Source organism: Micropterus salmoides, unplaced genomic scaffold (assembly GCF_014851395.1).
Source record: "Micropterus salmoides isolate LMB-PRFRI ecotype aquatic unplaced genomic scaffold, ASM1485139v1 Ms_hic_scaffold_9, whole genome shotgun sequence".
Taxonomy (NCBI): Eukaryota; Metazoa; Chordata; class Actinopteri; order Centrarchiformes; family Centrarchidae; genus Micropterus; species Micropterus salmoides.
This window is the reverse complement of record NW_024044681.1, coordinates 27,546,484-27,665,918: the sequence shown is the minus strand read 5'-3', so window position 1 is coordinate 27,665,918 and position 119,435 is coordinate 27,546,484. Positions and strand designations below refer to the sequence as shown.

The 119,435-nt window shown below is 38.8% G+C and overlaps 6 protein-coding genes and 1 long non-coding RNA gene across 13 annotated transcripts; 4 read left to right on the top strand and 3 right to left on the bottom strand.

The window, feature by feature from the left end:
• Positions 1 to 8,235: 8,235 nt before the first annotated feature.
• On the bottom strand, positions 8,236 to 10,462 carry LOC119895821. Its single transcript, XR_005443106.1, has 2 exons — positions 8,919 to 10,462; positions 8,236 to 8,570 (listed from the first exon to the last, which is right to left on the bottom strand). It is a non-coding gene; the product is annotated as an uncharacterized LOC119895821 (long non-coding RNA).
• An 8,255-nt stretch (positions 10,463 to 18,717) lies between these two features.
• LOC119895449 (androgen receptor-like) lies at positions 18,718 to 42,406 on the top strand. 5 transcript variants are annotated; one of them, XM_038708592.1, is made up of 10 exons: positions 18,718 to 20,068; positions 25,911 to 26,062; positions 26,222 to 26,338; positions 28,868 to 28,903; positions 29,269 to 29,277; positions 31,812 to 32,090; positions 35,615 to 35,759; positions 38,660 to 38,790; positions 38,912 to 39,063; positions 39,614 to 42,406. In XM_038708592.1, the coding sequence occupies exons 1-10, from the start codon at positions 18,927 to 18,929 to the stop codon at positions 39,770 to 39,772; spliced, it is 2,322 nt and encodes a 773-aa protein (XP_038564520.1). In that variant the 5' UTR covers positions 18,718 to 18,926; the 3' UTR covers positions 39,773 to 42,406. The 5 variants fall into 5 exon arrangements, with proteins under 5 accessions (XP_038564520.1, XP_038564523.1, XP_038564519.1 ...); XM_038708591.1 differs by having other exon boundaries at positions 18,721 to 20,068; positions 25,908 to 26,062; XM_038708593.1 differs by lacking the exon at positions 29,269 to 29,277 and having other exon boundaries at positions 18,721 to 20,068; positions 25,908 to 26,062.
• Positions 42,407 to 44,679: 2,273 nt separating this feature from the next.
• LOC119895448 (oligophrenin-1-like) lies at positions 44,680 to 66,868 on the bottom strand. The gene is made up of 24 exons (XM_038708590.1): positions 66,197 to 66,868; positions 64,919 to 65,014; positions 64,478 to 64,539; positions 63,600 to 63,671; positions 61,224 to 61,325; positions 61,022 to 61,132; positions 60,702 to 60,806; positions 60,467 to 60,596; positions 60,266 to 60,366; positions 60,049 to 60,140; positions 58,682 to 58,760; positions 55,777 to 55,810; positions 55,516 to 55,578; positions 55,018 to 55,092; positions 51,307 to 51,391; positions 50,860 to 50,918; positions 49,699 to 49,804; positions 49,441 to 49,600; positions 48,827 to 48,971; positions 47,707 to 48,015; positions 46,610 to 46,757; positions 46,407 to 46,457; positions 45,739 to 45,787; positions 44,680 to 45,597 (listed from the first exon to the last, which is right to left on the bottom strand). Exons 1-24 carry the CDS (start codon positions 66,348 to 66,350, stop codon positions 45,592 to 45,594), a joined length of 2,394 nt encoding a protein of 797 aa, XP_038564518.1. The 5' UTR covers positions 66,351 to 66,868; the 3' UTR covers positions 44,680 to 45,591.
• A 4,331-nt stretch (positions 66,869 to 71,199) lies between these two features.
• Positions 71,200 to 74,856, top strand: gjb1a (gap junction protein beta 1a). Of its 2 annotated transcripts, none has more exons than XM_038707563.1 (2): positions 71,200 to 71,338; positions 73,194 to 74,856. In XM_038707563.1, exon 2 carries the CDS (start codon positions 73,208 to 73,210, stop codon positions 73,928 to 73,930), a length of 723 nt encoding a protein of 240 aa, XP_038563491.1. In that variant the 5' UTR covers positions 71,200 to 71,338; positions 73,194 to 73,207; the 3' UTR covers positions 73,931 to 74,856. The 2 variants fall into 2 exon arrangements, with proteins under 2 accessions (XP_038563491.1, XP_038563490.1); XM_038707562.1 differs by lacking the exon at positions 71,200 to 71,338 and adding an exon at positions 71,817 to 71,978.
• Positions 74,857 to 77,808: 2,952 nt separating this feature from the next.
• gja2 (gap junction protein, alpha 2) lies at positions 77,809 to 79,880 on the top strand. The gene has a single exon (XM_038707552.1). It carries the CDS (start codon positions 78,065 to 78,067, stop codon positions 79,136 to 79,138), a length of 1,074 nt encoding a protein of 357 aa, XP_038563480.1. The 5' UTR covers positions 77,809 to 78,064; the 3' UTR covers positions 79,139 to 79,880.
• Positions 79,881 to 87,091: 7,211 nt separating this feature from the next.
• On the bottom strand, positions 87,092 to 102,889 carry tbc1d8b (TBC1 domain family member 8B). Of its 2 annotated transcripts, XM_038708102.1 has the most exons (21): positions 102,763 to 102,889; positions 100,260 to 100,370; positions 99,507 to 99,625; positions 99,000 to 99,225; positions 98,274 to 98,514; positions 97,497 to 97,704; positions 97,220 to 97,387; positions 96,939 to 97,100; positions 96,511 to 96,661; positions 95,629 to 95,843; positions 94,951 to 95,068; positions 94,565 to 94,850; positions 94,346 to 94,475; positions 94,165 to 94,263; positions 94,014 to 94,082; positions 93,668 to 93,908; positions 93,518 to 93,583; positions 90,760 to 90,852; positions 90,541 to 90,588; positions 90,339 to 90,436; positions 87,092 to 90,211 (listed from the first exon to the last, which is right to left on the bottom strand). In XM_038708102.1, the coding sequence occupies exons 1-21, from the start codon at positions 102,887 to 102,889 to the stop codon at positions 89,777 to 89,779; spliced, it is 3,411 nt and encodes a 1,136-aa protein (XP_038564030.1). In that variant the 3' UTR covers positions 87,092 to 89,776. The 2 variants fall into 2 exon arrangements, with proteins under 2 accessions (XP_038564030.1, XP_038564031.1); XM_038708103.1 differs by lacking the exon at positions 90,760 to 90,852.
• Positions 102,890 to 110,122: 7,233 nt separating this feature from the next.
• radx (RPA1 related single stranded DNA binding protein) lies at positions 110,123 to 117,712 on the top strand. Its single transcript, XM_038707946.1, is given in 16 exon segments — positions 110,123 to 111,171; positions 113,357 to 113,499; positions 113,614 to 113,806; positions 114,156 to 114,264; positions 114,438 to 114,538; positions 114,670 to 114,789; positions 114,887 to 114,982; positions 115,081 to 115,206; positions 115,209 to 115,247; positions 115,482 to 115,639; positions 115,721 to 115,863; positions 115,955 to 116,002; positions 116,083 to 116,180; positions 116,271 to 116,510; positions 117,088 to 117,270; positions 117,357 to 117,712. Coding segments are annotated over 16 exon segments (2,526 nt in total). The 5' UTR covers positions 110,123 to 110,579; the 3' UTR covers positions 117,494 to 117,712.
• Positions 117,713 to 119,435: the final 1,723 nt, after the last annotated feature.

Below are 119,435 nucleotides of genomic sequence, written 5' to 3'. Positions count from 1 at the left end.
ACACAAAGTAATTGGTAAGGAATTTCACGTGCTAAGATAATCAGTTTGTCACGATATTTATTAATTTGTTTAAAACGGGTTTTTGGTTAATACTTACAAACCAAAGGCTCAAAGATCTTCTTTGTTTATAGAGATACAATACACAATCTCTAACGCTGCATGATGCAACAATTTAAGTACTTTAAAAATCTAAGGAAAAAAAATATTAAAAGAGGCCGTCAAGGCAGCACAGCTTTGACTGAGTGACTGAAGCTCATCATTATGTTACTTTATGTAAGGCCTCAGAAGTTAAATTTTTGAGTCTGAGCTCATGATTATGTCAAAGTTGAACACAGTTTTGATGCAATTCACTTATCAGTAAGATAACAGTCTTAAGTATGTATTTTTTGAAAATGTCTCATAAGAACTCCTAATATTTGGGGTGGTGATGTGGCTGTGGATAAGACATATGCCTTTGGTGTGAGAGACCTGGGTTCAATTCCCACACATCCACCAATGTGTCCCTGAGCAAGACACTTAACCCTTAGTTGCTCCAGAGGCATGTGACCTCTGACATATATAGCTATTGTAAGTCACTTTGCCCCCAGGGTTTGTGACACTAGCCTAATTCAAACTGTGAAAAGTATTACAACAACAGCAGCGCAGGTCATAACTGTCTTTTTCTTCAAACCTTAACATAGAGGGGTAATTTCATTTTCACAGTCCATAACCACTGTGCTGAACATGAGTAAGAATCATGGGATGATGTTTGGTTCCAAAGATTACAAATACTCTGCATAGGCCTGGTTATGGGATCACTTTTAGATAGTGTGAAAAGAGAAGCACTTGAAAACTTGAGGCTTTCTTGTCTGACAAAGTGATGGAAGTTAGTGGCGTACAGGAGAAGTCTACAGCCCAATCCCAGTGTCCACACTCACAGACTTTGAGGCGCGTTCCCGAGAGGTCTGTGAGGGCTTAGGGCTGTCCCACTGTTGAATCATCAAGTGCGCAAGGACTCTCTCTCATGGACATTTCTACTGAGTGTATATTTGTGCCAACAAGCTGACTGCTGCACCTGAACTGGAATGAAATACTTGATCTCATGATGATCTAATGGGCCGCACATTCTGGATCAGATGGTCGATAAGGAGGTGCTTGTTTCCAGTATAGTCCTTGAGGCCTCGACCACATTGCTTGTGTTTTCAAAGACGTCATCATCACCATTTAGCAGGAAGCAAACATGCGGACAGTTTCTTTCTGTCCATTCTAGGAAGAGCATCTGCTTCAAGCGGTTATAGAATGAGTCACTGAAGTCCCATTGCAGAATGTCATTGCTCCACCTTGAGGAGCTTGTTCAGTCTCTTTTTCTCAAAACCAACATCTGTTGTTTCTGAGATAAACATCATTCGAAGTTGAAGTTTGTGATGCTGGTAGCAGACATGTTTTGTACACATCTTGGCCAGGAGTATACATAGCCAGTATTTTTGGCTTTGTTTGACTGCCATCCTTTCTCATATCTACATGGAGGAGGATGATTTGATGACATGATTGATGATATTTGAGATAGACGACCGCAAGAAGAGCTCCCACCGGCAAGAAAGTTCTTGTTCTTGATATTTATCCTCCTCAAAACTCTGCAGCGAAGTTTTCTCATCAACTTATCTCAGTCTGACCTGATATTTCAAAGAGAAACATTAAGTATTTAGGGTTTAAGGTTAATGTTATGTAGTTATAATTAAGATGTACATGCATTGCAATAATAACACTTGTTCCAAAGTGACATAGGAATGTTTTCAGATGCAAATCCATTACAAATTAAATAATGTTACAGAAATTAACGGTCTATGCTATGGTTACGTTTTTTTTCCTGATGATTACAGACTTAAAATGCAGGCATAAATCATCATGATACCTCTTGTTTTGTCATCAAAAATAAATCCTAACCTCCAAATCAGAGCATCCACAAATGTCACTGCTGTCAAAAACAAATCTCAGCACATTTTCTTTCAAGTTAACACAAGTGTGTAAAAATCAGAATCAGAAGATTCAGAATCAGCTTTATTGCCAGGTATGTGTACACATACGAGGAATTTGAATCTGGATTGTACAATGCTTACGATGTGCTTAATTATACAATCATACAATAATACAGTAATAAAATCACACACAGGCTACAGTATAGAGAACACATATACACACACTATAAACAAAACAGACAGATTGAGACAATAGTGCAATGAGCAGAGTGCAAAGGATGCAGGACTAAATTATTGTAACCATTATTGTTATTATGTACATGTCAGAGGTGGATGTGATATACCGGTGCGCATACACATACAAGCATACATGTACACAGTGTGATGAGTGCAAAAATGCTGAAATAAATAAGTATTATGTACATGAGGTAGGTGGATTTGGTATACAGTATATACAACATGAACAACTCTGAAATAGAGGATGGGGAAATCAGTTCTCTGCATTTAAACCATCCTATTTAGGAGCAGTGGGCCGCCTTGCTCAGTGGACACCTTCGTCATTGGTTCGTGCTGGACTCGATGCGACGACCTTCCGGTTTCCAAGCTAAGTCCAAACTGACTGAGCTAGTGCCACCCCTAGAAAATGGAAATATTAGCTTTTAGTTTTATATATTAAAAATAATAATTAATACATTTTTGGAAGAGGAATGCAATTCAAAGAAACACGTATCACACAATTTACCAAACTTTATTCAACAATAATTACCTGGACATATTGGTAGGTCCATGTGAGCGTTCAGTGGACTTCCATCTGATAGTCAGCAGTCAGTCTGTCATGGGAGTTAAGGGTAAAGGTGACAGGATGCCTATGAGGAACATTTTGCCCTGGGCTCAGCCAATCAGGCAGTCTCTACACCTAGTCCAAGCACACTCCCAGCAAGCTACATCATTCAAATTATTTGATGTATGAGCTAATACGTTGTTCATTAAAGATGAAGTTTAGCAAAGACTGCTGAGATTGCAAGTGGTGGAAGTTGCCGGGAGAGAAACACAACCTGGAAATCAAAAATGCCTAAGAAGATGCTGTGGTCTTTATTACCAGCTGAACAACTCCAGAACACAGAAGCATGGCTCTGTGCTCTGTGCTGCTGGTAACCTGCCTGATGGTGTTCCTACTTGTAACTGACCAGCCATTCAAACAATGGCAAACCATAAAGTTACTCTCACTCGTTAGTCAATCAGTATTAATATAGCACATCTCTTAAAAAAGTGAATCTACATAAAATGTCACATGCATGAACATTTATTTAATGCAGCATATTACAAATGGCATTATCTTTACTGTAAGTATGTAATTTCCTTTATATGGTGATTACCGCTTGATTACAGTTATACTGACTGTACAGTATAGTGTGGTTGTTCACTGAATAACAACTGATCTCTGTAAAATGCAGTAAACAGCAAAGCTAAAGTGCTTGTTATAAATATGCCACTGTTGATGGTGTTTGTGTCTCATAGCTGACAGTCCTTTTTTGTGCCTTTATCCTTTGCTAAACAGATACTGTATCTTGACAAAGTTCTTTGTTGGCAATATAATGTAAGAAAACAAAAATGTTTACCACTGCAAAATGTTGGTCTGTCTATCTTCCTGGGATGCCACAAAATTTAAACAGTCAATATTAAGAATAAGCATGTTCTGTTCCTTGGACTGTTACTTACATGTTTGCTTGAGAGGTACCTGCAGATGTGCATACAGTGGTTTCAACATGTGTATATGTTTGACTAAGTATCGCATCAGAATTTAGAGGCCTGCTGTTGTAGAATAACCTGCACTGAGGTCTTATTATTTCAAAAACAGATGATCTCATTATTGGGGCAACTCCTGACCTTTTGGGCAGCAATTACAATTATTAACTAACTTTAAACATATGGCAGTAAAGTAAGGAATGTTCATTCTCTTTGTAATACTTGTTTTACAGTTTCTTAATCTCACCAGAGAGGTGTCGCTGGTCCTGACACATTTTACAATCACATAGTCTTGGCAGTGACATCTTTACAGTTTTAACAGCACTTAATTAGCCGCTAAGGCTTTGCAGCTGTAGCTGCTGCAGATAGAGCTACTCAAGGATGTGCACAAGGGCAGGCTAAAGTTGCCCGAACAAAAGCTCATTTTGAACTGAACTGCCCCTCTGAAGGAACTTTTTAAAATTTATGCTGTAGCCCATAATGTAGCAAAATTCAGACTAAATTAAATTAACACATCATCATCACTTATGTTCCTTTTTGATAGGCATTACTCCACGGAACAATGAGATGGGGCAGCATACACCCCGTCATGTGACACTGTAGCATTTAAACTTGGTATTGTTGTAAATCTCCACATGCTTCTAAACAATGCACAGCTTGTCACGTTTGCATCACATCACACAAAAGTGGCTTTTCTATGCTATCACATGAACCAATCTTAGCTTGCTAGCTGGCTAAAAAATAGGCAGTAAGAGAGAGAAAGAGCTGAGGGGGCAGCTAAAGGGAGTGCATCTTTGCAGAGCTGGATTCAGACTACAAGCAAGCCAGCAGTTGGTGAAGCATTATGATACAAACAAGCAACCATTTCCTACATAATTTCTTTAATGTGAATTAGGCTTATTTTCTCAGAAGCATTTTTTAAAGTTGGATGTAGGCTAATAACTAACTAAAAACAAAAAATTCAATCACTGATAAATAGACAGAATATTATATCTGTATAGTATTGTGAATAGGTTTCATCTTTAACATAATGGTAAAAAGAGCGCTCTTCTGTAGGGCGCTAACCCCAAAAGCTCCAGCTGAGAGAGTATCTGAGAGCCTGGTGATCAAGTAAAATATTTCTAATATCTATAGTGAAATATGGGACAGCAAGGCCAAAACATATGGTAGGAGAGAGTTACTATATAGACCCATGACAGAAAGAGCAGGATAAAGGATCTCTATAATTCTAAAGTCTATGTATGTGTAGCAAGTGTCTTTGTGACAAATGCTTTGTTAAAGCGCTATAGAAAAGAATTACAGCATTTTGCGTGGCACTGTCATTATATTATTGTCTCTGAAAATTTCATGGACAGAAATGTTAAATCTCTAAAACATCAGCATGTTGACATAATGTTGTCATTGTAGGCATGTTAGCATGCTGATATTAGTATTTAGCTCAAAGCACCACTGTACCTAACTGCACAGAGTATTGCTGCAGACTTGGTCTTTTTTTAAAGGCTTAGTAATTTCCTGAACAGCTGGTCACTGTAAATTGTGCATTTAATGAGGAATATTTTAAGCCAGGGATTAATACATAGTTGGTGCTCTTTAGTGCGTATTTACAGATACTATAGTTTATTTTGAGGAAGATTGCATTAAAATAAACTGCAATACCACATACAACCCAGTGCAACGGTGTGAATTGTTTTAAATAGCTTTTGGACAACAACAAAAGTCTATGGCACAGAGGAATGAGATTTATTAAGCTTTGGGTACACAGACAATATTTATAGGATCAATTGATTTTGTTCCAGACTAAAGTGTGAGGCAGTGCTGCATTAAACAAAAGTTAAAGGGACAGGATCACCTTCTTTATGTTCATTCTGGTAAATACACTGGTAATCAAGGATTAATTCATGATACTGTAAAATGTGTTGAATATTCTGAAGCGATAAATTTTTTTCCTCATTGTCTTATTTCAACAATTGTTGAAGGAAATAGAAATAAATTGCCATATAAGTTGATGTTGCAGGAAAGCCTCAGCACTGCCTTTTCTATTCAGTGGTGCAGTGTGACCTCGTTCATTGTGGATGGTGCACTCTCAATGTCACTCTGACTTGTGCTTGGAGGAGCCACGTATCCTTTTTGGAAGAGATTGTTAATTGAGGTAGAAACATGGTTGAAGGAGGATTACCGGGTCCCTGTCTGTTACTAAAAAAACATTCAAATAAAAACATCACTGAGCTCACATAATTACTTTTTCAGTGACTGGCTGAACATCATTATTATATTCAGTCGTATCTCATCCAATGATACTTAATTGAGAAAGAGGTTTTTGTTTGAATAGAAAATTTTGGTAGGTATGTATGAAAGGTATGAATAAGACAACAGAGAGAGGGGGGTGCTATGAGAGCTACAGAAATGCTACAGTTATAGATTTAGAATATTCTGCACTGTACTTGTTGTGCTCTGCACTGAATATTTGGTCATATGGTCCATTTGTATGGGGACTGCCAACAGTTTAAAAGACTGATTAACTGAATTTTCTAAATTATATATATGTGTGTCTTGTTACTGCTGCAACACACTCTGCAGCAGTAACAATACATATATTCTCAAAATATGCAGTTAAAAGATCGGTATTACTAATATTGTATATATTATGATGATGATGATATATGATAACACATTGTATTTATTTGTAAATCATAAACTTGTGAGTCACACACAGCTGAGCATGTAATGGGGCATGTTATGGCAAGTACTGAGATCTCTGTATCACTGGAATGCTTCATTAACAAAGAAAGAAGGTTGATTAGTACAGGCTACTGTCTTATGGGAAAAAATTGGATGAAGTTGCCATTTAGAGAGATTTGTATTGTTTACCTCGGCTTCTACTGTCAAAACAAACCTTTGGATGGGGAGAAAGAGCTAATCAACCTCTCTGCAGTTCACTGACCTGTTAAACATCTATATGATACAATGCATGATGTTTGTTCAGTTCCTTGGATACGTGCAAGATGTGCAAGCTAAAAGGCTGTATCCATTTAACAACCAGGACTGTGATTTAATTTCCCTGCTAAAAGCATACCTGCATACTAGGCCTGCTCAGAGTGACTGATCTGCCAGTCAAGTTGAGTTTTTGAACTGTAAAAAATTAAACTGCGTATTGAATTACAAAACAATAGATCTCCTCACATTCAATTTTCAGTCATATTTGGCTCTGGTGTTTAGGTGTTAAGACTTCATTTGCTCATGTTCCTTTACACATTTCTTGTACTAAGCCAGAAAAAAATATGCTAAATTACTTAATAAAACGTAATAAATGGATTAATAAAAGAATCTAAAAATCTAAAAATTCTCAGTTAGTTTGAGAATATATCAGATGTAAGATGTAAGATTTTCAAATGACTAAAAGAAAAAACAGAATGTTTTTGACAAAAATGCTCATACTGGTATTCAAAATTATGTACACTGATGTACACTAATGCTTACTGTACTATTTTTACATAAACATTCTACACTAAAAATTGAATTAAGAGATTATTGCATACAAGAGCTTCCACTGACTATTAACAAATGTAAAGTAAATGTGAACTAATTGAACATCCACAACAGTTTCACTACAGCAGCAACAAATACTGTGAGCACACCTCTGTATTTGTGTAAGCAGGAAATTAAAACTACTACTGATGCAAAGGATTATCTGGATGGGTTACAAGGTAAACAACAAAACACCACCGAGAAGGATGTTTACTGATGCTTAGATTGTTATGCATGAAACCCAGAATTTAAAAATCTTTCAGTATAATTTCTAAAAAAAAATGTAACCAACAAAATCCTTCTCTCTGACAGAGCCAGACAAAAGATTTCATTTCTTCATTTAGTCTGCATCAAAGCACATATTGAAGCACTTTAGTTAGCGGAGGTTTACTGTATGTCAGAATCTAAATCCTGGTTGGATATTAATTACTTGATTTAATGAGCTGTTAGTATTTTTTTTTTACTCTCACCTAAATTTAGCCTAAATTTAGACCATTATTTATCTCCTTTCCGACAAGCTAGCATCACATATGGATCCATTAGGTTATCTACTTTCATATGATACCAGTATCTTCACTGTAGCTTTAAAACTGAGCTGCTACAGTCTCTGAAAGACAATAAAGTCAGCTGAGGACATAGGCATCCTAGTGGTGTTTAATAGGCTACATATGACTAGGGGTAATATGTTTGTAGCCACAAATTGTCTGGTGCTGTGATGTCTGATCATGGATTTTGTTTTGGTGAAGTTCTAGTCTCTTTAGCTGGCTATCTTTTTATGTTGATGGATTATGGTTATCACCATGTGTGAAATCAGGGTTTCATTTAATAAAAATGATCAAAGAATAATTGCATAACTTCCTGTTGAAATCATTGTTTACTCTTCAACTTGGGATTAACAAAGTCTCTGAGCTGCAATTGTCTTCACATACCAATTGTACGCAGGCCTACTGTACTGTTAAGATACAATTCCACTATTTGCAACTAGACCACAGGTACATGACAAGTCAGATTTTACTGAACTCTGTCTCTAATAGCAATAATGGAAACATAGCGGACCACCATTGTCTGGGCTAAAAATACAATTGTGACTGAATCTGTATAATGTTGTTTGCAGACAGGCAGTTTGTATTGTCTGCAGTGAAATATTTTTTTATTTAGAAGAGCATCTGGATTAAGGAAAACAAGTGTCAAGAAAGAGGTATCAACAAATATGGATATCATAATATTTAGAACATGAGAAGAAACTTTTTGATTATTTTCTGTGTTTTGACTGCCACACAGGTGCTCCTTTGGGATGCTGGACGTGGGAACACGAAGTACAATCAGTGACGGCAGAGTTGGCACCTGTAATGTAATATAATGTTCACTGTTACCATACACCATATAAAATACTTTTAAACCAACAATTCTAGCATTACAGTAGGTCAACATACATGAGCAAATTAGACTTTTTGTATTTTATAACAGAATAAAACTTGTACATACTCCGCTATGAAGTATATTGTTTACTACGATAGTACATTCCACGTAATGTCAAACTAACCTTATTACATTTCTACTTTGAACAAATTGTGTCAAAGAAAGGCATTATTTAGACTAAAGTTTGGGGTTCTGTCACATTAACAGACAGCACACCATAACACCAGTTCACAACTTATTTACAGTTATGTAATATATAACATTGCTAAGTACCTTGGATTGTCAAGGTGGGTTTGCCAGGGCAGGAAGAAACAGGCGCAGTTCAATGAATTTTATTGCAGCATAAATGAGCTTACTGGCAGGTACAGACAGGCAGGCAACAAACAGGTAACAGGCAGTTAGGCAGATACAAGTCCAGGTAAGGTAAGGCAAAGCAAAAACAAGCTAACTAACCACATTGGAACTAGGGTGAACTGACAAATAAACAAAGGAAATTAACTGGTATATATTGTAAGTGGCTGATGAGGGAATTAATTGCAGGTGAGGAGTGGGCGGAGTAGGCCAGGTAACTTCAGAGCTGATGAGGGAAGTGAGAATTGGTAAGTTCAATCTTAAAAAGTTATGCAACAGTTTGCTACAGTTCAACGACGGTGTGCAATTGTGTGCAATGGGGTTTGAACAACACTTGAAGCACTATTTCTGTCATTTGGTGGGTGTGTCAGAGGTGTTACCCAATCAGTAGCAACTTGTATTAAAAGCCATATTAAAGGGTCAGTGAAGTGAGCTTGCGTGCACAATAGGGTGATTAAGGCACCACTGTCTCCTTTTAAATAAACGTTTTGCTACGTTTTGTTGGGGATGAAATCGGCCCAGGTGTGTAGTTGGGTGTGGTAGTCAGGTGACAGGGAAAGGAGGAAAAGTCAGATGGCATCTGGTGGACAGCTTGAGGTTGCCAAGTCTGGGGAGTTAAAAAGAGTAATGCAGAGGGCTGGGGATGAGAGTGTGTGGCTGAAGGGACTGAGGAGCAAACTGTGATCTATAGCCTATGTCAACAAAATACAGTACTATAAATGAACCCAACTTAACCATTATTACATCAATTCAACATTTAAGTGTGATTGATATAATACCTGTGTATATTACAACATGGCTTTATATCTGCATATAAGATGTGGATGGGGTTTGAGTAGGAGTTCATGGAGACATTTAAATTCTTCTTTGCTTGTTTCCTGAATTACATATACAAGTGAGAGAATGGCTCTATGTATTAGAACATTTTTCAATGCACTTGAAAACGCAATATATATTTACCTCCTATAGTTAGCCAAGTATAATAATGTCCATCCAAAATCAAAGTTTTATAAGATTTCCTGCAACTTACTAACAGAAAAGACTCTACTCTAAGCAAGTAAGGATTGAGACTTCCAATTTGTCTGTTACTTTAAGCCAAGATAAACATTTACGCAAATAACCAACATGTGTTCTATAAGAATAACTAAGAGCATAGAGGGCTGCATTGTTTGGAGCTGTTTGTAATATCTTAATGTGAGTGCTAGGGGCATTAGACCAAACTGAAGACTAATGACATGAGCTCTGGTCACCTTATATTGAACTTGGAACACTTTAAAAATAGCTTCAGTATGCTTTGACCATGACAATTTGCAATCGTTACAGCCAAAAGTTTAATTTGTTGAACTTGCTCAGTGGGCACACCTTGGACACGCAACTTAGGTTTCAGCCTTTAGCTCTTATTGTTTGTACCACAGCAGACTGCACGTCTCTGTTCAATTCACTTCCTAGTTCCCCAATAGTGGATTTTGCAATATATATATATATATATATATATATATATATATATATATATATATATATATATATATATATTATTGATTCATCAGCATACACCTTTTTCTTTTTCTAGGATTAATGGTAAATCATTAAAGTAGACACAAAGTTCCCAATTGGTAAATTACTGTCAAGCCAGAATGTTGCAGTACTCATAAAACAGTTACATTTCATTTTCTGTAATAAAATAGTATGTGATCAGTTCAATCGAACGGCAACAGATTCAAAGATTACAACACTTACCATATTTTCTGTCTCTCTAAGCCAATCATCCATCATCTGATTATAGGTTATTACAACAGGTGTAATGTATTTTTTTGTACCTTTGTTACAATGTTGCATTATGACCCTTATCTTGTCACCTTAAAGAGAATCACATATATTAGTTTCATTAGTTTCACCCTAAGAAGTAACCAGAGTGGATGTATATGGGCGAAAGACATCATGTTACCTGCAGTTTCCACTTAAGACATTACATCAAAATGACCACCACTCGGCTGTCCTTCCCGTCTCATCCATTTAGTTTGTTTGATAAGTAGACAATTACATACTGTGTACTTGAGATTTGGAGTTGAGCAGGTTTGACATGAGCCTATGTGTTGTAGAAAATTATAATATTATGAGTTTCAACACTGCCCTACCTCTAACCCTCTCGAAGGACTGAATTAAGTTCCATCAGCAGCAAGCACTACGAAGGCCATGAAAGACTGCCAGACAGAAATGTCCCAGATAAGAACACTGACTGCAACATTTAACACCTGCATCTTCTACTTATCTTATTTCCTTATAGTAGCTTTGCTTAAGCCTGTTGAAATGGGAGTCTATTAAAGACACAATTCAATCAAAGTAATTTTTGGAGAGAGAGATATCATATGCTATACTAAATGAAATTGGGTTTTTAAGCTTCCTTATGTTAAGACTTCAGTTATATATAAATAAATATATAAAACGATAGTATTCCGGTGCAGTGGCACTGAAATGTTCCGTTTGTGTTCACTCTCAAATCTGCAGGCTTCACAGTGAGAAAACCAACATGCAAATTACACTTTCCCATGCGAACATATTTGGCAAAAATTCACAATAACAACTTACTGTCACTATTACTTTTTTTGATTGAAGTCAGTAGTATATGAAGCCTAATATTGCCCTCACCCTTGAGCTTAAAGAGGGTTGAGATAAAGGCAGGAATGTGTGGGAGAGCAGAGAATAAAAAGCAAGGTTTCTAAGAGGCAAAATGCCAAGGCTGAGACATCAGACCTTCTTCTCCTGAAAATTCAAGGTTACAAATGAGCAGCATGAGGATTCCCAGTATGGGCTCAAAGCCCTCACTGGGGAAACCTCTGAAATCTTTAGAGTGTTAATGATGTGATATTTTTAAGTTAATAATGCACACATGCAATGTGCCATTGCTTGTAGAATATTAATAAACATTTTAATCATTTTAAAATTAATAAAAGTGACATAACTGACCTTAAAGAAATGCGCTTTGTTTATTTAAAGCAAAATACAGTTTTTTCAAGTTGAAAGGTGTCTTCATTTTAAATGAGTCACTTGTTATCTAATCAGGACATAATTAATTTTTTTCTCCTCTCTCTCACCCCCATTAACTGCCTTCTAAAGGAACTCAGTTGTTGTCTTCCTGGCTTAATGGGCTGATTTGGGAGTCCCACTAGTTTATCTCACAGATGGTTTCCCCGCATTGTACTGCTCAATGTTCAGTGTACGTAAGGACAGAGTTTTGGGTTTATTGGGTATTTGAGAACAGAGAGTATCAGTTGACATGCAACAACATGCATTTACATCTTTATCTAAACTCCTTTGTGTGTTTTTAGTTGGAATGGTTTAATGGCTTGCAAAAAAATGTGTCTTTGATTGACACTTTTATTCCCTTCACTGAAATCGGGGCTATTTATTACTGCACTGAAACTGCACTCTAACTTTTAGAACTTACACTGTTATTCTTTTGTTCATTTGAAGGTATCTTTTCCTTTTTATTGTCCATTTTAAATTATTCATCTTATTTAAAGCCCCATATAAATCGCTTTGAAGAGTCTGAAGCAGTTCATATTAGTTAATGTGGTTATGTTTGGGGTTTGTGATATTTTGGACCACTCTTACTTAAAAAATACTACAATAGCTTTCCACAGACAAGACCAAAACATAAAACAGAACACACGTTTCCTGCGGTTCACACTGTGATTTTCAGAGCAGTCTTAGGGCTCCTCTGACAGACATGAACAACAGTATGTAAACTGTTTGAAAAGACAACGGCAAGTAAACAAGCAAATTCTCTTTGTAAGTGGCCCTTCCAGCAAAAACTACTTTTGCTGTACTATGTCACCCCACTCAAATATGCTGTAACCAGACATGGAGTTTTGGTGTTGCAGGCCATTTGAATGGTCCCACCAGCAATGAGAAGCCTTGACATTTTAAGGGAGAGCTTCAGGACAAATGCCAACATATTTTTAGAGACAAACAGCACCAGCTCTAAGGCCCTGCTCTTGTAGAAATAGTTCATCAAGAGCGACCACTCTGTCAAATTGATGAAGGCTGCCTCCCACACCAAGTCATCGTCTAACAGCTGGCAATGGGTAAAGTTCTCAGATAAGGAAGATATAAAAAAAAAAGTCTGTGAAGGCCACACTTTAAGAAAAGATCAGATCTATACTCAACCTTATGAGAAAAACAATCATCAGATCCACTATCATGTCCAACCAAATTCACAGCACCAAGGATACAGAAAAAGCAGAGAACAATGTGACAATGTAGGCAGATGTTCATTATGCAAATTTAAATATGCTACAAAGGTGTCTTTGGACTGGCTATGTTATAATGCCAAGTCAAAGATCAGCTGTTTTTGTGATATATAGTATGCACTTTTAGAAAACAACATATGTCTTGGTGCAAATTCTACCATAAAAAAATATTATTTTGCTATGACTTGAAGTAAGAAATGTAGATAATGTCTATACAATAAACCTATAGAGACATGATGTTTAAGGGTATTGATGCTGTACATTAAACTGAAAAGTATCAAAATGAAATGCAGAATCTAAATTACGCCACCGGACCGTTTGCCCTGCTGCCCATCTTTGCTGAACTAGTGTTTTGTGTGAAAGGAATGAAAGGCCTGTCCCAAATATGGGCAGGGTGAGTTCAGTAATTGAAGCAAATAAAAGACCAGGCTATTAATTGGTTAATTAATTTAATTTCACAGGTATGTACAATATAAACATCCTGTTCTGTACTTACACATTAACTAATGAGAAAGGGTTGCATATCAATATAATTCATTTTTTTATTTTGTTATTTGCACACACATAAGACTGTATAAATCCAGATTACAAAGATATAAGAGATGTGTGAGGAGATAATTAATAAATGTAGGAATATCCCTACAGAGACTGATGATTATGATGATTATAACTCATTATTCATTCAATGTAAAGTGTCTCCATTATTTTGTCGCCTGGTTGAGGGAGCTTTATCTTTGATCATTTGATGAACGTATTTAGAATTTCTAACACTGAAATACTGTAACAACACACACAAGCATATATTTGGTGCAAATGAACACTTAATATGTTAATTTAAGACCTGACACCAAAAAATGAACTGTCTACCAAGATAATCAGAGGGTCACATAACAACAATGTCAGATGGGAGGTTAAAGTTTAATTTGTTACACTAATTATCAGCTCCAATACGTTTATACTGGTGCTTTGATAAGTCTAAATATATTTTGTGCACAAGACATGCACCAAAGGCATGACGGTAAGACAGCGATGTAGTGTAAATACATGAACTGTAACGCTCTTTAAATAAAGGCTTTTTCATCTAAGCCTTTAACTAACTGGATGAGAGAGGAGGTTAAGGTGAGGATTAGTTCAGCACTTGTGTGGACATTTATTCACTGTCACCATTTCCGTCAACATTCAGAACATCAGCAGCATCAAGAACTCTTGCAGCATTCACTTTACCCGATGCTGCAACCTGTAACATACCTGCCCAAATGTGCAGGGACTAAATGGGAATTCAACATCTTCACGCATAAACAGACAACTGGCCACATATAGAAAATGGTTACACGTCTGTGTTCAGTTATTTTAAGCTAAACATAGAAATGACTACTAGTTTCAGGAAATAAAGTCTCACAGGGCACCTTCAGCAATTTAATAGTTTACTTCCATAAAAGTGGGGGACTTGCAAGAGAAAGTTTAAAAATATAAAGTTCAAAATTGAAGTAGTAGAAGCTGAAATATCCAGACATTTTTTCCCTGGAATGGATGAAACTCCAAAACCTCTGAATCATACGTTACCCATAATGCAACTTGAAAGCATCTTTCATTTGATCCTCCCTGCCTGATATACACCCACGTCTTTCACACTCAAAGTTTTTATCGCAGTCTTTCTGTTATAAATTTGTACTTTCCAAGTCTAAAAAATCTTAATCACTATGGTTCTCCATCTGACCAGCACTTTGGTACATAACAAAGTTATTAGGTATTTGTGTCACAGATGTGTGTACTAGGCAATAGGATTGAGGATCCAAATACTGACACTTTAAACCAATGTACCAGGCTTACAGTGAGGCACGAGAAGGCTGTCCAAACAATGGAAACTAATCCAGAAGGGGCAATGCAGGCGGCAGGGCAAGGCAGGCAGGCAGGCAGGCAGGCAGGGTAGGGCGGGGCAGGGTAGGGCAGGGCAAGGCAGGCAGGCAGGCCAAAACATGACAAACTAGCAAAGGTAGAGTACTGGTGAATTGGTTATATGAAATAATGAGAATCATGTGTGACAGTAGGTGGGGATGACTTAGGAATATGAACAGGTGAGCAGGTGGACATGATTGTTGTGGTCATATGAAGCCTTTTGAAGCTTTTTATCCTTTTTATCCTTTTTTCCTGTTTGTTGCTGAAAACATTTTCTAAGCCTCAGGGCATTGAAAACAAAAAGGAAAGTGATGTCTTGGTTTGGAGAAATGATAGCATCAGTTTATAGTCAAGACTGGGGCCAAAGCACTGGCGCAACCTCACAGATTTCATGGTTTCAATCCCATATGTGCACAATAAGATTTATTAAGGCTAGTCATTGTTTGTGATTCTGATTATGCAGAAATATTGTCCAAATAGACACAAATTACTATCCATGTGTCAAAGGGCTGTATATCCACAGTACAGTATGAGGTTTAAGGAAGGTACAACAAGGGTAAAAAACAGTTATAATAATTATGTTAGAAGTCTTTATAGAGATAATATTTACTGCACTGTGCAAAGTTTTTACTTCTCCTCTGCAGGCTACCATTTTTCCAGTCTTCTAAAAGATCCACTGTGAACATCAGTTGTTTGAAGCTTCAAACATCATGAATCATTTTTGAATTGTCATTTGAAACACGCATTTGACGCTAGGTATCGAGCCACACGCTTCATTGAAACAAGTGCCGGTGCCTTGTTTTGCCCTTGTGTATGCATCAAGCAGCGATCATGTCTGCGTGTGGTTCTGGCCCAGCTGCTAACTTGTTTCATAGATGGGTTGGACTGATGTCTATGCATGCCAAGAGCTGCTTTCCTCCTACGTTGCACAAACATTAATACACACAGCATGAAACACGCCAGGAGATGGAGGAGGAGAATCTTCATTACAGCAGTTCATTCAAAGTAATATCTTTAGTTAAAATAAAGGTCTGCTGCTGTTTGTCCCTTCGTTCATTCATGTTGTACCCAAGTTGAATCCATTCTAAGTGTTTGTGCACTGAATGCTTCAAGTTTCCACATCACACTTGTCTAAGTTTGAAATTAGATCATTAGTGACTTTCAAACTAGTTGTGATGTCACAAAGCCATGTTTGTAACCCACAATTAAGGTGAGCACAGAGAAACCTCTTCAGGTTAATATAAAAACAGCCCTCTAATGTCAATCACTGCACATACATCATTCTGCACAGTGAAGGTCACATATCCAAGTAACAAGGAGCAAGTATAATTTTGAGTGGAGTGGGCCTTTCTTGATTGCTAACTCTGTCAAACATTCTTCAACATTTCTGGATGCCAATTTAAAAAATGCCTGTTTGTAATTGAATCTCATCTTGCTGTGATGAATCCCACTAAAATAAAATCTTATGTCCTTTTGATCTATTCATTTAGTATCCTATGCTACTTTTAACTAATAGATATCACCATGAAACTTCCCCAGTTGATCAATGATTAAAACAATTTTGTAATACAAGTTTTGTGAAATATTATGTTAAATATGCAAATGAGGCATTATCTAATATTTGCGGTAATTTGCATACATTTCCAGAACAGATATCTGAACTTTGGATAAAGCGAGATTTTTTTTCATTTTGTTGACATGTTAGAGTCAAAGGTTTTTACAAAGGTCATTTTGGATATGTCTTTTTATCACCCCATAATTCAGAAAATATTGTCAGCAGCCATTAAAATTCAACTTTTGCCATGTTTTTAGGAATAATATTTTATAGAAATCAGGCTATAAATGATATATGAACAAGCCTGTCCTTCAGAATGTAGTTAGGAATAAAACTGGTAAGTTTGGTGTAAGTGCTACTGTAGTGGATAATTTTGAGAAAACAGCCTTTAAAGATATGTATTGTAAAATTCCATACATTTTTGAAGACACTACAGATGAATAGGGTAAAAAAGCATTAACTAATAGATATCAACATGAAACTTCCCCAGTTAATACTTAATTAAAACAATTATTTTTTGTACTTCTGTTTCCTGAAATTATATGGTTAAATATACAAATGGAACCTTATTTACTGTTAACTCAGCGAATTTAGGAGAAATCTGCAGTGGCAAAAGCAAAAGGTGCAGTAAAATAAACACCTAAATGTACATTTAGCCTTTCAGATTCAGAGGTTTTGGAGTTTCATCCATTCCAGGGAAAAAATGTCTGGATATTTCAGCTTCTACTACTTCAATTTTGAACTTTATATTTTTAAACTTTCTCTTGCAAGTCCCCCACTTTTATGGAAGTAAACTATTAAATTGCTGAAGGTGCCCTGTGAGACTTTATTTCCTGAAACTAGTAGTCATTTCTATGTTTTCTTTCCACTAGTTTGAAAGAAGACGTGTTATTAAAGCAAAATAGCCCCAAATCTCAAAATTGGTCAGTGCATGTAAACAATGTTTTTGTCTGTGGTGTCTGGCCTATGGAGGGGCATGTAAGCATTGCACATAATTAAATTCGCAGTGTGCAGTAGTTTAGGAGTCTGTGTTGGTGACGACATAATCTTAGACATAGTCTTAATAACTAACAAAATACTTTTATTTATGTATGCCTATTTATCAGCATGCAGTCTTTTGAGCAGTGTGGTAGGCTAACACATGGAAAATTATTAACTTTTTAAAATGTATCTTGTAAAAAAAATAACAGTAGCCTATTGACTGGAGTGTAGACTATATGGGCTGACATAGGTAATATGATTGTGCCCCAATAAAACAAGTCCAGCGAGCAAGTCCATAAAAATGTGAAACACACACACTTATAGTTTGATATCATAGGTGTCATTTACACTGGGGACGCTGGGGACATGTCCCCACCTCTTTTTGAAAGCACTTGCTAAAGGTTTTCTGAAAATTAGCTTGCAACAAGAAATGTTTAAAAACAAATAAACATTTTATGAGAAAGGTTTACTTGCACATTAGGAAAACATGAAATGCAATGTAAATAAAGAAGAAACAGATGTGCCTCGCTGATTACTGTATTATATTGTATTATTATTATATTTGATAATATTTTTATATTCTGAATTATCACCGGCCACCAGAATTTTGTTTCGCTTCATATAAAGACATTTCCACCATAAATTGGTGCAGAAAGTGTCTCTAGAATACAGGAAATTAAGAGTTTAATGCTCAAAGTCAATGAATATTTCTTCTAAATAACACTGGAGTATCTTCTTGTCTTGTTCTCATGACTCCAATATTGTACCCCAAATCTGAGCCCTTAAATGTCCCCACCACTTTTCAACACAAAATGACGCCCTTGTTTGATCTGAACAACTTGAGACACAAAGGGCAATATAACATAAATGAGGGGTTCGGTTTTAGCCTACAGACATGTCACGTTGATACACTGATAATCGTTAATCACCATCTCTCTTCCACACATCTAAACATTTTGCATTTGACAAATTAATCATTGAACGGCCCGCTCTTCTTTCTGTGCGGGAAGGTGCAGATGTCTGATGGGTAGCCTACAAAAGTCCTTTCCTGAATTCACTTTTAATCAAACCTAGCTTGAGCGCCTCTGACTCTGAACATCTCAGTTTAGGAGGAGTTTGTGTCTCCTGTAGCTCTCCCAGGACCTTTACCACAACGCTTTTCACAACGTGAGAGTTACAATTACTGGGACCTGTGGATACTTTAGTCGTGCAAAGTTCCGGTCTCTTGGCCAAATAAATTTCTGGGACATGAGCCAAACTAGCCGACAGATATCTTGTAGCAACATTTTTCAAGGGGGGGAGAAAATAAAGTCAGCCGACGTTGTGAGCATTCCCAGCATGGAGCTAAAAACTGAAGAAAGTCGGGTTCATTTCAGTAAAAGCTCAATAGGAAACGGTTCCGGCAGGCTGAAGGAGTCAGACAAGGCAGACGCGATCATTTACGGATCCGGACTCGTTAATCCGCCTGCCTGTGACATGGAGAAACACTGCTGTCAAACTGCTGCTGCTCCTCAGGAGGAGTTGTTGAAGGCAGACTGCCGTGTGGGCGACAGCCGCTCTTTTTCTGCCTGCGCCACAATCTCAGAAACAGCCAGGGAGCTCTGCAAAGCTGTGTCCGTGTCGATGGGACTGGCCACGGAGTCCAATGACACGAGCGACATGGAACCCACTCTCCCCCCGTGTGTTGCAAATGACCAAATGGGAGGAGAGTACTTGTTCGGAGTCGGAGCTGTGCCTCTAAACTGTCCCGGAGCACAGTACCTGTGTCCCGACCGAGATGACCGGCTTCTGCAAGGCCAAAAGCAACTGGTGGAAATGTTCAAAAGTTCAGAGACTACTGCGCGTCTGCAGGACCTCATCTCCACTCGGACATCTGTGGATGATCAAAACTTCACACTGTGCAGGACTGATGACATAACTTCAGATGAGATAGATCATCTGGACACGGCGCGTGCAGCCTCTTGTCCTTATGCCTCATCTGCGCCAGGCAATTTGGCACACTTCGGCCACGCGGCTCCAGAGAGGCCGTACCGAGTCTACAAGCCCGCCGATGAGGCGAGAGACTTCGGGGAAGCCGTGGAGAAGTTCGGCTTTTATCAGCCAGAACAATACAGCGTCAAAATCAAATCTGAGGACAGTGAATCTGCCGGGGCCTTGTGGGGCAGTAATTACACCTTTAATGACAAGCACAACTCTCAGTGTTCGAGGCAGTGCACGAATGCGCACAGCACTGGGGCCACCACCGCGTTCATATGTAATCCATATGAAAGAAGCGCCATGCGCCCTGAGCAGTGGTACCCTGGCGGCATGCTGAGGCCGCCATATCCCAACTCCAACTACGGGAAGACTGAAGTCGGCGAATGGCTGGATGTCGCCTTCAATGACACCAGGTAAACCATAATAATAATAATAATTTAAAAAAAAAATAATAATAATAATAAAATGTATCTGAAACAATGTTTAGGGAGAAGTTAGATGAGTTTGCTGTGACACCTCGAAGATATTACAACAAAAATTAGACTTTAATTTAAATTCAATGCTTCATTTCTCAAATCTGACCACAGTCTGACATTAACCTGACTCAGACATGAATGTTAGGATTCTGCCATCTGTGGAGGTACTCCCACATAAACCTGATCTTTATGGCCAAGTGTAGATGGACTATCTGCTGGGCAGTAACAGCAATACTTAAACCAAACTTCATCACAGGAATAGATATATTTAATCTCAACATTCATCCTACCTTTTTGTTTATTTCCTATGAGGTTTTGTTTAATGAGTAATGCCAATTAATCCATTTATTCTACACTTGTTTGTTTTTTTCAGTTAGAGACCAAAATTCAAACTGGACAGAATTTAAAAAGCATTTTCAGGCTACTTTCAATAAATACCTTGAGCTCAGTTAACTGAAGTTATAATGCATTTTAAACAGATTTGTAGGAATGTATTTGGTTGTTTCACATAGTTCACATTTTAGATTAATACACTCAGATTTCATGTTTTTATTTAAAAAATTACTAAATTTTAAAATGAAGCCCCTTCAGATTATATGAGAGTTGAAGCTGCCCTTTCTCAAATACATTTCCCACATTGTAAAGATTGCCAACTTTGGGAGGAAAAAAAGGACTAAAGTAATAGGCTAATATCTGTAAGGTTTTTTATACATCACATCCCTAAAGTGCTGCTCAAGAACGCTTTTTCATAGCATGTTTGGTGTCCTTCATCAAACAAATAAATATTGGTTTTGTCTGTAGGGCACCTGCTCATAACATTAATTTGAACACGGATGGAGAAGGTGTGATTCTATTCTTTAATAGGGCTAAAAGTATTTATTGTTTTCTGACGTACGGCTTTGTTTGTAAGCAGAAGAAATTATTATCGCAAAATTTGTTGGATAATTTCATAAACTGCTTTATTTATTTATTTATTTATTTGGAGTCGAGAGCAATTTTATACATTAGTTGATCATTTTACAAATGTTTCCAACGGTTCAACACTAAATTTGAGGTTCTTAAATATTACTCAACACATTCTAACTTACATTTACGTGGTGTGCCAAATCTTAGTATGGCCTCCAGGAATACAAAGGATGCAGATTGGACATGTTGACTGACAGCCACAAGGTACCATGTGCACAGCAGACAGATGTGTCATGCAGCTGACGTCATCATGCCCGCCGACTGTCTGGGATTTCACTGAACTGGTGAATGATTGCGAAGTCTGACGCCAAAGTCTCTGGCAATCAGAGTTCAGTACACTGGGACCCTGTACAGTTGTGTATGTTCAGTGAACCACTAAACCAGAAACATGTAAGGCAGGAATATAGAGGATGCAGAAATCAGTGGCTTTCTTAGATGCAACTACGGTGAAACCACCAGCTGCAAAATTAGATACAAGGCGCTGCTCTTCCTCCAAACATGTGGAGGTATACCAGCATGGCCTGCCGGATCTAGTGAGCTGTGTCTAACTTCTTCTGCTTTGAATCAATATCAATATAAATCAATATTCCCTCATGTCCTGTGGCTTGTTCAAATCCTATGGCAGGTTTACTGAGTCATCTGGACAATGTTGCCAAAACCCAGAGCAGGTCGTTGATCTGCTCTATATTACAGTTTTAATCAGTTATCCAGAAAAATGTACAAGGTAGAGATTTATTTATCATTTTACCTCACAGTGTTGTATAACGAGATTAAGTTGTAGTTCCCTAACAAATGTTATATATAAAAACGACTGGATATACACTACATGGGTTGATAAATTACTAGTCATATTAATAAAACAATTTTACATGGTGTAGTGCTGAGGATAAAGTTAGTCCCAGCCTGAGGGAAGAAGCTGCTGTGCAGTCTGGTGGTACGACAACAGATTCTTCTGTATCTCTTGCCAGATGGTAGCAGGGTGAAGAAGCTGTGGCTGGGGTGGGTAATTTCTTTTAGTATCCAATGATCTTCTGAATGGTTTTAATCACCCACTTCAGAGCCCTCGTGTCCTGGGCCGTGCACATTCCAAACTTGTCAAAGCGCTTCATCCGCATGGGGTTGCAGGACGGTAGTCTTTCAGGCTGGACACTGCAGACTTTGTAAAGGGGGAAATGCACATTTGAGTGTATATCTACCACCTGATCTCCATTGAAATAATCAGTTAGAGGTGAGCTAGGTGTCTACTGTTAAATGCTGCCTACAGATGCATTTTTACTACGTAACTCAGAAAGTCCTGCTTGTAACTTGGTAGGGCCGCTACTGTCACGGGCCCCCTGTACAGCTGCACTGTTTGCACTGTCTTGTGTTGAGCTCATCTGGTAGAGTGGCCTCACACATGATGGGGGCGCTCTTGCTTCTCTAGCCTGTGATGTTTTTATTCGCCTGACACATATCTTTGGTGTTGCAAAGGCGTCGATCTCATTTTAATATTGGAGGGGACACATATTAAGTTGGGGCTACAAACATTTTGTGCCTTTTCTGTTGTACTTTATAGTGGACATGTCTATGGAAAGGGAAACACAAAACAAAATCTGTGTGTAAGTAGGCAGGAGAAGCAGGGATATGTAGTCTCTGTAGCTGCCTGGAATATTTGCGTAAACATGATCCTGTGTGTTTGTTCCCTTGGTGGGGATGTGGACATGCTGGTGGAATTGAGGTAAAATAGTTCATGAGGTCAGTTTGATTAAAATCACCAGCTAAATAAAAACATCATGTGACTGCTGGTGACTTTATACAGTTCCTGTAGAGCACTTTCTGAATTTGCATCTGGAGGAATATTGACAGCAGCAACAATACACTACAAGATTGCATTTCCCCAATCTGAGTTTGAGTCCCATTTGTGATGTGTGTGTGTTTAAATATCATACAGCTGTTTGGATTTTGTGCCACATTTTTCCATTTGGAGCCTCTGATTAAAACATGATGAGCTGAAACATGGATTATCATACAATGATACAATAATTGTAGCTACAATCAGTTTCTCTTGGATGTTAGAAAAAATAAATAGGACAAAAATCAAAACAAAAGAACAATAAAGCTACGATGATCTGCTACTCATTTGCAACAGGCTGATCTATGCCACCAAATTGCTATAGCATTTCTCCTGCATTGAATAAGCACCTGTTGCTTTGCCTCTTGTTTCTGCGGCTGTGTTTAGGCTTTAACTAACAGAATGTGTGCCTCAATGTTGTTGGCAGAAAAATACAATGCAGTAGATAAACATGTTGAAGTTTCACCCAGTCTGAACATGTGGAATATCAGCAGTATGTAGTTCACTACATTACAGTGTCATTTTGGTCACGTGTGGCAATGAAATGGCACATCTGGCTGAGCGTATATGGAAGTTAGTAGAAGTTGTAAGACTGGTAATACTGGTCTGTAACCCCTCTGTAGGCCGCATTAGAACTATCATGCCTAAAGACAGAACATTTTAACCAAACACTTTAGTTTTTTCTAACCCATCCATATCCAAGTATACATTTGGGATAAAATGCGGTTTCCAAGGAGCCTATGGTTGCAGCAGTTAAACAATTAAACACTAAACAATGCAAAACATCAAATATGCAACATAAAACGTAATAAACTGAGCATCTGTGCACAACATAATAGTGCAAGAGACAAATACTTAAGATAAGATAAGTTAGATAGTTAGACAGCTAGTTGGTTTTGTTTTCTTCTACATGTTTCTTGTATGTTCTTTTTGGTTTACATTTCTTTGTTTAGAGTTTCCTGCACTTTACACCAGTACACCAGCAGTCCAGTTTTAGACGGAGGTGTTGTTTCCTGGAATTGTTCTGCCAAAGAGTTTTTAGAGTTTTTGACCCATGGGCTGGGCTTAAACATATTTTTAATTGTCACACACACAGACACAAGTGATGCATTTACCTTTGAAAAACAATCAGTTTTTAAGTATCTTACAGGGGCTTTAGCAAAGAGCGGAGTGAGAAGTGGACCTTGTATGCCTCAGATTTCTCTGTGTGTGGAGTGAAGTGAACATCCAGAGTGGGAGTGGGAGCAAAGCACTTGCCTATGAAAAGTGAGAGAAATGGACAGTAGAGGAATTCAAAAGAAGAAAGCATGTCACTGGTAATATTGGTGTTCATAAAGTATATGGGATCTATCTACAATCCCGTACTTGGCCTGAAATTCATCATGCTTGACTATCCTGTATGTCCTCTGACCAAAGAGGAAAAGCAGTCTGATACAAAATAGTTCAAAATGAGCTCCAACTTATATATATATATATATCCATCCATCATCAACCGCTTATCCTACGTACAGGGTTGCGGGATATATAATATATATATATATAATGTCCTGTGTGTGTTTATATATATATATATATAAAACACACAGGACATTAAGTTTTATTACTTTAACTACATCCTGATTATACTTACATACTATTACTTAAGTCATTTTCAATGCAGAACTTTTACTTGTCACAGAGTACTTTTACAGTGTGGTATTAGTACTTATACTGAAGTAAAGGGTCCGAGTTCTGTGTTGAGCATGTTGTGGCAATGCAATACTCTTTCATGATGCTGCATGAGCCACTTCCATGTGTGTTGAGCAGATAAATATCAATGAACAGTTTGAAATACCTGCATTCTTGTTGCTTCAGCTTATTTCAGGTTGTATCATTTGCTAACCATGTATGCTTCCATGAGTATTTTGAAGTTGAAGTAAGCATGCAAGCCTGGAAACTTTGTGTACACCGTTGTGTGCTTGAGCTTTCTGTTTTCATTCATTAGAAAATAGTTTCACACAAAATGGTTCAGTGAATATACTGTAAAGTATGAAAGTATCTTTAATCCATGCATGTTTGTAAATCCACACTTCACACCTCGTCACAGTACTGCTTAGTCTTAGATTCTCTACACATAAATACCACACTTGTTAAACTGTTCCTCAACCTGGAATGAAACAACAGACATTGAAAGTCAGAATTTTCTAGTCACCCTTGCTGGTTTAAAACTTTAACTTTTATGAAAAAATAAAAATAAAAAAAAGTTTCACCTTTTTGCTTTTCTGTGGTCTGTTGAAAAAGCAATCTCGATTTTGAAATGACCACCTGATAAATAATAACTTCTTATTTTGATCAACACCAGTCAGGTTCTTCAGTTAAGCTTCATCCTTGTCTCTTAACACTGGACCTTGATATCTAAGTTTCACGTCACTGGGGCAACATTATGTCTGAGCCTTCTCCAATCTCTCTGTGTTCAAGGCTGAAGCTGGGTGCCCATTGTACACCCACAACCTGGCTATGGCGTTGGAGCTCAAATCTTTCCCACACTCAGTCATCACACTCTCTGCCCTCCTTAAATCACAAAGGCCTTGGCACGCTTGTGGGGAATGAACAGTAACTGCTTTGGTTACAGTCAGGACAATATTTAACAAGTAAAAACCAATTATGGACTTGCTGTGGTATATGAGTTCAAGGTTAGCCTTTATTTGTCCCAAATGGACTATTAGATTAACAAGATAATAAAGTCACACAGAAAACAAAATGTTGTGAAATGAGTTAAATACCAAATAATAATAACATGCTGTGCAGTGACCCAGCTGATACATCAAAGTAAAGGGACAGTGGGTTCTCATAAACATATATTGACAGATATAATACCAAAATGACCATCAATCAAAACTTAGTCATCAACAGAAGATCAGCAAGTTGTTTTTGGATCATACATGAGTGTCCTGTGAGCTGTTCATGGTTTATGTAAGTCCTATTTCATGCGTTTGACAGCAGGTTCGAGGCTGGCAGAGAGCACATGTTCCCCATGGAGTTCTTCTTTCCACCACAGAGAATGTGCCTGATCTGTTCAGACGAGGCATCTGGCTGCCATTACGGCGCACTCACCTGTGGCAGCTGCAAGGTTTTCTTCAAAAGAGCAGCAGAAGGTAAAGTTTAAAGGGGACCACTTTGGTCCAATATATTAAAATTGATGCTAGTTTGCAAGGGGTAACCTGTTTTATTTAAATTGGAATGATGTCTGCACATCCAGTGGTTTATGTTTTCGATCCTTCAGCAAGTAACGTGTGGCTTCTCTGTCCATGTAGGCAAACAGAAATACCTGTGCGCAAGCAAAAATGACTGCACTATCGATAAGCTAAGAAGAAAGAACTGTCCGTCGTGTCGGCTGAAAAAGTGTTTTGAAGCTGGAATGACTCTCGGAGGTAGGATGAATTTATGTTCTAAAATCTGCTTTAAAAGAAACAATTATAGTTTATTTTATTTTATTGCTGAAGTTTATTATAGCAATACTAACCACTTTTCCTAGTAATACCTACTATCATCAGTGGCGTTTCAGACATTAGATGTGTGCAGTATGAATATGGGTTTAAAATATATACATTTGTGCAGTATGGACTACAAGAAACACTGTGCGCTACATACTGTATGAACAAAGCACACTACAGAGAAAGTGAAGTTGTAAAAGTTAAACTATTAATGGTATCCCAAGTACTTTATTCTTTCTACACTGCACATCTTAGCTGGCTCTCTTCAATTGGATCATCATCACGATAGGGGATGTTACTGATAATCAAGCCCCTGACTGAGCTGCCATGCAATTTAGACCTATTTCATTCACTTCTCCTTACTGTCACCCAGACCTGTTTGTCATATTAGGCTGTAAAGATTGACATGTAGTGGACTAATTTTAGCCTTGTGTTCAATTTTCACTCTCTTCCATTTTCTCATTCTGTTAACGGTGAAAATTGTACTGGAAGCACAAAGCTGACATGAGACATGTGAATTAAAGCTGCAGACATGCTGGCAATTTTGCCACCAGTCACTGACAAACCCATGGAGGGAAAATGTGATCTAATGCTGTGATTGTAAGGAAAAAGGCACACCTTTTCTAGTTGTGGCTAAAAAGAGCCTCCTTTCACTTATGTTCTCATCCTAGACATGTAATTCATTCACGGCATTTCACAGGAAGATTTATGACAATCCTTTTTGGAAGTGGAGGCGGAAAAATGACACATTTGGTCTTATTATCCCAGAGGTTTTTTAGGTTATATCAATTAAATGATAAACTCTGCATTATTAGATCGTGTCATTAAGATGTATTATTTGTTTCCCTCCTCATAGTTTGGAAGGTCCGAATCTTGAGTTTGGCATCTGTTGAAGATTGGACAAAAAATAATTATTTAATACTACTCGAAGGTTTCTTTTTAATAATTTGAATTTCATATTATTCCTGGAATGTTAATTAAATTCCCAAAAAGAAGCCAAGGAAGAAGTTTACTGTGTTCAAACCATTTTAGCAGTCTCATTTTGCAGCAACATGAAGGAGGCTCACTGCACATCTGCACTTTGGCTTCCTGTGTGGAAATGCAAATACACTTCTTTTTTTTATCGCACTAACTATCATACTAAAACCTTTCACAGTTTAGGACTTCAGCCCCTGACTTTCTTGGAGCTGGATGCTTTCTTCATGAAGCTCCCAGAATAAATTGTGTCTCTCAACCAAAGTGTACGCCTTGACACACACGAGACATGCATCAAAAACCACTTCAGCTACCATTTAACTACCAGTGACTGAGAGTTAGCTAATGATTTACACAAGCTGCCATCCTACTCCAACATCTTCATGGAAAAGGGCAGTGATATAGGACTCTCCTGGCGTCGTTCCATTGCCAGTTTAAATATATAACTTATTCAAAAAAATTTAAATATAGATACAAAGTTCATTTCATGGAATGATGCAATTTTTTGAATGAATGACCACAGCTCTTCACCTTTGCAACCACAGCCCAGTGGATAATTATATTTATATATATAGACTTATGTGAGGGGGAGGCTTAATCTGAAAAAAGTCGTTGCCCTGGGGGAACCCAAGTGTTCCTAAATGCTACAGCGTGTCCTCATCTGTACCGAGGTCTTCTCCCAGCTGGCAGGCACTTCTACCTGCTCTAAATTGCGAAAGAGGAGTGACTCAATACTAAGGTCTATGTGAGCTCAGTCATAGCAAGATAATAATGGGGTAATGCAATGGTACAGAGGTAGTAAAAAGGTAATCTCTATTTCCTTTCCCCGACCAGCGGTCCAAAGCTCAAAGAGAATGAGTTTACAATGATAACAAACCAAAAACAGCAGCAAATCCTCTCACATTGGAAAAGCTGAAAGCAGAGAACGTTATAAGTATTATTTCTTTCTCTGACCGAGACTATTGGCAATTAATTTTTTGTCAGTCAATTAACTGATTAATCAAATAATCATTTCAGCTTCAGTGTAATAACAGGCTATTAATATTCAGTAAGGATGAAAGTCTGTCAATACTAATAGAACAATGTTGGTATAAAAGGTATGTAGTAATTATTGGAGTAATATGAGGGGGGTATTTTGATGAAAGACAGTAACAATGGGGTAATAACAGAGTAATATCCCTTTAGTCATGAGGTAATATTAGGGTGTTATTTTAATAACCAGTAAATAATGATGAAATTCATCTTCTTCTCCATTACAAACACAAACTGTACAAATTCTACCTCAAACTGTTTTGATGTAATAACAATAAATCAAGACTGAAAAATATAAAATCAGCTATTTTCTCTTAGTTTACGGTTAAGGTTAACAAAGTATAACCATAATTAAGAAATGTATTTATTTGTTACATTCATGGTAATGCAAAACTCCAGAATGATTTTTTTAAAATAAGAAGCAATAAATATGTCACTGAATGTTTTTGCATTTTTCAGCCCTTTCTCGTCATTATCACAGAGAAACTACCATTTGTAAGTAAATATTTATTATTAATATTACCATAAAATTAAGAAAAAAAGAGACACTTCATTGAAATGGTCATGTGTATGATGTACAGAGCTCTAATGAAAGTGTGACCAACTGTAATTCATTACAGCTCATGTAACTTTGCTATTTCACTGTGATCTGGTACCGTCCCGTTAACTACGCGACAACCAGAGAGTAGTGGGAAATGTAACGTTGTAAGTGACAGGTGACTTTGTGCAGGGTTTTATCAGGCTTCTCTCACTTCTTTCCCTTTTTGTCACTCTCTCTGATATACCGCTCCCTCACACCCTTCCGGAAACTTACACAACTTACATCGGTGAGCTAATGATGTAATGACATCTACAACCAGGGCACCAAGGTGAGAGTAAAGTGGGATCTGCAACGGCACACATTACAAAAAGACATTTCAAGAGGAGGTTGGTGGTTTTTGTGCAATTAAGCCCGCACCTGGCAACCTAAAAAGACAGTTACGATAAAGATGGTGATTACAATGATGATGAGACAGGTAATAACAGAGAAGGAAGTGGACCAGAACTGTGAGCACATTCAGCAGAAAATGTCCAATAAATTGAGCAATTTGATCTGAGTGAAAATGGACTTATAATGGATATGTCTGCGGCATATTCAATGGAGGTCAGTTTTAGCTGGAAACAATGTGTGATACTGATGCCTCAGCTCAGTGTGCTGGTCAGCCAACGTATGCCACCTCTTTATAGAGACAACTGACAACATCTTGACTAATGTATTTTTGCTCTGAATGCAATCCATGAGTGTTACATAGGCTGTGCTTGAATCCATCATGTGGATGTCAACCTCCTGTTTATACTGGCATTAACTCAAGCATGGGGATCTTAAGATTAGCTCAATCCGACCTATTTACACTGTTCTTTGTGAAAATCAGATGCCTGCCTTTGTGACAATTGAGAATCCTGGGAGGAATTTTTAATCAACCATTTTTATTCAAAGTGTTTGTTATTGGATCAGACAGGGAAGTGTGAGAGACTGCAAATTATCCATCTTATGTCATGTGCAATTTGCTTTCAACCCTGCTACTTTTGAGAGAGAGACTTAAGTCGTGTCTATAACTGGCAATTCAATATTTATCCACCTGAACTGAAAAGTCAGGCTGCAGTTTTAATGAGACATTCTCTACACAGAAGCTGCAAGAGGCAATTGATATAGTTTTGATCGTCCATCAACATTAATATAATGGATTAAAGAAATAATGTGAGTTTTTTAACCTCTTAAAGCTAGAGCATTAACTGCCAAATTAAATAGATTATACCTATTTTAAAGATCTTAATTTGTATACCTATTGTATCACCTGGTTGTTCACATACAATTAAGGCTGCGCTTACTGCAGTGGCTTGGTCACTGCAGTAAGCTCCCGCCTTTCCCGTCTCTTATTGTCTCTCTCCAATAGAGGCAAAAATGCCCCCTAAAAAAGAAGATCTTCAATCACTCAGCTCATAGTCATCATTTATATTTGTATGTCACTCACAATCCAGCACAGCTGTCATTCTGAACTAAGACGCTGAGCTGAAGCTTAACTGTCTGCAGCTCTATTACTGGTGGAAATAAAACAGTAAAAATTAAACCTGTTAAAGAACTAAGGAGTTAAATTACTGAATTAATTAATTTAATGTACATGTCTGTCTAGTCCACCAAGTCAAAGACTCGGTTCCAATTTAGTTTGTAAGTGCAGGTTGTCAAATTGAGCAGCTGCCTCAGGAGGTTCAGCATTTGTAGGAAAAGAAATTGCAGCTATGTCACTGCATTGATGGGGGAGCAGGGCTTTTTTTTAAAACTTACAGTCTTTGTTGTTTTTTTGGCATTTTGTTGTCTCTTAATCCTTATATGCTATGTGGTGCTAAAGGGAACACAAATGTAACGCAAATATGTATGATTTACTGAGTGTTATATTTCAAGGATATCTTTTCAACACTGCAAAACCTTCTGGGGAGAAAAAAATATAATAGTGGGTGGGGGGTGGGGGGTCATTTATACATCTACATTACTAGCAAGCTCTCGCACATGATGACCACAGGCTTTTCCACCAGATGAGGCTCGTCTGTTCTGAGTTTTCTTTCAAATGGAATATGATTCAATATCTTCAAAGCTATTAGTAGATCTGAGTCTGAGTATTGTTGGGTAAAATTGATATTTCCCTTAAAGGGTAACTTAAACCCACAGTTGCAGTATGAGACATTTCTAACATGATTTGGGAAGTAGAATTACATTCATTCACAACACAGTAGTTTTAGTTTAGTTGTTTGATGTTTCCTCTAATGTCCAAAAGACAAAACAATTAACCATGGTTTGTATACTATATGTTCAGATTGTGTTATGTAGCAACAATGATGACTTGAGATGATATAATTTTAATTAAAAGATCAGTGCTAATAAATGCAGTGTTTGTATGAGTTAGTGTTAGTATGATTGTGATAATTTTTTGAAAGGGAAACCCCTGTGAGATCGTCACTGGAGCATCATCTGTTCATTCTACACATCGCATTTAGCTGTAATGGGTCCAATTCTGCAAAAAAAATCTTAAAATCAAAGGCAGAAAATCATTCATGGCTCCAGACACAAGTCTTTATAGCAAGTAGAAGCTGGATTCGACAGTCAAAATCAATTAGATGAGTCAAACCTGAACTGAGGGGAATATACTTTGGACTTTTAACTGTTTAATTTTTTTTTGTATAGTGTGCAGTTCAGTGTGGGGAAAAAAAAACATTTGACTGTCATTGAGTATCATTTGCAAAACACATGCAAGTCTGGAGAATTAGACACTGAAGACCAGGCTTGCCTGTTAACTGTTTTTGTGACAAAAAAAGCCTAGCTTAAGTTGTAACCTGTTTAAAAAATAACTGATCTTAATTTATTTTGTAGCACGCAAACTGAAGAAGATTGGACAACAGAAAAACCCTGAAGATGAACATCCTGGTCAGGACCCTTTAGAGGCTATCCAGAATGTCTCTCCTAAATCAGGCCTGAACTTCAACTCCCAGCTGTTCTTCCTCAACATCCTGGAGTCCATTGAGCCTGAGGTGGTGAATGCAGGACATGACTACGGACAACCAGACTCTGCAGCCACCTTGCTCACAAGCCTCAACGAGCTGGGAGAGAGACAACTGGTCAAAGTGGTCAAATGGGCAAAAGGACTGCCAGGTAATTTCTCATTTCAGTTCGTGTTAACAGTTAAAACCTTTTTGAAATGACAGGTATTTACAAAAGATAAAAGAAATGTTATGTTAAACCTGCATTAAAGGGATAGTAAGCAGTTCTGCAGAAATTATTGATATTTTGAACTCAACTGCAAAACAAATACACCGCTCCCTTCAGTGTACCCTCAGAAGCTTTTCCCCCCAAATTCATGGACCCACATTGCCAAAGCGACCAGTGCTACTCTGCTGAAATATGGTAGAATCCACCATCTGCTGGCCAAGGGCATATTAGCCTCAATAAGGTGGCATGTTTTTTGCAGTACTGTAAAAAAAAATTGACAACGAGCCTGTCAATATTTAAATATGTATTAAAGCAAAATACTTCCTAAGCCAAAGTCTAAGCCAGCCAGGGGTCGGCAAATAAGTCTGGCATCAGGCCAAATTTTTTTCAAATCATTAGATGGCGGGCCAGAAAATAGTTAATTGATTATTTATGATCCATCATATACTGTGTTCCTTGTTAGCTGAGTTGGTAGTGCACAGGACTCCTGTTTGAGGGGTTGTGTGTTCGATCCCCACTGCTGCTAGTATTCTTTTCCCTACCTTGTCAACAAATTAATTATGAAGAGATTGTTTTACATCAAGAATAATTAATCATGTGCAGGAGTGTGTGCATCCCGGCGATGCACGTCAATTTCCCCAGGATCTCCAGGCAGAGGAAATTCCTGCTTTTCTCATTCAGGGGAATCCAATCTCACATTTTCGTACGGCTTTTTAAGAGGTGTGTCAGGCAAGCCAGAGACTGTTTTGAATTTCCTTCAGAACTTTTCAAAGTAAAAGCTCTCAATTTAACACAAGATAAAGTACTGCTGCAAAAACGATATTGCACTTTTATTTTGTAGGCACAATCACTTAAAAGGAAATGATTATGTGAGTAACTTTTGCTGCTATCATTTATATATACATTATATATTATAGCCTATAGCCGACCACTGGTCTAAGCCATGGAGTATAGTTTACGTATCGGTAGGATTACCCCGAGTAACTTCAACAGTAACAAATAATAAAAAACGTCATCAAACGAACGACCTGCTCTGAGCCACTTTCTCTGTGTTCTATGTACAGACCCAGGGCTATGAAGGAAAACTGGATTTTTTAGAGCCCTCACAAAATGGAGAGCTGAATTTAACAAAAAGTGGAGGCTATTGGGTATTAGAATCGCTTGGTATCCCTTTAAGTGAATTTTTTGGCCACTCAGGGGCAGCAGAAATAAGCCATAAACACAACACTAACTTATTTACACATCCAGCTGACACAAAGCAACATTAGCATTAATTTTGAAGTCATGTTTGTGTCCACCTGATAAATGTAAGTTCAGTGTTTACACTTCATTCAGCCCTCAACTAATTCATGAGGGAAATGTGCTGTGTTCACCAGCTAGTTGCTAACTGCTGGATAGAAACTGTACAATGGGTTTATGAGACCTTTTTCCACCAAAAACAGCTGCCTGCTGACTAAACAACGTTGATGAAAGCAGTGAGATGGATGTCTCACTGCTTTCATCAACGTTGTTGATGGAATTGCACATTTTCGAGTGGCCTTTTATTGTGGCCAGCCTGAGGCACACCTGTGCAATACCCATGCTGTCTGATCAGCATCTTGATATGCCACACCTGTGAGGTGGAGGGATTATCTCAGCAAAGGAGAAGTGCTCACTAACACAGATTTTGACAGATTTGAGAACAATATTTGAGAGAAATAGGCCTTTTGTGTACATAGAGAAAGTCTTAGATCTTCAGCTCATGATGAATGGGGGCAAAAACAAAAGTGTTGCGTTTACAATTTTGCTCAGTATAGCTCTCATTACATTTTCAGCTGCAGCCCTTTAATCCAACTCCATACGCCTTTTACTTTTGTCAGATAGGGAAAATTAAATGAGAAAAATAAACTCATACACCTGGAACATCTAACCAGAGGAACTACAGCGGTATAGCTTGATTATTCCCAGAAAATTAAAAATTTTAAAACTACTCAGTTTCAGTTACAGAAAAGCACTGTTCATCTTCCTAAACATTTTGAAATGACTGACAGAAATTTGCATGGATAACGGAAAAAAACAATATACAACACAATTACAGGGATCCTTAAATATGTGGAACAGAGGTCTATTTTTTGATAACCATAACAGTTCCTTTGTTGCTACTAACAGTATCAGCCTACACAGCTGAGCACCATGTGGACTTGAAAGGTGGCTGTAAAAAGTGTTGTCCAGATAACAATGCAAGTAAATAAATAGCCTAAGTAATCATAACAATAGGTGGTGGGGGGGGGTAATAGAGGAATGAGAAACAGGTTAGCAGGAGGGAAAGTTTGAGGGCATCTGGCGGACAGATGGAGAATGGCACTGACTGAAAAGCTTAATAGAAATGCAGGAGCCTGGGGAATGTGGCTGACGAGAAGGACAGAGAGGCAGCCGTTGTGACAACAAGAGGACTATTTGTATAGCAACATTCATACAGGTTGATAATAAGAAAATAATCGGAGACTAATGCACATTAGAAATAAAAATGATATAGTAAACCAGTAAAATAAAATAAAAAAGATGGGAGGCAGTAAAAATATTTTATAAGATGGATACAATAAAATAAATAGTTAAAATGATTGGTTTGAAGTTTATATTTAAAGATATCAACACTAAACAACAATTCAGAGCATAAAAACAAAAGCTGCTTCACCAAAGTGTCCTGAACTTTGTTCTGTTCTGTGACCATGTAACACAGATAGTCTGGTGTAAGTAAATATGAAGTTCTTTAAAACAAGTAAAATCATTTTTAAATTATTCCTAAAACTTTAAATTCAGCGTAATTTATTCTCTATTTCTGGTCCTAGTCAGCATTTAGGCGGCAGACTTCTGAATCAGTTGTAACTGATTTATATGTTTTTGGGGGTAGACCAGATACGAGAGATTGCAATGGTCTGGCCTGCTGGATATAAACTTTGTATTTCTGTGCATATATATATAATATAACAAAGACTAATTATCATATATTTTCCTGGTAGAGTTAGCCAGAAAGGACATCCAGGCACTAAGATCTGAAATAAAAAGAACATCAATTTGTCCAGTGTGATAACAAGACATGGCCACATAAAGCTAAGTATCATTAGCATAGCTATGGAAAGAGATGCCGGCCTCTGGATGACACCACCAAGCAGTGTCATATATAGATTAAAACATGGTGGCCCTAAAATCGATCCATGGGGAACCCCACAAGTTATTTTACAGTTTTTGTTTTTTTGAGAAATTATTACCATCTATAGAGACAAAGACCTCCACCTGAGTGATGATGCAGAAAGACCAATGAGTCCCCCCAGTCTATTTAAAATGGGTTGTTTGATACTCAAAGAGTTTGGGTGGAGTATCACTTTAATATAAATGTTCTGGTACTGTAAAACATGTACAATAATTGTTCTTTTAGGACAAAATATGCCATATTGTGTGATATTTTGATGATATTTCTTTGTCCTTAGGTTTTAGAAATCTCCATGTGGACGACCAAATGACTGTCATTCAACAATCATGGATGGGGGTGATGGTGTTCGCACTGGGATGGAGGTCCTATAAAAACGTCAATGGCAGGATGCTTTACTTCGCGCCAGATCTTGTGTTCAATGAGTATGTAGAGCTCTGAATTCTTGAATTCAACTATATTCTCTGAAAGGATTTTATCAGGGGGTACCCAACATGATGTGCTCCTCATTATGTATAGACGGATCAACCCCCAGTGACATACATAATACATCCCTCTCTGTAAATCTCTTTCTCTGTAAATCTTTTTCTCTTTCCATCTCATGCACAAACACAAAGACATCTCTAGAATTTCATAAATGTGAAGTAGAAATGGCAGCAGGCTTTTTAGGATCATGTCCATCCAATTTCCTCCTTAGGCGGTCTTTTGTTGTTGTGAGATTAAAGTGAGTTTTCAGCATTCATACTCTTACAGCCCTGCACGGGTGAAGCTGATTCATATCTGACTATTACTCATGACAGACAACAACAGTGGCCAAACCTATTATGTGTTATTATGATTTGGGCAACATATGTTCATGCTACATACCACATTTGGTCCATATGTGTCCAAGTGTGTAGAATTAGATTATAAAATGTATTAAAAGGCAAATTCCATCATGATAGACATAACTATCCATGTCTGTCATATTTAGAGAAAATCACATACACACAAAAAGTTAAACCAATACTGACCTATAATAAGTGTGCCTTAATTAGATTAACTGAGCCATATCACATTCACACCTGTCCTTTGCTTTATTCTGTTTTTTAAGCATTATTCACTAATATTTTATTTTGATTAAATGCTAATTCCAGTGATTTAGTATTTAGTGTGTTATGTGAACACAGAAATACAAGGCATTTGGCCCAAACACAGACACCGAGGCAGAACAGGTACAGGTACAGGTAGTTTTAAGGTTTTAATATAAAACAAGAGGTGAACAGGCTTGCAGGAGAGCAAGGTAAAAGATATAAAGATGTAAGCAGTCTATACGACAAACAAATCCAAAAGGGGCACAGGCAATAATCCAAAATCCAAGAATCCAAAAGAAGTCTAATAACACAGGCAGAATATCCAGAGAACAGGGAAATACTGGGAATGGCTGGGACAAAGATGACCTGGCAAGGGGAACACACCAACATAAATACACAAGTGAGTAGAGTTTTAGTGTCTTCCGTTAAACCATGTCTGCCTAATAATAGGTCATGTCATTCAAAGTCCTGTCACCAGTTTGTAAATTGGGCTCTCTACAAAAAATCTGCTGTCTCCAAGCCCAAACCAAGATAGACCTGATGACATCACGGTTTATAAAGCCCCTCCACAGCCAAACATTTTATAGCTGTTTCACAGGCTGAATAATCTCTTTTTCGAATAAACTGAATGCTGAGCACTTTCTGTGGGAATTCAGTGAAGTGCCCCTTTACGAGCTGAATTTTTCTTCATTTTAGATGAAGTTTCCATCAACTAATAATATAATATATATATATATATTAATATTTTGCTAATAGACAAGATGACATCTTTTAAAGTATGAAAAGAACATATTAATTCAAAAATAAAGCCAAAATTCAAAAGCACTGATCAGGGAATATCTGGGGATCCACAACAGATTAAAGTTTCAGGCTATGAAATGAAAAAACAGATGAAATGTAATTGTTTCCCCCAAATATTCCATAACCTTTGCTCTTGAAATCTGAAGAATAAAAAGTTTGATATCATGTAAGAAATAGATTTATTCAGATGTGGTGGATCAGTCGTTCAGATTTTGAGGACTGATTTAGTGCTGGTAGAGACCATATAAGATAGAAAGGTGGATAATTTAAGCAATTTGAAAGAAGATTGAGCATAAAGTGTTAATGGACTGAAGTGCTCCTTATCATCTTTCAAATTTGCTTCTTACCGTCTCCTCCAATGCCAAGTCTGTCCTTAAAGAGGGGTAAAAACCTGGGTACAGTCATCATATTAGAGACTCAAATAAGGAGTGATTGAAAGATTGTTGGGCTTTTTCATGGAAAATCGCAGGTGCACTTATACACCTCACCTTTATAAAACCCCACACACTCACAGCAGGCATACAGTTGTCTGGTTTACTTTAATTGTTATAACAAGCAGTAGTTCGACATTTTGGCATATTAAGAGCAGGTGCAGCAGCTCAGTGTAGATTAGTTCTAATCCGTGTTTTGAGTGTGTCAAAGCAGCAACGTCATCCCCAATTAAGAACCATCTAGATCACCATCCTTACAAAGCCTCTATATTTTGTTTAGATGAGTTTATCCAGAAACTTTGCAACAATTGGATTATCCACTGACCTACGTATATTTCACATCCATACAACCACATATCTGAAACTCTGAATCCATTTCCAAAAAGATGGGTGACATTCAGTTCCATTTCGTATCGTTTTTTCTTCAATATGGAGCTCTTTTCTGTTTGTAATTGGTGTAATTTCCATATTAAACTTATTTCTTAAATATGCTTCATTTCACCTTCATCTTCACAGCTTAAGAATATATTACAAACTCCTGATTCATTGTAAAAACAGAATAATGTCATATTGCAGGAGATGGCGAACTTTGATCACGATGCCTGTTCTCCCACTCTTCTTCTCCCATGATTGTTGAAATAACAGAAGATTGTTCAGGCATGATGAACATGAAATATTTATATTACAATATTTAAATTCAAATGGCTAAAACATTTTACTGAACTTTAAAGCCATTTTTAGGCTTTAAGGAAGTGATTCTGGTGTAACAGAGTTGTGTGTTTTTAAAATCTTGCTCCAGATGTCAAAGATCACACAGCACAAATCTGTATTGTTATAAAGCTAATTCTGTGTGCCCATTATGCCATTAACAGATATGGATCTAACCTCTGACCTTCTTTCCTCTTCAGTCGTTATTCATTACAGAATAAATGCCCAAGGTGCAAAGCAATTTGTGCTTTGCCTCTCTTTGAACATTTCCATTATTTCACATTTCTCCTCCTGACCTTTTTACATTTGCAGACATCGGATGCACATTTCCTCCATGTATGAGCACTGCATACGGATGAGGCATCTTTCACAGGAGTTCTTGCTGCTGCAGATCTCTCAGGAAGAGTTCCTCTGCATGAAAGCCTTGCTTCTCTTCAGCATTAGTAAGTACTCTCAAAACAAACCGCGTCACTTTATCCCAAAAGTGGACTTGCAGTAGAGAGAATAAAGTCAGAAATATAACTGCCAAGCATGTAGTCAGAGCTTTTTTTCTGTTTTAACCAGTGCCAGTTGAGGGTCTGAAGAGTCAGAAGTACTTTGATGAATTGCGTCTTACCTACATCAACGAACTCGATCGCCTCATTAACTATCGAATGACCACCAACTGCTCTCAGAGGTTCTACCAACTCACCCGAGTCCTGGACTCTCTCCAGATGGTGAGATACACTGCTTCTAATGATTTCAAGTTAGCTGTTGTTACATGCACACATTCCAGGCAGACGGAAAAGTTATGGCTACGGCTGAATTATAAGCGTTTGTGAAAGCTGAAGACATCTGAACATGATCGATGCATTTTACCACTTTAGACAAGCAGAGAAAACAGTTTAAAGCAAGAGTTGTAATTCTACTAATTTGCTTGTAATTGCTAATTAAATCACAGGGGATGCCATGATTTTAATAACCCACTGAAAAAATGCTGCATTCAAGCAAATACAAGCAGATTCTGATTGATGACCTTAAAATCTAACCTTAGAATCTAATTACTGTACTTCAGAGTAGAAAAAAAGCCTAATGGATGAGTTTAATACCATTCAAAGCTATCCAATAATTACGTTTGTGGGCCATGCCACATGTTTTAGAGGGAGAGCATTAGGTGAGTGTACCTTATTATCATGAGTCATCTTACCTGAGTCATTGTCAAAACACTGCTTGTAGTAAATGTTTGTCAAAATGATGTTGTTTATTTGTGTGTTTCTTCTGTTTCAGACGGTCAAGAAACTCCATCAGTTTACATTTGACCTTTTTGTCCAGGCTCAGTCGCTCCCCACTAAAGTCAGCTTTCCAGAGATGATTGGAGAAATAATCTCAGTACATGTACCAAAGATCCTGGCAGGTTTAGCCAAACCAATCTTGTTTCATGAGTAGCAGAAATACTTATTTGCACAAAAAAGTGACTCATCTTTGCTGCCTCCATAAACTAACAAAGGTACTGTTTAATTTTAATAACTCTTAGCCCTGTCCTGCAATTATTATACATTTTTTTTCCTTTTAGCTATAATTGAGATAGTTCAGAACTTTTAAAGCTTTTATTTAAAGCACTGCAAGGCATCACCTGTTGACAGCTCTGCTATTTCTGAGTGGAGAGTTTGTGTTTTAAGCGGGAGCAGAGGTGCTACTTTACATACGCAGAAAGTCTGTAAGTCATGATTACAGCAACCTAAAAGTAGCAGGGTAAAAACATTAACTTTCACATGTGACCTCCACGTATGTACACTTGACAATGTATTCAATACTAAAAATCAAGAGACAGCCCAAAGAGCAGATGAGTATTAGATGACAGAAACACATACTTGTGTCCTATCAACCTACCAAACTATGTCTTTTTAAGTGCTGCATTCAGGTGCACCTACTAAGTTCCTGCGTGTGAAGTCACTTAAGTCACTTAAATTTAACATATATTTTGAAAAATATTTAACAAATGGGCAAAATCCTGAAGTCCTGCCATGACATTAAAGTGTCACTTCTTCTGCGTAGAATACTCGAGTCATTACCATGACAATCAGTGTAGATAATTAGTCAAGTAATCCAACTGTAAAACACACACTTGATGCGCAAGATTTACTTGAACAGTGAACAGTGAACCTCAAATCCAAGAATTAGTTGTTAACAGTAAATCATATTCAGTGTATCTTGCACCAAATGAAAATTTTAATTCATGATGCAACTCTGAAGATATTACCACAGTAATACCATGCCTGCATAAAAAAAGCATGTGAAGGCAAAGAAAAGGCATGTGACAAATTACAAGCTTAAAGCAAAAGATTCACTGGTAAAACTGCAACTAAGTCGGCAGCTATAATCCAGAGCACACAGCTCTTCACCCGTCTGCTAGACAACATGGTGTTGACAGCGTCATGCTGTTAGCGGCGGTTTGCAGCAACAGCAGGGACTGGGAGACTTGTAGGGACACGAGGATGTAAGCATGGCACCAAATACAGGAACATACTGAATGAGAACTTGATTCAGAGTGCCAGAGATCTTAGGTTGGGGCAGTAATGTTCCAACAGGACAACAAATAGAAACTTAAAGCCAACTCAAAACTGGAAAGGCCTCAGATGTAGAAAGTCCTTGACTGGCCCTGCCAAAACTTAGAGATGAAAACAAACCAAGAAAAGTGGAGAATTGTGGAATGCCTTGAAGATATTTGAGTAAATCTGATGAAAAGTATTAATTAATTGAGTTGAATACAACTATCAGTTTCTGTTTCATTAAAAACATTTACCAAGGTGATCAAACGTAAGGCACTTTCTACATACATCTTGGTCTACATGATGCCGAAAGTAGATTAGACTGAAATAGTTTATTTCAGTAAATTAACTTGTAGCAGATCATAACTTCTCTCAGTCCAGCTGCTCTGGGTTTATAACAGTCCTACACAAACAAACCTTCACATTAAGACCAATGCAGAATATCCTACATTTTGTGGGATATTCTGGATTGTTCAATAACTTTCAACATTTTATAACTCTGTAAATTCAACATTTTTTAACAGTTACACATTTCTTTTACAAGCTTGCAGATGTAGTGTCATGTGTTTGTATAACTGTGCGCACAATTTTTAGCAAAGCAATGCATGGACATCCATGTATTCCTCCAAGCACCTGTGTACTGACTGACTGTTGTTGTTCAGTGCATCTGTCAGAAGGCATGATAACATTTCAGTGTACAGTGATAAACTGACTACGACAGTCACTTTAACAGTTTTTTGTAATTGATTCATTGATAAAGCGTTTAGAGTACTTTACTTCATCTGCATAAATAAATGTCTTCATATTTCCTTTTTATACAATATTTGCTGAAATGCGAAAAGTAATGGGGGATAAAATGGAATCCAGTAGGAATCCGGTCATCCGTAAGACTTGACTCCACCACAACAGCTAATTATAGCCCTGACACTTGAATAAATGTGTCCGTTTAGTGTAAAGTTGAAACTTCACGCAAGTCTAATTTAGACATAAGAACCCAGATTATATAGTTTGCATGCCCAAAAACAGAACGAAACAGCGTATAATTCTTACATCTCAATCTATTCCAAAAATTCTGAAATAGATATCTATCAAGCCTTCTTACATTTCCTGAATGCACTATATTGTAAGACTGTTGTTACACTTAACATTTTGTTACTCTTTATCCTTGATGTGATTTTTATGCTGTTTTAGCTTTATTATGCATTACATATCTCAATGGCCCACAAAGATGCCCTTGTACATTTTTAATACTAATATGTTTTAATCACAGTAGGCTACAGTATTTGTACTATGTCATTTGACAAAAGCTGGTCTGTGCCCAATGTACTGCATATTAACCTGGTTCTTTGTACATGCTACAGTAACTGTATATATTGATTAGTTTAATGTCTGTTTTGGTGTCTGAACACTTGACTTTTAAAGCCATCTCTTGTATGATTTATACCTTTTTGTGTTTTTCAATGTGTTTTTCCAAAAGGTATAAAGCTAAATCATCTTTTAAAGGCAAATAAAAATGATTCTGAAGATGTGATACAAGTTTGTTTGAAAGCTCAAGCTGTTACATTCTAAGGTCTAGAAGTCACCTGGACGCAACATAAGGTGTGGCTCCCCACTCACTCCCAAGCAAGGCCAGAGAACAAAGGGAATTACAAATTAGCAGTTTTATTTTATTTTATTCAGAGATGAGCAGTGCCCAAAATAAGAAACAAAACACTCTGTAACCTAAAACTTCCCTAAACCAAAACAAAATGAAAAATAAAAGACAAAGATCTAACCTAGGCTTCTAATACAAAAAACAGGAGAAGGTACTCAAACAAAAAAATACACTTTTCTTTTACAATGAATATCAATCTTTTCATAAAATATAATATTTATTTTTCGGAAATATATAAAGTCATAAGAAATCTTCAAAATCTAATCAAAATAATTTGGTTCATAAAAAAATACAAAATGAATGACAAATGCTTTCAGTTTTGTTATAAAAACACACTTTTCCTCAACATCAATCCTGAATCTTAATACAACTGTTGTTTATTTGATACACATATTATAGCAGTAAGTGCAGCGGTAAAGTCAGATCCTATTTACACTGGGGAGAGGGTAGTTCGTCCGAAAGTTGGCCGCTGTATTTATTCCCTACGCAGGTTATGGAGCTCGATTTGGCTGTGAGGGTGACTCTGACCAGAGTTGTGGAAGTGACGAGGGTCTAGTTTCGGAAAGGCCCACATACTCTAAGGGAGGAGAACAGCTGACAGTGCAGGTTGAGAGATAAACACATGACAAAATATGACCCCAGGGTCATAACAAAGCAAAACTCCGAATACAGGTTATGTCTTCTTTGAATGAAAATGAGATATATTCTGGGAACAAATCAGGTGTGAGCCATACAGAGGCTTAACTTTTAATGCCTTTTAATTGGTTGGATTCTAACTTGCATACACTGTACAACAGCTGGGTAAGAGGAACAATTAAACATGGAAAAGACTATTTTTAATAACATTCAAATCTTGGTAACACATAGAGACATAGACAGTTGGTAAGCATGATCCTGGTAATAAAGTAACCTAAATATCAGGTGGGACATTCCCAAATGAAAGCAGCAGTGGAATACATAAATACATGTTTAATTCAGCTTGCACATCAAGTAAACAGTGTGCTTGCTTTAAGGGAACTCACATTTTTTGTCCTTGTGCTGGCCTGTTTGAGTCTCGCACTTGGCTGCATATTCAAGTTCATTGGCAATCAGCAAGGGAATTTCTGCCGGTCGGTGACATGGGCCAACCAACCACCAAGTCCACTGCTGAGGCTGGTACAGAAGATGTTAGAAATTGAGGTACATATTGGCAGTTTTAAATGTGGAATGAAGAGGGCCGAGGCGAGGAGACAAGACTCTGACTGGCAGTAAAGGTTGGAATGTGTTTAGAGGAGTGGATGGCAAAATAAATACAATGTCCCATTGCAAATGGGGTTTCGAAACTATAGTGAACCACTGAGTGCGTAATGTTAGGAACCTTTATGTTCCTCTCTCATTTTAAGTGTTTTAGGTGGGAAAGTTTAACATAACTTAACTCTTAAATTAACTGGCATTTAAAGAAGACCTCACTTCCTCAATTATATGCTTTTCCTGTTAAAACAGGATATTTGGAGGGAAATAAGTAGAGGTCAAACCTCATGGAGCCACATGACCAATTAACTGCCCCTCAAAGGCAGGATGGTTACAGTCATAATCAGGTGGCTCTATGATGTTTGTTTCAGTATGCTTCACCACAGGGGATGGAGACACAAAGAGAGAAAGTCCAAGAAATTTACTTCATGGACATTTTTAATATTAGCCATGCTGTTAGCATGGCTCTAGGTGGGTCCACCACTGAAATATCTCTAAATGTTATGGATGGATTGCTATGGCCAAATCTATCACCAAATCTCTGTAAAATTACTCTCATCAGTTTTTTTTTAAGTGAATGACTCCAGTTTCACAATGTCACAATAACATGTTTCTAAAATGAAGCTGTACAGAGATGATACACTTCTTAAATTTCTTATGCATTGCAACTCTGCTAGCTTCTCTTGCACTTTGGGTTTGTACAAAACATAATATCTTGAATTCTTCTTGAACAAAAAGATAAGCTCACAAAATTTTAATTTTAGAATCTTTACCTGTCTTGTCTGCTTGTTTTACAACTTGATGGCATATATGGGTCTAGCACCAAGTGATATTCCAGATCTGTTAACATCACATTCAAGGAGCGATAAATCATTTAGGTACTCTGTTAATTGTTCTGCAATGACCCAGTCCATAAAATACTTGTTTAGAACTGTACATGTTTATTTTTCCTTTTTGAAAACAAATCCAACCACACAGCAACCAGAAATTTCAAGTTCGGTTAACGAAAAATAAAAAAACATAAGTGTAAAATGAACATAAGGGACAAACAAATAAAACTAAACACTGGAGTGTCAATATCACATACTGTAACAATCATTTTTTGTAAAGTCACATATGTTGCATGACACATTTTGTCTCAAATGACATACATGATGAAACTTTTTATCTAAATATTCTTTTTGAATGGACAAAGTGAAATAGCTTCACAGAAATAATTACTTCCTAGATGTAGCTTAAAATATATTTCATGCAGTTCCTTGAAAGGTCAACTTTATAAAATCTAAAAGTTAATATCAAGACTAATATTCCACATTTTCAAATGAATTATGATTTAATTGATTATTCCCAGTTTAATCAATTAGTCTTCTTTGGGAGATATTTTTGACAATGCTAAAACATGTATTAGGAGTGTAGAGAAGAACACATCAAAGTAAGCTTTTAAAAGCAGTCAAAGCAGTTAGTTCCCTCAAATAAAATTGGCCATTCAAAGTTTTTAACACTGTAAAATGACTAAATATTGTAAATTTATTTGACAAAATTGCCAATTGGAAAAGTACCATTATGCCTTCAGACCTTTAGAATGATGATCAAACACTGAGACAATTTGCAAGCTCACTGAAGTCAATTTGCTATTGGGATGCCTTACGACACCATTCTTACTATTAAAAATCAAGTGGAACCATATACATCCATTCAGTTGTATGGAGAGCCATTTCTTCAGTCTATCTAATAAAATCCACCAAGTTCATTAGTGCTGACTCCCTCCAGCTTGATGTGCAGTAAACAGCACATGTAGAGGTCACATGATGTGGTCCGAATCTTCTTTAACTTTAGTTCTGAGGAAACAACACAAACACACGCACAAAAATAAACACATTCAAATACAGAAAGCAAAATATGTCTCAGTTTATTACACAGGTACACTATGTGGCAGATTTAACAGTATAAAAAATACTGGATAATTTGTAAAATCTCACCTCTTTTTTCACATTTGGAACTGCTAGTGATGACGGAGAGACTGATGGACTGAATTAGAAGAGGAAAAACAAATAAATTACAAATCCATTTATGGTTTCAGCTCAACCATGAGACCACCCATGATATTCATTAAGGCCCTAATACACTTAAATCTTACAGCTTTATTGCATCCCACTCTGTTTGAAATGGGTCTAATAAAGTATTGGCTGCAATCTGTGTTAATTTTTATGAATTTCCCACAGCAAATAAATAAAGTCTCTGATAAAAGTTTCCACAAATGGAGAAAATGAAAAAAGAAGTTTCCACCTCCATAATTACATCGTCAAAATCAGCCAAGATAGGAAACGCCTAATGGAAGAATAGATTCAGCAGGCACACACATACAACAACTTACGCACAGACTCATATCATGTGAGTCTCTGTGGACGCTGAATAAGAGCAAACTAATTAAATACATGATTATGGTCGTAAAGGTAAATAAGAGCCGTAAGCACTAAACGTTAAATATGTTTTAGTAGTTAACTCTTTATAATCCTATTTATTCAGCTATTGACTTAAATTAAAAATTAATTTTTTACTGCTATTATAAATAATAGTCATTCAATCACTTTTATCTACCCTACTGTCAAGCTGGAGCACAGACCCCCAAAAAAATGCTTTTACATACCTGACGACTTGTCTGGAGGCATCCTCAAAAAACTTAGTTTTAGAAGCAACACTGCAGAAAAAGAAGACTGACACGTTGGTATTGCCAAAAAACATATGATTCATCTTATATTTGAGATTCTTCAGTCTTCAATTTTTTAGACCTCTTCACCCTGTTTGCATTTACATATTTAAAAGTAGGTGGCAACAGACTTTTGCACTTACTAGGATGGGGGTAAGCCCTCGCTGCTAGCTGCACTCTGGGCCTTTTGTGGAGCAGGGTATCTGGAGGGGGGCTCAGGAGGCCTACCCGGGGGTCTACAAATGGCATGTTTCTCAGTAGACTTCGTTCTGGTCAGACCATCAGAATCTCCTGAAAAACATAAAAACAATAGAAAAGCTTCTTGTAACTATGCACACAAAGACAAAGAATTAAGGAATTTGCAGGGACATTTTACATGGCAAAATTCAAGGCTGTGATGGGTTTGGAGGCCAGAAAACACGTTTTGACATCCACTACAATATGGATCTTCTGTTTTAATAACAAAAATTGCACACAATGACATGCTGAGAGTTAGATTGAAAAATCAGCAAAGATTTGGTCTGCAACAAAGCTCTTGAAAGAGTAACTGCCTTATAATCTACCATAAATGCTTACACTCAGTAAATAGGGCTGAACAATCGATAGAAATCTTATCAAATTCAGGCCTGCTGCCTGCTTTTCAAATTGCAGGTGTAATAGTTGTTAAAGGCAAATTGTTTGTCAAAATCCATCCATCCATCCATCGTCAACCGCTTATCCTGTGTACAGGGTCGCGATGTTTGTCAAAATACCATTTTAAATTAAATATTGTCATGCTGCAGAGATGTCCTAGCCTACACATTATATTCAACAGACTGTTCACTTGACATGAACACGCTAAGACCATTGGAAAACCAATTGAAGATGAGTAAGGATAGAGCAGCTGGCCATGCCATGAAAAACCAACACAACTGGGACCACCATTACCTCTACTGCAGCAACAAACAACAATAAAAAATACAACAAATCAACAGGAAAGAAGGGAGAATTTGAATGAAAGGATGTGGCCATATGCATTGACAAAGGGAAAACGGACAGTCCTGGCTGCAGACCTGGCTGACAATGTTAAAATTTTCACCACATATCTGACCAATGCATCCCAACTTTGCTTCATTACACTAAAGCCCCTTGTCTTCACTTTTTAAATCCTAGGAAATCTGTTGTTATTTTTTTTTAATTTAATGATAAACAAGTATGATTTTATAGTTTCAGCTGCATAAACACAGAGGGTCCATCATACTTTCTCTGTTGGCTGATGTGCCTTTAGCAGGTGGTCTTCTGCTCTGGAAGGACAGGGCTCTGCTCACATAGACTCCAGACTCCCCATTTGCCGCTGAAGAAGACTCTAGCCTTTGCTTTATATCGACTATCTTGCCAGTGTCAGGGTCTGAGCGTCGGTCCTGATGGTTAACTGGTCTGGGTATTAATACTTGTCTCGGAGTAGGATCTCTTGGAATGAGTGGAGCACAGCTCGCAGGTTTTGTCCGCTGCAGGGGAACGGGGCTCGTTGGGGCTTCCCCTTCTAAGACAGAGCTGTTGTTTTGGCCATCTGTTACAAAGAAACAACATAGCGTTAAATGCAAGGTACAGAGTACTTGGAGTGGACTCAATAGCTACAGCTAAACATTGAGATAAGGAATGTTATGTTGTTTTTGTTATCGGAGTACAGTCACTAAAGTACACTAAAGCACTCAATTGTTTTAAGGCCACGCGAAAATGATTTGTTAATGAATTCAAAGCACATTCCAAATTTTTTATTATTTATAGGGAGCTGGTTATTTGGCTATGCAGAGTAGTAAGTTAAGAACAGTTGAATATCACACAATGAAGAGAGGACAAGCTGCATGTGCTCCAAATGTCTATGCATGGAGACCCACCCACTTAACGAGGGGTTTAAACAGACTTAAAAATTACATGAGTTAGCCAGAGGCATTGGAAAAAAAACACACACAAGAGTGACTAATATGTGAGATAAAAAAAAACGTAGAGTTGATACGTTTATTTGTACTTAAAATTAAAAGGCACCAGAGGAATTTCCTATCAACAACAAAGGCAATAAAGAATAAAGAAAGACAATTAATAGATTCTGATTTGACATTATTCGACAAATAAATGATTTGATGTTAGGAATATGTAATAATCGTCTGAAATGGTATTTCATGGGCACACACACACACAAACAGTAAATCACATTTTTCTGTACTTCAGAAAATGTTAAGTTGGACCAGCGAGTGCGTACAAATCTCTCTTGAAAATTCTGAAACAACATTAAAAATAATCTGCTGTACATTCAGCACAGATAGGACGGGGTATTGATGAGGATGGTGATGACAATCTGGCCAAAGGAGGCTGATAGTTACTCTCAGTGTGCTGAAAGTCGTGAGTAAGAGCTGGATAAACACGAGGTGGCCTCTTGGAGATTGTGATGGGTTGCCGCTTTCTCGGGGTTATCCGCGGAGGAGGAACAGGTGGGGCGGTGCTGTCCTCTGGCATATAACTGAAGATCTGTGATCACAAAAAGTTGGTGGTTCAGTGGCTATGGAAAAAGACTGAGTACAAATACCAAATTAGTAACTTAGTGACTACGATGGCAAAGAAATGCTTCAGACTATTTCTTGGCTCGGCCCAGTAACTCCCTGCAGTCTCCGCTGGCTGCCTGGCAACTGGTCCTGGCCAAAAAATTGTTTGGCACATAACTCCTTGTTGTTGTTTTTTTGTACGGATTAAAGAAATGAGACAAAAGAAATGAAAACATGTTAATTAGTGAGCTTTAGTGCTGCTAGGGGGACTTTGTTAACTTCAGACAGAGCCATGCTTACCATTTAAGCTAAGTTACCTGCTTGCTGGTGGCAGCTTCATTTTTACTGTAGAGTACAACTAAGCGTATTTCCTAAAATATTTAACTACTCCTTTAAGTGGTACAAAATGTTTTAAATGTTTTGTCTCAGGCTGACTACGTACTCTGAAAACGTACCTTTTTGTGGTCCTCAATCAGAATCTCAACCACAATATTTTGGAACTTGATATCCAACATGGCCGCCACTGTCTCCTCCTTTGCTCTCATCAATGTGGGTCCAAAGATAACAGCCATGTTTGAAGGAGTCATTAGGTTTTCTTCACTGTGACTGCACACACTACGAACACACATGAAATTGGGTTATTACTCAGATTATTTCAGAAAGAAAACAAAAGGTCGTGTGGGAGCTGGTAAAAACAGTATGCTAGCACTTACTTGACTAAGTGTTTAATAAGCATCTCCAGCATCTCCCGATTCTTCTCTGGTATTTTGTAGGTAAGCGAATGAATTTCACTCAGTCGAAAGTCCAGATTATCTGATTCTAAGACACAAAAACAACATAAAGTTAGTAATAGAGGAATTTGAAAGAACTTATTTCCCTATTTAGATAATGGTGGCATAGTTTAAAACTCAGGTGCACTGAAAATATCTGTGATGAGTAATAGAAATGATAGTTATATATAAACATGAAATGTTTACAATATGGAGTAGGGCACTGCGATGGTGTGAGACTAATCAAACAAAGTCAGGCCATATAATGAGGAGCCCACATTCAGCTAATAAATGATCACATTTCCAGGAAACTGAAGCCACTAGTTGTCTTACTGTAACATCCTGATAGAATCAGGCTGATGCTATTAAACCCATTGTCTTCTCTGTTTTACAATGATGTTGTGTGACAGATAAAAGCAAACAGGGGCTTCAGATTTCTTTTAGTTTCTTCCACACTGACCTAATGCTAGTTATTAAACTGCTGAACCTGCTGCCTGCAAAGTATGGATGTCTTTTGTTATTCGCATCCAAGTTTTTAATCCAGGCAATGCTGATCCAATTTAAAGTAGGTGTAAAGATAAACATAGTAAATTCACAAATTAACTAAAGAAAGATAATCCGAAATCTACACACAAACTGAGTATTTATCCTATACTTCATAGATTGTACAAGCTATTCATCAATTAAGCTCAGAAAACTGCATCACTTCAAATGGAACATATCCTTAAAACCAAGAAAAGACAACATTTAACAACAGTACATTCCATGCACACACGATTTTATATTTTTCTCATCTTTGCCAAAAGGTATGTAGACTTTATATAGTGAATGAACGAATATACACGCATGCAGGAATAGTTTTTCCCTATTGCATGCTAACAGGCGAGGACACGTTTTAGGAAAAAGGAGCATACCAAGTTGCTAGCTTCCTAATGCCTGTGACATCTAATCATTCAAGGGAATGTTTTGAGGGAAACACCAGTGTGAGTCCCAGACAAATTTTCCGAGATCCAAGAGGAGACTTTAAAAAGGAGGCCACAAATAAAAACATGCACACAAAAAAACTCCCTCTTAGCACTGGATAATTTCCAAAACACGTCTTACTTGCAGCACACATTAGGTCTCTGTGTAGGCTGTAGGTCATCAGAGGTTCAGACAAACTCCTGCAGATGAAAACGTACACAAAGAGCAGCAGTCACTCGTTACACAACTAAACTAGAAAGCACTTAAAAAGCGCAACCTCTGTGAAAGCTAAATTTGTTATTTTAACAAATAGCTAAAAAAAATGTAAAAAGCTACACATACCTAAGGGTGAATTATGCAGAATTTCCAATGAGACAGACTTGTGACCAAATAAAATGTATTTAATAATGTATTTATTAGTATTATTATAATTCAATTAATGTATCTAAAAGATAAAATAGAAAACAGACATTCAAACGTAATAATTACATCAATGTCATCCAGAGATCTGAAACTATAGTGTTATACAGTATTTTCTGCAAATTAACTGTGTTTGTGTGTGAGTGTCCTACTCACACACAAACATACCTCAGGTAAAACTTCAATGCACTTGTGATGGTTTTAATATCCCTGTCGCTGCTGTGGAGATCCACATCTCCTGGGTTTGTGGAGTCTAGCAAGACAAACAAGCAGAACATAATTACTTTCATTATGTTAAATTCCAAGAAAACACTGAAAACCACCTGAGATTAACACTTTGATTGACCAAACTAACTTTACCTGTGACATGTGCTAGCCATGATTAAATTAAGCAATATGGGCAATACCATCCGCTCACGTCACGCCCCCTCACGGTACAGTCTTTTATGATTAGCTGTTGCCACAGCACCTTTCTGTATGGTCTGTTCTGCAAATACACATACTTATTCCTGCCCATGATTTAAAGAAAAACTTTATTTACAACACAATATTATACAAATACACAGGAAATTAACATAAAGACTGAAATTATAATTAAAGTTTTTTGCTCAATTTGTTCTTGTTTCCAGAGGCTAAATGTCAAAGTGATCTGGGAAAGTATAATAAGCAATTCAAACATAACCTAAGTAGTGCAATATTAATTATTTTTTCTATTCAATAGTACTACCGACATAAAAAGAAGAATCTTTAAAGATTATATCATCATTTAGATTAACAACATTAAACAGCTAAAATGAATAACTTTTATTTTATTTTTTTTTATTTTTTTCTTATTTGTCCAATAACATCATAAGTTCATCTTTTACTGCACTGAGCTGTGTCTTCTTCAAATCCCGCCTTCTAGTCTGATGAACTTTGACCTACACCGAGACTCGCGCTTACGCCACGCCACGCCCCTCGCTCGCACCACGCCTCTTGCTCCCTCGGTCACATCACGCCCCCTGAGCTACAGTCCGCAGCTGAACCCTTCTAATATGGGGCCTGCAAATAGCTAATGTAATGTAGACTTGGCCACTTGGGGGCAGCGGAAACAAGCTGTAAAATGTTTATGTTCTCAACCTTGTCAACAGACTCCTGAGGGAAATAGCTGGCTCTTTAGCTGCTTTGTTCATCAGCTAGCTAGTCATTAACTGTGTTTGGTGCTGAGCAGGTAATGTACAGGGGGGTTTTAGAGCTTTTCCACTGAAAACAGCCGCATGCTGCAGCTGAAAACAATTCTATCAGAGCAGTTAGAGTAAACCACAACATTAAAGTTGAGGGCCGGAAAATGAAAGCACCAAGCTTAACGGACAAATTTTAGTTGAGCTGAAAGGGAACATCTGTTGGTTTGCTACTACAAGCGTACACATTATGCATAGTTATTTGATGTATTGTTTTTATAAAATGTCTGTGAAGTTTCTCAGTCATCCAGGTCATAGTTATCCTAGGAAGGACTTGGTCGAAGATAATCGAGGACGTTTTGGCCCTCATCCAAGAGACTTCTTCAGTTTTGACTGACTTGGTAGGGAAACTCAGCTATTTAACCTCTGTGGGGTCATTGTCCAAGATGATCAATACCGCTGGTTCGTTAGTGCTCCTGGCTGTTGTAACGACATTCATTATAGTCGTTAGAGCCACCTGAGGCCAAGTCTGAACGACGATCGTTGTATCCTCACCTGAGGCCAAAAGTGAACGTTTGTTTAGTTTCCTGGGAAGTGATGAGAAGACAGCATTGTAAGAGGGGGACAAGTAGTGTCGCAGACCCTTTGTTAAAGTGGTCATAATATGCTCATTTTAAGGTTCATCATTTTATTTAGGAATTGTACCAGAACAGGTTAACATGGTTTCATTTTCAAAAAACACCATATTTTTTGTCATACTGAACATTGCTGCAGCTCCTCTTTTCACCCTGTGTGCTGGACGCTTCGATTTATCTATAGAGTGATACATCTTGCCTCTACAAGATCTTTGTTGGGAGTTACACATGCGCAGTTCCTAGTTAAGGACTACTAGCCAATCAGAAGCAGAGAAGGGCGGGTCGCAAGAAGCCGGTTAACACGTTTCGGTTCAAGTTGTATATGCTTCATAAAGTTTTAATTGTGCTCTGTCTCTACCTCACACTAACAACTTTATGTCCATTGACTGCCTGGAGGGTAGCTAGTGTTTGGAAGGGAGGGGAGAGCTGTGCTGCAGCTCAGTGTTTTTCCACCGGTGTTTTTGAGGGTGTGTCCGACTAGCCGCTAGGCGAGCATTACGACGCGCATTTTGCTCTGTTGTTACAGGGATCAAAGGGAAAAGGCTGGACTACAAACGAGCTGTTTTCACGCAGTTCAGAGCAGAGTTTTCTGTGGGAGGTGGGAACTCCATTTGGGGTGGACTTTGGACTTTTTCACTTTGCATAAAATTACCTCTTTAAGCGAGGGGTTCTCAACCCAGGTGTAAATGGCTTCCTTCACACCTCTTTCAAACCATCCATCCTCTCTGTCTGGTGGTGCTTCCCCATCCACACTACTGCGTTTTCAAATTAAAACGGAGACCTTTTGCTACGTTTGCACCTCCCGTCGAGACTAAAATGGCGAAAACGAAGACCTAAAACGGAGAAGTTTGCCGAACCCGTTTTGCGTTTTGAAACTCTGGAGGGCGTTTTGTTGAAGACGGGCAACAACGGAGGACTTTAGAAACAATGACACAGACGCTCACGCTCGGCTCTCTGATTGGGTCTTATAAGTCATGCAAAGCAGAAACACGATGCTACTGAGTTTTTGAGTTGGTATTTTTATTAAAATATTCTGTATCGTGCAAGTAACACTTATCTGCCTACACTTGTAGGCTACTGTGCATGTCGCCGTTTACTTTGCAACAACTCCAAGTCTGTTTTCCGCTGCCACAGTCCCGTGTTACATTCAGTCACAGTCCCAGCTTCTTATTGATGCATGCAAAAAAGGCTGTTTGTAAACTAAAACGGAGTAGTGTTGATGGGGCCTAAAATGTACACCTGGTGGTCCTCAAACGAGTGTCCTTTATCCTTCAGATGTAAGTAAGCTGCTGAGTCTTGACCTGGGAAGTTGGCCCTCCTTTGTTGAACCATGCGTTTGTGTAGAGGTTGTTTAGTTTCTCCAATATACAGGTCTGCGCATTCCTCTCTGCATTGGACAGCTTACACTAGAATACTTTAATGTGTTTGGGTGTGCGGTCTTTAGGGTGGACCAGTATCTGTATTAGCATGTTTTTGGGTTTAAAGAACACAGGAATGTTTGTTGAAAATCCTCTTGAGTTTCTCTGATACTCCAGACACATATGGAATGGTTTGTGTTTGATCTTCTTTTCCTCCTCCCCCGTAGTTTTGTTCTTCCTGGATCTTGTGGCTGTTTTCACAAAGGTCAATTTAGGGTATCCACAGGCTATAAGTGCCCCACTTCAGGTGTTTCTGTTCTTTTTCTTGGGCTTGGGCACTTGTTGGTATGTTCTCAGCTCAGTGGTGCAGGGTTCTGAAGACCCCATGTTTATGCTCCAGTGGGTGGTGGGAATCAAAAAGTAGGTATTGGGCTGTGTGTGTGTTTTTCCTGTATACACAAATGTGCAGGCTCCTGGCCTCTTCAATGTGTACGACACAGTCCAGCATAGCCAAACTGTTGCTGACATCTTCTCGTGTGAACTTGATGTTACTGTATTACATTATAAAAATGTAATTTATAGCCAGAGCCCTCCGGAGCAGGAGCACTGTGAGTCAGCTGACATCTCCTTGTCATTCAAACACACAAGTTGCAGAACCTGTTATGTTGCCTGATAAACACAGTGAACGGACAGATGTAGAACATGTTGACATGCTTATTTCCTTACCAAAGAAGGCATTTAAAAGCTTCTGGACTTCGATGTTGCTGCCAACTGTTCTGTACACTCCTTCTTGTGTGACTCCTGGAAAGAGGAGAGAGGGAGGTTAAAAGGAAAAAAAGTGAGTTTAATCAATCTGGACAAATACAGAGCAGTGGAAATGTACCACATGCATCTCTTCAGAGCCTTCATGAGCCAGAATTAGGATACAGATGTTCTTTCCTGATTATGAAAGTTCCATTTAACTACTTAGTGTAAGACTGAACAGTGGTCCACGCTCGAATCATGAGGGAAATTACATACATGAGTCAAAAATCATTCTTTAAAGAAATGATGATTATATTCTGAAACAGACAATTATTTAAGCCTACTAGTATTGTGATGAAGGACATTTTTTCCCTTAGAACAGTCTGCAGGCGTGGCATCAACATGTAACCTACGACTCAACTACGCCCCCTTCAGGGCGAGGAGGGGAACTAACAAAACCAAAGAAGGGACCCCCTTTACCTTTCGTTTCAATGTAGTTGATGCACTTCCGCACAAACTTGAATCCAACTTCATTCAGTTCCACTATGTAAGTAAAAAAGCCAGAAAAAAGGAGCATCAACAGCAAATTATAGACAATGCTTCCAATTGTTAAAGCATGAATACAGATGCAGTCAGTGACGTGAGATGTAAAGTGAGACATCACTGTATTACTGTCGGTCTACTACATCTCATAACATCAACATCACAACTTAACTTTAAGGGTGTTGGTGACTGACTTACTTTCAGCTTGCTTGTGAATTGGGGAATGATAGATCTGAAATGAAAAATAAATGTAAAAGGAAATTGGAGACTGTGAAAACGTATGGAAAAAATCTATGACTGTCTTTGAATATTTCAGCTTGATTAACGAACACGTCTTTCTTAAAACTGAAAATGAGAAAAAAAAACACTGAACGCAGAAGCTTCTCCACTGAAACCCAACTTCCTGAAAACGGGGATAGCTCCAGGGATAGTTTATGGGACTATTTGGGTAGAATCAAATTACATGAAAATAATAATAATGGAAAGGGAGAGAAAAATAGGAATGAGGAGACAGAATGTGTGTCTTGTTAACTGGTGGAAAACAGGAACGATTCCTGAATCAAAAACAACCAAACAAATGAAAATGATTCAGTTTGCTCAGTTTGGCAAAGCGAATATTAAAACCAGTACATGACTACAAGCATAGTCACCATTCACTCATATTTAGGACATCCAGCTCAGAGACCAGTCAGACTGCCAGATGCGGTAGTTTTATATCAAGCTGTGTCTAATTCTTCCCCCAAAATAGCTGATTTTGTTTTCTTTTCTTTTTTTCCCCCCACTGTGTTGCCCTCCCCACCAATGGACATCAGCAGACAGGGCCTGCTACAGAGCAGCTGGGGACGGTACAGTGGCGTCTTGTTCAAGGACTCCTCAGCATGGTGCGTGTTTGTTGTCACAGGCGGTTGAAGTGTGAAATATCACTGGCACGCCTGTAACGTGTCCTGTGTTGGTGTTTCACATGACAATGAGTTACTTTAATTTTAAAAAATAATATCATAATATCACGCGTATAGCTACGCTTTAATTTCTAGATGTAAAGACAATGAAGCTATCATCAGAGAAAGGAATAACCAATATTGAAAATTTAGCTTTTTTTCTAGTATTTGAATGATTGTTTTCATTTTAGTGGCTGAAAAATACAATTGCCCAAATGTCTTTTTGCTTTGATGACTTTCGAGAGGAACATGCAAGCATTTTTTTATTTTTTCCTACACTTTAATGCCAAAAAGTATTAACTTATGAGCTTCAGTGAAAGTGCATAAAGGGGGGGGGCTTGAAGTGATCTGTAAGTGTAGTATTACATTTGTCCTTTTGGCACAGAGGTTCAAGCATGTCAACCACTTCTTGGTTTGGAGATGTGACAAATTTGCCAAAGCAGAGACTGAAGTCAGCCTGGTTTTGCTTCTAATGCTCCTGGGGATGTTTATTTGGGCACAAAACCTCTGAAATTGTGGCCACTGTGTGTCTACTAGTGCCGCAACTAACAATAATTTTTATTATGAAGAATCTGCATATCATGTTCTCAGTTAATCTGCAGTTGTTTTGTAAGTCAAATGGCAAAAATAGTGTAAACCTGAGGGGACGTCGTCGACCATCGTGTATGAAAAAGAACTGCAGCAATTAATCACATTTGAGAAGCTGGGACCAGAGAATGTTTGGTATTTATGATAAATTGACAATCAAAAGAGCTGCCAATTACATTTCAGCTGCAAAATTAAGTAAGAGTAAGATTGTAGGGAAATGCTATTTTTTGGGGTACCAGATCAGGTTTTTTGGAAACGTAATTTAAAAAGTTCTGGGCTCAGGAGACAATAAGACAGCAGAGTATGAAGAAGTTTCAAAAGATGCAGCATGCACAGAAACATCCCCAGGTTGAAACCCATAACAGTATTCATAGACACCCTGCGCTACATGGACCACATAAGCTAATAAAAAATCAGTCCATATGACTGAGGTGAATAAGTCGTGCTGCACCTTTTACTTCAGCTAATCAAAAGGCTAAAGGGCATTCTGAGTGTAATAAGTTTTACAGGGTCGGTGAGGCAGAAGACATTATTCTAAAAGAACACCACAGAGTTAATCTTTGTCCGTACTGAAAGCTCAAAGACTCTGTAGACCTGGCAGTAAGACAGAGAATATCTGGGCAAAGTGGGTGGAAAAGCAATTGGGAAATGTTCACAATATACAGAAGTCATTAGGGAAGTTGCACACGAAGCGGGCACAGAAAAGTGTGCCTTCTGTTATTTTCACATCCTTAGCGACGGTTTATTTGTTTTGTCCCCCCCTTTTGTCTGATATGAAAGAGATCTGACAAGAAGAGCAAAACATTGTTTAAAGATGAATTAACAATATCTTCAGATTTGCTAGAAAGGCAATTTGGGGTTTCATCTCTAAATTGCTAAATACAGCGACGGACCACGGGAGCAGCAGTGAGCAGTTTGGCAGATCAAACGTTTGGCAGTTCTTAGAGAAAGGTTTCCATTAACACCTAAACATGATTATAAGAGCAAACAAAAATCACTAATGGCGTGAACTCAGCCCTGCTCTAAAGGGCTATTAAGACTAACCAGGTACCATTAGTCGTACTTTGAAGGCATATTGTGCCTTACAAACTTCATACCGTCTTTCACACATCAGTAATTGAGAAGTCACAATGAGTTCACTCATGCCTACATCCTGCAGTGCTTAACAAATGTCAAATGTGAGCTGTCATGTGCATTACATAAGGTAACACGACAGCCGTGATATTGTTTCCTTAAAACGAATATATAAATAAATGCAATTTAAAACAACATACTGCTTAACAAATCAAGTTTTTTCTCTCATTTGTTCCAGTTTTCTCTTTCAACAGACTGATTTTTTAAAGACACAACATGTTTAATTAGGTGCAATCCAATTAAGACGCCACAAGTGACATTCATCTTGACAATTTTAGCTTCTTCTCGAGCAACAAAAAAAACAAAAAACAGTCTTGGATAGACTCTGACATGCAGGTTGGAAATGGAAACTGGCGTTTGGGGTTTTATGTGTCAGCACAATATCCAGAAGCCATGCCAACCCCCCTCCCCCTAATCCTAAATGAGATGAAAAATGAACTCACAGGCTCTTTTCCATCCATGGCCTCCATCCACAACTTCCTGTCTCCCTCCGAAAGAGCCTGGAAAGTGACTGGTGTGTTTCTATGGAAACAGTAAGAAATGCCATTAAAGAGGGAAAAGGTTACATTTGAATTATTCAGTCACAGGATGTAGGATGCTACAGGATTGTGAATTTAAACTTTTACACATCACAGATCGTCCACATTTTTCAAGCAAAACCAGGCAGACAAAAACAGCTAATAAAAGTAGGACTATAAGTGTCTTTGAAGTAACGGATTTAATCCCATGTGGTAATGACAGGAAGTATAAATGGAGATGAATAAGACAGACACGAATACATGATGAAATTCTGCTGTTGCAATCTGTCTACTGCAGAAGCAACAAAAACTGGTGCCAGATTTTACAGCTTTAAGGCTGCTGGATCAATTGTTAACCAAGACAACTGTGTTACGAGTTTAAAGCTTTGTGCCAACTGCACTAATCAACTATCAAAGGTTTCAAAACTCGCATAAAATAACTTTTCTATCAACTTTATCAGTTAAAGAGATAACCCTGATAATTATAGGAGCCATGTTTGGCATAGAAGGTGCTAATTAGTTTCTATGGGGTTAGTGATTTAACGCTTTTCCTGATTCGTCTCGTAGCTCTTTCATGTCAGTACTCCTGTCCGTCGTGCAAACTGGGATGAAAACCTCAGCAAACAAATGAGCCTTGATGTTAGGAGCACAGGCATATGTAAACCCTCTAGGAGTATTCAGTGTTCTTTCACTCCCTCTAGAAAGGTCAAAGGTCAGGGTCAGGTACTGGCACTGGGAGCATTACAGGGACATTCAGGTGGGCAGATGGCTTGCTTTAAATCACCTTGAGGCAGCAACATCATCTTCTTCACTAGACAGTACTGCCACCTTCGGTTTTATCAAACAGCCAACTCCTAATTATGTTGTTGATTTCACACACTGGCACAAATGAGATGCTCAACATTTGGAGACACGTTCAAGCACTTAATGCATTATTCAAGCAGCTTGTAAACCTTTAAAAACACCCCATCAACACTCCAAGTATTTCCACAGATTACAAGGAACTTGAGTATGACGAAGCAGCCTATGGGGTGCCTATTAAAATGCATTTCGCACTGAATGCCCTGCATATATAAACATAAGCTTGTTGTGTTTCTTCCCCTGAAATCACTGAGTTTGCCATCTGTTTCCAGCATGTGTCCGTTACTTAGGGATTGTTTGGGCTACAGTCCATTTAGCCCTCACACTCTGTCTTTGTAAGCCACCTGTTCACCTCGCCATCTGAACCTGTTTATCCCACAGGGCTTGCGCGTAGCCTCATCTCACAGTTTCTCAGATTTGGTTGCGCTAACCTCTCGATAGTTTCCACGTCAAAGCAGAAGCGCTTGTCTATGGACTCTGTCTTCCGGCGGATGCAGGATTTCAGTGTCAGCTGCGTAGGGCCCTGCAGGGAAAGAGACAAAGTCGGAAAGTGGTCAGCACGTGGCATGGAGACAATGACAGTACAAGTATAACAGGTACTCAGATGGTTGACATGTAATAACTATATATTTCTTTTTAGTGAAGCACCTGTTTAGTTGTAGTCTTCTGTTCACAAGGCGTCATGACCAGCAGTCTTCCCTCCTTGTGATACTTGCAATAATATTTGACCCATGACACGCCCAAAGCCCCTGTCGGGACAAAAAAAAACAAGATGGGCCTTGTCAGATGGGATTCAAGCAAGAGCTCATGCATGTGTCAAGCTTCTATATAAACATCCAATACACTTACACTTCTCCTGACAGTACAGATAACCCTCCATGGGCAAAAAGCTGTGCATTTTACAGATCTGGGATGGGTGTTTCATTCTCTTCATCAGCTCCTCCATCTCCTCCCGAGTGCTCTCATAGTGGTTTCTTGTCTGTGGGCGAAACCAGACCAGCACTTTAGAATTTTAACGGATGTCCGATTAAAAGGATGTTAAATCCAGTTAATGGCATTATTCATTTCCAGTAACATCTCTTACGTTCTGTAAGCTGAGCTGCAGTTCTTGCTTGTAAGGCATGAAGTCCTGAGTCATCTCCACTGTCAGGTTGTTGAGCGTCAAAATGCTGTGAAGAAACGCCAGCACCTGTCCAACCAAAACACGAATTACATACTTAAGACTGCTGTCCAGAAGAGACGATACAAAGGACTCGCTGCCATAATGAGTGGACGAATGACTACTGGGATTTGTTCGTCTATCATCACGCTTTTCCTCTAAAGTGTAATGTATATTTCTTCAATCTCTTGTTACGTGTTTGTCGCAACAAAGAGGAAGAGTGGGAAACCACAGGCAAAACTCACAGGCTCCACCACGTCAAACTTCTTCATGTCCTGCACCTGATGGATCTGGTACACATACTCCACTGACGATTCATAGAAGTTCACTCGCTCTTTGTCTAGGAGGTCATCAGCCTGTGAAAAAACAATTAAAACAAACAGTGGCCTCTGTCAAACTCAGTTCTACATTTCACTACTCAAATGATGAATACTGGTTGCACTTCACCTCTTGAAGTTGACTTTCTTTCTTCTTGGCAGAAAGATTCAGGTGTTTGTCAACCTGAGAGTAATATTTTTCACTCTCTTTCTCAAACTTCTTTTTCTTTTCCTGCAGGACAGATGTGTTAGTTGTGAAAATGAAAGATTATGGTGTCATTAAATCAAGTAAGATTTTTCTGTTACCTAGCATAGCTTGACTGAAAGACAAATAGTGTTTTAAGTATCCTGTCCTTTCGTTCAAATTATGACATGCTCTCAGAAACTAATACTTGAAAGCTAATAAAGCACTAGAAAGATCCCAACGCTTGAGAGCTTACAGTACATCTTAGACTATTTAGATTGTAAAAAATATGTAAATTAAAAACACTGTCTACATGAGTCAAAGGAATGTTTTTTAATATAAGAAGGTTCATATTGGCTGACATTATCGAATGTTTTACTGTGATGGACGAACAGTTGAAATAATAAAAATGATAGTAATGAAAAAATACTTTATTTAATTTTAATAATTAGGTAAATTGTTGAAATAGTTAGCTAAAAGTAATTAACTGGCTCAAATAATATTAATTGGGTAACTTTAATGGATCAGTGGTTGAAATAGTTAACTAAAACATATTGACTAAATGGGTTCAAAGATAAAAGTAACTGATAAATGGTTGGAATAGTTAACAAACTGTAACTGGCAAATTGTTAAAATAAATAGCTGAAATTAATGGGTAAATATTTGAAATTGTTAGCTGAAAGTTTTGGACAAATGGTTGAAATAGTGAAATACCTGTGTTCCCAAATTGTAAATTAATGAAGCAAGATGTTTGAATGGTACAAATCTGTTCTGCCACAGTGAGTATGTCCATGTCCAAAGACTAGAAAACTGGCAAATTTGAGGGTGTAGGTTTCAAGGAGTATAACATCAGTAACATTAGGCTATAGGATGTAGGTGGATGATTTCAGCATATTCAGCACTGAGCATTTGACCTAGGGGAAAAAACTCTGCTGAAAGGTCTCATTAATGTGTCCGATTAAGAGGATACTGAGATGGGGAACATAGGACCCTTGGAGCATAGAACCCAGGGAACATAGATACGCTCCCAAAATAGTGAGCTAAAAGTAGTGGATAAATGGTTGAAATAGCTAAAAGTACTGGATAGAGAAATCCAGTCTGAAATCAGTTCACTTCACTAAGGGGTTCTGGAGTTCATCTGCTAGGCCTGTGAAGTTACATCAGACAAAAAAAGCTGGGGACGTTACCTTTTATTTTGAACACTTGCAAAAAAAAGCTGGGGAATGTACCTTTTATTTTGAACACTTGCAAAAAAAAGCTGGGGAATGTACCTTTTATTTTGAACACTTGCACTGTTGTTCTTTTTAGAACATTGTTCACTGACATGTAACAGTTACGTTCTCATGGTAAAGGACATGATGCCTTTTTCTGTTGTGGAGAAAACCCTGATTTTCTTACAGTCTTAAAGTTTTTAAAATGGGACAAAACGCATGTACTTCTGAATAAGCTGCAGTGTTTTGTTACATTTAGTTATTGAAACAATCAAAAAACATGGTTAGATATGTCGTACATGCATTACATTTTTAATATGAATTAATTTTCAAAGTCATCTAAGACCTGTATATGCCTATTTTAATTCCATTTGCAGATGAAATAACTATAGCACAGCCATAAAGAAACTCAGATATCATGCTGAATAATCAGGTGATCTCCAACAGAGTTTCCAAATGACTTTAAATGTAAAATAAAACATTGGTAAAGGAAAACACAGGGCGTCGCCTTAGAGCAAACAAACTATAAAACCGCTTTCACCACAGTGTCTTTACACATTTAAGACTCCTCAAAGAGGAAGGAGTTGCTTAAGTTATTGTTCTTAATGTTCACACATGCATTTACAAATAGATTTTGGGGAAGTAGCTTATAACATCCTGTTTGGTTGTAGTCGGGGAGGTATTATATGTCATAGGGTAGGAGGTACCCTCCCTTGTTGAACCCTAACACACTGAAAACCAACACAACATTCTCCCTTCTTTTTTAAAAACGGAAGAAGAACCTAAACAGAGGCCCTTAACTCTTTCTGCTGTTATTCTTGTCTGTAAGACACTGTAAGGCCATGTATACGTTGGTACACATCATAGCTGATTGTGGTACTGATGGCAACTCCAATGCTTGTTTTAACTACTTATTAGATTACATTTCATGTCCTAAGGTGGCCACTGTTTGTGTGTTTAATGTGAGCTGACCAAACCACTTCTTATCAACTATGTTGAAATGGCAGACTATGAAACCACTGAACAGTGCTTTCAGTGCTGATTCAAGAATGTTTGTTCACAGGAGTGAGGCACATTTCACAGAGCAGAGGAATCAGCAAAATACACTCACTTTTGTTACTCCTATTTTCTCCTTTCGGAACTTCTCCAACGGCTTGATGAGCAGATCAGAGGCGTTCTGAACCTGGACAGGTAAACATGGAGCAGCTGTTACTGCGGTGCACTTCTAAATAACACAAACACACACACTGCACTGCCATGTGTAGGGCACGGTCTTTCACACAGGTTACGTATGTAGATCAACTGGGTCGTCTATGGGCAGCAAATGTGCTGAAAAGAGCTTATAAATAAGCATCTGAATTGTGAGCTTGAACATTTCTGTCATATTTTTCGTAACCGTTCCCAGCAAACACCATCGTAATTTACTAGATGACCTTTGGCTTAACAATCAGGAAAACCCAGACTAACAGGACCTGCTGCTCTTAATGTCACAACGATTTATGCAGTGTAAGGCCATAGGATGAAACATAGAAGATTAGATTGTGTCTGAGTTTCTCTGGCGTGTGTTTACAGTATAATAGAAAAGTGTGTGAAATAACAGCAGCAGAAGTGATAAAAAAGAAAAAAGTGTATCAGTAAGTAGGCAATATGGAAACATCAACAAAAAGGGAACAAGAAAAATAAGAGAGGAACTGTAATTAATTATTTCCTGTTAAAGGGTATACACATTTACATATACAATATCCAGGTGTGCTGATGTGGCTTGTGATCATGTTTTTCAATTAACAGAGACTCCTATACAACAAAAGGTGTTGCATTTTGATCACAACAAACAGAAAGCTAGTTTGTTAGCTATCCGTAAGAGAATGTGCCAACGGTTTCCTTCCAAATGGTATAATCTTTAGTGCAGCGTATGTTAATGTGGTTTCTCATATCTAGTGAGGGTTTAAATAGTATGCAGAGTCAGCGTGGGGGATGTTGATAACCCACCAGCATCATCCTGTCGTGCTCTACTTCCTGCAGGAGTCCAGCAAACTCCTGGAACGACTGAGCTGGGGATGCAAACACAGAGACAGTGACCAGAATGAAGACATTGCACATTCTTGTCTTAACTGTCTGATTAAAAAACAAAACCCCCACTTGCTCCAGTGTGATGTGTGTGTGACTTTGTTAGGATCACATTTCCAGCTTAGCAGAAGTGTGTCATTTTGTTTCCTGATTCCTCACATTTGAGTTCTGAGTAATTATCAACTGGCTGCCAAGGGAGGGCAAGTTTTTCTCTTCCAGCAGCTTAGTCTGATGTAAAAATGTGTACTTTTAAAACAGCTGGAATAAGGCGTGAAATTTTCTCCACAAGTCTGTTCATCATCAAGACTTTAATAGTCGGTATATAGAAAGTGTGTGTTAAGGAGCATGTCTGTGTTATCTTACTGATGTTAATCTCATCATCTGTCAGGGAGTCGCCGATGACATCGAACTGGAACATGCTGAGAGTCTGGGAGAATTTCTGTACCGCCAAAGAATAGCCTATAAAAAACAAAATGTAGTCCTTCTGAAACATGTGAATGGATCTCCAAACAGTCACACCAACCATTTGCTGTGACATATAATTCTTTATCATTCTTTATATTCAACCAAAGTCTCATGAAGCACTTGCTTTTTTCTCTGGTAGGAAAGTATAAAGAATGAATGATACCCTTGGCAGGGTTCAGCCAGTATGCGCCTATATTATCCCTGCCATGTCTGGGGTTTATTACCTAAACAAAACAGAGTCTGTCAGATCGATACTGTAGAGCCAGAATGACGTAGCTAGCATATTTTAAATCCCTCTTTTAATAATGGAACCATTTTCAGTCCTTCAACCATTTCACATGTTTTTACCCATCAACAAACTGTTTTCTGTTTTATTTGGATTATTGCTTTAATTGTACCTTTCCATAAGACTTTTATTGTGAACAAAGTTGCAGGCAGAACACGCATATTTCAGCACACTAACATCTGTAAGATTAAAGTAAATCAGTACATGAGCAGTGAGTCCTGATCATTAGGACTTGAGATAAAAATGTTGACTTCCATGAATACGTCTGGATGCAGTTTACCCCGGCACCAAGCACTCGTGACCTCTGGCTAGTCTCTGAACTGAAGATAGAGTGGGACCCTCATCACTCCACAGCACTACTACACTACCTACAATGACAGTTTCTGTTTTCGAGGTGAAAAGCTTGTCACTGGTGATTTGGACACCAGAATGGTGTCTTGGTGAGTCAAAACAAACAGTGTTCCCCCTCATGGGTGCCACACTGACCCACATACACACATCTTCTGTGTGCTGTCACTGGCTCTGGTCCATACTATCAGTTTGCTGGTCCAACACTACAAGCAGCAGCAGAGAGATGAGAAGAGGTGAGTGGCAAAACACATGGATAGTTTAGACAGCCATTGTGCTGTTTGGAAACAAACAGAGCTGGTCATGCTGCACATCTGCATCAGAGCCATGTCCTTTCTAAACAGGCAGTTTCTACTGGGGCAGCATTAGCACCTCCCTGAATGTGCCTCTCCCAATGCAGCCACCCACATTGATCCTGTAGGCCGTTAAAAGGCCCCACTGATGCTGATCCTCTGTCAAGCCTCACCACACCACTATATGTTCATGCAATGTGCAAAGAAACTACTTTCGATTTAAAAACATCAGAGTTTAAGCATGCTTACCCCTGATTGCAGTGATTACACTGTTGCCATCTTTTATCACGTCTTTGAGAAATTTGTTCGTCCTCTCCAGCTCTAGCTCATAACACTTGAGAGTCTCTCGGAAGTCGGGACTGTCCAGATAGCAGTCACTAAACTCCAGAGGAGGATGCCCCATCTTCTAGCCTACTGGGTTTTAGACAATAGAAACAGTGATTTTGTTTAAGTGAGCCACACAGCCTACGCTCGTCTACCGCACTCTGCTCATTGCTGCTCAGTTGAGGCGACTCCACAATCTCATCTGTTGAGAGGAGCAGAAACCATGGTGTCCGTGGGAGCCTGCAGCAGCGGATGGTCCGATATGAAGTGCACTAAAGTGAAGAGGCACGGTTCGATTCACTTCCCTCTCCCCCTCGTCTGACGCGCGGGTTAAACGGTAATTTACTAGTATCCTGGTCCTCTTTCCCACTTTTTCCTGTCGTGACTAGAAGAGCGGCTAGAATCCCTTTGGACGCGTCCCATTCCGAAGTATTTCACAATTTCTTGAAACCTCCTTCTGTCCTTTACCTTGGTTTGAAATCGATTTTAATTTTTTAAGTCAGCAGCACGCTATTAAATCTTTGAATACGTGTTAGTAAATATATATTTTTTCCAACAAAGATGCCATGCACATCACATGTTTACAAAGCGCGTAACACAAAGCTGAATGGGACGTAACTCGCTAAAAACGTCCCCCCTTTCCACACCCAGGAGGTTCTTAAAGGGGCAGCTGCACAGTTGGAGTAATTGTGTTGACGATGCTGCATTCAAGTGCTCTCGGGAAACCTGTCAGACAAATCGGTAATAACAACTGAGAAAGTGGGATTTAGCAAATAGTAATAGCATGGTGATTAATTTTTTTTTTTTAACAATAAAAATTATGTTTACATATTTCTATGTATAAGTGTGTATATATAGGACTGTGAAAATGTTTTAGGCGAGTGTGGGAAAATGCTGTAAAGTAAGAATGCAATTTTTAGTGTGACCACCCTTTGCTTCCAAAACAGCCTCAATTCTTCTAGGTGCACTTGCACAAAGTCAGGGATTTTGTAGGCATATCATCAGGTGTATGATAAAACAATTATGCCAAACAGATGCTAATGATCACCAATTCAATAGCAGTCATAGAAATAGAAATAGTTGTGTAGGAAGAATGCAGCTGGGTGAGGAACAGCCAAACTCAACTAACAAGGCTGCTGAAGACAGTTTACTGTCAAAAGTCAGTGGCACACCATGGCAAGACTGAGCACAGCAACAGGACACAAGGTAGTAATTCTGCATCAGCAAGGTCTCTCCAAGACAGACATTTCAAGGCAAACAGGGGTTTCCAGATGTGCTGTCCAAGCTCTTTTAAAGAAGCACAAAGAACCTGGCAATGTTGAGGACAGCAGACGCAGTGGTCGGCAAAGGAACTTACTGCAGCAGATGAAAGACACATCATGCTTACTTCCCTTTGCAATCGGAAGATGCTCAGCAGTGCCATCAGCTAAGAACTAGCAGAAGCCTACAACGTTTGCATAGTGCTGTATTTACTGTATAATGAAGCTACTGTAAACAAATACAAAGGCCTACACAACACGATCGGAGTAAATGTATGCTAGCCTAGCATTTATTTTCCGTCCTGTTAATTGTTAAATACCTTTTACAATAAGAAGCATTTGAGTTGCATATTTCTGTAAGAAAAGAGGGAGAAGAAGAAGAAATTAAAAGAGATTACATTGTGCTTTATATTGCATTTTTATTAGGGATGCAAATAGCAGATAATTAGTAGATACGGTAAAGACATTTTCTACATTTTTTGAGCTAAATTTGAGGGGTCAAGATAAAAGATTTGAAACATTCTGCTACACAAAATCATTTATAAAATTTTTTTATTATAGTAATATTTTAACTGCCTTAAGAGAAGTGGGTTTATGACTGAAAAATGGGATACATTCAGGTGGTGAACACCACCTAGCATGAATGTGGTCTTCCCTGAAAATAATAAATAATGAATGATAAAAATTAACAATACTTGTGTGATCTTTAATCCCAGCTACTGTTGCAATGTGTGTTGGAGGAAAATAACTGTAAATTCAAAGCAGCTCATGATACAGACGCACCTGAATTTATCAGGAGAACCTCGTGATTAATCCACAGTGAGACAGGTCACACCTGCATGTGACTAGGTGTGTTCCTGCAGTATGATAATAAAACTGGTCTTTGTTGCACAGGCTGCTTAACCAGTTTGCACAAGCACTGAAGTTTACCTTACAGCACACAGCTACAGTAATTCTGCAAGATATCTAGACAATTGAAATCAATGTAATCACATGATTGTACTCATTTGGGTACAACGTCCCTGACATGCCACTACCAATATCCATTGAAAGACAATTAAACAGAACTGGTTGTTGTTCTCACCTATTTTTCAAATAAAACATATCTTTGTGCCCAAGATTGAGTGTTTATTTTACGATATAATGTAGCAATTATACATTATTTCAGAGTTTAGTTAACGCCCCTAAAATCAGTTCAAGGTGTAGAAGAAAAAAACCCTCACACACTCTGATAGCCACTGTACTCTACAGGTTCTCATTCCTATCCAGAGGGTTAACAACACGCTTTTGAAAAATTATTTGAGTTCAAATAAATTCTTCACAGGTATGTTGTTCACCCTGCAGACATGTTTCTCTCCTGAGAGGCCTGTGTTGACTAGTTGCACCTGACAAATTTAGAATCGGATCAATAAACAAATTGCTGCTGGTGCCACTTTCAAAATAATGAATTCACTGTAGAGCTTTCCTCTCTATAGAGGGAATAATTAATGAAATGTTGCAATAACTGTTCATGGCCTCCAGATGTCGTCCTTCAGACTGAACTGAAGCAGTGTGTGTGTGTGTGTGTGTGTGTGTGTGTGTGTCACACACAATTTTAAATGCTTTATTTGAATCCACCAATTACATTACAAGTATTTAGAATTCAGTTAGTCAAAACATCCCCAAGTCTGCCAAATAAGTATCACTACATTTATATCCTAGCTCACTGATATTTGTACCGGGAACTGATAATTGATCAGTTTTTTGGGAAACGCTTCATGTACAGATCAGAAACACAGCTCACCCCAAAACTTCTCTTCAGGTTCTCTTTATAAAACAACACCAGGAATGTTAGAGCTGTTACAGAACAGGTCATGATAGATAACAAATCCTCTTGGCATCCCATGGGAATGTGTATATTACATCTCTTGGTACACAAATACACTTGGGAGGACTTGCATTGATTTCCATTTATCACCTGGAGATGTCCTAGCCTTACACTGACCAAATTTTAAATTGGGGGGGGGTCTGCTATTTGTCCAAAAGTGAGAGGTGAGTCCCCTTAATACAGTGTGTTAACATATTGTGTAAGTCAGAGTAACAGAAACAGAAACATTGATAGCTATGCTGATATTTGAAGATAATATGATAAAACACATGACTAAAACATTAATTATAATAATAGCATGACAGATACATTATTCACACCCAGCCCAGAGACTGAAATCAGATTGAATTATTGTACATTTTATGGGCATGAAAGTCATATTTTGCTCCCAGTGAGTTAGTAGTAGTAGTAGCTTACATAGAAAAGCATGACAACACTTCACATACCGCTCAAACTATGTTACCCTTTAGTCTCCCCGCCTGTACCTCATTCCCTTATCTGCCACACTCTATGTATACTGGTCCAGATCATTTGTTCCTCTGCCAGATTGTTGTTGCAATGTTGCTTTTTATGTCTTGTGTATTTGCTTTCAAGCTTTTGCTACCTCTACCCAAACTTTAACCCGGACCTGTATCGATACTTGCCTCTCTACCTGTGTCCACCTGAAATGCAGTTTGCCTATTTGTCTGCATTTGGGTCCAATCATCATTGTTCTGCTCACTCCAGTCATGACAGCATTTGATTACACACATTACACACGTAATACATTTTGCGCTCCCTTGGAATAAGTTTTACGTTACCTCCATAGTACAGTATTATGTATTATGTAGTGGACCGCCGTTGGTTGTGACCACACAGTTGGTATCATTGCAGCTAGATAGATAACCATCAGAGCTAGTTAACCTAGCTCTCTCACTGACTGCTGACTGAGGCAGGTAATGAGATTATGACTACAGTCACTGGATGATATATCTTTGGCCGTTGCTGTCATTGTGATTATGGCCTTAGCCATTGTTGTGCTTTGGTTGTTGTGATTATGACTGTGACACATTAGTTTAAAATAGGTGTGACACTAACTACATGCAGGGATTGTATATGTCAAATCATTATATTTATCCAAAGCGACTTACAATTACTATATATGTCAGAGGTCACACGCCTCTGGAGCAACTCCTTGCTGTTGTATCTGAGTGTTTCCATAAAATGGCAGTAAATTATAACAGTACTGTACCAACACACTAACTGTTCCTATGGATCGGAGGGAAGAAGGACTCAAAACATGCAAAATAAAATGATTGTGTGAATTTTGTGGTCTGTAGCACCTCAGTGCTAATAACAGTGAGCTAAATAGGTTATTCAGTCTAAAAAACAAATATTTATTCCCACAGAAATACGTCAAACTGTGCTTGGTCACAGAGTGAGACGATTAAATCAGTGGTTAGATATTAGGCGGGCACCAACAATATGAATATAAAGGATGAGGAGGAAAAAACTAGATGGGAGAGTGATTATTATGATAATAAACTCTTGTGCTCTTATCTTTAGATTTTATGGGTCTTTCTTTGTTTTAGACCTTTATGTTTTACTCCACATTGCGTCAAAAACACCCTCCACTTCCTCTGCGGAGCACAGCACAATAAGCACAAGAGTACAGACTGCAGTCCCCACACAGATTCCTCAGCTGGGCAGAAATTAAAACGTTTGATCTGAATTCTGAAGCCGTTTGTTTGGCCCCTGTAAATGGGGCTATTGTATGCAAATATTGCGCACAGAAGCATATGACCTTTCCAGTGCAGGGCAGTGGCTAGTGTGAGAGAAATCATTAGCAATGCAAAGTCATGGTGCTCTGATACTCTCGTTCACAGTCACAGGTTGAAAAAAAATCTGCTAATGTCAACGTAAATGTTTCTGGATGTGCTTTATTCCAAACTACAACTGAGGGTAAGTCTGCACTTAACTCTGTTATCAGATGATGTAGCTGAGAAAGTGATAGACAACTTGTTCTCAGTGTCTTCAGCTGGGTAAATCTGTGTTTATGAGTAGTTTATGCTTAATGTTATGTCTGAACTTGAATCTGAAGAGTTTGGGAAAATTCCTTAAAGACTTACAGATAAAACTGTGACACTCCAGCAAGTATATTCTAGAAATTTCAACCAAAAAATGTTCTTATGGTGATAATCAAATAAAACAGTATCTATTTTGCTGTCCCTCAGACACTGGCTGCAAAGTCCACTAGACAGATTATATTACGTTTAGAACCAAAAGATTTCTTCTCTAAAGTACGTGATCAAGACACTTTTGGACCACAAATGATTTTCCTGCCAAGAATTAGAGAGTATCACAGACACTGTTACGTTGGGTGCAGATGCCCTCTTTGCATGCTACACCATGACGACTGGTGAAAGTCTGTCACATGACGCATGGTGCCAGACTTTAGTGTTGCACTCTTAAGTGGCCTGCCAACTGCAGAGGGGGGCAGAGAGGCTTCCTTCTTCTCAGGATTCACATCCATGCCAAGCCAGCGGGTCTACATTGTCCTGTACACTGCCTCCTATGCCTCTTACACCTCCTGCTGAGCCGGGTAACAACTCTGACATTTACACTAGACTGAACAGACAAGATAACACTTTTTGGATGCCTTTTAGCCTTTGGAAACGTTTTGGACAAATTGATTTACTAATGTGTCATAAAAGTATAAAGTGTGCAATTCATTTTTATGAAAGTATATTTATGAAAGACAAACAAAAGCAACAAATCCTCACAATCGAGTAGCTGGAACTAGAGAAAGTTTGGTTGGCATTTTTGCAGAGAAAGTAGCTTAAAAGATTCTATTATTGAAAGAGAAGCCACTGGATAAATTAATTTTAATATTTATTTTTATTATAATATAATTTTTTATCTTAATTTGTCCAGGACAGGCCACTCGGCCTCAATCTTAAAAAAAAAAAAAAGAATGTATGGTAATTGTGAAAAATTTAGAAATATTTGGCAAAGGCATCTGAATTTAAATACAGTAGATGTATGGGTGGCCACTGCCGGGTCGTCACTCAGAGATGCAGTCAGCCAATTTACAGACTACAGAATCATACAGGTATTATTATACCCCACTTCAACAAAAAAAATGGGACTTGTGGATGAGCATTACTGTTGTAATTGTATTACATAAATTTAAAAAGTAACAAGATACTTTTAATTAGTTAATGTGGGAATGTTCTTTTGTTTATCCTTTTGTTTATCCTTTTTGAGTAAAACAAGTTTTCAAAAGAATTGGAGAGTGGTTACATAAACCACTGCTACAGAATCTTCCCAGCTGTTCAGAGAACCAGGCAGGTCTCTTGGGAAAGTCAGATAAAGCTGGATTTTGCTGAAAAGTTCGAATTAATGAGAGACATTTATTTTGCCTCTTTTGAATCTCTTATTTCAGATGCTAATAATCATCAAGGAAAGGTCTGAGGTTTCGTTTCATTTTTTTATTTATACAGAGAAAGACACAAAACAGGATGAAAATACTACATTTATGTTGTTTTTATGTTGTGTTTATGTTGTATTATATTTGTACTTTTATTTCTGTTTACTGGTTTATATTTTGTGCCCAGATTTGCTGTCTTTAGTCTGTTAAAGAATGTCTTAATGATTTACCATAAGTTTGTTTTGTCTTGTGTTGCATTATGTATTTTATATAGGATTTATTATTTATGTTGGAAAAACTTAAATTACAACAAGAGAAAGCAAAATCCAGCACAATATTCTATCTGCTTTCGTGCCTTTGATATGTTTTTCACACTTTCTCCATCAGACCCTGAACCAAAGATGAACTGGGCATCATTTTATGCTGTCATCAGCGGCGTGAACAGACACTCCACAGGCATCGGTCGCATCTGGCTCTCTGTCCTGTTCATTTTCCGCATACTGGTTCTGGTGGTTGCAGCAGAGAGTGTGTGGGGTGATGAGAAGTCTGGCTTCACCTGCAACACCCAGCAGCCCGGCTGCAACAGCGTCTGCTACGACCACTTCTTCCCCATCTCGCACATCCGCCTCTGGGCGCTCCAGCTCATCCTGGTCTCGACTCCTGCCCTACTGGTAGCCATGCATGTGGCCCATCGCCGCCACCACGACAAGAGGCTCTACAAACTATCAGGGCGGACCAACCCCAAAGACCTGGAGCAAATAAAGACCCAGAAGATGAAAATCACAGGGGCTCTCTGGTGGACGTACGTCATCAGCCTGCTGTTCCGCATTGTCTTTGAGGTCACCTTTATGTATTTGTTTTATATGATCTACCCTGGTTACAAGATGATCCGGCTGGTGAAGTGTGACTCGTACCCCTGTCCCAACACAGTGGACTGTTTTGTGTCCAGGCCCACAGAGAAGACTGTCTTCACCGTGTTCATGCTGGCTGTGTCAGGGGTCTGTATTCTACTCAACATTGCAGAAGTGGTCTTCTTGGTGGGGAAGGCCTGCAGTAAGCATTTGCACAATGCTGGAGACTCGACTATGGGGGCTTGGATCCAACAAAAGCTCCGGTTGTTCTAACAAAACACATAGATTTCATACCTGCAGAAATGGACATATAAGTGACTTTGGATCCAGGTAACAGGTCATTAATTTAAATTGTGAGTAAGGTTCATATAATAAACTGTACTACAAAGCATTCAAGCTCAGACAAGTTTCACACCAGTGTACAATACACATGTTCTTAGCATGTTCGTCGCAGACTTAATGTCATACTTCAAAGGATTCCTACAGGAAGTACTGTCTACTGTATCAACATTCTGCCATGAATGAAAAAAACTGTACACAGCAGCACTGTATTGGTATAACATAATAGCTTGATGTAATACAAATTAACTAACATTTTATGAAGCAATATTCCAACTGATCACATTATAAGCTGTCATGTCAGATTTTGGAAGATTGGAAGATTTTCTGTCTTGAAATGAAATTATTTAAATTATGAAATGTCACTTCTTAACACACGTTATTTGAAATAATCCGCTTGTGTCAGAAACATGTGTTGGAAATATGATGTTGTGATATTTATGGGATTTTAAGCTATAATATTCTTTTATTTACATCAGATGTGATCACAAACATCATGCTTTTGCCAAAGTCACCATGAATTGGAATCGAATGGACTGGAGGATTTATGGCTTTTCTTTAGCTGTTGTAAGTGAGTTGTTACACTAATACGTGGAAAACATGTTGCATTTCATAAATTTTAAATAATACAGTGTTTGTTTAATATGGATTCTTTACTTTAGGTAATAAATGGATCTTTCAGATAGAAACATAGCAAAAACTGACAACAACAACCAAAAAAAACTTGAATTGCTAATTGTTTTCTGAAGTTTACTACTTTTTGCTATTGCAGTTGCTACACGTTATTTAAATTCATTCATATTGAAGCGGGATGTATATATAATGTCACAGCAGAATAAAATCACCCAGAGTTTGTGTAATTTTTTAAGTTTTTTACCAAAACCAAGATATGATTAACAAATTTAAAAAGAAAGGATAACACATGTGGACATGACTCGCATGAACTGTCTATGGCTTCTCAAATTGTGTTCCAGCATATAATATGGTAATAAGTTAAATTTGTTCTGGTGTGTTTTGATAGGATTTCCTGACTATGTGGAAATAGACAGCAGCAGTTATCAGAAAGAACAAATTAAGCTGTGGTCACAGCGGTGCCCCTTCCTGTGATTCTTCTCAGCTGTCAGCAGTGTTACTGTGAGAAAAAAAACAGAAAAACATGAATGAAACTTCATCACATATTTTGCGGTGCCGTCACCATCTTTAGACGAGGGATCCTCGGAGCCGGGATGCCACCTGTCAGAAAACATCTCAGGCTGATTAAGTTCTCCTTCTGAAGGCCAGAGTGCAGGGTTTTGGGTTATCAATAGCCTCGCCACGTAAGGGGTCAGTGTGTGGGTGACAATAGTTGACCCATGCAGACAGCTGGACCTGCCGTGGCCGAGCATGAGGGAACTTCTCTTTTTATGGAAGTCGTCAGCACACACCATCTGTAACTGTACCAAACACAAATTCCTCCAATCTGTTAATCCTGTCTGTGATTAGTGTCAGTGGTGACTGTTTATTTTACTTTAATTTGACTTCATTTTAATATTAAGTAACCTGATACTATCAAGTCTATGCAGCTTTTTACTGTCAATGTGTACATAATTGTATGACTTTATTGACAGTGTAATCTGTAACAACAACATATTTTAAGGCTGATCGTGTGTTTTGGATGAAACCTGAACAGGAAAAAAAAGTAACAAGAGCTGTCAAATAAATGTAATATTTCCCTCTGAAATATAATGAATATAAAGTGTAAAGCAGCAGAAGATGGAAATACTCAAGTAAAGTAGTAAGACAAGTACCTCAAAATGTACTTAAGCACAGTACTTGAATACATGCACTTAGTTACTTTGCACCACTGTAGTGTGACCTGCACCAGAGCGCCGTAAATGAAGCATTTAGCTAAACTTTGAGTTGACACAAAGAGTGAAGAACTTTTAGAAAGAACAGGATCATGCTTGTACATGTTTCTCTGTATAAGCGGTAACGCTCACTGTAGCACTGAGGGATGGCTCTACAGTGCCTGACGTTCCTCTACACAGTTAAGGGTCAGATCCCCATGAGTGTGACAACGAAGCCACTCCCTTCTCTGTGAATTATATTTAGAGCACACTGACATGTAAGACTAACCTGCATCCTCACTGGGTTCTTGCTCTGCCACTCAGCTGAACAGAAACACTTCTTTAGCGAGTTTTTTTTTTATTTTCTTCAAGAGGGAATGTTTTCATCTGTGCTCGCACTGTGGTGATTTGTTGAAAACCGCGTATTGATCAGGTCAGAGTGGGAGGACGGCAGGCGGGATCATAGAGCCTCCAGTGAAAACTATCTGACAGAAGATTATCTTGGTGCTGCAGTCTCCTCAGTGGTTCAGGAGAACATGGCCTCTCTGTGAACTGAAGAGGCTCAGTGACCAAGTGATTCTGGATCTGCACTGCTGTAGGAGATGACCATTATCAGGTATGTCTTTCTTAATGAAGAAACCCAAGATGATTGCATTGTATGTCTTACTTATCAATCTAAAAACTTTATTAGGGTTCTGAAGTTAATTTGGCCATATACAGGATGTATATAATATTTAAAAGTTAAACTTATAAAATCCAAGCTCAGTTTTAAGTACACTTAAAACAACTACTGCGCCAAAAGAGTTTTCGGGATTCTTTCATTCCTGGCTGACAATCTTTATATATTTCAAACAGGTGCTCCGATCCACAGTCTTAGGTGATTGATGATTTCTGAAGGACAAGTACAACTATTTTTGAAGTTATTTTTTGCTATGTTGTAACTAATAGGCCCTGAAATCTAAGCTAGAAACCTAATTCTGGAGTCAGGGAGCACTGTTTGGTACTGTGTCACAAGATCTATGCCGACGCTAAGAGTCTCCCCAGCCTGCTCCAGGGCTTTCTCTCACACACAGTGAGCTGTGTCCTGGCCCTTTTTATCAACGAACACTGGATGGAACACAACCTTTGGGAATACAAACAGTGAATTCATGTTCAATCAGTGTTTCTGTTGGTAAGTCTTCTCTTGGTTTTCCAGTAGCCATTGGTTGTGGGGTGTCTGCAAACCGTTTCACTAGATGAAATTTTACATCATGCTTCCTACATTTAGGTGTGTGACATGTACTGTGCCTACATTAAAATGCAAGATTCTGTAGTTGATATCAGGTTTAGTAGGCTCCTGCTGTCACCTATTGCTTCTAAATGTTTCTTTAAAGCTGCTAGAAACAATATTTTTATAACAATGAATCAAACGACAATGTTTAATGTGAAACGGATCATTCGTTTTAGATGGACCCCGCCCCGACAGTTTGCCTCAGCTCTATGGAGCATTTTAGCCTCCTTTAATTGTTATGGTTTCACAGCCTACAACTTCACTGTTTTGGTTCATGGTCACTATCCCAGGAGGCAGCTGTTTTCAACAAAAAAACTTCGAAAACCCACCGTAGGCCACGCCACCTGCTCAGCTACCGACAGACAAAGTTAGAGCCCACCTAGTGAACATTGTGGCACGTTTAGCACTTAAATAGCCAGATACTTCCCTCAGGAGCTGGTTGAGACTAAAAACAGAATTAAAAGGAGAGCGAATATTGGACTTCAAACATTCGAACCAGCTTGACAGAAGCACAACTCCAAATGAACACTAATGTTGCTCTGCATCTGCTGGATGTGTAAACACTGAAGGCAACTGTTAGCTAACAAGTTTGCCATATCAACTTAAAAGGTGATAATATATAATACAACATAAACACAAGTGTCAAAAGTGTTTTAGAGTGGTCAAAAATCAGTTAATGAAGGTTTAAATATCTCAACCTTACTATGTAACCTAGAGTGTATTTTTGGAAGTTTCAGCATTTCAGCAACAAGATAGAAAAATACGATTTAAAAGGAAAGGCCCGATGTGTAGCTTCAGGACATACTGCTTAAATTACTAAAATGAGTCTGCCACATTACTGTTTATTTCATCCAGGTAAAAATAAAATTGTCTCCGATAAAGCTTGTTAGTTTACACTTTACATTTGTCCCCTCTCTTTATAGGGGTGTCTCCTGGTTTTGTGGTCAGAACTGAGTATATTTGTGAGCCAGTATGGCGGACTGGAACTTGTTGGGGAAGCTGCTGGAGAGTGCCCAGGTACACTCCACCGTTGTGGGCAAAGTCTGGCTGACAGTGCTGTTCATCTTCCGAATCTTGGTGCTGGGAGCCGCCGCTGAGAAGGTGTGGGGCGACGAGCTGTCCGGCTTCACGTGTGACACCAAGCAGCCCGGTTGCCAGAACGTCTGCTATGACAAGACCTTCCCCATTTCTCACATCCGCTTCTGGGTCATGCAGATCATCTTTGTCTCCACACCAACTCTCATTTATCTGGGCCACATCCTTCATCTGGTGCGCATGGAGGAAAAGGAGAAAGAGAAAGAGATGAACTTTGCCATCCAGAATGAAAAGCAGCAGCAGTTACTTGGCAACAAGGCCAAGAAGGAACCAATTAAAGACAACCAGGGCCATGTGCGTTTGAAAGGGGCACTGCTGAGAACCTACGTCTTCAACATTGTTTTTAAGACCCTGTTTGAAGTGGCCTTTATTGTAGCTCAGTACTTCCTATATGGTTTTGAGCTCAAGCCGATGTACACCTGCGACCGCTGGCCTTGCCCTAATGTGGTGAACTGCTACATCTCTCGACCCACTGAGAAGACGATCTTCATCCTGTTCATGCTGGCTGTGGCCTGCATCTCCCTGCTGCTCAACCTGGTGGAAATGTACCATCTCGGTTTCACAAAGTGCCACCAGGGCCTTCGTTACAGACGATCACATGCTGCAAGTGAGAATCCCAAGGCCCTAACTGAGGCGGTCATGCCCTTTGTCCCAAACTATAACTACTTTGGCGGTCATCCTGCGGTGCCTGAACCTTTCCCTACAGACACAAAGTACAGCATGGCGGAGCCGAATTCTGCCTACAGCCCCTACAACAGCAAAGTGGTTTACAAGCAGAACAGAGACAACATGGCTGTGGAGAGAAAAGGTAAAGCAGAGGGTGAGGAAGATGTGAAGGAGGGGAAAATCTCCAGCCCTGTTTTTGAGATGCCCGTTGAAAATGTGCGCCGCTACAGTCAGTCAAGCAAACACAGCACAAACAAGAGCAGGCTGGATGACCTGAAGATTTAAGGACATTTTGTGTTTGTATCCAAGACTCAGGAATCACATGGCTGTAGAAATATTTGAATGATTACAGAAGGCTATGAGGGACAAAACTATTGAGTGAACACAACAGATTAAAGCTGTGATCAATTTGCATGTCAAGATTTGAGAGAGAACAGGGACAGATTTGTTAGTGTAGAACAACTGTTGAGAGCTAAATCTGCATTTTTTTCAATATGGTGACGCATTTTACTCTCACTATGAGTTTGCATGTGACAGATACAACTTTGAAGATAGTAAGCAAAGGAAGCTCCACTTCTCACTTAAATCACAAGTCTTAATTCCTCTCATGGTATCAAATCATTAACCATGCTCACAGTTCTTTGTTCGCACTGTTTTGTGTCTACAAATCTGCTCTTGCACTTTCTGAAAAGTTATAATACTCAAATTTGTTTGCACTTGCTAAATAGTTTTGACATTGATGAAATCTCATATTTGTGGGACATAAGGATGCAGATAACTTAGGATGTGTTTTGTTTACAAGCAATTTACTTAAAGTAAAAAAACTGTGAGGTACAAGATGTCAAAAGATAAAACCTTGTGTCAGACTCATATAAACGTGTCTCTTTCTGCAGTTTAAATATGTGAAATGTTTTGGGTGACACTTGGTTTTATCTTACTGTTTGTTGTAAATGTGGAGCACGCACAATGCATTGCTCAACTCTACACAACTTAAAAGGCAAAATAGACAGTTTAGAGCAGCATAATCAGGAGACTTTGCAAGTTTTCCCATTCATCATTTGCTTGTATGTTGTTTATTCAGATATGCTACAAAAAGTAGAAAAATTTACATACACAAACATCCAAATACTTAGTTATTTTTGACTGTGAAATGTGAATAAACTGATGTGCAGCAAATGAGTGTTATGTCAGTATTAAAGTTTAATTCAGATATCAGATCTGCTGTGATCATCAAGGGGCCAAAAATAACATCCATTTCATTATCACAGATACATGGTATTTATTCTGCTCACATCCAGCTTTCTGGCTATATACCCACTGCTGGAGGCAAGTGAGGATAGCGTGATATAAATCAGAACTACTGCCAAAAAATGTATAACTCATTCAGCAGCTCAACATAGGTCACAGATTCAAAGACAGACCATGTTAGTATTCACATAACCTCTTACAAGACGACTGGTGTTTCAGTATACATCACAGCATTAGTTCACCAAGTGTGAATTTAAAATGTGTTATGGATATGGATTTCAAGTATTTGGATGTCATATGTTTTGATCAGCACACTTTGGTTTGCAGGCAGCACGGTGGTACAGTGGTTAGCACTGTCAACAGAAGGTCAGTGGTTCAAACCCTGGCTGCTCCGGCCTTTCTATGTGGAGTTTGCATGTTCCCCCCGTGTCTGCGTAGGTTCTCTCCTTGTGTTGTGCTGTTGTTCAATCGCTGCTATGACATGAGTTACCCAGTGTATCGATGCAGACCTGCTATTTTCTGCCTGACGTTGCCACCTTAACTGCTTGGTTTCCACCAGCTGCCACAAACACACACAGACTTGAGTGCGGTGTGAATGGACCCGTTTCTAAAGCACATACCATCATACACTGGTGAGAGCTATGCTTCAAAACTCCCTCACTGCTGCTATAAATAGGTCACATGCACACTTGGAGAATCATTGTGGGTGAAATGGGGGTCGGAGGCCAAAAGAGTTTCTTCTCCTACATCAGCAACAACAACAAGTTGTTGCCAAGAATTTAGTACAAATAAAGAGAGAGTGGCTTGTTCTCATAAAGCAGCACTGGAGGGTTCAGACATGGTCATGCATCATCTGTTTTCTGTCCTGCAGCAGGATTAACAACTGTAATAATTTCATTCATATAGTCTAATACTGGAGACACATGTTGGCTTGTTGACCTGTAGGATAAAGCTTGGTTCATCTTATTCAAATCATTTTAGTTTTTTATTTCTATATGTACAGTATATATTTGACAATTTACCATCTGAAAAGTTTTGAATTGAAAAGCGCCAACAGCATTTAGAAGTTACACTTTTTATGCTAAATGGTGTAAGTGTGTAGTCAGGTAGAACAGTTTGTGATAATAGAAATGCTTTAGGTCTTCAATAGCCTTCGTTAATGTCATGAACCAAGAACTCTCAAAAAATGTACAGAGCAGCCTGATCTCTTTTAACAGTACCAGGGCAAAAACCCAACAGGTGACAGGGGTTAAGGTCATGAGCTCTGGGTTACAACCATATGCAACCAAATCTCTGAGCCAGAATAGTTTGAGTGATACACAGAGACCAACCGTCACCGAGTCACACTGCTGCTTGTAAATCAGACAGACTGGGTGCACACTTTAGGACGAGTCAACGAGAGGACATTTCACTGTTAATGATGATTTATAGCAGGCCCATACGTATGGTCCCATGTTTTTGTCGTTCCATAAAGAGGATATTTTTGCTGCTGCTTGGTCGCCAGTGAGCGGTAAGACTTTAAGTGTCCATCATAAAGTCTGCTTTTCAGGTCATAATATGACCCGCTAATGGAGAAGAGTGACCTGTAGGATAACAAACAAGATTTGTGTTTCTCTTTCTTTCCCCAAGACACAGTGGCGCCCCCAGAAAATTTTCCTAGGGGTGGCCAGATGGGGCCACTGAAAAACCTGGGGTGGCACACTAAAACCGAAAGTCATAACTGAATTTCAATAATTCTATTATGCAGTATATAGACTAATGACAAAACTATGTCATTATGTAAAATATGAGTTATGGAATCACATATTTTACAGTTAATGATACTAATTGTCTAATGTCCATAGACTAATAACATTTTTAGTTCCATAAAAATCCTATTTTATTGTATTTTATGTATCTGTATGTGTTAGGTAATTGTTCTTCAAATACACTACTTGAACTTTTCCTTAAAAAAACAACTACTGCTTTTGTAGGAGTGCACTGATTGCAAAGCCTACTCAAGATTACAGACATCGTGGAGCAAAAATATTAGATTATATAGTTATTTAATAGGAAGATACAATGTGTGTCTGTACAGAGTTGTGTAATTATTTTTTAACCATACTATTTTATAAAAATGGTTTCAAAACATAGATGCCAGTAAAACTACAATACTCTCTTACTACTGTTTTTAATGTCAACAAACAGCATGGCTCCACTGACAGAGAGATAGAGTAGTGCATTGACACAAGTTACAGTACCACTGTCACAAACCTAAATTAAGAATGCAATATTTAAGCCAAAACAACCAAGCTCAGAACAAATGAGCCTACAGGGCCATAAGCAAACAGCAGTGAGCTCAACACCACTGAAGTCAACCAGCAACGGGCATAGACAACGTTTTAGGGATCCAGACCCTATAACCGCTTTCCACAAAGATCCTGCAATCGAAACAGAAAGAATGTCCGCCAATATATATCCCATTTCCAGCTCCGTTCATACAGGGCAGCAAGCTGGCATATTGGCATAATAATCTTGGATAATAAAGCAGCATGAAAGCGACTATATGACAACAACATCATGACAACAACTGCAATCCACAGCCTAGTATCAATCGATACAGCACAACAATATGGCCCATGCACAGAAATGCAGCACAGAGTCAGAATGATAAAAGATGCTTTCAGTCACCAGAGCGGAGGCCTCAGTAGCAGGTGGTTTTCCTCTGGGCAAACTTCTATGATCCCACTGTCACTGAGCTCTTAGCTGTTTCCTCCACCTGTTTGTTATTCTGCTCAATGGCTCGCCTGTGTTGGCCAGTGAACGTTAAGCCCAGTTTCACAGCATCGTCCAGATGACTCCCGCTGTTCTCATGTTTTGCAATCCTCTCAGAAAGATGAAGATGAACAGTCACAGGATGGTCTCCCTCGAAGCCAAAGGTGCTTATCAGGTCATGCACTGTCCGTGGGACAGTGTCCCTTTGATGTTAGCTTGCTGTTGGCGATGGTGCTGTTGCTCTCTGCAGTCTCCTATAGCTCTTACACACAGTACAGTACACAAACCTTTGTAGCAGTGTGTGAAACGTATTATAAACTAGCCAGGCTACTAACTGTAAATTATATAAAATATATAAATTAAATTACACCTTTCTGCCTTCTGCAGCTTGTCGGTATTACCTCCACAGAAAAACACAGGCTAGAAGCAGCAGGCCGACCCGTAACTCCGCTCTTCTCTGCCTGTTAGGTACACCCCTTAACCAATCACACTTTTAGAAACGTGACATGCATCTACATAATCGAAGGCGCTTTCAGACCAAACGCGAATTTAATCCTCGCAACACATTCCTCGCGTGAGTACATTTGCTGCAAGTATTCACACACCACGCGAGAAGGCGATTAGAACCCACGAAAATTCGATTGAGTTGGAAATTTTCAATTCACACGCTGGCACCGCCCCCTTCGTGCTGCCCGATAGAAAATCGCGGCTCTACCCGTCTTTGCACTGACTTTGTATGTAAATTCACCGCCCAGAACGCTCGCTTCGCTTTTGGTCTGAAAGCACAGCTCAGGGTCAGTGGTTACCCTCTTAAAGTGACCCTGCCTAATATGACAACACTTATATGCTGCTAAGCACAGTATATAGCATTTTATGCATATGCCCCTCACTGGGGGGGCTACTGGGGTGGCCACCAATTTTATTAGGGTGGCCGTGCCCCCCCACCCCCCCACCCCCTGGCGACGCCATTGTCAAGACATTAAAATGGGGCTATAACATGGTGGCAACATAATTTGTTTAGTTCTGTTTACATGCTCTGTTCATTATTTGCATATTGAATTTCTAATGCATTGACATCCTACTTCCATATGGAGTAAAAAGCAAAGTGTGTTAATAATATCAGTGTAGGTAAGGATATACTGGCCTTTCGTCACCAAGCATGGAAAAGTTTTGGAAAGCTTTTAATGGTCTCATTTACTGCCCACGAAGCTCTCATCTTCAAAATGCATAATAACATAACCATTATAACCCTGTAATGGAGACCAGGGGTTCCATTACCTGAAATAGTCAACTGAGTATTAAGGTGGGGATTATTGATAAAGCAGGAGCCATACACATTGTTATTTTGATTATTTATGTAAATTGTGAAACTGTCTTTGCTGTGAGTAGTTCCAGAGGGAGTTGCGGAAACACATGGAGATCTGGCCATCCTGCCTGTGTGGAAAGAAACCTCAGTCAGTGATAGTCAAGGTTCACAACATAGTATTGAGTGCTTCTACTCCATTCCAGTTAGTTATCAAATTAGTTTAAACAGATAAAGCAAACAATCTAAGTACTCGCCTCTTCCTGGTTGTTTCTTCATTTTTAAATTTTAAATAAATTTGTATTTATGTAAATATTCATTCTTTGCGCTCTATTTTTCTATGGTGTTAGGTAAATATTTATTATTCTACATGATGGTGGTCCCACCTATGTGGTTTTGTCCACTTAATTACCTGCAGTAGGGAGTGTATATAAGGCAGCTAGTTGCTTTAAGTGTAAGTTTGTTGCTTGTTGGTGTTGGTGTCTCATCGTGTCTGTATGGAAGACAATAAATGCCACTTTTGTGCTTTGCATTTTACCTCTTTCTCATGTCTCTCTCTAAACAAAACTTAAAGCCACCGCCGGACCATCGGACAAAACCCTATGCCAGTATTTTTCCATTAAAAATGTCATACTTATTGTAGGTTGTTTATGAGGTGGGACACTTTAAGGTTTTTGTGGGACCAGATCTGGACAGGAAGCATGTCCGGACTGTAGATATTTACTGTTTGTTATTAGGGGGACAGTCAGCTGTTGTGAGGGGGCAAAGAATTTAGAGATTTGTGGTTGAAGTCTGGAGCCTCTCTCACAACAATTATGACAGATACAATAAGCATTTACTGAGTCATAGCCACCTCATCCACTTTTTTTATCAGCAATTGAAAGCTGGGGTAAATTATATTTTTATTATAATGATGTATCAAATGACAATTAGAAAGCAATATGACAATGAGAAAGAGGTCATTCATAGTGATGCAAATCACTCTGTTTTATGAGTTTCAGCTCATTATTTAGCAGTCTAGCCCACAACTTTACTTGTTTGGTTCATTCTCACTGCTCTCATAGTTGTTAATTGTAGCTGTTTTCAGCCACAACAGGAAGCTGTTTAGAGCAAAAAAATTTTAAAACCCACTGTACACTACCTGCTCAGCAAAAAAGAGGGTACAGACAAACAGACAAAGTTAGAGAACAGCTTCATATTGGAGCATTTAGCAGCTAAAGAGGCAGATATTTCCCTCAGGAGTTGATAGAGACCAAAAACAGAGTTTAAAGAGGGTGACTATTGGACTTGTTTCAGACAACTTGGAACTCGAAGATTTCCGAGCTCCTACTAGGAATAGTACAATGAACCACTGCTTAAAGTCAGAGTTTCTACTTGTGAACTCGGGGCAAATACATCTACCCCAACTCATGAACAAGCAGTTGTCTGACGTGACACAACAGTGGCAGCGCCCATGGAAGTGTACATTGTAAATGGTAAAGCATCAACTAAAAGGCAACATAAAGTGTATTTGCCGGTTGAAACATAACTCTTGCCTTGTTGAACAGTTATTCAAGAAAATACCAAAACAATGTGAAAACATTAGGAAATCAGAAAAAATTCTGAAGAAAATCACACATCATTCTGCTGGTTTTGGGTGTGTTGTCTATTATTTTGGTGGCATTTGATCCAAAACTGAGCAAACAAGAAAATGTTGTGCATACTGTACAAGTCATAGCAAGATGCTGAATATCATTGCAGACTCACCATTTGACTGATCTAAAAACCCTTTGCAACACTCGATATCGGCCATCTAGAGAATTTCTTTGTTGCGGTAGCGTCTGAAGACTTGTGGAGATATAGATGTTAATTGAATTAGCGTCTTCTGAAATTTCAGCTCTCTTCTTAATTTTTTTGAAGTTTGAAATGAGAAATGTCTAGAAATTTACATTTCTTGTTAAAAGCCACGCCCACCAAATTTTATGTATCAACTAAGTGACCCTAGATCGTACAAAAAGAATTTTAGGCAAATCCATGCAGCAAATTATGAGGTAAAAAGTGTAGTGCCCCCTAGTGGAAGAATATCCCAGGACTGCTCAGCGAAGCTCGGACCAAGCATCTGAACAGACACATTATGTTTGGTTACAATAGCTTAAGCCAATTTTGATTTACGGACATTTATGTAAAATTATATGTAAAGACACAAAAGTAAATATTTATGAAAAAAAAGTTTCAGTTTGGAGGAACTGGCAAAACTGTCTGGGATGAGTTCACAAAAATAGGCTTTTGAGAAAAGTGATAAAAAGTCGCATAATTTGAAATTTTTAGAGCAGAAGACCATTGTAGCAAAGATGCAGATGTATCCAGAGATTATAATGATGAAAGAAGTTTGACTCTAAATTAAGACATTTTTGAGATAATTGCAAAAACGTAAAGTTGATTGTTATAGTGCCACCATGAGGTCTATTTTTTTTTTTTGCCTGAGTAGTGGATGAAATTTGAAACCTACCTGCCAATTTTGGTGAGTTTTCATACAGCAGTTTTTGGTGCCCAAACACTTTTAGCGGAGAAAAAGAAGAAAGAAGAAAAAGAAGAAGAAATACATTTCATACACTTCAACTGAAGGACAGATTATGAGACAGCTAAAATGCCCCTCATTGACCTGCCGTTCTTTGCTGTGACGGCTTTCAAATTGTGTTTTTTTCAAAAGCAATTTTGACTTGGCCTTTTGATTCTCAAACAAGAAACGTTACAACAATGACAGTTCAGTTATCCATCCATGACAATATTTATTATACAATAAAATCCTACATAACTATCCTTATACAATGAGATGTTCAGATGCATATGGACAAATATGACAAAATAAACAAGTACCAGTTAACTTGTCATTTCATGTTGGTGTGTGTGGATCTAAGGTGCTTCAGGTGACACTCAGAATGACCCAAACCTTGTTTTTCATACAGTTTTCACTCTTTATTCTGGTATCTTTGCATGGAGATTTAAAAAAAAACAAATCACAATCAAGCAGGCAGACAAAAATATCTGCTTCACATAAAACAAGCTTTCAATCAAAAGCAACAGACTATAAAATCTGCAGACTACATTTGCACATATAAGGACTTGGCAAACTTAATACAGGAGCTGGAGCATTATCCATGCCTGCTGTATACACTCTGATTTTAATGGCAAAACCATAGACCGTATATAAAAAGGGCAAAACAGACAGCATGCCAGGGAGATATTATCTCCTGTTCCTACAAAGTCATCTCTTTCTATTTTTCCCCACAAAGAGGACACCACAACCTATTTTGGGCAAAAAGAGCCGTTTTTAAAAAGCTATGTCATAAGAAATACAATTAGGAAATTACGAATGCATCAGATTTGTTTGTCTTAACTGTTCTACATTGCTTATGTATAGACCAACAACGAATTCTTGAAAGCGGTTTGTCAAGTCTCTTTTTATATGATTTCTAATCTTTAAGATATTATCAAATGATCAGAAATACAGTAAGCATGCAATAAACTGAAAAGAAAAACTCAACACTACAACTACAACACATGATCTGATAAGGTCGTAATTTGCATTTTATGATCATTTCTCAAGTCATAAGTTCAGAGATGTTACAAATGCAGCATGAAACTTTTTTTGAAACAATTTTGTTTAAACATTTATCATGTAAACAGATTTCAGTTCTAATGACTAATGGATGTTTTCAAGCTGTTTATTTTCAATGAGTATTGAACTCACAATGTAAGTCGATTAACCCAATAATTATACAATAAAATACATTTCAGACTGGTCCTAACATCTGAAGTGAAAAATTAAGGACTTACTTAAAAAAAAAAAAAAACATTCCAAGCAAATGGCAAAATAATGATTGAAAACAGAAAATTGCACTTGCACTTAAGGAGCTTCTAAAAAAAAAAAACACCTATTTCCTACACAAGCAGAGATAAAGCTCCATAATGTTTTGAATTTGGCCCCTGGAGGTGACAAGCTGCAGCTCAAGTGGTTGTGACCTTTGGAGTCCAAAGCCTTCGAGATCTGGCAGAGAGAGATACAGGCATTTCTACAACTTGTGAATCTCAAACAACTGTGCAAATGATTCACTGAAGATAAAAAGCAGAAAATGCTCAGATAAAAAGAAAACTGAAACACTGTAAATTGAGCAGTGATAGTTGCTGTTCATTAGCATAATGTAATGTAATCCTGTAACTATGCTACACATGCTCTATATTTTAATGTTACAGACATTTGTAAGCTATGTATAACTCAGTCATATACTATATATGTCCCTGGTCGAAAAATATCCCTTTTGTCCCTTTTATTTTACACAAACTGCACCCTGAGATTTGAAACAAAAATGTCCTTCAAAAGGTTTAAGTTGTGTCCACAACAGTCCACTAGCTCCTATCTTACATTGTAAATACTAGCCTCATGAATACAATAATCAAACGGCTATTGAACTGACCTATATGTACAAAATGCTGCACTTATACGAGAGCTTAACATCCTATGTATGCTTTAAGACAGCCATAAGCAAATAGCACATCAACCAATCGCACTGTGAAGATCACACACAGCTTATTTTCATAAGCAGACACAGGAGACTTACCTACAGCAGCACTGTGAAATTCTACTTTACCTTTACAAATCATAGTTTCCAGTATGACACACTTGAAGTCACGTTATTAATATTCTAACTGGGTGTGCTGTCGGAGGAACGAGACAGATGAGTGCTCTGCGGCAGTACAACGTCCTCTCTTGTGTATTATTGCAAATGTTTGATACCATGACTGCTCCCAATAAAATGCATCCAACGTCCTCATTCAGAGAATCTCTGAAATCAACTTATGGCTTCCGGGGATGACACTACTGTGTGTCCTTACTCACTGTTGTACTGTTTATTCTGTGCCCTGTTTAACTGAAAAGCTGGTGTTTCTCACAATAAGTTGACATTTACAGAATAACACTAATATGAACTCACAGGACACGTTTAGTGTTTCACTACAGCAGTGACTAGTATGAAGGAGAATCTTCCTGTGGACTCTTGTTTAAGTAATTTGTTACGGAGCTGTTCCACAGCATGACATCAGAGACAGAGGGAAGGACAAACTCTTCTGCCATGTTTCTAAATACAGGGAACAGAAGTGAATGTCCCTTATACAATACAAAACTATACTGTGTGTGCCCCATGGCATATAGGGGAGAAACATTTTTAAAGTAAACTTGAAATGCAAAGAATCTGAGGCTTCATGAGAGAACAAAATTATCACAGAGGTTGAAAATGCATAATCAGATTTGAGGAACGACAGCATACAGTATGTCAGTATGAGGTGTTGGTCAGTAGACCATTACAACAGTGTTTGCAGTGTTTTAAAGATGCTGTGTCTCATTTATTCCATCTGTCATCGTTGCTAATCATCGTCTGCCTAACTTCCAAGCCACACACACACACACACACATACATGTTGTGCCCCAGATATTAAAAGCTGATGTCTCCTCTTCATTTACAGTAAGACACCGCTTCAAACAGTAAACTTACTGTCTGCCCTATCCGAGTGGAGAAAAGGAAATTCATGGTGACTTCTGGGTTTGAATCAGAAGCAAAGTATCAATTCACTTATGTATCCTTTCACTTATTTGCCTTTAACTTCAGCTGGCCAACCTTAGCTTGTCCCAGTTTTGCCTGAACGTCGACAGGCCTTTCAAAGAAGCTGACTATGGCCGGCTCATTGAGCAGAGAGGCCAGAACCTGCTCGAACGAAAACGACCACTCCATCTCTGATAGGTTGGGCCCTGCATCCTGACCGTGGCGGGAGCCGGAGGTGTCGGAGCTCTCCGGGGTGGTAGAAGGTCCTTCGGTTGAAGACTCCACCGCAGCAGCAGCAGCAGTGTTGGAAGGCTTTGTGGACTCTGTCGGGCTGCTGACCTCCTGCAGCCTCCGTCCTACCTCTTCCATCCTCAGGAGGAGGCTGGTCACATGGGCCACAGCTCGGTACAGAGACTCCTCCTCTGGATCGCCATGAAAAATGTTGTACAGGGTCTTGGAGAACTGGATGAACTGAGTCTGAGATAGAAAAAAAAAAAAGAAGGAACATGCAGGTGTGTTTCATCTGATAATTGGACAGATTGCGTTATGTTGTTGTAACATTGTGATGTTAACTTCTAACTCTAACTAACACAGATTGAATTACCTGATTAATTCGAGGTAGGTCCCTGATTGTTTCCTCTTTCTTAAGTATTTCATTTTGCCATTGTTTCAGGTAGGCCTGCAGGTCCACTTTTCCTCTACCTGTCAATTTCACACACAAACTCTTCACTACCATGGCAAAAATGCCAGAGTTCTCCATTTGTCATAGCAATGGATTGTTTGTGATAAGTTGGGTGAGATACTACCTCTTTCAGGGCTTTTTCTTATCACACCATCTTCAGGAAGATCAAAAGCTGAAATACATAAGCAACATGTTAACAAACTATATAGAGAAATGCTTCAACAACCATCAATGCATTCAAGGATATCAGGCAAGCACCGAGGCACAATTATGACAGAATTTAGGAGGAAAGGTAAAAGTGCAATTTTCATTTTAAAGGAAAAGAAAGAGTAAAGAGGCTAACCAGCGAGTCTACGCAAGTGAGAAGAGTCTTCAGTCACTGGAATAAAATGCTGGATTCTTTGATCCTTTAAGTGCAAAGGACTACCTGTGAAAGCTAGAAGATACGGACTGTGAGTGCATTCAGATGAAGGATGAAGAGACAGAGGTGATGAGCAATGCAGATGAAATCTGTTAAAAGATTTGATGAAAGATAACACAGATGTACATATAACATAGTAATCCGTTTATTAGACAGCCTAATGGGATCACATCCAACAATCCTGGAACAGATTATCTCTTTGTGAAGTTTCTGGTGGCACTGAAAAAGATTCAACTCTACAGATCATGTTGCAGCTTATACTGTAGGTAGTGGTGTTGTAATAGACTGAATTATATTTAAATGTATTCATACTAGTATGTATTGCTGCTCTTACTAGTATGTATTGTCAGTTGTAGATCTGTATTTGATGCTCTGTTGATGCTTGTATGTTGTTCCTCAAATGTAAGTCGCTTTGGATAAAAGCATCTGTCAAATGAGTAAATGTAAATGTATTTACATTAGAGAGGGTGCAAATAACCGGGTAACCCATTGGCATGTACAGTATTATAAAATGTTTATAAAGACACACGCTTATAACAAACTAAATAAATTCAACATCCTTCTGTGCAAAGATAATGGTTTTGAAACTAAAATAAGGCCTGTATCATTTTAATTACTCGCTCTACTATTATCTGAAATGTGCTACAGTTCTATGCTCCGGCCCCCACCAACAACTGTGTGTGTATGTGTGTTTGTGTGCGTGCATGCATGCGTATCAGTTTGCGCTGCCAGATTAAACAATTACCCTCACAAGCCAGCAGTGTCATTATATTTGCCCGATAGCTTTGTGCTGGCACAGACGGGGCATCGCTGTGTTGGTTTGTCAGAACAGCTGTGCCATGAGATTTGTTGCTGATATTCAGGCTCCAAATAGAACGAACCTTAATGATTGTGATGACCTTTCCTCAATTGCCAGACTCAGGCTAAGATTTTCACCTAAAATCTAAAATTTTATTTAAAATCCAATAGGCAGATGGACATGAAATTTATTTATAACACTTTGATGCTCCCCTTGGGATCTCTGTGAAATTCTGACCTTTCCCATGTGCCAACAATTAGTCAAATTATCACCTTTGTACACAAGATCACTTAAGATCGGCTGTGACAACATTTACACTAAATTTCAACTAACACACAACATACAACGTAATGTAATAGGCCATTTGCCATAATGTTCATGCTCCACAGATGTATAACTGTTCCCAATCCTAGGTTTATCATTTTTAGCACTCCTGTAATATTTCATACTGTGCACAACACTTCAGCCTTTAGAGAAGCTGTGGCTATAAGTTAAAAAGGTACAACAAGACATTTTGCTCTCCATACAACCAATAAAGACATTGATGATGTCACTGTGTAGTTCTCCCTCCCTGATTGGAGCTGATAAGTGAATACAGCTGCTGTGCTGTGTGTTTCGACTGAAAAACCTGCAGACTCTCAGCTCTAAATAGCACATGATTCCATTTCCTTGATTAATGGAGCGTTTGGCCCAGTTCCAATGTCAGACATTGATGTGGGCTCCTCAGTCCATGAGGGCTCAGTGCTGTCCCACTGCGAAATCAGCAAGTGTTTGAGGTCTCAGTGGTTTCATTTTTCAGCTCTTTCTGCACACTTACTATAAGTCCTCAACTCTGCAGACATTGCTTGAGGGAAAAAACCCACAATGCATGCAATGCATTGTGACATCAAAAATGGTGATAACAGTGAGAGTAAGAAGCGTGAAATATCAGTTTCACACTTTGCTGTGCATAGAAAACATTACTGTCCAGGTAAAATTATCACAAAAGTGCTTTCCCACTTATCAGACAGCGTTTGGAGCCCTCACGTCCTCCTGCATGCAGACATTTCTAGTGATGTCACATGTGACGTTGATTAAAATCTGTGGGGGTTCAGTACTTAGGGCTTAAGGGGGAATATTGGAACTGGACATCTTGTTTGGACTGTAGCACCAGGATGGGACCTGTCCTTGGTGCTGAAGCAATGTGCACTCTCCTCGAGACATAAAACAAGCTTTGCTGCTTGACGTTCACAGCCTGGCGGACCACAGACGGTGACTCAGTACTCTTCTGCCACTAAGCTGTCAGTTGTAATTTGAGCATTTCATCCTCACCGCAGATCCTATTTGTGGAGCAACTAGCCCACTGCAACATGCCCTTACAGCTCCTTCCACCCAATCGTTGCCATGGCAAAGTTCTTTCACCCAACATAGACTATTCTTACCCCTGCCTTCAAGCACACACTGCCACATCATGCAGACGAGAGCCACACAATCAAGGACAGTTTCTCCCCCCAGGCAATGTGTGCACTCAACAAATGCTGAGTTATGGACTGGATTATTTAAATCACAACTCATACATTCTCTCTAGCCCTGTAGACCACAGACAGATGCAACGCTATCTGACCTTGTGTTTTACTGTATGTCTGCTGCTGTGGTGTTATTGCTGTCATGCAACAGCAGAATCCAGTCTGAAAACATTTGCTGTACTTGAACTTGCTCACTGTAGATGTTGATGATACACTAACACAAATCTATATTGTCGTTCACAAGAAGAGACAGAAAGATGTGACAGAAACAACACAATTGGTTAGGGGTTACAGATGTCACGTGAGAAATGTTATTCTTTTTTTAAGCGTCATTTTGATTTGCTTCTGCTGGCTTTATCACTTGTTTATCACTCACCTGGTGGCAGGTGCAGCTTGAAGAGGAATTTCAGCTTATTTGTGAAAGATCCACTATACAAAGTATCTGCGGGAGAAGTAATTTGAAGTTATAGCAGCGCTGACACTGAGATTTAACGGCTGCATTGGTGCAGCGAACGAGTGAACTTACCAAGGGCACTGCAGAACTCTTTAAAGTTGACGAGGCCGTCCTGGTTCTCGTCTATCAGGCGGAAGATCCAGAGGGAGAGAGTGCTTTTGGTGGTGCAGAAAGCCCAAGGCTCCAGCAGGGAGAAGAGCACGCTGAACTGTTGGAAACCCAGCTGATACTGCTCCAAATAGGCCAGGCTGGGGTCGTGATGGAGAAGAGCCGGACTCTTCATTGTCCAGTAGCAGCTGAGGAAATGCTGCCTCTGAAAATAGGAAACAAAGAAAAACATGATGTGTCTATTTCTCATTTCTATATGACTGTTTACATTTTTGTGTGATGACACTGGAGATACTGCATCATGACTCACTTTGAACAAGTTATAAAGCTCATCAAGGTGTGAGGCACTGAATCGGACTTCTTGGGACACCACTCGAATCTGAAAATAGATTTAAAGTAATCCTTAAAACCTCAGTAACAATGCAATTACACTAACTCCTGTAAACTCAATGGCCACTTACAACATTTTGTTTGGTTGTATCCTCCAGTGTCTGGATCACATGCAGTTTGTTTCTTTTCCGTGAGCTCTCAACGTCCTCGGAACGGATATTTCCATATTTCTAAAAGGAAACTCAATTAGTTAAATAAACCACAACATAGATGTCACTGAATGAAACCTGACCTGGAAAAATGTTGCAGTACCTCGTAAGCCTCTCGGATCAGTTCACTTATATCCACATTGAAGTGGGATGCTTTATCGTTATTGCCCACTGAAGCTTGCTGAACTGTTGGAGGCAACGGACTGTCTTTGTTTGTCACACTGTCAAAGAATCTGAAATAACACCACAGAAAGAGACAATCATTTACACAGCAATACTATTTAAAATACATCCGTCCTGCTTTGTTGATATGCACACGGACTTGTTGAGGATGGTGACGGCCTCTGCGTCGTCATGGCAGCTGATCAGAGCCTCCATGTTGTAGTCCAGCACTGCCAGGCCGAGCTGCAGAATGGCTTTGATGCCGTCAAAGAAAAAACAGTCCACCACGTTCACGGCGCTCTCTATGGGCAGGACACTGATGAAGAGAGTGAGAAACCAGGACAAGGACACGGACGAGAAGAAACTCAGGTCTGTCATGTGCTCCACCAGCTGGGGGAGGTTTTCTCGAATCAGATCCTCAAACACCGCTTGGTCGACCAAAGCGCCTGAAGAGAGATCGGCAACATTTCAGAGTGCGTCCTGAAATCTCTTGTCCCACAGACAGTAGGACAATATGACAATAGCATCCTCTGCTTTCCCTCTCACCAATAATTCGGCGGTTAAAGTAATCCGGCAGCATCCTCTCGCAAACGGCCACCAAGAGCCAGAAAGCCTCCTCTTCTTTTGCGTAGAGCAGCAGAACTGAGGTGAGAATGTTCATGGCCTGAACAGGGGAAAAAAAGGACACTTTAAAAAAACAGACTATTTCAGTTGTAAGAATAAGGTTAAATACAGAGAGGTTGTCAGTATAAAAGGTGTCTGTGTCAACAAGGTTTTCTGGACAATCACAGCCTTTTGAAAAAGTTGAAAACTGTTATAGATTACATGTGGCCTTTGAGCTACTTTTAAAAAAAAAAAAATCACTCCTCAATGTCATGAAAAGACCAATCACTGTAAAGGAAACGGGGTTTAAAACCATATGGGTTAAAAGTTTTTGTGGAAGCCTGTCACCTGTCAAAAAAGAAAAAACATAGGATAATCTCACATAAATTACCACTAGAAATGAAGAAATAAAGAATGAATGTATACTGGTTAGACACTTCCTGGTTATTGTGTTTTTGTGTGTATGTTTTTCAAATTCATCATATTTTTCTGTGACAAATATTCTGGCTAAATACTGTAGTTGGCTAATGACTGTTCCTGCATTTTCAAGAACTTGTAGGGGTTTGTTATCAGCCACAGCTTATCTGCCTGTTAAAAACCAGCCTAAAGAAATCAAAGTACCTGGCAGTAGCCGATTTTAGGATTCCTGTATGCATAGGCAGTAAGGACTCTGCGTAGGGCTGAGATTCCGGTGTCACTCTGAAAGGCAGGGTGCTCTGGAAGAGAGCGGTGTAAGTCTCTCTCGATCTCATCTGTAGCCAAAGTGCTTGTGCCCAGAGACTGTTCGACCAGCTCGGTGTAGTAGCCGGGGTGAGTGGCCATGTCGTTGACAGCTCCTACACAGGCAGAACCACAGTCAGTGCAAAAACAGATTCTGCAGAGATCCCACACCAAACATGTTTTACTTAATTATTTATGTTGAGCGAGCACTTGACTACTTAACACTTTCAATCATGTAGGGCTGTACTGAATAGTTTGAATCTTCATTTATCCTACACCAGGCTACACCAATATTATTAGTATTAAACTATTTGTAGAATTAGACTCCAGTGGTGGCTGCGTAGGATTGTTTACCACTCATGTGATCCAAACATTTTCAATGACTCCACAAGTACAAAAGTCAAAATATACTGAAAAAAAGACAGATTTCCTAAATTAAAACCTGTTTTTATGTAGCAAAATCTTCTGTTTTGATCCCATATTCGTTGGCCTTTAGCTTTTTCAAAAACAAGCTTTTCACTGCTGATTAGCCTCATAAAAAGATTAACTCATTTAGTCCGATGAATCACTTTATGTTGATTTATTTCTTTTCTTTTCTTTAGGGTGATGACATCAGAAAATGACAACAGACATTCAAAGCTTCATCCAAAAGCTCAATAGAAGCTTTGAATGTGACACTCAGTACACCCCTACACTCATGCGAGACTTTGTTAACAAATCACTGACACTGCAGGTCACTCACTGTAGATCACATGGCGAGAGTAATGTCTGCTGTGTAAATACCTGAGAAAAGCATCCACAGCTCTCCCCTCAAGGTCTCAGGAACACCACGAACAATCAAGTCTCTTGTCTTCCTGTTGAAAAACATACTCGTGCCGCGTCCATACTCAGAGAAATGGATGTTCCAAGACTGTTCCTTCATCTTTTCTTTAAGCTGTCAAACACACAGATGGCACACACCACAGTGATATCATAAATGCCCTGCAACTCTGTTGAAACTCAAATGAACGCTTGATTTTTATTTATGTCCAACCCTGAATTGATTGGACACCCACCCACACACCCTCATCCTGCAGAACACAAGGAGGTTTCTGGTGCATTACAGTTACATCAAGTTAATCCAGTCAGACTTGTAAGTGAATGTGGTGGTTTTCCACAAAATGCCAGAGCCAACAGGAGTTATGTTTCATTTTAATTAAATTGATATTTACCATTTTAGGGTCAAGGTTTTCAAGATCCTGGGGGTGGAAAACAGTCATGAGCGCCTCAGTGCTTACAGCCTTGCTGCAGTCTTTCTGTCCAACCATCAGTGTTACGTCCTCTGGGTTGTCTTCAAAGTGGTTGATGAGTGACTGGCACTCTCCTCGTATGGCCTTAGTAATAAATACATATCATTTTTTTATTGTCAGAAATCACTGCGAACTACAGAATGAACACAAGTGTAAGTCAAAAGTACAGCGGCCAAATTTAAACAACAGCCAAAACACGTTACCTCTGACGAAGCAGAGTGCTGAGGGCTGGCACTAATCCCACATCTGCTACGGATTGTGTTAGCAAGCCTCTGGTAGTCCCGCACCTCAGAGAAACGCAGCGCCCTCTTGCCACGCACACACACCGTTAAAGCCCTGCTGCTGGATTCTGGCTTCTCAACATTGACGACCTGGGAGATGGCAACGTTGGCAGACCAGTCAGTCACTTATTTTCTCAGAATGCAGGGTGTCATTTGAGACAGCACGTTTTCATCAACACTGCAATTTGTTTCACTTTACCTCTCGCATTGGAATGATGACATGGCACTGGCTTCCATCCTGACTGGCGAAACACAGGTAGTTCTCAGAAAGACAGATCTTGCCAAGTGTGTTAAAGTGGCTGAAGGGCACCCACAGGAAGCTCTCATGCACCTCTAACAGATTTTCCTCTTTGGGAAGCCTGAAAAACGTCCGGAACTGCTCACTCTTTGCATGAGCTTCTAGGCCTCTGTGGTGGAAGAAAAGCAGAAAGTAATGTCATGAGAAGAACATCATGTTAAAGTTATAGAAGAACATGTTTTAAGCAGCCTCACAATAATCTATTTTGTGCTCTTTGCGTTCCATCAATCAGTAATTGGAATATTAAGTTATTTCAGTACCTAGGGGTGTTTTAGATCATTACAAAAATATATTATTACATATACTGTATATCATAGTATGGACAGGTAGATTATTTTGCTGAAGGTCAGTTTCTAAATTGCCCTGTTGTATCATTCTAACCTTAAACTACAGCATTTAGAATTTAAATGTCTAAATTACAAAATGTGATTCTAGCAGTTTAACGTAAAATAAAAAGCCTAAATATTTAGTCAAAATGGTCAAAGTAAACAACTACAGTAAGTAGTTTTAAAATACCTGGCACTGGTATTGCCACGTACCTGCCACTTCAGGCTGGTTAAAACAAACACAAATGCTACTTGACTCAAGTCAGACTTTGTTTACTCTGCTTTTTCAAGTTGGCAGCCAGCACTAACAGGATCATGTAAAGCTGTGTGCAGTGTGGCTGTCAGACAGTACCTCTTGGTAATTTGCAGGGGGTCGGAGAGCGCTGGCTCTCTCTGGAAGGCCTCTTTATCAAAAAGGCGCTTGATGGAATAGTCAGCCAGCTGTTCCATGATAACAAATGTTTCATTAAGGTGCAGCAGCATGGAGAAGTAGTGATCCTCCCCATGAGCCAAGACGTGGATGCTCTCAGTCAGAATAACGTTAGAGGTTTTCTCCAGCCTCCAGATCTCATCCCAGGAGATGACCAGCTTCACTGCAGAGTCAGCACAATAAATTAAAATTAAAATCAAAATCAATGATAAAAATCTCACAGTTCCAAGGACAAAGATCTTGAATGTGTTGGTAAATGGGTGTCCAGTATTGTATATAATATGTGAAATGCATTGCAGTAACAACATACTTCATGGTACTGTTATATAGGATTGCTAATACCAGAAAGTGAAAATGTTCATAGCATCATTGTGAAAATTCTTGAAATGTCACTCAGTGTCATGAAATTCAATGTTATCCACTATCCACACTGCTTTTTAAAGCACTATGAGGTCTGCTTATAATGGCTTTTTAACAATTATGGAAGCTGTCATTACCTAGAGCTATTTTCTAATGAAGAAACGCTCAAAGAATGTTTCCTTCACGCCATAAAAGCCCATTACAGTGGGTGTTAGGAGCTGCCACAGTCTTTGTTACCACCTAGCAACATTACAACTCATGTTAATAATTGGCACAGAAATGGCTTACCCTCAGATCCCAGCAGGTATGAATAGAAGCACAGGAAGTTTGTGCTGAGGTAGAGCCAGCCCTGGCAGGGCACTTTGCCTTTCCAGTAGCTGCATGAGTAATATGTGACCAGCTTTTCCTCCGGCGGCAGCTCAAACCACTTCTCAAACTTAAAAAGTGCTTCTCGGAACTTCCCAGGATCGTCCTCCAGCACTAGGGACGTCTTGCCTTCCTCAGCAATAAGACCCTAACACATTCAAAATCGAGGGTTATGATAACAGAACAATGCATCATCTTCCTTAAAGCTGCTCGAATCATTATCTTCATATCAACAATGGAAACAATGACTCTCAAGGAATCTGAAAGGTGCTACTCGTGACAAACCCACACATACTCACTTCATGGCCAGAAAGATGACTCCAAATAATCCGGTTTAACAAGATTTCAGAGAACAGTATTTCATAGTAATACAATTACATTGAGATTATCACGAGTCCCCAGTAAAAAAGGATTTTCATAAATTCTTACTCTAATCTTGCCCTGCACAAAGCTGGTGATGTCTTCACTGGAGTCAAAAACAGCGAGTGTCCTCATGATGTTCTGCTGCAGCCAATCCCAGTGCTGACCAATCTCCTCTTTGGTGACACCTGACCCAACATCAAGAGAGAAAAAAAACTCATGTCAGGCATCATGTTTGGGTTTTTATATTGATCTCTGAAGGCTAAAATACTTGTTTTAAAGCTAAAAGAGTCTTCGTGACAGGAGAATTAACGCTCTTTTTACAATAAAATCATTTAACTTTCACTTGGATAATATCGGCTTCATTGTGGTTGTGATTTCATTCTCCTATACTTCAGTGTTTTGAGTGCAATGTTTTCATGCAATTTCAACATATGACTCAATATGCGATATCTTCTAGGCCAGGGGTTTTCAAAGTGTGAGGCAGGCCTCCCTAGGGGGGCTCCAAATAGTTTCAGTGGAGTGAATGGAAGTGAAACAATATTAGTGAATGGAAGTGAAACAATATTACATTACTCATTGCATTAGTTATCAAAATAAGATCACATAGAATAGCCTACATGTGTGAGAGTTCAGAGATACAGTAGTTTGTGGGACCTGTTTTCCCCCCCTTCAGACTCAGAAACTAATAAATGCCTTAGGACAGGTCTGAAGGGAGGCCTGCAGTCTCAGACTTTGAAAACCCCAGTTCTAGGCTACCTAATCATTTGACAGCACTATTGACATGTTTGTCAGAATAAGATGAAAAATACAGTGACATACCGCATGCTATTGACCAATAAACTTGTGAGTCTGGTGTGTGGTGTAGAATGCGGAAGGGAGCAACTTTGGATGTGGAGTCCAACACAGTATCCAGAGTTCCCACAAGGAGGCCTGTAACATACATTACATTCTTATTATAGTATGGGTTAGGTTAATGACCTTTGGAAATCTGAAAGACAAATTTCTGATTTAAATACGATATTCAAGAACCTATGAATGAAAAAAAAACATATTAAAAAGCCTAATTATTTAGACCACTGACCAATCACTATGTTTGTTAACTGATCACATGTTTAACTGCTGTGTTTACTGCTAAAAAAACATTTGACAGCATCATAAAATATAAAATATAAATAACTTAAGCTAGCTCTGCGACTGTCTTGTGTTGGACTGTGTATTAAGACTTTTCAATCAATCTTTTATTTATACTTGTAGATTGAGCCTTTATCCTCACTCTGACTGCAGAGAAACGATAGATCCCCAAGGTCCATGTCAGAGCCGCACAGCTAAAATTAGCAAAATCTGTTAACTTTACAACATCTCTCTGACGTGCCCTCCATGAATAATTAACAAGGTCACAGTGAAACCACACTCATGATGATGTCCTGCATCAGCTTTACACAGGCCTGCCTGCTGAACATGGATCAGCCCCTCCGTATGTTCTACTGGTGACCTGCTAAGTAGTGAAGGATTCAAAAGGATCAAACACAGTTCACATAGTTTATGTTCTCATCAGTGTAGAACAACATCACCCAGTAGAGGACAGACTTAAACACATAAAAGACATGAGACATAAAAGGCTCTTGTGCTGGAGAGGGCTTCAAGTGCAGCATGCTATGTGCATCCAGGTAGTATTTAACCTCCACTATCATTAAACCAGACACTCAGGACATCGGCCCATTTGTTTTCAGCTAGAACACCAATCATTATCACTCATTATCTATTAATTACCTTACAGCTGTCAGACTGTGGCATGTGATTAGAAACAGCAGGTTACAATCAATGGTGGTATGACAAGCTTTTATACAGGTGACAATGGCATCAGAGATCCAAGTTCGTAAGGAACAGCATGCAGTTACACAACAGGTTGTGTCTAAATCAGAAACTCAATGGGGGGTTCAGTTGGAATTGATGGCCTGAGGGTGCACTTGATTTTGCATAATTTAAAAAGGAGAATGCCACTACTTTTTCAGAGTTCACAGATTATTGTTTTGTAAAAAGCAGTTTCTAACAGTTAAGCTTTGTTACTTTGAACAGTTATTGTCCATCCGGGGTTATTTGGCTTACAATGAGGAAATGATACAAACAATTTTTTAAAAAGTTGAATAGAAAATTAAAATAGAAAATCAGTTAGAATCAAAACAAAAATAAATCAAATTAACTGAATAATGAATAATGAATAATGGAGAGGGCAGTCTTCTCCAAGACATCAGCAGGTCTGCTAATAAAATGTCTAGCTGGTTCTACATATAGGTTTTATATTTACATATTGTATATATGCACGTTCCCACAGCAAGAAAACAGGGAAAGCTGTTCAAAAGATTTGTATAGTAGAGCGGTAATTATTTGTTGACAGAAAATGAATCAACTTTTATCATTTAGTAATGTGACAAGGAGGAAAAATAAAAATAATTAATTTGTGTTGGCTTCTCAAATCTGCCATTTTCTGTTTTATATTATTGTAAATTCAATAACTTTTGGACTGTTTGTGATTATCAACAGATTAATCAATAATGTAAACGATGCTTAGTTGTAGCCCTAGTCTGCAAAAACAATTTCCTGCGAAATTCCTCCATGCTAAAATTACGACATCTCATTTTAGCAAAGCTATGATATAATCAAAATTACAGTGTGACAACTCAACTAAGCATCAATGTCAATTTATTGTCCAGGGAGCAGCAGTCTCTGACATTGCAGTGACATTATAAATTCAAGGGTTTTCTGTTGTATTTCTAGCCTCAGGAAAAAAGTAGTGCAAATGTTGACCTTTTTTTGGGGGGGGAGTGGGTATTCACATTTATTTTGCAGCAGCTAACTGACAGCTTGCCCTCTGTTCTGTCAGTTAGTTACCAGCTGGTAATGTAAATAAAGTGTAAATCTGACACAACGGCTCAAACTTTTTAGGCCTGTTACGTCCTGTAACCCAGCAGTAAACCATCATGTAACAACTGTGACAACTTATCAAACCAAAAAAGCCAACATACTGACACGTGCACTCAAAGAGACCTTCACTCGTGCAGACTGGCGCGTCAACATGAGGAAGCAGCTGCTCGGTACGTGCACTGACTCATGTCATTTTGACACTCATACCTGTTGCTGTGAGGATATTTTCCTGTAGCTATACAGCAGCACCGCCCTATATATGGCAGACGGCACGTTAGCTATGCAAACGTATAGCGAGTTAACCCATTATCAGCTTGTTTGTTTTTTAATGTGGTTGGACGAAGCCGCAGGAGCTTGTCCCACACATGCGTGGAGGTGATAACATAACCGCTAACGTTACCTGTCAAACCGCCTCCACCTTCTCCATACCCCCGTCTCCTTTGCAGTACGAAGTACTCATTATCCTTCTCGGTGACCCATAATTTAAACGCGTTTTTCAGCAGAATCTCGTCGGGTTTGAGCCACATGTTTCAAACGTCATGGAGTTATCTATCAAATCCACCTGACATGTCACGGTTATCTGTAACGTAGCCCCGACATCAAACCCGTGGACATTTGTTTGTGTCCGAATCCCTCCCTTCCCACGTCGACAAGAAATGCTGCCAAAGTTGCAAGGCATTCTGGGATTGTAGTTTCTGGGGAGAAGGCGGTCCTAGGACGTTGGTTCTCTGAGACCAGATATTTCATGAATGAAAAAGGAGGGAAAAAATAATAATAATTGAATCAGTTATATTTATTTCATAAGCAGCATAGGTTTTTTCTTCCAAACTGCAATATTTGGAAATATAATGCAAATCACATTTTTATTGCTTTTTCAACATATTTTTAAACATGCGCACTGTATAGGTGCAGCAAGATGGTATAGTATAGCCACATACATAGCCTATATCAACATATATATTGTGTGTGTCCCTATGGTGTCCACACATCAGACAGTGTGGCCCCAATTTTTCCAACTCTACTGCTATTTTCCAACAACTGTGTGTTGATGTTAAAATAAATAGCCTACATTAACATATTTATACCTGGTATCTCCCTGACCAAGGCTTATCAAAGACACAAGACATAAAGTATCTACACTGTAAGGGAGGTAATGACATCAGATCAGCGTATCTGTAGCACCACTGTCCATATCTAAATGATTGATCAGTTTGATTGGCACTGTCTAAAGGCTTCAACTGAACTTAATTCTGGGCACTACTTTAAGTGGGTTCTAAATGCAATGTAAACACTAATATGCCCTCATAAACATCAGCAGGTCTTGATGAGGGACCCCTACAATACATTTCTGCTCACTGATACATTAATGATTTGAGTAACATGAAGTGAATATAATAGAGTGTACTACCACCACTTGAATGCTTTTATTTCGTTGTCTGTTTCATTCTATCTTCCAGTGATGCTAGTGAAACTTAAATAGCGATTAAGACTTTCTAAAAATGTTATGTGATCAACAAAAGGAAACTGTAAAACTGTACAAGTTAGATACAAGGGATCTATGAAATTATTATGACACATCTCATGGTGGCAATTAAGCACTTTAATGAATGTAAAAACAAAGTGTGTAATACTAAACATGGCTGAAGTGAACATGACTTGAACTTCATGCAGTCCCAAAAATGTAATACTGCCAGAATTAAATTATTCTTGCATCACTGAAGGAAATTAGAGTTTCATGGCTGATTCACTTGCCAGGAAGTTGAAACATTGATTTTTCTAAGAGCTCAGTAGTATGAATAACTGTGCCTCTCCTTTACCAACTAATATTGATGCTGTGAGTGGCACAGGTTAGTGTCAACTTCTGGCAGAAGCATTGTGACATGGTGAAATAAATGCACGGCAAAAAAGGGTACAGCTATGTAAAGTCCAACGGAGTGTCTGAAGCTACACAGCATGGCCAAAAGTATGTGGACACCCAAACATTGCACCCATTTGTGACTGTTGAACATCCCACTTCAAAACCGTGCACATTAAGAGCCACCTTTCTTCTGGGAAGGCTCTCCACAACATTTTGGAACCAGAGTGCAGGAACACTAGTGAAGACCACTTGTGTGTGAAGTGGGGTGATGAGGCCTGGCTCTTAATCAGCATTTAAGTTAATCCCAAAGTTTTGCAGTTGAGGTTGTCAGGCAAGTTAACGTCTTCCACACTAACTGTCAAAACTATTTCTTCATGGACCTTGATTTGCGTAAGGGGATACTGTGATGCTGAAACAGGAAAGGGCCTTCCCTAAACAGCTGCCTCAAAATTGTGCAATGTTGCTTTTCTTTCTTCATGTAATCCCAGACAGACTCAATGATATTGAGATCAGGGCTCTGTGTGGGCCATACCATCACCTGATTCATTGTTTCTTTCACTATATGTTTGGGGTCGTTGTCATGCTTCAGAATATTTATGGGGCCAATCAGATGTCTCCTTGATGGTACTGCATGATGAATCTGAAGTATCTGCCTATACTTCTCATCACTGAGGAGACCATTAATTCTGACTAAATCTCCAACTCCATTTGCAGAAATACAAACTTGCAAAGAACCATGCTTCACTGTTGCCTGCAGACACTCATTCTTACACCGCTCTCCAGCCCTGCTGCAAACAAACTATCTTCTGCTACAGCCAAATATTTCAGATTTTGACTCATCAGCCCAGATGGGGCCAAGCCATTTAAATTTTATCTACAAGACCCACATTCTTTAAATCATCTAAAATGTTCAAAGCTCAGAAGATGATGTTTCTCCAGTATCCTACAGTAATGATATTGATTTGCCTTTTTATCCAGAATTCTTAATGTTGTTTTATACAAAAACAACAACAAAAGACATGAGGGAAATGATCATAGCATATAGAAATATCTTGGCTGCATCCATGGCAAGGAAGAATCTATTCTTTTTAATTATCATATTCTACTTAATGTTTAAAAAATAGAATATGACACACACACACACACACACACACACACACACACACACACACACACACAGTGTAAGAATGATAAAAGAATCCCTTCCTGACAGATGAGGTTAAGTTGCAATAATGTCATTTGGATTGCAGAGGGCCTGTTTGAGCTCTTCAAGCCCTTCCTCTTGCATTGGAAAGATAGAAAGTCAACTTGTCACCCTGTGTAAACATCACAAACTGGATAAAATAGCCTAACACAATATACGATATCATGTGCCAGAAGGTACAAGTTAAAAATTAAAAAAAGGGAGGATTACAACTTCTGTGCATTTTCAGCATCTTAGTCATAACACAGTAACACATATTTGCAGTGCATACAAAACCAATAATTTTGCCTAATTGTATGCTTGACTGATTAATTATTTAATAGGCTTCAGCACTGAACGATGCTGGGGCCGTCCTCAAGGTATTTCCTGTACTCTATCAAAGATCGAAGATAGACTTTTGAAGCAAATCACTTCTGTGATGTTAACAGGACTAATATGAGCACTCCTCACTTTATGCATCATGTAAGCAGCCAGACTACAAACAGTATTTACAGATGAGGCAGTATTGTGCAAAGCATGTGAATGTGTGTGTGCTGAACAGGATGTTTAGTGTTTTCTTATATTTGGGGTGGTGTATGATAAGTGTGTGGTGCTTTATATTCATATTTAGGGTGCTGTATACTAGCATATAGGGAACTGTATTTTTGTAGACCAGTTCTCCTCAAGTTGTCTCATTAAACTGCCTGTTGCTTATGAGGAACTGCTGGAAATCTCTGATTGGATCCTTGAATGATTAATTACTTCAAAGTCTTCAGGACTGAACGGTGCTTAACTTGACCTGCATTTTCTACACATTGGTGAGTTGTTCTATACACTTATATCAAGATATTTCTTGAACTCCATCAAAGATCTTAAGACTTTTGAAGCAAATCTTCAAAGCTCATTCTCTGGATAATCCAAATCAACAATGTGATGTCAACAAGATTATTATGAGTAGTTAACACTTTATGCATCATCATCATGTGAGAATATGGAGAATACACACAGTATTTACAGATGTGGCAGTATTGTGCACAGCATGTGAATGTGACTCGATGCAATAAACTGTATTCAGAACATTATCAATTAATTTAAAATTAAAAAAATGTTTTAATAACTTTTAGCCATAGAGTAAAATATGCACAGTGCATGCACTAACAGGATGTTCAGTGTCTTCTGAAACAGAAATTCAAATATCTATCCTCAAAAGCATATTTGGGATTATCTATAATAAATGTGGGGTTCTTTAGATTCATATGCAGTATGCTAACATTTAGGGAACTGTATACTTTTCTGTTTAGAAGACCAATTTCTCCTCAATTTGGCTCAGTTGGAACTTGTCCTCTGCAGAAGCTGGATGTCTCTCTCTTCTAATATGGGTTATTAATCATATTGCGTAGGATTGGATTATATGATTTCCTTTTATTTTAATTTTGGTGGTGACTATCTGTGAGTTGAGGGTTGATGTCACAGATGATGTCACCAGTTTTAACTCAATAAGCAAGGTCATTTGATGTAACTGGTCAGCGGTTTTGTTCCATCATTAAGATGTCATTAAGTTTCCGGCTGGCAGACATACCAACATGTACCCTGTTTCTACTGAATGACTGCAGCTAAGCAGGTTGGGGATTTGGCTAGTAATAGGGTTGGAGACCTCCTGGGAAAACTAAGTTGGTGCTGGAAGAGGTGTTGGTTGGCTAGTAGGGGCCAGTCTTCCCGTTGATCATAATAATAAAATCCCAGTGAAGCAATTGTGGACACTGTTCTGCAAGAGTGACTCACTGTGGTCAATAAAAATCCAGACCGTTCCATTATCCTCTGCAGGAGCTGGATATGTCTCTATCTTTCTTCCACTATGTGTTATTAATCAAGTTGAGCATGATTGCATCTATTTTAGTGGTGACTGTCTGTGAGTTGAAGGTTTACATCACAGATGATGTCACCAGTTCTATCTCAATAGCTAGACTGCTAGCCTCCGGTCAGATAGCCTGTCGGTTAGACCTGTACTAACCAGTTTCTAAGCAGTTACCAGATCTTGCCCTGGAGTCACCTGCAGAGAGACCCTCTCGGAGAGAGCATGGCCCAGAGTCGCCACAGCTCAGCTTCTCATCCTTGCTGCTGACCAGAGCTACAAGGGTTCTGCTGCCTGGTACCACAGAGATGGAGCTGCTCCACATGACAGAGAAACAGCTGTCCCGCTAACCAGAGTTCCGCTGGCCAGCTCCTCACAGATTCAGCTGATCAGCACTCTGACTATGTTTTACAGATATTCACCTATGCAGCTCCACTGACATGAAGCTGTTCTAGCACCCCAGTTGTTCAGTACCACAAAGGTACCACCAGTCCTGGTTCTCCGTCTGCAAACCAGCTCCTGTATCCTCAGCCGTGGTCAAGCCTACACCTGCTCCTGGTTCCCTGTCAACAGTCTTGCCCACATTTGCATTATTTATTCTTTGTTTCCTGTTTTACTCACAATCAGATTAAGTTTACCTCACCTAGAATATATGCACTCTGTCACTCTCTCAGACGCTTCTCCTTTAAACAGCTCTCTTGTCGGCAATGTTTTCTTTTCAACAGTGTCCAAAATTACGCTTCTTCGTAGTCTGGAGTCATGCTTTAGAAACACATGGAAAACCCTTCCTCTGCTAGTGAAGATAATACACAAGTCCAGATTATGGTATTATGGGAAGTTTGGGCTCAAGATTGATTACCCCTACCAGGTAAGTTTGAAGAAAACACCATAAACTTTACCTGCTCCACCTTGGTGTCTTGTGTTTGGATCCAAATTGCTTGTGTTCACCAGCGTCTGTGTTTGGCAAACATGACACTCTTTCTCTTTTACTATGTGTTCTTAATCAAATTGAGCATAATTAGATTATTGCTTTTATTTTACTCTATTAGTGGTGACTTTCTGTGAGTTGAGGGTTGATGTCACAGAGGTAAAGTAATGCGTAATTACATTTTGACTAAACTGGAACCAGAATTACAACTAGTTATAATTCTGTTGCAGGCAATGTGCAATTTAATCAACATCACAATATCATAACATGTAATGAGAACCCCCATACACATAAAAGGCAATAGGAGTTTGAATCTTACTAATCAAAATATAATTACAGATACCTTTAATTTCTTTGACTAGGCAAAATGACATTGCAGATATCAGTAAGGAATATCCAGTCTGGCTAAAAAAAACAGCTTGCCATACATAACTCTAGGGATGACACCAATAAATCACAACTGATGTCACTGTGAGTTATATTAATTCAATTAAATTTGATCTAGCCTTATTGGCATGACTGTAAAACAACAATATTGCCAAAGCAACAAATAAATTACAAAAGAACAATTCATTTTATAGAGTTCATTAATCACTATAAAATTATGTATTATGTATATTAATAGAAAAAAAAATGTAAAATTAAAAAACAAAAACAAATAAAGGAACAATTACTAAAATAACAGACAATGAAAATAACTTTTCAGAACAACTAGAGTCTATTCTGAATTTCCACTGGTTGGAGACATTTTGCTGTAATTATTTGACAATTTGGCATTTCTCCCAGTAAATATGGGAGTTTCTGTGTATCTGAATTGTGTGTCGAATTCGGGGTATATTTTGGAAATGTTTGCGAAGTGCTTTTCTCTTAATCCTTTTATTGATGTTATTCAGAACAACAGTAGAACACAACTCATGTCACTGTGAGGTAAAATAGAACTCTGTAACTGTAGTAAATAACATTGAGGGCTACTCTAGTGATCACAATCACTTTTCATGGCCTGTACACTCCGGTCCTGCATTGCTCTGTACATACACAGAACAAGAATAAACAAACAGGAAACAGAAACAGACACAAACTACAGTGTAGCCTACACACATAGGCACAACCATAAACAAAACAACATTTATAATAATAATAATCTTTATTTGTAGAGCACTTTTCAAAAACAAGTTACAAAGTGCTTTAACAAGTGTAAAGACAATAATACCCAAAAGACAATAATACAAAAACAATACAATATAAAAGCATGAAAACATTGAAAAGATTAAAATACACGTTTCAGATAAATATAAAATTAGTAAAATAAAATAAAAGGGATAAAATAAAGTCAAATAAGATCGGGAAAGGCTCTCCTATAAAAGTATGTTTTAAGAAGGGACTTAAAAGAGTTCACTGACTCAGCCGACCTGATTTCCTCGGGCAGGCTGTTCCAGAGCCTCGGGGCCCTGACAGCAAACGCTCTGTCCCCTTTAGTTTTCAGTCGAGACTCTGGAACAGACAACAGACCTCTGCCCGAGGATCTCAAGGTACGTGCTGGTGTGTATGGGACTAAAAGTTCAGAAATATAACAAGGCGAGAGGCCATGAAGAGCTTTAAAAGTGATCAATAAAATGTTAAAGTCAATTCTAAAACATACTGGGAGCCAGTGTAATGAAGCTAAAACAGGAGTAATGTGGTCATATTTCTTTGTTCTGGTTAAAAGCCAGGCAGCTGAGTTCTGGACAGTCTGGAGTTGATCAATAGATTTGAACATTTGTCGACAGCAAGACAATAATGTTGTGAAGCACAGTGCAAAGAATGAGGTATAATACACGAGTTACAATGTCATAACTGTAGTGATTTAAAACAACAACAAATCAAAATAGGAACTACAACAAGCCTACAACGCGCACGTCGCGTTGATGACGTAAGGAGTCCGACTGGTCAGCGCGGGATTCAAAAATAGGATTTTCCTCTTTACATTAACCGGACAGCTTTTATGTGAGACTAAAGTATTCAGTATGGTAACATTGGACACATACAGTAAGTATTTTAACGTAGGGCGGATTTCTTTCTCTTTGCGAACTAGTGTGTTTATGGCAAATAGTGACGCAATCAAACAGCACCCGCGTTGTTTGTAACGTTAGCCTGCAACTTCGATAGCGGAGTATCCTCTTCTTAAACACCGTGAAATATTAAGTCTTGAATAGTAAAGTGTTTGTAGTATTTAGATACGTCTACGTTAGTCCTACATTCTTCCAGACACCACTCTTTTTTATGCGCAAGTTTAAACGCGTGTAGAACAGGTTGCTGAGACTGTCAGGAAGACGTTAGTTAGCCAACAAGCTAACATGAGACCACAGCAGCGACACAGCAGCTATCCAAAAGGTAACGGCTTGAGTTAATTGTCCACAATGGAGGATACCTCGTCTTGTTCTTCGATGGTTACTGGTCTTTCGCAAGCGTCTTGCCTCCAGAGGACGTTGGAGCGGTTATCCTTCACACAGTGTCTGAAACTGAAAACGGAGGAGGCGGGTCGTGTCGCTGTCATCGCACTTCAGAGGTATCTATCCGAGCAAACTGAGGGGCAGCAGCAGCCCGACAGCTACAGCTACGATGTGACTGTCACTGACGGGGTCGGGCGAGTCAAATGCTTTGTTCACCCTAGTTTAAACCACCTGGTGCACTCGAACATCCTCAGGACTGGGACTGACATCAGCATCACGCAGTGCTCTTTTGTTTACAACGAGAGGAGACTGGGACATGGTTACGTTTGCATTGAAAAGCTCAGATGTGGTGCAAGGAGGTCTGCTGTCCTGCCCCACATAAAGGATGTCAGTTCACTGCCCATGCTGGTCAAGCATGGCATGGAGAGGAGTGTGGTGCTGCATAGTGATGTTCCCCTTCAGGTGAACCGCAAACATTACCTGTCTCTGTGGAACAACGACGACCCGGAGGGAGACATCTGGGTCTCAGGGTCTCCGTCATCTGACACAGTGCTGGACGGTGAGATGATCCTGTCACACACTGATCTATTCACATGGCTTACATTTATTTACACCACCGAGGTGGAGTAGGTGGCTACTTGGGTTTTCAGGTAGGGGGCAGGACGAAACATACCAAGGCAGATAGGCAGATACAGTGGGTACGGAAAGTATTCAGACCCCTTTAAAGTTTTCACTCTTTGTTTCATTGCAGCCATTTTCATTGCATATTTTATTTCTCAGTAATGTACACTCAGCACCCCATTTTGACAGAAAAAAACAGAAATGTAGAAATTTTTGCAAATTTATTAAAAAAGAAAAACTGAAATATCACATGGTCATAAGTATTCAGACCCTTTGCCGTGACACTCAGGTGCTGTCTATTTCTTCTGATCATCCTTGAGATGGTTCTACACCTTCATTTAAGTCCAGCTGTGTTTGATTATACTGATTGGACTTGATTAGGAAAGCCACACACCTGTCTATATAAGACCTTACAGCTCACAGTGCATGTCAGAGCAAATGAGAATCATGAGGTCAAAGGAACTGCCTGAAGAGCTCAGAGACAGAATTGTGGCAAGGCACAGATCTGGCCAAGGTTACAAAAATATTTCTGCTGCACTTAAGGTTCCTAAGAGCACAGTGGCCTCCATAATCCTCAAATGGAAGACGTTTGGGACAACCAGAACCCTTCCTAGAGCTGGCCGTCCGGCCAAACTGAGCTATCGGGGGAGAAGAGCCTTGGTGAGAGAGGTAAAGAAGAACCCAAAGGTCACTGTGGCTGAGCTCCAGAGATGCAGTCGGGAGATGGGAGAAAGTTGTAGTAAGTCAACCATCACTGCAGCAATCCACCAGTCGGGGCTTTATGGCAGAGTGGCCCGACGGAAGCCTCTCCTCAGTGCAAGACACATGAAAGCCCGCATGGAGTTTACTAAAAAACACCTGAAGGACTCCAAGATGGTGATAAATAAGATCCTCTGGTCTGATGAGACCAAGATAGAACTTTTTGGCCTTAATTCTAAGCGGTATGTGTGGAGAAAACCAGGCACTGCTCATCACCTGTCCAATACAGTCTCAACAGTGAAGCATGGTGGTGGCAGCATCATGCTGTGGGGGTGTTTTTCAGCTGCAGGGACAGGACGACTGGTTGCAATCGAGGGAAAGATGAATGCGGCCAAGTACAGGGATATCCTGGACGAAAACTTTTTCCAGAGTGCTCTGGACCTCAGACTGGGCCGAAGGTTTACCTTCCAACAAGACAATGACCCTAAGCGCACCGCTAAAATAACGAGGGAGTGGCTTCACAACAACTCCGTGGCTGTTCTTGAATGGCCCAGCCAGAGCCCTGACTTAAACCCAATTGAGCATCTCTGGAGAGACCTGAAAATGGCTGTCCACCAACGTTTACCATCCAACCTGACAGAACTGGAGAGGATCTGCAAGGAGGAATGGCAGAGGATACCCAAATCCAGATGTGAAAAACTTGTTGCATCTTTCCCAAAACGACTGGCTGTATTAGATCAAAAGGGTGCTTCTACTAAATACTGAGCAAAGGGTCTGAATACTTATGACCATGTGATATTTCAGTTTTTCTTTTTTAATAAATTTGCAAAAATTTCTACATTTCTGTTTTTTTTTCTGTCAAGATGGGGTGCTGAGTGTACATTACTGAGAAATAAAATGAACTTTTTTGATTTTTGGAAAATGGCTGCAATGAAACAAAGAGTGAAAAATTTAAAGGGGTCTGAATACTTTCCGTACCCACTGTATCACACTGAAATAATAAGACAACGTTTTTGTGGGAAGGCAATTCGGTGCAATCAGGATATGTTTACACATAAGACAATTTAGTGAATTTAATAAGTAGGATATGATGCATCGCAGCAACTAATAATCACTGCCTTTATAATTTGTCAGTTATCTGCTGGGCAACAAACCTTAACAAAATAATGAAAGTGCCTATCATAATTTATTAGAACCCACGGTGATGTCCTCAAACTGCATGTTTTGTCCGGCCAACAGATAAAAACCCAAAGCTAATACATTTATAATGACCTAAAACAGAGGAAGGCTGCATGTACTCAAATTTAGGCTTTTTTTGCTTGATAAATGACACATTTGTTGACTAGAATATATGCACTCTGTCACTCTCTCAGACGCTTCTCCTTTAAACAGCTCTCTTGTCTGCAATGTTTTCTTTTCAACAGTGTCCAAAATTACACTTCTTCGTAGTCTGGAGTCATGCTTTAGAAACACATGGAAACCCCTTCCTCTGCTAGTGAAGATAATACACAAGTCCAGATTACGGTATTATGGGAAGTTTGGGCTCAAGATTGATTACCCCTACCAGGTAAGTTTGAAGAATTTGGAGCCTCAGTAATAAGATGTGAAAAGGGTCTCACTCATATTTCTTACTTATGTTGTGTGGTCTACTTTTTTCACCTCATGTGTTGTCATATTTCAGGCTTACTTTGAAGTTGCTGACCAGAGTGGGACAATGTCCCTTGTGCTTTGGAACGAACTTTGTCCGGAGTTTTACCAGAGACTGAATGTAGGCACAGTATTGTACCTCCAAAATTACACCTTGAAGCAGAGTTATTCAAACCGGTCACACCCACAAATGGACCATCACAGGATGAAGACTTTTAACTCAGTAGGTACGTACAGAACTGCTGACCACAATCTTGCAATTTGAAGTTTAGTTTGAAAGCTGCACAAATGTTATGATATGTAGCATAACACTGTTTTCATCTTGTAGTTGAAACTAGCTATCTAACTCTTTACAGTGGTCTGCAGTTTATACATGCAATTAAAATCTGCTTTTACTTGAGATCAGTCTTAAGAATTTGTGTGTCTATCTATATTTGAACAATTTGCCTATTCTGTTTTGAAAAGTAATTAGAAAAGGTTTTGATTTGTTAGAGTTCTCTAAAAGGGCTGGTGAACCCCAGTATACCATTATCTTAAACTCTCTGTTATGTAATGCTTCACATGTATTTTTCCAAGAAATCTGCCTGAACCCTCGCAACCCAGCCTCTGTCATCACTGTGGTCTCACCAAAGAGTGTACTGCCTCAGTGGGGATTGCCTGAGGTTTCCTACCAGTTCATCACCAGGTAATGAGTTTAACATTTGTCTACCTATATCTAGTACTTGGGGTGTGCATGTTTTGGTTTATACACATGCAAAAGACATACTATTTGATATTATTATTTTATACGGCATTTCCTTGCGGAGCCTTGCATTATAATGATTTTAGTTTCAGACATGTTGTTTATTTATCCAACAGGTCAGAGTTGGATAAATTAGCCACCAATTCTGCATGCGATGTCATTGGTTTGGTAACATTTGTTGGTCGTGTGGAAAGAGTCAAGAGTAAAGGGAACAAGGGTAAGAAATGTTCATGTTTATCTATCTATCTATAAACTGTAAATTATCAATCTAAAAACTGAAGTAAAGCTGTTGAATTTTCATTTGAATTTAAATTCAGTTCTTGGTGATTGGCCATGTTCACCTTTTAGGTCCAGAAAAGTACTGGACGTACCGCTGGATCCACGCAGTGGACGGAACATCTGACCACCCTTTTATCCTCGAGGTTTTTTCCTCTTCACGCCCAGAAATTTTCAGTCAGATTTGCCCAAGTAGGTTAACTGTGTCAACTCCTATCTGACAGCTCTGCTGCCACGCTTGTAAGAATGTTCTCTTAGTTTGTTTAATATATCATAATCTCTTTCACAGTGACCTACCTGGTGTGTACTCAGATGAGAGTTTGTCATGTGGAAGGCTCGTCGCCCTACCTAACAAGCAGCTGCGAGACAGAGACGTTCATCACAGGTCAGAACGACTGTAACAATAAGTACCTGATAATCTACATATTTATGGTGACAGTATGGGTGACTGCAGTTGGAACTGAGCTGTGTCTCATCTAATAGGCTATCACAAAGGTCAGCCATATGTGAGTGACCCCAAAGTGAAGAGCTTCATCCAGTGGACCAAGACTTTGAAGGACAATGTTGTCCTCCAGAAGACTGCTGTTGGTGGTCATTATTGCTACCCTCGACCCCACAGAAGTGTACTCAGTCACTGGCAGATGCCTCAGGTGAGGGAAACCTTTTGTTTGTTTTTAGAACACATTCAAATACCTTGGGGGTGGTGGGGGGGATTTGCCTCTCAATCTACTACAGTTTCACTTCAGAATGCACTGATTAGCGTCCAGGAAAAAAGTAGTAAAAGTGTAGTACAGTATACCCTGCATCTAAAATTCTGCATCTAACAGTAAAAGTTATTTGGTTCAAATGACAGTGTAAAATTTTATTTTATTTTGTTATTTTAGGTCAAGCTCCTCTGGTTGCTGTGGCTGACTTGAAGAGGGAGTTAGAGACCCTGCATTACATGGAACATAAAAAACTTGCAATTCAAGGACAGATTACGGCAGTGCGGTACATGAAAAGCCCAAGGGCCACAGATTCTCAAGGAGCAGAAGAGGAAGAGGTAATAGACATAATTTTATAGCTTCATTTCAAGAGTAATTTCCGTTGAAACTATAAAAAAAAGTCAACTGGTATCCTGCAGGTGCTAGATGTTTTATCTGAGGTGTGTGAACAAGCTGAACCTGACACACACTCGACAGCTGAGCAGACTTTGGCAACCAGTTTAACATCTCCCTCTGCTGAGAAAATCGCAGCAAGCAGAAGGAAAAGAAGAATTCAAACAGGGTATGACTTTTGCGGCCCGTAGGAGCACATTACATCTAGCAGAGTTTAAAGCTTATTCAATTCATTAAATAAAATGTAACATGTTTTTCAGAGAAGCCACGGAGAGCACTTTGAATAATGGTGGCGTGCCAGCAAAAAGGTACTGAAGACTAAGCTGGTATTGTTCATCGGTAACCCACTTAACAACCATTCAGAGCTCATGTGTCTCTGCTCCTACAGGAGGGCTGGATATAATAATACAGAGGAAGGACAAGAAGAAGACAGTGAGGAAGTTCAGGATGTGGAATCGCGCCTCCGACTGCAAAATCAAAATCAAGGTGCTTTACTGGAGCTACAGCTTCACTGCGGTGTACCTTAGTTTTTCTGATACACTGACTGTCCCGCTGATCTGCTTTTTTTCCCGCCAGACTCTGATGTATTATCTTGGGAAAGCAGCAGTTGGCTGAAGCAGCGACAGGAAGTATCTGAACATTTGTGTCAAGGTGGTTTGTACCAGGACAGTATCTCTCAGAGGTTCACCTCTGATGAAAAGTACGTCCTCCTGCAGTGGAGTAACCTTCAGCCAATGCAGTGGACACCAGAGCAAGTCACAGACACCACCACCCCACCTGGGGTTTGTCCAGGATACTACCAAGTAACAATATTAGGTAGAGTTATAATGTAATAATTACTCTGATCTGTGACACACAAGATATTAAATTTAGCCTCTGCGTCCAAACTGTAGACTATCAGAGCATCCTCTTGTTTCCTGCATAATATTCAGTCTGAATTATTCAGAGGATGTAGTGAGTCACTTTGAGGTGGAGACCTGCCGTCAGCGGAAACTGAATTCCACAGTAAGAGGTCTGAGTCACATTTGGAAAACAGCAAAATTCATACAGCTCCGTATTGTTAAGGTGGATCTGCTTTATTTAATGTTTATTCTATGCCATATATTCCATTTTCATCAAATTGTGTAGTTAAACATGATGTTGTCTTTGAACAGCTTTTAGAATCATAACATTTGTGTCTGTTACCTTCTGAACAAATGTCCCAAAACCCATTGAGTCACCACACATTGTCAGGTAGGTCCATTAGGACCTTTAGTGCCCGCCTTCAGTTAGCACTGAAAATCAGGATCTCAAAAAATAACATCAGACATCTTAACATCTCATTTTTATGTTGTTAGATTTGTTGACAAAGAACTGCGATTACAACCTTCTTCTTTTTATATTTTTCGGACAGGCATAAACAAGCAGATGGCCGTTGATGCCGCGTACTTTCCTATTGTGAGCTCAGATGAGCCCAGGGCGGTAGGTCTTCCTCAGCATCCTCACGGCAACACGATGCTCTCCTGCCTTTCGTCTGGCTTCATCTGCCCTCTCAGTGATTCTGCCAACTGCAGTGAAGCTTTACCTCCTGAGCCAGGTAGCCACCACACTTACCTCTAATACATAGCATCATATTTAGGATCAGTCTGACAGGTGACAATGTGCATTTTATTTGTCTTGCAGAGGAGGTCTTAGCGACTGCCAGTGAGCTAGAGGATACGCATGTCGTGTGCATCTTGGACCTTTGTCATTTGGGTGGACATAAGGTGGAAGTCATAATCAGCAAGGTGTACAGAGTGTCAGAGGTTTGTCTCGACTAGGAGGCACAGAAGAGTGAGTGTTCAGTTCTGTTAGAATAGCTTGTAATTATTGTTAGCAAACATTAATCATGTAATTAGACAGTTATTTTGGATAGAAAGCGCAAAGGAAACCCAGTCCACTTGTTTTATACCAAACCTCAGTTTGATACTTGTAAATTGCCTGATTACCTGTTATAAGAGAAAACAATGTTTTATCAGCCATTAAAACACTGACATACATGTGATTGCACACTTTATTTAAAACCAGCATTTAAGTGTATTTACTGTGACCTCACTCAGGCTACAAATAAGGTGTCCGTGTACATGCCGAAAGGTTTAACTCCCCTAACCAGGAAATCATCACTGTAGACTATATTTGTAAGAAAGGAATGGTATTTTGGACGGCTGCCATCAAATAAGTCTGTGAAAATCCACCCACAGGAGAGGTGTGACAGCTGCTCTCCTGGGCTCCGCTCTGCTGTGCACTCATTAATACCAAGTGACGTTGCATGCTACATTGATCATTTATCAACAAACGTGCTTAAAAGTTAGTTAGCTGTTTAGCATCACATGAGAGATGACTTTCTTCTCAGAAGTATTGACAACTTGTTGCACAATATTTAAGTGCTGGTGTCAAACCTTTTTCCTCCATGTCCAGTGGCCTGCTGAGACCTTTCCATAGGTTAATACTACAGAACAAACAGTTGAGAGTCTTGTACATAAATTATTTTTGCTCAGAATAACAATACATATGTTTAAAAATATTTATTTTCAAATATCACAATATCCAGGTTGATTTATAAATAATTCAATATAACATAATTAATGTCAAGATATTTTAGAATGTAAACGTAATTTGTTAATTTCTTTTAAAACAATATTAAGGATATTTTTAAAGCTTATTTTGATGGTAAATACAGAAAGAAAACCATACAAGTGACTGTGCAACACCAACCTGAACGCAAAAAACCCTCACATCCTCTAATAAGACACTTCATTATCTGTTACAAAATTACTTTAATTTTAAAATCATGTAACATACATATGTAATCTATTGGACATATAAAATAAACAGCTATATAGTCTAAACTTCTTTTTTTTACATTCTATTATACAATATATTCAATGTTTCTGCACTGAAACTGCAGAGATGGCTGTGAACCAGGTTTGTTTTGTTTATGTCCTGGCAAATCTTACACAGAAATCGAGTCGATCTGACTGCCCACTCTCACATTTAAGGTGTGGGTCATTGTTTTACAAATCAGAAAAGCACAAGTTAAATGTGATTAAAATCACACGCTTTCAAAAACAATGACACTAATGAAAAATCCCATGAAGAAGTTAAGCTTTCTGAAAGATGAGGAGGGAAAAAGGGTGCGATATCTACTGCTGGGGAGAGCAACTATGTAGAAAAACAGTACCGACTGAGCAGACGGATTATTTACAATAACGTCTGTGAATACAAACCAAAAAAAATCTCTAAAAATCCCCTCACATCCAAACATCTGGCAGAGAATGAGGTGATTTGTCCACAGCAAAATAATTAAGGTCTTAACCCACATCTGGAGCACAATGCATGAATTATCTCAACAGGATTCACTCACCGATGAGTTTAAGGAGCAGAAATTCCCTTGACCACCTTTGCAAGGCAAATAACAGTATTATAACAGTTGATTTGTAGACAAACATGGACTGACAGCTTCTCTGCATGATGTGTTTAAATGGAAAACAACCTTTAGGGGACATTGCTCTGCGATTGACTGAAAGCTTGATATTCTGCAAAATATTTTTTCCCAAAAATATCTTTGAGTAGCTGAAATAAAATTGAAGGAAAGTAAAAACATAAGTCTTCTATGGCACCTCTTGAGTTGCTGGCCGAGCTGAACCTCACTTTAATGTTATTACGCCGAACATGGATGTATAGAAATATATAAAGGGAGACTTCCCTCAGCCATCTAAAAAC

Bases quoted from the DNA above. Each gene is read 5' to 3' on its own strand.
- LOC119895449 (XM_038708591.1), top strand. From the start codon at position 18,927: ATGAGCCAAACTAGCCGACAGATATCTTGTAGCAACATTTTTCAAGGG. The intron at 20,069-25,907 runs GTAAACCATAAT...TGCGTTTGACAG, and splicing joins GTCGCCTTCAATGACACCAG to CAGGTTCGAGGCTGGCAGAG. The intron at 35,760-38,659 runs GTATGTAGAGCT...TTACATTTGCAG, and splicing joins CCAGATCTTGTGTTCAATGA to ACATCGGATGCACATTTCCT.
- LOC119895448 (XM_038708590.1), bottom strand. From the start codon at position 66,350: ATGGGGCATCCTCCTCTGGAGTTTAGTGACTGCTATCTGGACAGTCCC. The intron at 60,367-60,466 runs GTAAGTGTATTG...TTGTCCCGACAG, and splicing joins TCTGTACTGTCAGGAGAAGT to GGGCTTTGGGCGTGTCATGG. The intron at 45,788-46,406 runs GTATGTAAAAGC...CTTCTAATTCAG, and splicing joins GCCTCCAGACAAGTCGTCAG to TCCATCAGTCTCTCCGTCAT.
- gjb1a (XM_038707562.1), top strand. From the start codon at position 71,951: ATGCCTCTTACACCTCCTGCTGAGCCGG. The intron at 71,979-73,193 runs GTAACAACTCTG...TTTCTCCATCAG, and splicing joins TACACCTCCTGCTGAGCCGG to ACCCTGAACCAAAGATGAAC.
- gja2 (XM_038707552.1), top strand. From the start codon at position 78,065: ATGGCGGACTGGAACTTGTTGGGGAAGCTGCTGGAGAGTGCCCAGGTA.
- tbc1d8b (XM_038708102.1), bottom strand. From the start codon at position 102,889: ATGTGGCTCAAACCCGACGAGATTCTGCTGAAAAACGCGTTTAAATTA. The intron at 98,515-98,999 runs GTAAGCCATTTC...CTGACTCTGCAG, and splicing joins ATACCTGCTGGGATCTGAGG to TGAAGCTGGTCATCTCCTGG. The intron at 97,388-97,496 runs GTAAAGTGAAAC...GCCATCTCCCAG, and splicing joins TCATCATTCCAATGCGAGAG to GTCGTCAATGTTGAGAAGCC.